The sequence below is a fragment of the Rhinolophus sinicus genome, linkage group LG01 (assembly GCF_036562045.2).
Source record: "Rhinolophus sinicus isolate RSC01 linkage group LG01, ASM3656204v1, whole genome shotgun sequence".
NCBI lineage: Eukaryota > Metazoa > Chordata > Mammalia > Chiroptera > Rhinolophidae > Rhinolophus > Rhinolophus sinicus.
In genome coordinates, this window is record NC_133751.1 from 13,187,848 (window position 1) to 13,332,026 (window position 144,179).

Genomic DNA, 144,179 nt, shown 5'->3' on the forward strand with positions numbered 1-144,179 from the left:
GGGAAAAATCAGTAAGCAACAATCTACATAGATCCCAGAAAAACTCAGAAGCAGACACTGCTTCAACCTCACAACAAAAATTTACTCCAGCCAAAGAACCATTTGTTTCAGTTAGGACTCCCCAAGAAGCAAACCCTGAGACAAAGATTTGGTACCCATAGTTATTTGGGAGTTAAGCCCCTAAAACAGAAGTAATGGGATAGAAAAATAAGACAGGAATGGAGGAAAGTCAATAAATGTTGTGTTAATGAACTAGATAACGCTGTAGGTAGCTGCAGAATGTCCTCAGAGTTGTCACACCAGATGATGGGAGGCTAAGATAGCCACCTTTTGAAGATGGCCTCTGAAGGTGCTGACTCCCCTGAAATTCTGGATCACACCTGGTCAAGTCTAAGCAGTCTTCTGCAGCTCTGGAGAAAGCAACTCAGAGATCACCTGACACCAGCTTAGTGAAGGAGTCTGGCAGTGGTGCACAGAGCAGCTATTCTGACATCAGGTGGGCTGAAGGCATACGGCCTGGAGCATGACAGTGTCTGCTCTGCCATCTCCATCCAGGCCTTCTAAAAGAAGGTTGGAATAGACAGTCTCCTGCCGTCTCAGGTCTTCAAGTGAAGCTGCAAAGTGTAGGACAGGAGGCGTCCTAAAGACATACCCAAGAAGCTGGAGACTTCCAGCTTTGTAGAAGTAGGAGGTGCCTGTTCAAAATAGAAATGGGTATCTATGTTGGTTTGCCAGGTCTGCCATAAAAAACGGCACCATTTTCTCCCAGGTCTTTCTCCCACAATCATGCTATCAGCAGGTGAAGATGGCTGTCTTCTCCACATGCCTTCCCAGGTTATTCCCTCTGTATGTCTCATTCTCTGTGCCCCACGCTCTTCTTTCTTATAAGGAGACCAGCCATACTGTGTTAGAGCCTCCCCTGATTACCTCATTTTACCCTAATTACCTCACGAAAGACTATCTCAAAGTACAATCACATTCTGAGGAACTAGGGGTTAGAACTTCAACATATAAATTTTGGAGAAACACAATTCAGCCTGTAACAGTTTCTGTCTCTGGAGGCTTGCTAAGCTACAGAAACGCTTAGCTCCCTGGAAAAGAATATGGTGGAATTGTTCTCTGGCGCGCCTGACATGGATGCATTAGAGCTTAGGGGCATATGCGAACGTGGAGACTGCCTCCCACTGGAGAATGTAGATGGAAAGGAGGAAAGAAAGAGCAGAGGCAATGTAAATTTTGAATGGCAAGGAGCCATGCATTTCCCATGGGTTCAGTGAACACGGGAAGGTGGCCATGCTTGAGCCGTCCCGATGGGATGTGAGAGGCTATGCAGTATAGTACAGGGGAGAACATGATGGAGGGAAGGCTGGAAAGGCCAGCTGTACAGTGAATCTCCTGCCACACCATTCAGAGTCCATGTGGAGCACACAGCACCCCACAGATGAGCCAGAACTTGGAGCCCTACCACACGAATCATTAACAGTCAGGAGAAACCTACAAATAACATGAACTGGGTAAAAATATCTTTCCCCGTTTCACTCTAACCCCTTCTTTCCCATGCCAGCAGCAGGTGGTAGGAGAAGAAGAAAAGAGATAGGAATACAGGGAAGACCACACCCCTTTCCTAGATGCTAACTCAGACCTGAGCTGGAGAGAAGAGAAGCCCGAAATTGGAGATGAGCCTGAAGTTGTCATTTAGACTGGACTGGGCTGTTTACTACCTGACAGTAAAATAGAACTTGTTTAAAGACAAGAAAGCTACGATATCTTCCTCAGAGGTAAAGAAAGGGAACTGGACAGAGTGCGTAGATGAAGAAAAAGAGAACTGTTTCTTATTTCTATTCCCGTTGAGCTCACCTCACTCAACAAACAATTAGTATTTTATGTTCTCAGGCATAGATTATCAAAAACATATTCTGAACTGGCCTCCTTTCCAGAAATTCTTCAAGTTATTTTGTACCCAAATTCATATTCTCTAGACACCACTTCTGTGTCCAGACACCATTCCTCTGTCCAAAATTTTCCATTCACTATATGGTCTAAAGGATAAAGCCCAAGGTTTTTAACTAGACCCAAAAAGCCTTCCCCACCTATTCCCATCTCCAGATGTCTGATGACTCATCTCTCCCAGGGAACACTGCATTCCAGTATGAGAGGTGGGAAGGGCTACTTCATTAGTTTCCCAGAGAATCCTCCCATCATGCCCTGGACACATTTGAAATGAAGATTGTAACTCCATGACATGGTCAGGGAGTCCAAAGCATCCATGCCCTCACTCAGCTACCCAGAGCTAGTGTTGGCCACCAAGTGTCAGGAGTCTATGGCTCTTTCTTGTCCCAATTTCCTTCAAGAGTCCATGTCAGCACTAAATAGAGTCTCCTTAGCTTCACATCTGACATTTCCCATTGTTCAAGATTGTACACACATCAGGGCCCAATCACAAGTTCTCTTTCATGTATTTGGACCTTGTGTAAGAACCTAAACCCTGCCTCTTTACAGTCCCCTTAGTCTTCTTTGGTACTAAGTGAGGTGAAAAAAGGAAGCTAACGTAGGCTTTTTAAATGACCCTGAATTTCTCAAACCTGTGGTCCCCACCACAGAGGGGAAAGGGAAACCTAAATGATTCAACTTGATCGTCTCATCACTGAAGAAGTGGAGCCATATAAAATATGAAACGCCAGGAGTTCAATATGCTTAGCTAGCTATTGGGCAGGGATTAAGCCTCAAGGAGGGCATTCTGCATAGCGTTTCCTTAGACTTTTACATTTTCTTGCAACAAATGACAGACACATTTAAAGGGCAATGGATCTCATTCATCAAAAAAGGAAACATATTTGTAGAATCTAGAATTCAATCTAGAATTAAGATTGACATATTTCTTCCTGGTCCTTTTATGTATTTCTTTAAAATTGTTTATCATTACCAGGCAAGCTTGTGCCTGAATTAAAGCCTTTAATAAAGCAATGACAGCTTATTTCTCCGATGCCTCATGACCGTATTAACCTCTCCTCAGAGGAGTTATTAATTGCACATTTTGCCTACACTCTTTCTGGTGTGGCTTCCAAGGAGACAGTGTCAGAAGGCTTCTCGAGAAGGGAAAGACTTGTTTATAACCCTCCCCATGGGAGCGTTTGCATAATTACTGGAATGATTAAGGAGGTGTTTTCTAAAATAGACAAGTGTACTATGTTTTAATGCGTTTCGTGACAATGCATAAGACGAGTGCATGTTTTACCTGCTACAAGACCCTGCAGGTCACCAAAATAAATAAATATGTGTAGAGGCACTGAAATGAATTCAGTCGTGGGGATAAACAGAAACTTCAAGGGGAAATAAGCTTTGATGCTCCACAAGAGGATTGTTTGTGATCTGAATGAGGACAGCTGTACAGAAGAGGTGACAGAGAGGTGAGGGGCATGAAGTCTTAGATGGTTTGCTCTAATCCCATGTTGTAAAGGCAGCTTAATGTAAGGGAGGGGGTGGCAGGGGGCGCTTAGATGAATTTTGAGATTGTAGTTAAACCAGCTCTAATTTGACTCACCGATATTTAATCTTGTGACCGTGAATCCTTAATCAAAACGCAGAGGGAATCTTTAATCTTGTGTGTATAAAATAGAAGATGATTAGAGGCTTTGACCTGCCTCTGCTTTCCAGCTGCTTCTTTCTTTTCTAGTTCCTGGGCGCCTCCGACTGCTCTTCATACCTTCTTGTAGTCCTAGTTATAGAAAAATGGTATTCTGAAATTTTAGGAGAGTGACTATGAGGAACATAATAGTTAACGTTCCGTGTTCCATCTGTCACCTAGTCACTCATTAATTCTTTCTTTCTTTCAGTGGTTAATGAGCATCTATTATGTGCCAGACATTGCTTTCCATCTTAATATATAGTATGAACCAGACCAGCATGTCTGTTTTTACAGACTGCATTCAACAAGGACTTTTTCATCCTTTCTTTGCTAAGCAAGCAAATGCAGGTGATTCAGAAAGATAAATATGCTTTTAAGAATTAAATAATATTATAGAAAAATTCTCTTTAAATGATTGCAAGGTGCAAATTGTTTACTGAAGAAATTCAGTCATGTGTCTGGTAAAATATTTGGATGTTGTGAGAAGATTGATAACCAGCTGATTAAGTCATCATTCAAGCATCACAGGATTTTAATAACCGGTCAGATGCTTTAAATGGTTTCTGATGCATTTTTTATGCACATGACACAGGACTCCAGAGACAAGTCCCCTCACCCACGCCCCACCCTGAACACAACTTTTATAGAAAAACGTCCCTGGGAACAAGGACAATACTGATAATTCATCTTTTCCTGAGACCCAAATCCTACCTTATCCAGGTCACACCTCCCTCCTCTTACCAGTTTAGAGAGCCATGTATTTTAATAATGTTATTAAATCCTTCCAATTATTCAGCTTCCAAATTCAATTTCAGTAGTGGAACTAAATTTAAATGACCCACAGTGGACAAAACCAAACAAAAATCCCCACAACAATGAAACATACTAAATTTTCGGGAAGACATTTCCCAGACCCTGTGACCACAATGACTATTATTTTAAAATACAGATTTCAGCGCGAGACAAAGCATATCTTCAGTTTTTGAAAGACTTTTCTAGGTTGGATCCTTCTAAATTCGTGTAAACAAAAGTGTGTCGGCTGCCTTACATTTTTTCACCTCAGTCCTTCTTCACAAATAATAAGGCTGATGATACTCAGGATGCTGCTAAGAGGACAGATTATTGAAATAACACAAAAAAAGTCATATTCTGCACTCACATCTACGCGTACTTATCCATTGTACTAAAACACTTGGGCAAAACGCACTGCGGTCAAGTATTAAGTGACAACATCCACAGCCAATATATTTTCTGTTGACGCTGGTATACAGAGGAGCATAAGGTCTAGCAAGATTGTTTATTAACTTGGATGAAAAACACCTCCCTCTTTTCAGCTGTTCTTTTTGGTTGAGACCAAATAGATTCCCAGAGATAGGCTATAAGCCACTCTGGGGGCACCAGACACCGAGCTCTTTGATTTTTATTTATTGCTTGTCCAAAAGATTCTTCGGTTGTGTGGAGGGGAAATCTTTAGCTGTATGTCAGTCACACTTTATTTGTGAGAGAATTTCTTCACTAAGAGCATGTTAATAAAAGGCACACTAGAAAACATTAAATCAAAATAGCTTGTCAAGCACAAAAGACTGGAAACCACAGTGATTTTGCAAAAAGAGTTACTCACTCTGAAAAGAAACTTGTCTTGCCCAAACAGTGCCCTATCCAAACCAGACGGAAGTGAATCCTAGGACAGAAACATGAAGATCCTGGATTTCAGAAAGAAGAAGGAAACAGATTCTTACGGCACTCATCTTTTCCCACCATCTGTCTGGAACAGGAGAGGGGGAGTGAGAAGAAATCAGAGGAATTAAGATTGTGGCCACTTCCTGCCTCTTCTGATGTGTAGGCCCAGCAACATTGGACACTCAGAGGACCTGCTTGCTTCTTACAGTTCTCAGTAGCTGCCAGACAATCTCATTCTTTTTAAATATATATATATACACACACACAATATTTAATACATAGAAAAAGAAATAAAGAATAATACAAGTACCTATGAACCCACCACTTAGTTTAAGAAATAAAATAGTATTAACTCAATTACATTTGATGCCCTATTTTTGCCCATTCCAAATTATATTTTCTTCTTTGCTCCCAAAGGTAACCATTTCCTGAATTCTTCAGTCATTTGTCTATACTTTTACTCTGCATACATGTAACCCTTAACAATTTTGTACTGTGTTAAGTTTTTAACTGTTACATAATCTTTTATTGTTTAACCTTTATACATCTTTTTATTTTTAACCTTAATGTATTCTTATTTTATTTTTTAACACTTGATATCATATTGTTTATAGATTTTTAACTTTTATATATTCTTCTGCAATTTGCTTTTCTCAAGCTACATTTTGTTTCATGAATACCGGGGGTGCCAAAAAAATGTATACATATGACTTATATTCATCCTTTATCCGTATATATTGAGTATTACAGTTTTAGTACAGTTTTTTTCCTTTCTTAAAATGTGTATACTTTTTTTGGGACCCTCCGTATATTTGGCTCTGGTTCATTAATTATCAAAGCCTCATAGTATTCCATTATAGGACTATACCCCCATGAGTTAACCTACTTTTATGTTGACAAGCACTGAGGTTGTTTCTAGGTGTTTGCTATTACAGACCCTGTTGCTGTGAACATGTCTCTGTCTCCTTGATTCCACAGGCAAGTTGCCCCAGAGTGTCATCTTGTGAATTGCTGAGTTACAGGGCAAGTGACTCTTCAGCTTTGTTAAATGTTATAAAAGTGATCTCCAAAGTGGCTACACCAATTGATATTCTCTTCGCTGTATAGGAATTGCTATTGCTTTATAGCCTTGTCACCATTTAGTGTTGACAGATTTTTTTAATTTTTGCCAATATAATGGGTGTAAAATGGTAATTACCTTTTCAAGTAATTATTAGTCATTTATGTTTCCTTGTCTATGAGGTTCCATGATTTTTGCCTACCTTTTGGTTGTGTTGTTTGTCCTTTTCTTATTGATGTGCATAATATCTTATATATACTGCTTATTAATCCTCCATTGATTATACATGCTGCAAATATCATTTTTTATGCTTATTATGATGTCTTTTGATGACCAAAATTGTAATGTACTATATGCCATCAACTTTTTTTATAATTTGTATTTTTTTCCTGTTTTATTTATCCCCTGCCCTAAAGTCTTGAAGATATTTTTCTTGCTTTTCTTATACATTTGTAAAGTTTTTATTTTCATGGCCAAGGTTTTAATGTACCTTGAATTTATTTCTTTGTAAATGTGAAATAGTATGGTCTAATGACTAAGAGCATGGAGTCTGGAGCCAGACTGCCATCTCAGCTCCAACAGTTTTTAGCCAGTCACCTAACCTCTCACAGTTTCTTAATCTGTAAAATGGGGATAAAATAATAGTGCCTACTGACAAGGGTGGAGTTGCAACCAGGACATGTAAAAACCTCTTAGAGCAGCACCTGCTAAATACAATGGGAGTGATTATTTTTACATAAAGTAAAATTCTAATTTTATCTTCACATATGGAGAGCCAATTTAACTAGTCTACTTCTTTCTTACTCTCTAATAAGGCCATTTCTGTCATACATCAGCTTTCGTGTAAGTGTGAACATTTTTCTAGGTTCCCTAGTCTTCCATGGTCCTTTGTCTAGCCTCTAGGGAAATGTGGAGCCTAGATTTTAAATTTCCTGAGTTCCAGAAGTCCCTGAAGTTATCACTCTTGCCTTTTCTTTTATCTGTATTCCCACCTCAACGATATCATTTTAGTGGTTTGGTAAATCTGGAGAAGAAGGTTCTGTTCCTTCTCTAGGGCTTCCAAAGCAAAGTACCACAACCTGGATCACTGAAAACAACAAACTCTTATTGTCTGTTAGTTCTGGAGGCCAAAAGCCCAAAATCAAGGTGTTGGCAGGTCCATGCCCTCTGAAATCTGGAGAGAAATCTTTCCTCACCTTCCTCTGGCTTCTGGTGGTTTGCTGGCAATCTTTGGTGTTCCTTGGCTTGTAGATGCATCACTCTAATTCTCCATCTTTACATGGCATTTTTTTCCTTGTGTTTCTGTCTTTATATGGAGTTCCTTTTATAAGGACATCAATCAGATTAGATTAGGGACTCACTAGATTGCAGTATGACTGCATCTTAACTATTTCCATCTGCAGTGACTCTATTTTCAAACCAGATCGTCACAATCTGAGGTACTAGGAATTGGGACTTTATTTTGGGTCAATACAATTCAACCCATAACAAGGGCATAGCCAAAGATATTAACCCTGGGCTTCAAACAAAGTCTTGAACCCTCACTTGGATATCTCAATACATCTGTGAGGATTCTTGCCGCACTGCTCTCCCTTACAATGGTTCAATCCTTCTAGATCCTATTTTAGTCACTCTCTGCCCTAAAGTCTCGAAGATATTGTCTTTGGCTTTCTTCTAAATTGATTTTATTACTTTATGAAATGTTAAGTGATATCATATAGTGACTCAGATTGTAACACAAATAACTGCACACACTTCAAATAACAAAACCACCTTGGGAGTTTGTAAAGAACGAAGATTTCGGAATCCTACCCCCAAAGATTCTGATTCAGTGTTTTCAAGTGGACCGATGCCAATGCAGGTGGTCAAGAGACCACACTTTGGGAAACACTGATCTAGACAGTAGTGTTACAAGACAGTCCCTAAGGAAGGGGCCTCATTACTCAAAGCTCAGACAGCCGTTCATCCACCTAAGGGTCTGGGAAGAGGCTGTCTGCAGAAAACTGGAGCTTTCTTGACAAAGACTTTGGAAAGTTAGATGAATACTACTTCTCAGTTTAAATTTCATTCTTAGAGGACCATAGAATTAAACTGGTTCCAATTTCTAATTAACAACTCAATTGCGTCTTCAATTTTCACAGGCTGCAGATTCCTTCAAAGACCAAAGTGGAACCCTGCAAAAATCTACTCTACAACTACTCTACATTAATGACACTGGACCAGGGGGTTGCTTTTTCACTTGGAAAAATAAAAAGACAACAACTGGTAGTTGCTGAAATCCTACCATTTACCAGCATTCTTCTGGGCACAAGTGATACAGCACTGAACAAAACAGACAAAATCCCTGTTATCACAGAGATTTTATTCTACTGGATGCGAGATGATTAAGAAACAAGATAAATTAGTAAAATATGTATAAACTATGTGACGATAGAGACGTTTGACTGTTTCATTTAATGCTGCATACTAAATGCTTAGAATGGTCATTGGGACATCGTTGAGGGTCAACAAATGTATACTGATTGCCGAATGGTGTGCTGGCAAAAAAATAAGGTAGAAAAATTGAATAGAAGTGGAAAGGGTGTAATTTTAAATGGGAGAATCAAGGAAAGCCTCATAAAGGAAGGATAGTTAGAGAGCAGATCGGAAGAAAGTGAGAATGCAACTCATGTGTTTATCTGAGAAAGAAGGGGACTGGAGAACAGGCTTGCAAAGGCCCCGAGATGGGAGTAAATTTGGTGTGATCAAAGAATAGTACAGAAAGAAGGAAAAGAGGAAAAAAGCAGTAGGAGGATGGAAAAGTAATGGAGTTGCGGGTGGCTGGATCAGGTGTGCCACCGTAGCGACCTTAGCATTTGCTCCAAGAAGGGAAGTTACCGAGAGTTTTAAATAGTGGAGTGAGAAACTGCTTATATTTTAACAGGTTTGTTTCAACTCTTGTGTTTTAAATACAATGAGGGGGAACAAGGGCATGAACAGGAAGCCAGTGCAAAAACCCAGTGAGAGATGAGAGTGCCTTGGATAAAAATAACAGCAGTAGTACGATGAGATGGAATAGGATCGTAGGTATATTTTGAGTTTTGCTTTTTGGACATGTGATAAAGAGAGCAGTTGAAGATATAGTCAGGCAAGGATGTGGAGGAACTGGAACTGGAACTCACTGCTGGTAAAGGGAGAGTAAAATGGCACAACTACCTTGGAAACTGCTTGACAGTTTCATGGAAAGTTACCCAATATACTTCCCACACTACCTGGTGATCTACACAAAGACCTCGACTGAGTGTTCATAGCAGCTTTACTCATAATAGTAAAAAACTGGAAGCAACCCAAATGTCCGTCACCTGAAAGGCATAAACAGTGTGGCATATCCATGTAATGAGATAATAATCACAACAAAACAAAGGGAACTGCCACCACACACAACATGAATGAATCTCAAAATATTTATTCTAAGTGAAAGATGCAGACACCATATATAATTCCATTTGTATAAAATTCTAGAAAATGTAAACTAATCCTATAATGACAGAAAGCTGATCAGGGGTCTCCCGGAGAGAGAAGTGAAGAAAGGCATGGGTGACAAAGGGAGATAGAAATGTTCTGTATATTGATGGTTGCAGTGGTTCCATGGGTATACATCAAAACTCTTTGAACCGTATACTTTAAATGAATAGAGTTTACTGGACATAAATTATTCCTCAAAAAGTTGATTAAAATTCTTTTTTTTAAAATGAGGTTGAAGCCAGGGTTTTTAGCCTGAGTGACTGGAAGAATGGAGTTGCAATTTGTACAAATGAGAAAAGCCAACTTTGTTGATGGGGAAATATCGGGAGTTCAGTTACAGACATGCTAAATTTGAGATGCCTATTAGACATCAAAGGAGAGATGTTAAATGGCCAGTCATATATAAAAATCTGGAGCTTAGGAAATGGGCCAGGCTGGAGATTTACATACAGAAGTCATTAACACATAGCTAAAACCATGAGGCTCTATAAGATCATTACAAGAGTAAATATAGATAGAAAATAGAATAATTCCAAGGACTAATTCCTGGGACTCTCCAACATTAAGGGGTTGCAGAGATGAGATGGAACAGAAAAGAATCTGAGAAGGAGCAGCAGGGATTAAGGAGGAAAAACAGTAGAGTCTGGTCCCCCAGAAGACAAGGCCAGGAAGGATTTCAGGGAGAAAGGAACGATCCTGTGGCAAACACTGCTGATAAGTTGGATTAGAAGAGGACTGAGAACTGTGCAGGAATAGAAACAAGCTGGAGGTCATTTCTGCCCTTGATGTAGTGATGGTGAAGAAAGAATGAGGAGAGAAATTGGACTTAGCCTACATAGTTAATTCACTCATGGAGTTTTGCTTAGAGAAATGAGGAGGAAGTGGTAAGTGGAGGAGAAAGTGGGGTCAAGGCAGAGCTTTCTTGTTTGTTTAAGATGGAAAGAATCACAGCATGTTTGCACGTTGATGGGAACAATCCAGGGGAGGAAGAAATGTTAGTGCTTTAAAGGAGATTGGGGAAGAGTTATTAGAGCAATGTTCTGAGGAAGTGGAAGGCCCGGAGAGCTCCTTGGCTATAAACAGAGACAATGAAGAGAACGCAGGCACAATAAAGGGAGCTGCAGCAGGGGGAGCTGGTGCTAGGTCTTTTCTGATTGCTTCTATTTCCTCAATGACAGAAGAAGCAATATTATGCCTGAGAGGGAGCATGAGTGAGAAGCTGTTGGAGACGTGAGAAGAGGGAAGAAGCTAAGTAATAGTCAGCTAGTGCAGAAGCTGACGATCTCCAGCCCATGGCTCACTGGCCCACCTCTTTTCGTGTGGCCTGTGAGCTAAGAATGTTTTTTACATGTTTTAAGTAAACTATAAAAGTGACTATTAGCTTTTCAATGGAAACAGGGGCTTTCGAGCTGAGATGTTTCCTCTTGGCTCGCAAAGCCTGTAATACTTACTACTGGTCTTTTAGGAAAAAGCTGGCTGACCTTCCAGGTAGGAGAAGCAGCCAATGAATGGGCTGAGGCTGTATCACATGTCAGCCAGGCAAGAGGAAAGCATTGGGTGGAGCTTGACTTAATTCTTACACAAGTACTGCAAGTTAAATATTACTAACCCAATTTTAGAGATGAGCTCATTGGGTTTCAGTGAAGTGCAGCAAATTTCTCAAGGTCACATAAGCAATAAGTGGTGGGATAAAGACCTACTTAAAATATATACGAAAACCTCAAATTCCTGTTTCCTTCCCACTCTGCTATGCTGCATTACAAAGGACTGTGGCCTCTTGGCCTTGACCTTGAATCCCTGCACTTGGGAGTGCAAGGTGATGCATAAGGAAGCAGCACTTTGCAGTCAATGAACCACCTTTAGAGTCAGAGGGAAGTAGGTGCAGACCTCAGCCTGCTCTGGCTGATTCTATAGCCCTGAATAAGGTATGCAACATTTCCAAATCTCTATTTTTCTCATCTACAAAATCAGATTAGTAACCACTTGAACCACTTGAAAATGCTGATGTGCAACCATTTTTGACCTATAAAAATGAAAATTTAATAGTGTTCAAACTAATACCTGCCATCCCAGGATATTGTGTGGGCTAAAGTCAATATACATAAAGCACAAGTTCTTTGTAGACACTTAAATGGTAGCTGTTTTATGGACCACAATCATAGGTGAATCGTCATGCCTTCAAGGAGTCTTTATTTTGAGAGAAAGGGCTATGAAATGATTTCAACTATGCACACTGAGCCCAGAGCCACATGGGAAAAATAAGTGAAGGAATCCTGGATTTGGCCAGTTAGCATCAAGTGACAATAACCCTAAATCTAAAGTCCTCTTGATAACACTTGGTCAGAATGGCCAACTTCCGATACCTGAACACTGTCCTGGGAGAACAAATTCATCTCACTTGGTTTGGCTACACAGGAAAAGTGGGTGGAAATTACATGGAGACAGAGTTATACACCGTTAAGCTAAAACTTTCTGAGAGTTACAATGAACTGCAGTGGGAGGTAGAGGGTGCAAAGGGAAACTGTGAAAGCATTCAACAACATAGTGATGGAGAAATCACACAATGGGTAAGTTCCTCACATGATGAACTAAGTGACCTTAGAGATTCTTTCCAGCTCTAAAACATTTTAAGGCAGTAGCCCCTGGTTCTGGCCTAGCAGTGCTCTAAAGTCGGACCAGGTTGTTACCTAGTATGGTGCCGAGCACAGAGCTCTCTGAGGAATTGTTGGCTCTCTCCTTCATGGTTCTTCTGCCCCTAAATGCAAGAAGTCCTATTATGTTGTCTTATCAGTCAGCAAGTATACTATACCTCCTCTTTCATTCTTTCATTTTGATTTATCATCTATTAATTAAGAAATAGGGGGGAAAAGTTGATTTTAAAAGAAAGCAGTCAAAGTTCAACTTTGAGTCCAAGTCTCTTATGAAACTGTTATCAGATCAAAGTCTGTATGTGTATGTTTAAGTTCGTTTTTCTAACAATAGATCACTGGCATTTCTACTGCTAATAGGGGAATAAGTTGCTTTCAGAGGAGACAAGATGACAAATCAGCAGTTGCTATTTGAGGGAGATTCAGATTAGTTCACTCACAGGTGAATGGAAGAGAAATGCTACCTACGTTAGTTAGACTGGTCAGAAAAGGCATCAACATGACAGACAATATTTGAGCTGATTCCCAACAGAGAAGAGGTCACGCATGGCAACCGTGGAGAGAAAAGAACAAAGGGAGCAGCATGAACATCCTAAGGCATGGAAATTTTGGTGTGTTTAATAAAGAGTGACTCCAGTATAGCGCAGGAGTTACACAGGCTGAGGTTGGAGCGATGAGCAGAGATAGATTATGTAGACCTGTACAGCCATCCAGCCCTTGTAAGGAGGTTGGATTTATTGCAAGTATAAGGAAAAGCCACTGCAGGTTTTTAAGGAAGGTTTATCTTCTAGAAGGCAAGCACTCTTGCTTTAATGTGGAAAATGGATTGTAGAGGAGCAAGCATATAATCAGAGAGACCATCAAGATGGTGTTGACAGAGGCCGTGGCCAAGGTGTTAGCTGTAGAGATGGAGAAAAGTTGATAGAGTCAAGATAGTTTGAGACACAGAATCAAATGGAATCACAGATGCCTTGGATATAGGGGTTAGGGGAAAGGGAAATTCAGGACTGACTCTTAAGTTACTGCACTGACCGACTGGAGGATAGTGGTGCCATTTATTGAGCTAGAGCAAATGGGGGAGGGGAAGTGAGAAGTTCTAGCTTAGACATGTATAATTTGTAAGACATACAGGTTGAGCTGTCAGGTAACCAGAGTTAGAAACGGTGCTCAGAAAAAGTGTCTAGATAAAAGACTGGAAATCGCTGGGCTCACCAGGGAGAAAGGGTGAAAGAAGAAGAGGATCCAGGATCTAAACCAGAGGAATGTTAACACTTAGGAGGAATAGGAGCCAGCTGGAAAAGAAAACTGATGGGAGAAGCCAGTGAGTGTGGGTACCTAGGAAACAATAGTGTAAGGATAGCCAAGAGAAGAGAGTGTTACAAGAAGTGAATGGCCCATGCCACCAAATACTCAGAGGATGGGTAAGGGGAGGACAGAGAAGTATAAATTGCATTTGGCTGTCTGGCGATTGCCTGTGATCCTGAGACAAGAAATTTCAGTATAGTGGTAGGGCAGGGGAGAAGCCATATTATTTTGGATTGGAGAAAAGAAGAGTTAAAGAAGCAGAAAGAATACAATTAAGAACTCTTCAGAAGTTTGGTTATGCAAGATAAAGGGAGAATGGGTGAAACCTTCAGGCAGATATGGAACCAAGGGAAGGATGATTTGTTGCTGGTGTTGTTTTTAAGATAGTGTTCGAATATTAGAATACGGTTAAGGACATGATTAAGCAAAGAATGGGGAAAAGGAGATAAAGAAGAAAGCATGACCAGAGTAAAGTGGTTTTAAAGGTCAAAGAACATTGGATCCAGAGGACAGGAGAGGGACCAGAATTGGCTAGGATGAAAAAAGTGCCCTCTTTCATGACAAAAGGGAAAAGGTGATGATAGCTACAGATGAGGATAGTCTTTGTTAAGTTTGCACTAGGAACTTTAGAGTTATAATTGGAAGGCTTTTATTTTGCTAAAGTAAGGTCAACAGCTGAGTGAGGGTAAAAGAGGAAGGAGATGTGGGTGGTTTAAAGAGAACATATGAAATCATTCTGGGAAATGTTAGTGGGTTTCTGGGTCATAGTGGGTGCAAGCTGAGGCTTTAGATCATCACATTAAGGAAACATCAGTTCAGTTAGACATTCTCTGGTAACATTCACCTGCTCAGATTCAGGTGAAGAAAGAGGGATGACATATATGATGAGAGTGAGGGGTAGAGGAGCTAAGAATACTTGTGAGGGAGTGACTATAATGATGGACCATAGAATATTTAATGAGGAACATAGGAGTAAGAACAAAAACATAGAAGGAAATTCAACGAAATGTTTAAAGGGGCTATTTCTGAGCTGGGAGAATATAAATGATTTTCATTTTCGTCTTTATATGAGTCTTTGTTCTCTAAATTTTCTACAATAAGCCCATTTTAGTTCTAAGTACAGTTATTAAAAAATAACCAAAATGATACAAAAGCAGTTATACTGAGGTAAAGAGTAATCTTCTTATAACCTGAATAGACATTTCTCCAAAGAAGACACACAGATGGCCAATAAACATATGAAAAGATGCTTATTGTCACTAATCCTCAGAAAAATGCAAATAAAAACCACAATGAGATACTACCTCACTCCTGTCAGAATGGCCATCATCAATAAATCAACAAACAACAAGTGTTGGCAAGGATGTGGAGAAAAGAAAAACCTCGTGCACTGATAGTGGGATTGTAAATTGGTGCAGCCACTATGGAAAACAGTACGGAGGTTCCTCAAAAAATTAAAAATAAACTATCTTAATACCCAGCAATCTCAATCCTGGGTATTTACCCAAAGAAATCCAAGACACTAGTTGAAAAAAATGTATGCACCACTATGTTTACTGTACCATTGTTCACATACCCAAGATATGGAAACAACTGAAATGCCCATCAATAGACAATTGGATAAAGAAATTGTGGTACATTTGTACAACGGAATATTATTTGGCCATAAAAAAGAATGAAATCTTACCATTTTCAACAACATGGATGGACCAAGAGGTTATTATGCTATGTGAAATAAGTCAGACTGAAAAGACAAATGATCTCACTTATACGTGGACTCTAGAGAACAGAATAAACGAGCAAACAAAATAGAAATAGACTCAGAGATACAGAGAAAAAACTGATGGTTTCTAGACGGGAGAGGGTGTTGGAGGATGGGTGAGAAAGGTAAAGGTATTAGGAAGTACAAATTAGTAGTCACAAAAATAGTCATGGGGATGTGAAATACAGCATGGGGAATATAGTCAATAGGGTTGTAAAGACTATGTAGGTTATCAGATGGGTACTGGACTCATTGTGGGGATCACTTCATAGATTATACAAATGCCTAACTACAGTGCTGTACACCTGAAACTAATATAAAATATATTGACTGTCAACTATAAATATATACGTAAATATATTGATTGTCAACTATATATGTGTGTGTATATATATATATATATATATATATATATATATATATATACACACACACACACACACACATACACACACGCACACACATATAGTCACAAGATGTAAATTACAGCATAGGGAATATAGTCAATGGTATTGTAATAGCTATGTATGGTGTCAGATGGGTAGTAGATTTGGTGGGGTCATCACTTTGTGAGGGGTGTAAATGTCTAATCATTATGTTGTTATGTATACCTGAAACTAAGAAAAAACAAGTCAACTCAAAAATAAAAGTAATACTCTTATTATTTAGAGGGAAACAAGTTGAGCATATATTTTGACCAACTGCAATGGACTGAAATATATAAAATATATTATACATTTTAAATGTAAAATAATATATGAACAAATATTTTTAAATGTAAAATAATATAAAAATTATATATACATACACACGCATAGATGATTCTTAAATTTGTAATGATATCTTGATAAATGAAAACCTACTCACATTTGAATATTGTTGGGCTCATGATTCTGAAATTAGATAAAGGTAAGAGTCAAGCATGCACCTTGCCTCTCCTTTATAAAACTGTGTTTCACTTTAACAAAATAGAAGTGAGGGAAAGTTCTTCCCCACAGAAGATCTCCAGCTCATTCAGACTGAATGACTGGATTAGAAAAAGGTCATCTTGCACCCCCAGTGAAGTACGATGGACCAAGGCAATAACCATCAATGGCTGCTGCCATTGAGTAAAAGGTTGACACCTAAGACCCGCTGATCGACCCTCACATCATTAAGTGTTAAACAGACATCACGTGCCTCTTGAAGTGATGTAATAGCAAGTATCCGACACTGCTTGTGAAATAGTCTTGCCACCCCCAAAATAATTAAGCTTACTTTGAATCATGTTTCTAGACTTAGCTACCAGTTCACAAGAAATAATGGGACACAAAGAAACAAGTGAAATAATGTCACAAAGATATAACCAAACAAGTAAAGCATGTGGTAGATTAAACAGGAAAAATGACTCATCAACAAATAAATGGCTTGAAGAAAACAATAAAAAAGAGGGAGAGGAAACTGTTAAACAATTAATATAAGCATAAGAGATATGTCAACCATATTCAATAAAGGACCATGTTTGGGCCTGATTTGAGCAAGTATACTATTTAAAAATATTTTTGAGACAATCAAGGAAATTTAAACATGGACTGGAATGACATTTCAAATAATTCCCTTAGGTGTGATAATACTGTTGTGGTTATATTGTTTTAAAGCTCTCATCTGTTAGAAAGTTGTACTGAAGTATTTCCAAATAAAATTAGTGTGGCCCAGGAGTGTAGACTGATTAAATGCAATTGGCAGAATATTGATAATTATTGGGGCTCCGTGATAGTACGATCAAGGTTCATTATACTGTTCTGTCCAACTCTGGGTATGTTTGAAATTTTCCATAAAAAATATTTAAAACAAAATTGAACTGAAAAAACAATGTGCCATTAAAATCTAAAAGAGTCTTAAGACCTGAGGCCTTTCAGAACATGACATCACCTGCTATTTCATATTACACAAGAATGATCCAAATATCAACGTGTATTGCTATTCTGTTAAACTGACATTTACCTGTTTGGAGTGTCTTAATAAGAATTTATAATGACCGGAGCTATCCAGCAACCTGTGAAGAGCTCCTTGTTTTTACCATTTGGCAGAGAGAAAAAAATTACTAGACTCAAGGAACACCCCACCCCACCCCGCCCCACCCCATTCTTAAAGCAGGTGAATGGCTGCAGTGGGATTAACAGTCACAGCCCATTACGTCTTGCCAGGAATTGAACCCTCTGACTCAGATTCCTTGAGACAGAACAAAAGAACAAGGAAGCAATAGTAACATCTGTGTGCACTCAAATGTACAAATATTTATCTAGCTGACTCCATCACTACACAGGGTTTTAATATGTAATCCGAAAGCATAAAATCCAGATACCAGTAGTGTACATGAGTCTGAGACGTGACAATTTAGCAGCCCCTCAGGGGTGCTTGAACCATCTGGGAGTTTCATTTCAGTAAAATCAAATGGGAGAAGCATCCAGCTGTGAGGAACATATCAGACTCTCTTTTCTCCCTTGCCCTCTCACTTACACCTTTGGGACCCAGGCTCATTCCATCACTTCTGCAGTTTCCTCGTGATGATTTACACCAGCAATCGTTGCTATGTCCAGGTCCTGCCCTGTTCACTCCCTACCCCTACTCCTACCACCACCACCAGCACCACCACTGTGGCCATCGTCGCCAACACACAGACACACACAGTGGAAATCATGTTTCTTGCAGATGGTCCAATAGCAGGGATCTCGACGTGTGGTCCTGAGGACAGCAACAGCAGCATCCCCTGGAAACTGGTCACGTATGGCAACTCTTGGGCCCCAGTCTACACTGACTGAGTCAGAATCTGTGGGGGTGGAGCCTAGAGCTCCGAGTTTTGAGGAGTTCTCCAGGTTATTCCTACGCACACTAAAGTCTGGGAAAAGTAGAAGGAAGTCATGCTTATGAAGGAAGGGTAGATTGGAAAAAACACTGCAGCTTTGACTAGTCCTTAAAAACCTAGGGCTGGGTGAGTATATAAAACCTTCTCATGTTACACAAGAGGGAAAGGGGATAGTTAACATAGCCAATGTGAATTAATTATAGTAAATGTGGGGAGGACTAGGTCAGAGAATACAAAATAAGTGTTAAATGACTTTGTTTCAAATTGAGTTTAATGTGAAATTGGTTTGCATTGAATCAATTCGCCAACAAGTGTTTATTGAACAACTTTGCTGTCAATTTCTTCAACATACACCAACCAACAGAGACATCCAGAAAGGGAGATTTGGGGACTTCTCCAACGGATTTATGACTTGAAAGTCATACTATGAGTAATGTGTGTATATCTAAGTAATACTATAGTAAACTCTAAAGTGATTCCTGGAAACTTGGAAAACACAACGGCATTTCAAGGGTGTTCTCTCATTTTCCTCCCTCTGTCTGGAGTAAAAACTTCGAAAAATCTACATTTTTAGGAGAATAAATAAGAGAAACAATGTCCAAAGACAATGAATTTCTACTTGGCATCTCAGTTCAAATGTTAAGTAAATCATTATTTTTGGGTTCAAAACCAGCTATGCCTCATATCCAGCTTTATATTTGCGGCTGGGTCCTGTGAAGAAGCGGGCTCGTGGGATCTACTTCTTTGGAAAGTCTTCAGGGAAAGAATTTCTAGAATGATTATGCAGTGCGAATATGAGGGTAATGTTTCTGTTTTCCCAGAATACATAAGATTTCTCATAATCAAAATGCCCTGGGTTTTCCTTTTACTTTGATTATTATTTGGTGATAAAAGTGGTGGGACAATTATTCATGCTAAGAGGAATTATTTTTACATTTTAGGCTATTACCATAGTTCAAATTCTTTTCATTTTACTCTCATTATGGTGAAACGATATTTGTAAATGTAGTATAAAGTCACCCAGAAGATATTTCAAATATTCCCTGCATTGTTTTTAATACATAAACCCAGAAGCCATCTTTTGCAGAAATAACTGCCTTAACTTTCAAAAAAGTTTTCAGCTTGAAGGTAATGAAGTTCAAGATTATAAAGTAGGCTCTTTTATTATAAATGTCTGTGGTGACAGGATAAATCAGAAAAGTGACCCAAGAGGAGATGCAAAACATCGTAAAGGGAGTACCCTCCCCCCTTAAACTTTGATAGAATGCAAATATCCCCTTTTCCCTCTCTACTATATTTTGTCATGTTACTGAAGGCCTTTAGTATTATTTTGATTATCTAAATAATAAGAATTGAATTTATTTCTGTGGAAACAAATGAACACCAGCCCAATGAGAACAAGCAAAGGCTATTTATTCAGAGCTTGCCGTAAGAAGTGAGTCAGTCTCTGGCATGGTGACAGAGACTCAAAGGCAGGCAGAGGCATGGGAAAGCTTTGTAGTAGAAAAAGGGAAGGCCTCAGGTGTGTGCTGATTCGAGGCTGTGGGCCTGAGAAAGCTGGAGGAGGGCTAACCAGCAGCAAGGTACCTCATTCGATTGGATAGGGTGCTCACTTGGCTTTCTCTGGTGGGTCCTAAGTTGAAAGTGGGGATAAAAATGAGGGAAGCTCTTAGTTACTCATCAAGTCCAGGCCATTTGGAACCAATTGTTACAGAAGTTACTGTTTAGCTTCCTGGATTTTTATTAGAGATAGCAGTCTGACTTCTTACAAGTCTGACTCAGAGTAGGCTGGCTTCTTGGGTTGTTTATTGTACATTAAGTGGGGCGGTTTCCTGGGCAGGTTGCTATAGGTTGTGTGTCAGAGTTCTATTTTTATATATGGCCTGGCCATTGTTGGTTACTTCATCTCCCCTTTCCAAATCAATTATAATTTAACATGCAGCTGAAATATTGGTGTAATTCAGATCCAGAATGGGTTGCCTAGCCAGCAGAAAAGACTTCATATGGAAATTTAAGCCCAGCAACCAGAGGAGACATCGTATAATTTCATGTGTATGAGGGACTACCCAAGTGGAGACAACCTGGGAAGACATGTTAAGAAACAAATTGGAGCGAATAGCCACTGGACAGAGACCACATCACAAAGAAAGGTTTGAGAACAGTCTGGCACATGCAGATGTTTTTCAGGAACCCCAGGTAACATAAATTAACAAAGCCAGTGAGACATGAGCAAACGAGGAGACTGGGAATGGGAGACTGCATGCCTGGCCTCAAGACACACAGACACAGGTGTCAAAATCACTCATCATACTAAACAAAACAAATCTGCTGGCAGCCTGGCCCAGCGGCCTGGCTCTTTCGGGCCCCTGCCCAACTTGATATTCAGCCACCTGCCCTCATCTGGCCATACTGACTGGTCAGTTCCTAATTTCATCCTAGTGCCCAAGATAAGTGGTTTTTGAATATCACCCCACTGCAAAGTGAGAGTCAGGATGAGTCCCAACTGGTGATTGCCGAGAATAAATGATTTGGGATGTAGTTTTGCAGGTACACTGGTGTTTCCTTCCATTCTCGGTGCTGGATAACTCTGTCAAGCTTTATGTGAGTTGGGAAGGCATGAGAACCTGAAAGAAGGAATCAAAGAAAAGAAGCCCTGATGAGAAAAGAGTACTCTTCCCTTGATACATGACAGCCACGAGGAAGCTATGAATCTCGAAATCACACCTCCATGTCACCTGGGCAAATTGGAGGGACACTCATTGGCACCTGCAGCCCTAGAAGGGATTATATCAGCACAGCAGTGAAGCCACTGCAGGAGCTTCAGGAGGACAGGGTGAGCAGAGGATGGAGATGATAAAGGACATTAATTCTGGCAGCTTCAGCCAGGAAACTTGCATCCCCATGGATACAGTGAGAGTTACTTCCGTGACCAGGCCAAGAAATGGTGATGGAGCTTCCAGGGGGATTTCTGGGTGAGAGGTCAGAGCAGACACTGTCCCCTGTACCCTGCCAGGATAACATCGACTTCAAAAAAAAGAGGGGGATCATTTAATGTACTTCTTTCACCATTTGAATTTTTCACAATAGCTAAGCCTTTTACTATGATGCTAAATTAATAGATGTTATTTGGAGAAAAAAATAAAACATCAAACATTTGCATTTGCCACACCACAAGTATGGCGAATTATTTACTAAAACGGCCAAATAATGTACAGGCAGTTTTAAAATAACTTTTTTTCTGGTCACTGTTTAAAATCCCATACATTCTGGAGTTTCTGAAAATAAAACTCCACTGAAAGTAAATATCACATGAATTTTTTTTTCTAGTTGCTTCTATTTAATGGAAATGCATTATAAACCAAGATAAAAAGGGGAATTTCTCTCCTCTTTTTGGGCAGTTTTAGTTCCCCCTTTTAACGCTGAGAAATTGCCTCTGGAGGACAGTGTTGCAGCTACAATATGGGCCCGCCCACCTGCAAGTCCAGGGGCCTTTGTCCAATCAGACCAGCTTCCCCTGCTACACCATCTCTTGGCAGTCAGTGCAAGCATGTTCATAGATGTTTCAAAACTTCAGTTCCAGAGCCTTCCAAGCTAAGTCTTCTAAGTGCACACAAAGTGGACAGTATGGCTTCCTTGTCTCGTGTACAGTGAGTGGGGATGGTAATGTTTCTGTTGTGTCAGAATCAGTGCCCAAGACCCAGAACAGAAGGCAAAGACACATCAGGAACCTCATGTTCTAAAGACTGCTGCCAACAATATTTTTACTGATATATCTCCTCGGGCAAGGGAAACTAAAGAAAAAAGAAACAAATAAGACTACACCAAACTAAAAAGTTTTTTCACAGCAAGGGAAACCATCAATAAAACAAAAAGACATCTTACTGAATGGGAGAAGATATTTGCCAATGATATATTCAATAAGGGGTTAATATCCAAAATTTATAAAACAAACAAACAAACAAAAACTCATACAACTCAATACCAAGAAAACAAAAAATCCAATTGAAAAATGGGCAAAGGACCTGAAGAGCTACTTCTCCAAAGAGGACATACAGATGGCCAATAGACATGAAAAGATGCTCAACATCACTAATCATCAGAGAAATGCAAATAAAAACCACAATGAGATATCACCTTATTCCTGTCAGAATGGCCATCATCAGTAAATCAACAAACAAGTGTTGGTGAGGATGTGGAGAAAAGGGAACCCTCGTGTACTGTCGGTGGGATTGTAGATTGGGGCAGCCACTATGGAAAACAGTATAGAGGTTTCTCAAAACATTAAAAATACCACTACCTTATGACCCAGCAATTCGACTTCTGCATATTTATCCAAAGAAATCCAAAACACTAATTCGAAAAGATATATGCATCCCTATGTTTACTGCAGCGCTATTTACAATAGCCAAGCTATGGAAACAACCAAAATGCCCATCAATAGATTATTAGATAAAGAAATCGTGGTATATTTATACAACGAAATATTACTCATAATATAAAAAGAATGAAATCTTACCATTTGCAACAACATGGATGGACCTAGAGGGTGTTACGCTGAGTAAGTCAGACTGAGAAAGACAAATACCACATGATTTCACTTCTACGTAGAAACTAAAGAACAGAATAAATGAGGAAACAAAACAGAAATAGACTCATAGCTACAGAGAGAAAAACTGATGGTTGCTAGATAGGAGGGAGGTTGAGGGATGGGGTAAGGTGAAGGGATAGGGAAGGACAAGACAGTAGTCACAAAATAGTCACGGGAATGTGAGATACAGCATGGGGACTGTAACCAACAATGTTGTAAAGACTATGTAAGGTACCAGACTTATGGGTACGGGACTTATTGGGAGGATCGCTTCATAGATATGAATGCCTGACTACTGTGCTGTACACCCAAAATATAAAATTAAACTGAATGTCAACTATAATTATATATAGTCACACATGTGAAGTACAGCATAGGGAATATAATCAATGGCATTTTAATAGCTACGTACGATGTAAGATGGGTAAGTAGACTAGGGGGTTATCACTTTGTGAGGGGTATAAATGTCTAATCATTATGTTGTTTTATACACCTGAAACTGATTTTAAAAATAAAAAATAAAATAAAGAGTGCTGCCAATAGCTGGAAACCATGAACCCCTCCAGGACGTTACAATCATCTGGACTTAAGCAGCTCTGCTGCTGCCAACCATCCTCAGAACCCCTCTCCTTCCTCCCTCCCCAAAGCGGCAGAAGATTAGGAAGAGAAGAGGGAGGAGAAATGGTTTTCGTGAGTCATCAGTGCAGAGTAGAGCTTCAGTGCTTTCCACAAAGGAAGTGAGGAAGAGAGCCCTCACAGACAGTGGGGGAGTCAGAAACAAGAGGAGTTAGGTATCTTGATCCCCAGGGGGACATCCGCTGATGCAGCAGACACTCTCTGAGCCTCTCAAAGCAGGGGAGAGAACAGACAGCGCAGAGAGAGAGGCCGGCAGTGGGGAGATTGCCCCCCTGCCATTTGGCATTTCAAGAAAGTCTGAGTCTTCTGTGGCTCAGGTGGATGCTGCAGGAGGCAGTTGGGCTCAAGCCACCCCAAAAAGGGGCTACTTACAGAGTGAGGTCCCCAGCAATAGGAAACACAGGGTCTATTACGCAGTGAAAGCTGCGGTGGGATTCAAAGAGGTGGACCTAGAGCTGAACGCCCATGTTAAGGAATTGGGTGGAAACATGGGGAGAAGCCCTTCCCTGATGCTGGATGGCCCCTGAAGAAGGCACATATGTACCCCAAGAAGGAAGCAGCCTGGGATGTCTGCCCTCAGTGGGCATCTGTGCTTGATCCATGTCAGCCTAAGAAACAACAGCCAAGAGAGGACCAGGGCACACCAGGAATGACAGAGTCATCCCTTTCCATCTCCCCTCCCTAGTCAAAGAGAAAGGTGCCCCAAGAGAGGACGATATGGAGTGAATAAGTGGGCCAAGCCTTTTCCCAACTCTAAGTCTCTATGGAGAAGCATGGCCAGTGCTGGGAGGAGGGGAGGAGATAGATGGGATTATATTGGATATGAAGTGGCTATTTTAAATTTGACAGGCCTTTTTAAAATATTCACAAGGAAAAATAAAAAATGTATGGAACTCTGTGAGTACAAAATAGAATTTTTTCCCCCACAAAATGAATAAATATTTGCAGGTGTTAAAATTGGAAGAAGAGCCCTCCTGCAGAAAGAGATGTGGCCCTGAGGTCAGGGAATGACAATGACAAACCAGCAGCATCTAGGAAGTGACTGCACAGGATTTAAATTCTAGGATGCTCTTCCCTTGGACTTCAGAAAAAGTAAAACTGAACAGGTAAGTTTAAATTATTTCTCTCGTTGTTTCCCCCAACTCTTTAATGAAACTCAATACAGGTTTATAGTAAGTTGGAAATAAATGAGGGACAGCACCATAAAAATAAAAATAGGGGAGAGCAGGTCCCCTCCTCCACCCTCATCATCACCTCTAGTACTTTTCAGCGGTGGCAACACTGCATCAGAGGGTGGCCTGAGCCCCATGCCCCCACTAGAAGGGCAGCAACTAGGTACCTGCTTTGACTCAGAGAAGGCTGAGGAGGAAACATCAGCCTGGAGAATAAGTACTCAAGAGGTCTCTGCAGGAGCAGATATGAGAAAACTTCCTACCCTGCTCCCTGAATACACGAGAGCAGTGACTTTCACTCCTTGTACCAAGACCCACTGTAAAGACTATATTTTACATCATGACCCAATATGCATGTACGCACATGACTGATTAAAGTTCTATAAAACAATATGTACTCACTGAGCACAATGGACACAGATATTTTATATTCTCCTTGTTTTGTTTTTATAATGCTGGTCACAACCCATATACATTGATTTCTGGACCCTAACGGTCTACGATCAGCAATATAAGCAAACTAATCAAAGAGAGATGATCCTTAAGAGGAAGGGGAAAGCTTGCACAGGCCTGGACATCATCGTTTCTTCTCTCTGAAACACACCTCCCATAACTACAGTCCTACTTTACCGATAAACTAGAATCATATGTTCTTTTTTTTTTTTTTTTAAGATTTTATTGGGGAAGGGGAACAGGACTTTATTGGGGAACAGTGTGTACTTCCAGGACTTTTTTCTAAGTGAAGTTTTTGTCCTTTCAGTCTTAGTTGTGGAGGGTGCTGTTCAGCTTCAAGTTGTTGTCCTTTCAGTCTTAGTTGTGGAGGGAGCAGCTCAGCTCCAGGTCCAGTTGCCGTTACTAGTTGCAGGGGGTGCAGCCCACCATCCCTTGCAGGACTTGAGGAATTGAACTGGCATCCTTGTGGTTGAGAGCCCACTGGCCCATGTGGGAATCAAACCGGCAGCCTTCGGAGTTAGGAGCATGGAGCTCTAACTGCCTGAGCCACCGGGCCGGCCCGAATCATATGTTCTTGATAACCTACTCTCCTCTGGAATTCTTAAGTCTCTACTGGTTCTCGTATCTAACTCCCTTGACCTCTCTAGTTCTACCCACTGTACATGGATTAGATTTCTCAACATTATCTCTGCTGATTAAATACAAGCCCTTCAGTAGTCAACATGTAAAATCATCCCCAGGGCCTTAACAAGCCTGTCTGAATAATAACAACAATAAGTAACATTTATATAAGGAGGTGCCAGTCAGTCCTCCCAGGCTTATCTCTATCTCTCTAACTGTAATCATTATAACCATCCCATAAATAAGGAAACAGAAAGCCTGAAAGGTTAAGTAAGGTTGCATAGCTATCAAGTAGTAGACCTATGCTTTGAATACATGTTTTCTTGGAAAATCATAAGTCATAGAGAATCATGAACATCACGGGTAAGTATGACCTGCCAATGGGGGAGGAGGGTCATGAGATATGGTGGGTCTTATGCAGAGCATCTTCAGGGTTTTATGGCCCTGGTACAATAATAATGGCTCTTCTAGACCAAAGGGTTCAAGCCAAGAGACTTCTGGCTCTCTCAAAAAGACATACATTTTCTCATTGAGGTGTCCCCATTGAGCCCCAGGCTAGACCCTAAAAAACGAGACCTTTGGGAAACTCTAGTTTCTTGATATGCGAGCAGATGAGAGATTGGAAAATATCTGGCACTCCTGACTGTCCCATTCTCTGGACAAGAGGTTTCAGTCACAATTCCTATTTTGTAAGTCAAATCCCCACAAAACAAAGAGGAAAAATATACCTTGTAATAGCCTTTGGATTTCTTAATCACCTTCTCTACCATTTTCAGTTGTTTCAAGTATTTCAGGTATTGGGTCACTTGGAGTAATGCCTACAAAAACCTTTCTCAAGGGCAGGCCTCTCAGAGATAATGTTACCATAGGTCCCAGGGACTGGTCCTCAGTTTAACCATTTTAATGTAAGAGGATTAATCTCTACCAGCACACAAATCCGGTATAAATAACAATGCTGGATCATTCACGTATAAGGGATGATATTGTTTCCCGCTCCTCCAGGGGGCACCATTTACATAGAATTCATAGTAAATGGCCTCCACAGGGATTACACAAAGTGGTTGTCCTGAAAAACAATGTCATGCCTGAGACCATGTTTCAGAACTCAGACACCTGGGAAAACAAAATAAATTAACCTAATCAAACAAATTAAATTGATTAATGATGTTCAGGGAATCAGAAGGAAAGGTAGAAACTGATCCTTTCATCTCGTCTTCCTTCCAGGTGGATATTGTTGGAAACATTTGTCTCCCCATGATTTAGTGTTTCTATTCTGACCATCCACTGATGGTAGACAGATTCTCTTTATATGTGTTAGTTTTATTTGTCAGAACTTATTCTCAACCATTCTCTCTCAGATCACTTTGCAGATATCTGATTTCATCCCCATTAATGTTGATTTTCATTTCACACTTAGCTGTCTGAGTTCACCTGAACGTAGTGGTGATCTCCATGTCACAGTGTTATCTCCATGTCCCGAGCATCTTGGGCCCAACGCAGACCTGAATCAGAGTCTTGGTGTGGTGCCAGACATCTATGTGTTTAAAGCCTTACAGTGATTCTAATGAATGCTAAACCTTGAGACCCACTGCCTGAACGTAGTTTCCAACCCAACTGACACTAGAAACAACCATGGAATTTTTTTTGAAAAAGTTATAGGGGCCCTGGATTCTCCCAAAACCACTGGGGGAGTAGAAAGAATTTTGAAATTAAATGTCTACTAAAGTTCTTTGGTAGAAAGAACTTTGAAATTAAATGTATCTGGATTCAAATTCTAGTTTTGCCCCTCACCAGCTGTGTGCCTGACTGAGACTTCATTATCTCATCTCTAAAGCGAAGGTAGTAGGACCTGCCTTATGGGAAGATGTTGGAGGTAAGATACCACAAATGCCTCATACAGAGACTGACAATACTGCCTTCTTCATTGGCCTCCATCACTACTGGAATCTCATTTGCCCAACATGGGAGAGTGCACTTCTCATCTTACCTCAGAATCACAAAACAAGGAAGAGTTGCTAGAAGCTGCTTCCCAAAGTTTCCCAAACAGCCGAATATATTCACAGCAGTTACTGGGGTTTTGCCACAAATCAGTGGGAACAACACAGCCCTGAGATCTCACAGAGCTCCTTCAATCTCTAGCTTGATGAGAAGAGGAGTTCCTTCCTATGAGGCAATATTTACCAACTGAGAACATTATAATTGTTAAAGTAGCTCTTGTGAGCTGGATCACATTCCTGCTATCAACAGGGAGGCAAAGGACTAAAATGGTTGCCTAGAAAATGTAGTGGAAGCTTCCCAAGTTACCTGCCACATAGAGCTTTGTTTTTCCTTAATTACCTGGGTAATTGCTTTGGTTCCTCTCCTTGCCTTTTCAAAGAGACACCTGGGCAGAAGAGTAAGCAATCTAAGTATTTACTGCCTGCTGAGTAAAGCTTAGGGCTGCCCCATCCCATTGCAGTTGCTCCTCTATTGTCAGTGTGAGGTTCCAATCAACACCCCCTCCATTGCAACTCCTTAGGCCTTTCTAATTAACCTCGGTCCCTGCCCTTATGGAAGTGCATGGATTGTTTTTATTTGCAATTACCAGCCTAAAATCAAATAATTGCATTTAAAAACATAATACTCAGATTGACTTTCTAATACACAAATTTGGAGACTCGTTAAGAAAGAAACTCTCAGGTTTTATCAAGGGTTCTATTGCTTTTTTCAAATATAGGTTTCGACAATTCTATACAAATCAAACCAAAGTTCATCAAATAGTCTCTGTAAATTAGTTTGAGTACAGTGCTCACTAGATAGCTATCACTACAGTGTCCCTGAACATTGCAGAACAGGAAAAAATTAGAGGGAAAAATTAAGATTAGGGCTCATGAGAAAGTTAACAAATACACCATTTATATGGAGGAAAAGGCATTTCAGAGAAGTATAAATAAACTCTTAGGTCTGAACATAAAAGTCCAATTACAAGTCAAAGACTAACCCTAAAGGCTTATAGACCTTCAGCCTGCAGATACCAAATAATACAGATCAACTCCCCATACTGGATGCCAACTGGAGGTTTAGTCTTCTGTATTCTACTTCCTTTGTGTTTGTGAAAAATCCCATTGTATGAAGCATGATAGGCCAGGTTATGCTGCAGTAACAGATAGCTCCAAAGTCTCAGTGGCTTATAGCTACAAATGTGCTTACCTCTTGCCCACTGTATTAGTCAGGGATCTACAGAGAAACAGAACAACCAATTCTCAGAAGTGTAACAACCAGAGACTTTGTTAAGACTGAGAATATTGTACTTCTCTCTCATCCTCTCTCCCATCTACTTCCATCTAGACTTTGACTTTGTGTTATCCAGCTATAGACAGATGTCTGCACATGGAGCTCCTTCCCACCAGCTCCCTGCCCAAAGAGGAAAAGGGCTGTGCTATAGAGGAGGACTGGTCGCAGTTCTTCACCCCTCCATGTACCCGCTGGCTAGCCACGGCCTCTTCACGAGTGGTATACTTCTGCAGTGTTTTTGGATGTGTCCATATGACTTGCTTTAGCCACTGTCATATGGGGAGAAGTGACAATGGGCAACTTCTGAGCTTAGGTCTATAAAACTTTGCATGTTTTGACTTGCTCTCTCATGGAACATTCTTCCACTAGTCTGCTGGGAAGTAAGAAACACATGAAACATCATGAAACATTTGTGCAAACCTGCAATATGGAATAGAGACACTGCAGCTGCCACAGCCTCAATCAGTCAGCCAAGTTCCAGCCTGAAGACATATGACCAAGCCTGGCTGAGAACAGCAGACAGAGCCTGCCCAGCAGACCAGCAGATGTGTGAGCTAAATAAATGCTCACTGTTTTAAGCTCCTTTGGTTTTACAGTGCTTTGTTATGCAGCAACAGCTAACAAAGACAGGTGGCTTCTCTCTCCCAGCTCTAGTTTGAAAAGTGCCAGGGAAGAACGCTCTGGCCCAGCTTGTTTCAAAGGCCCAGTCAGTCACCAGACACTCAGATATCTTAAGAACAGGGTAATGGTGCCAGTTGTCAGACAAAAATGATCACTTTCTACTTGATAATATACCCAAATTTAAAATAGTCCCGTCATCCATGTTTTAAAACTAACATAAAGGTGAGTTTAGTTAATACAGTAAATAATGAAACTGTGTAATTTAAATCTCCATTATGGCCATATAGTAGGAGAAAGAAGAAGGAAAAGAAGAAAGAAAAAGCAATATTCACCAAAACTACAAGAAGCAGTAATATTTCCTTACATAAAAAATATTACAAGTGCATTTGGGATTTCCGGTCAGGATGGCAGAGTAGGTAAATGCTGTGCTTGCCTCCTCTCACGACCACATCAAAATTACAACTAAACCACAGAATAACCATCATTGAGAATCACCTAGCTGAACAGAAGTCCTAACACTAAGGACATACAGAAGAAACAACGTGGAGACTGGTAGAAGTGGAAGAGACACAAAATGGGCTGGTCCCACACCCACGTGTGGCATTTAAAAATCAGGAGGGACATCTCAACGCTGGAGGTCCCCCCTGAGGAGTGCAGGGTCCCATCACACACCAGGCTCTCCAGCCCAGGGTTCCATGTTGGGACGAGAAGTCCCCATAACTTCTGGTTATAAAAAACGGTGGCAATTGTGCCTGAGTGAGCCAGAGGGCAGCTGTACTCCCAGGCGCTCCTCTTAAAGGGCCCGCGCATGGACTTACTCGCTGACGAATTCACTTGCTCTGAGCTCCAGGGCTGGGGCAGCAGCTTGAAAGGCACCAGGGACATACAGGGAGGAACTGCATTGTCTGTTGGCAGGACGAGACCTGGATGGTCAGCTTTCTCCCGGACAGAGATGTTGGTGGAAACCACTGTTTCTTTGTTGAGTCCTCCCCCTTCCGGTATGCAGACGCAAGTGGACGCGATATCTGAGTTTCCATCAATCTAGCTAACACCATTCACCTCGCCCAGGTGATTCTGAGGCCCTGCCTCTCTCAATATTCAGGCCCACCCAAGACACTTCCAGTGGCTTTTCCATACAAAAGACCTGTCTTGGCTCATGCTGCAGACTTTCCTAAAATCTTGCAAAGGTTCACAAACACCAACCAACCAGTATCTGGCTTCAGTTTTTCCTAAATCTCTAGCTGAGCAGCCCTAAGCCCAGAACTAGTGACATCAAGCCTCTCAAGGCACCTCAGCCCAGCACAGGTGGCAGCTATCTGCAGATTGCTTTGTGCCTCATGGTTGGTGTACCTCATTGACCTGTGCTGGGTCCTCTCCTAGAAAGCCCTCGGGCTAGCACACCTGGTGGCCAGCTTCCAACTGAGCCAGAGCATCACCTGGCTGCCTCCAAGGAGGACACACCCAAAGGGCAGCCTGGGCAGGCACCAGAGCCTCACTAAAGTGAATCCTGCTCTGTAGGGTCAGCCCCTGCATAACAGCTCCTGCACTGAAGCCACGGCCACTCACAACCAATCAGCTCCATGGTCAATCCCTCCTACTGATCTGCAAACAGCAACCAAGCCTCAACTAGAAATGGAGGGCACATACAACTTATACAAGGCAAACATCTGGAGAATCTGGCTCAGGTGACCAGGGAGATTGCGCCACTAAACCCCACAGGACACCTACTACATAAGGGCACTCTACTAAGACCAGGAGACATAGCAGCTCTACATTATACACAGAAAAAAACACAGTGAGGCAGTCAAAATGGGGAGACAAAGAAACATGTGCCAGATAAAATAAGAGAATGATGCTCCAGAAAAAGAACTAAAGAAAATGATAATAAGCAACCTACAAGATGCAGAGTTCAAAAAACTGTTTATAAAGATGCTCAGTGATCTCAGGGAGAGCTTCAACAAAGAGATACGAAATACAAAAAATGGAGATAGAAAATATAGAAAAGAACCAGTCAGGGGTGTCCAGTTAGCTCAGTTGGTTAGAGCGCAGTGCTCTTAACAAAAAGGTTGCCAGTTCGATCTCCACATGGGCCACTGTGAGCTGCGCCCTCCACAATTAAATTGAAACAACTACTTGACTTGGAGCTGACGGGTCCTGGAAAAACACAAATAAATAAAAGTTTTAAAAAATAAAAAATAAACAAAAAGAAACAGTCAGAAATGAAGACTAAAGTAATTGAAATGAAGAACACATTAGATGGAATCAACAGTAGATTAGATGAGACAGAGGATCAAATCAGTGATTTAGAAGATAAGGTAGTAGAAAATACCCAATCAGAACAGCAAAAAGAAAAGAGAATTCCCCAAAATAAGGATAGTTGAAGGGGTCTCTGGGACAACTTCAAGCGTACCAACATTCACATTATAGGGGTACCAGAAAGAGAAGAGAGTGTGCAAGGAATTGAAAGCCTATTTGAAGAAATAATGACAGAAAACTTCCCTAAGCTGGTGAAGGAAATAGACTTACCAGCCCAGGAAGCGCAAAGAGTCCCAAACAAGATGAACCCAAATAGGTCCACACCGTGCTTGCTTCAGCAGCATATATACTAAAACTGGAACAATAGAGAGAAGATTAGCATAGCCCCTGAGAAAGGATGACACGCAAATTCATGAAGCATTCCATATTTTTTATATGTGGAATCTAAAGAACAGAATAAACGAGCAAACAAAACAGAAATTGACTCAGATACAGAGAAAAAACTGATGGTTGCTAGATGGGAGGTGTGTGGGGATGGGGGTGAGTGAAAAAGGGGAAGGGATTAAGAAGTACAAATTGGTTATTACACAGTAGTCATGGGGATGCAGGGTATAGCATAAGAAATATAGTCAATAATATTGTAATAACTACAGATGAGCATGGTGTCAGATGCATACTAGATTTATCAGGGTGATAGATGGGAGGGGGGTTACAGGTCAGCATGAAAAATGTAAAGGGAATAAGAAGTACAAACTGGTAGTTACAAAATAGTCATGGGGATGGAAAGTAAAGCATAGGGAATATAGCCAATGATATGGTAATAGCTATGTATAGTGCCAGGTGGGTACTAGCCTAGTCAGGAGATCCGCTTCTTAAATTATATAAATGTCTAACCACTATGCTGTACACCTGAAATTAATATAAGATGATTAAATGTCAACTGTAATTAAACATTTAAAAAAAGGGGGGGGGACGAGGAAGGCAATGAGCAGTCCATATTTCAAGGTATAAAACAAGTAAGTCATGGGGATGTCATGTACAGCATGAGGAATATAGTCAATAACATTGTGACAGCATAGTACGGTGTCAGATGGTTGCTGGACTTATCATGGTCACTTCTTTAGGTACATAAATACTGAATAACTGTGGTGTACACCTGAAACTAATGTAATATTGTGTATTAGCTATATTTTAATAAAAATCTTTTAAAAAGTGCATTTGCTAATCAACATATTTTAAAATATATGTAAAAAAGAAATAGATTAAAAAATATATATATCATTTTTACCCCAACTGAGAAGAGCAAGAACTATTTTCCCAGGGAAGTCAAGAATATTGTCTCTCAATTCACAGATATAAAGGCCACATTTAATATCTTCTTGCTGCCTTCTGGCTACCAGCATGAAGGCAAAGGATTAGAATAAACTCTATTTGGTGCAAAACGAAAAGGGCTAAGGTGAATTGAGCTAGTGGGAGAAGATACAGGGGGGGAAAGAAAAAAACTAGCTCGAAAAGTGAGGCAAGGAAAAAGACACAGTAAGCTCAGAGCAGGAATGTAAACACAGCCAGAGAGAGTACAAAGAGTCGAGCTTCACCCAAATTCTGGTTCCTAGGAATAACCACAGGGAAAGCAAAGCAGAACAGAGCACAGTGGAGAACCCTGGCCCCTCAGACGGCTGCTTCTGAAGGAACCCACCCCAAATCGAAGCAGGAAGAGCAAGAACAGGAGGATGCAGGGGCAGGAAGTTTGCAGGAGGAAAGAAGATGGCTGCTCCTTCTAGGGAAAGGACACAGTAGTAGGTGTTTGAAACCCAAGCACCAAAGGAACCAGACAGAAAGAGGCTGGGTAGGCAGCCGGGCCTCACTGGGAGGCATTTTGAGGATCAATAGCTTTAAGTTATGAAGCAGCCAAAAACGATTTCCAAATTTCATTATTTGGCAAGGACATTTCTATGGATGTAGCGCCCCACAGGATTCTCCTTGGGCCCACGATGAGTTGAAAACAGCTTGCAGGTAATTGAGTACTTAGTATAAACAGCTGGGATGGGGTTAGAGCAAAGCAAAGACTGAAATCTGAGGCATCTTTTGGATTCCGCAAACTAAAGATCTTAAAAATTATGTTACATCGTTATAACTATTGGGTATACTGTGATCCGTACGTTGATATGTTGCAATAGGAAATTGGGTTAAGTGCTAGAGGTGTCTTCCCCCTTGCATTACATCTTTTTTAATCATTTATGACATCTATAAAGTAGTGTTCCCCTTGCCATAAATTAATAAGAACAATGGGTGTTATTAGGGTTCTCCAGAGAAACAGACCAATAGTGCGTGTGTGTATGTGTGTCTACACATATACATATATGTACACACATTGGGGCCCAGTTTTAGAGTTGGGTAGGATGCATGTCACCCATAACAACATGGTTTGTGAATGTAGGAGGGTGGGCTCTGCATTGGCTGGAGAAAGGTACATTATAGGTTGGGCAGGTGACCAGAAGACATCCACTACAGCCAGATGACAAGAAAGTGGCAGGGCCCTACCCCCTTTCATTCACTCCCTTCTATGAAGTGGGGAGCCCAGAAAATTACAGGGAGAAGAAATCAAAGTAATTTGGGGAACACTTCATCCTGTCTTTGAATGCTTACTGTGTGCAAGTAAGCTATACTCATTCTCCTCTATGCCATTATTTATGGCTTTCAAAGCGCTTTCTCAGTCAGCACTCGCCCGGCGTAACAGCAACCGCAAGGGGACAGCCTAGTGGGCAATATTACTCGGTTAGAGACCTGAAGCAAGCCAGGCTGCTGGTGGCTCAGTGAGCCCATGCCGAGCTTCCTGCCGGGGGATCTCCCTCCCTGCACAGGCACCATGGGAGGGAGATACCAGGAGATGCCATGAGAGGGTGCTGGGAAGCTGAGTGACCGAGAGCAGGGGATAAAGTGCAGAAAGAGGAAAAAGGACTCGAAGCAAGAAAAGGAAGGTACAGAGTTATGGACCAAACTGACAACCATCAACAAAAGAAACTGCATTCGTTTCCTTGGGCTGCCAAACAAAGAACCACAAACTGGGTGACTTAAACAACAGAAATGGATTGTCTCACAGTTCTGGAGGCTGGAAGTCAGAGGCCAAGGTGTCACCAGGCCTCTTCCCGAGCTTCTGGTGGCTGCTGGCCCTCTTTGGTGTTCTTTGTCTTGTAGACACATCACCCCACCCCTGGCTTCATTGTCACATGCCGTCCTCCCTGTGTGAATCTGTCTCCAAATTCCCCCCGTTTATAAGGACATCAGCCATATTGGACTAGAGTGCTTCCTGATGACCTCATTTTCACTTGACAATTTCTGTAGAGACCCTACCTCCAAAGAAGGTCACATTCTGAGGTACTGGGGGTTAGGTCTTCAACACAGGAATTTGAGGGAAATATTTCAACCTGTAACAGGTGCTACATCCTTAGAACTGAGCTGGATAGTCCAGTGACCGCTGACCACACACGAATATTGAGCACTTGAAATGGGGTTAGTCTGAACTGAGATGAGCAATGAGTGCAAAATATACACCAGATTTCTAATGCTTCACGTGGGGGGGAAAAAGAGGTAGGGCACCTCAATAATTTTTATATTGATTATCTGCTAAAAATAATCTTGGATCTATCAGGTTGAATGAAATAGAACACAGAATTAAGATTAATTTCACCTCTTCTGACTTTTTTCCAAAGTGGCTTCTAGACAATTTTAAATGCGATTTCACATGCACCTTGCATATGCGCTTTGCTTTACATTTCTATTGTGCAGCACTGATCTCGAACCGGAAGTTCACCAGGCCCCTGAGACCTGGTCACTTTGTGAGAAGAGTTTCTGCACCTTTGTGACAATGATGGCAAAATTAAGCATCCAAGTCCCATAAATGTGACCCATAGTAGACGGTAAACATTAAACTTTATACCTGTGCAACTCACTCTAAATGTTAAATAAGTTCTCATCTAACCTAAGTGGCAAATTTGATCGATAAGGACCATATTCCATCTTTATTAGTAAGAACTCAATTCCAGTTCTTACTAAAAATTAGTAAGAACAGGCCACCCAATACCATCATGTACGAGGCGCTTCTGTTGAAGGTAATCACTTTTTCATTTGCCTCATGTGAGAAAAATGAGGCAACGTTGCAAGGGTGGCTTTTTTGAGTGATTAGATCAGAATGGTGCCAGTGCTAATTCAAGATGGTTTCCAACTGAGATTTGGCATCTGCTTCATGCAGGTAAATCGTGAATTCCACAGCGAAGGTACACCTGTGTTGATGGAGTGTGCTTCATGAAATGCACTGGGTTATAAATACTCTGACCTTGTTTATAAAGGAAGCTGGTTAGTTCACATAACGAAGACATTAATTTGCCATTCAGCTTGGACTGATTACTCATTAGCTGCTGTCTCCTGATCGACAGCTCTGACTTACAAACTCTGATTGTGTTTCTGATTGTAGGTAGTGGTGTGCTGCCATCTACAGATGGAAAGAAAAACAAGAGCATATACAGCAAGTTCTGACAAAGCCATCACTATTGAAAACGGTGACAGGGACAGGGAAAAAAAAAAGAGAAGCTAGGACAAAATACATTCCAAAGCATACTACTATGGGCCTTTTCCCATGTTAAAATCATTGTAAGATATTGACTAATTTGCAGGCAAAATAAAACCTACATAAAGCAAGTCCTATAATATCACAGCTGCAAAGCCTTAACCCAATTACTTTTGGTGGGGCACACGCCCTCAGATCAGCAACACTGATAAGTCAAATAGAATAAGATCTACTACAATCACTTTCTAAGTAAGGCACTATTTGCATTTCCCAGAACTCACCTTGGAAACATCTTTTTTCCCTCTTCAGTCCTTTACTCCGGGATGCCACCATCAGCAACATTCAACAAACATTTCTGGAGACCCTCCTATGTTCCAGGCATCGTCCTGGGTACTTGTGATGCAACGTGGACCAAACATATCTCCTGTCCCTGAGATGCTTACATTCTAGTGGAGTGAAACAGATAATAAACACTAGACCAAAGAAATAAGCCAATTCTATAGTATGCTGGAAGGCAACAGGTGTTAATGGAAAGAAAAACAAAGAGAAGGACATGGGGTTGGAACTAGGATGGTAGGATGGAGGTATGATGCATTCTTAAGTAGGGGAGCCTCATTGAGAAGGTGACATTGAGTAAATGTCACCTGGAAGAGGGTTAGAGGTCTCTGCAAGAAGAGAATTCTGGGAAGAGGTAACACTTGTGCCAAGGCCCCATGGAGTGACAGCGCCAGGTGTGTTGAGAAAGAGGAGGCCTGTGGAGCTGGGGACCCAAGAGAAGCCGAGGGCTGAGGATGAGGCACAAGAGAAGGGGAGAGAGCCCATCGTGGAAGGCCTGAGGGGCCAGAGTTGAGATTTCGGCTTTCAGCTAAGTGAAATATAACTTCTTGCTTTTAGATTTCTGGCTGACATGCCCTGAAAATGTACTCTTTCAGGTTTCTCTTTGTTACAATCGTTTTCTATAGTTTTATTGTGGTGGTACTTATAGTTTCAAGACTCATTTGTACTGATGAAAGCAAATTTGAACAAATAAGAACCGTTCATCTTTGATAGACTTCTTTTATATATATATATATATTTTGTTCAGAGAGATTTTAATATGGATGGTTATAATCCTTTTGGATATATAAGTGTCTTGTTTTTACATTTAGCGCTTATCACCAGCATTTTTCATGTTATTCCATGTTTATCATAAAAAGTTTATTAGTTGAATAACACTCCTAAAGGAGGATAATAATTGTATCTACCTTTGGAGGTAATTGTGAGGATCAAGTGAAAAAATTCATGGAAAGAGTTGGGCATGGTGTCTGGCGCGTGATAAGCTCTTAATACATCTTAGCTTTGAGTTCCTATCTAGGAATTTACTTTTTTCCATTTCTAAAGGCTTAATCCCAACTATTTACTACACTACATAATGCTATGATGAACATCTTGGTACATAATGGAATTTTCGGGACTGTTCTTTGAGATGGATTCCTAGGATTCCTATTACTGAGTCAAAGTTAATGGGTGGTTTACAGTTTTAAATAACAAACGCTCTCCAAAGCATGGAACCTCTTTCAAATCATACCATCCTCCAGTGAGAGAACCAAGTTTACTACCCCACAGTGTTTCGATATTTCCTAATTTAACAGAAAATTTCTAACCATTGCTTTTCGACTTAGCATTTTTTACATTTTGGAGGAAATAATAATATTATTCATCTATCACATAAATAGTGTATGTGCCAGGGATAGCCTAAGAGCTTTACATTTATAAACTCATTGGTACCAAACAACCATGTGAGGTAGGTGCTATCTTAATCGTCGTCATCTTCATCATCATTATTCCCATTTACAATGAGGAAATTGAGATGTAGAGAGATTCACTAACTTGTGCAGAGATACACAGGTAACAATGGGGGATGAGACTTGTAACCCATTCAGTCTGGCTCTGAAGTCCTTGGCTGTGCATTGCTGAGTTCCTGTTGGCCCTTTTGCACACTGCCTGATCATGTGTGTTGCTCCTTTAGCCTTTGAAGTTTGGTGTTCTTTTTACTGAGTTTTGTCAAATGTTTACATAGTAAAGGTATTAGCCCTTTAACTGTTGGTTGGGTGATTGCTTTAAATCTTGGTGCCAAATTAGGTTTTGCTTTTCCCCTTAATTGCCATCATCCTGAAGCACCCCTCCTGCCTAAATCTATGAAGGAAAGGGCAGAAGAAGTGGGGAGGGTCAACCCATCTCCCTGGACCAGTCACTCCAGAAGAAGAGCCTAAGAAAAGAGCAGAAGTGAGGGGACAGGGGGCCTATGGAGGCTGTGGGAGTGAGAGCAGGGGGAGAAAAAGGATTACACTAATTCCGACAGATCTGAGGAGGGAACAGAGTTGGTCTCTGGAAACACTCCAGGTTCGCCCTAGCCTGACATTCTGCAATCGAGGTAAGACACGTTGATCCTCAAAACAGTTTTACAGAAGAAAATAATACATAAGACTAGACTGTTTAAAGAGGAAATTGCTCACATGTCACAAAAGTCACCCTCATTCCTTTGTGTAGAATGGAATGTAAATGGGACAGGAGAGCAATCAGGAGACCTGCTAAAAGCCATCTCAGTGGCTCAGAGAGACTCAAGGAGAATGACTCAGAGTGTTGGTTTTGGGTAAGGAGACCACTTGATTGGATTACAGATTTGCTTTGTGATAGAACCAACAGGCATCGCTGATAGAGTGAACGTGGGAAATGAAGTAAAGGGAGAAATGAGGAATGATAAGAAGGATTTTGCCTTGAGCAATGGTGTGATTTACTGAGATGGAAACGACTGGAAGGGGAGCAGGATTCGGGTCAGGGAAGAGTCTCCAAAGTTTATTTTGGTTATATTGACTTTGAGATGATTATTAAACATCTAAATGATGAGATCAAGAAGGCAGTGGGAGTGTAATGTTCCAGTTATCTACTGCTATGTAACAAAGCTCCCCAAACTTAATGGCATAACCACATTATTTTTTCTTTTTTTAACGCTCATGCATGCTGTGAGTGAGGGACTAGGATTACTTGTCCCTGTTTCATGATCTCTGAGGTCTCAGCTGAGGAGACTTACACAGCTGGGCATGGTTTGAATGACTGGGGCAGAACCATCTGGACACGTCTGTACCCACATATCTGGCACCGAGCCTGGAATGACGTGAGGGCTGGTCTCAGCGGGTACTATCAGTGGGAGTGTTTACATGCGACTTGGGCTTTCTCACAGCCTGATGCCCTCAGAGGAGTTGGGCTTGTTCATGGTGATCCAGGGGCCCAAGAACAAGTATTCTGGGGCGGGGGTGGCAGGGGAGAGGGGGGAGAAATGTGGAAGCTGCATGGGCTTTTGTGACCTAGGCTCAGAAGTCACATAGAATCACTTCCATAGTGTTGTATTCTATTGGTCAAAGCAGGCACAAGCCCACCCAGATTCAAGGAGAGGGGACATACAGTGTTTTCCCGAAAATAAGACCTAGCAGGACAATCAGCTCTAATGCGTCTTTTGGAGCAAAAATTAATATGACTCAGTCTTATTTTACTATAAGACCGTGTTTATATAATATAATATAATATAATACCAGATCACATATTAATTTTTGCTCCAAAAGACGCATTAGAGCTGATTGTCTGGCTAGGTCTTATTTTCGGGGAAACAGGGTAGATCCCACTTCTCAATAGGAGTGTCAACGAATACAAGGCCATACATAGGATATCCCAAGATGCCCTGCTCGATAGTGGAGACCCGGAAGAAGAGACTGGAAGGTCAGATCTTTACAAAGTAAACATTTTAGAAAACCGTTTCATGAGAAAGAGATGGAGAGAAAAGTCAGACTACAAGACCATAAGTAAGAAATAGACAAGGAAAAAAAATACACATTTTAGTAGCAAATGCCTCGGTGCAACAGTATTTATTTCAACTAGAGGTTGAAATAAAAAACTAAACCTTTTAGCTGTATACGTACCTAGTGTAGTAAATGGGCCAACCTCAGAAGATACGATCCAGTCATGGTTTGATTTTTCATCCATCACTTCTTATCACTGCTCCGTTGACGACTCTTCCCTACCCCCTGCTGGTCGCTTGGACAAACATCACAATTTTACCATTGTTATTGATTAAAAGAATAGTTTTATTTTCAGGTATTCAAAAACTCAGAACAGAATCTGTTTGAAATATATGCTATTTTTACCAATCCAATAGTTTCACACAAAAATCCATCAGTCTCGCTTCTTTTGAAAACTCCAACATCTGGTAAAACGGCCCTGTATCGAATGGCAGGTGCCGAGTAGGGCCTGTCCCTTTGGGGGGCCAGCACCCTCGGGCCCACAGTCCTGCTCGTTCTGTTTTGTGAATTGCATTAACTTCACCTGCTTGATCCAGCCTCAGGGAAGGAGCAAGTGGCCTCTTCTTTCACTCCCAGTCTCTGCATTCCTCTTTCTCATGGTCCCTGTTTATAGTTTCCTCTTTGCTGCTCTTGACAAGACAGTCAATGAAATGTCAGCTCTCCTACAGGAGGCATACTTGTGGGCTCCTCAGAGATCCTCCTCAGGGACGCAGGTGGAGCCCCTTACGACTGACAACTACCACTCCACCGGACACAGGCCTTCATTGTACATGGACTGTGTCACTTTTCATGAAGATAGGTCCTTCTGTGGCTTTAGCTTACCTACCCCCAATGGCGTACACTTGGCGACAATGTGGACCCCTCTGTGGTGGCCACAAGTGACAGGACAAGCTGTTCCCCTGCTGCTCTCTCTCCTCAGTCTGTTCTCACAGCCAGTCTCCCCACCATTAGACTTCTCCGTTGAGGAGCAGGTACCACTCCCTTCCACAGACCCTTCCTGGATTCTTAAACACATGCATATGGTTGCACCAAGAACCCTTTCCTACTTGCCTGAGAGCAGCAGATGGGGAACATACAAGTCTCTGGAGCTCAGACGCCTCCAGCTGGGAGTGAGGTGTCCACCTCCCCTTCTGCCAGACAACCCTGTCTCTCTGGGGGCTTCTCCTGGCAGCCCCTTCGCTTGACAGGCAGGAACAAAAGCTCCCCCTTCACTCTCCACAGCACTCTCCTCTTGTGAATGCACTTGAAAGAATTTAGTCTCTGAATGAATCATGAGCTTTCTCTGATCTAGGCTGGAGACCGGAGACAGTCTGCTCCAGAGACTAATTTGCTCACCTTTTGCAAGTCCCACATGGATGTGTCTGTGCTGCCATCGCTCTTTAATATGTGGCAGCACTTGTTTCCCATCGTCCTCAGCTTTGAGGCTTGAACTGAAATTCCAAGGCAACCAAGCCCCTTATACTCCTATTATATATAAAACTACATTTTCCTTGATTTATCGGCATTAGACATTCTCTTTAGCACTATCCAATAGAACTTTCTACAATGAACATGTTCTGTGTCTGCACCATACAAAATGGCTGCCATTAGCCACATGTGATTGAGAATTTGAAACGTGACTAGTGGGGCTGAGAAATTGAATTTTTCATATTATTTCATTTTAATTCATCTAAGTTAAAATAGCCTCTTGTGGCTAGTAGGTACTGTATTGGATGGCACCAGTCTATATAAGAAGACTAAAACTTAGTACATGCTGGACAGGTACTAACTGACCTGATAGCAACTTTTCCGTATTGATCCTCACTACAACCATACAAGCCTGGCCTTTTCTCCATTTTCACTTATAACTTAAGCCAACAATAATGTGCAATGTATAACCAACTAAACTCATTTCACCTCAAGTTTTTATTCAAATGTCATCTTCTCAGATGACTTTTCATTGCCACCCTATTTAAAACAGCCACCCATCCTTCCTCTGTGTTGATTTTTCTCATGTCCCTCTTCACCATCTAATATACCCTATGCTTTATAATTCTGTCTATTGTCCATTTATCCTGGCTAAAACATAAACTCAGTGAGGGCAGAGCTGTTTGTCTCTTTCTTTCTCCAATGGATCCCTGGAATCCAGAAGCGTTTTCAGTGGTTACGCCTGGGGCTTCCTATGTATTTGTTGAATAAATGAATGAATGAATGAACAAATGAATGAATGAGTTGCCTTCTAGACAAAGCAGATCCTGCTCCACAAAACGCCCTCTGTTCTGCTGAGCCCTTGTGTGGGTTTATAAGTCAAGATGGTCTAAAGCCATCCTCAAAGGCTGAGACAAGGGAAGGCTGAGGTGTTCTGTGTGTTCTAGACAGAAGAATGTGTGGTCCCTAAAGCAATCAACGGGGTGAAGAACAGAGAGAGGAGCCAGAAGGATAGCATGAGGCTGAGACACAACGTGACATTGGGCAGCCTGAGAAAATTCCCCAATGGCAGGGAAGAGCCTAAGACAGAGCTATCTATCAGTGTCTGTATTGCTGAGCAGCTGTCTGCATTGCTGTGACAGAAATACAACATTTCCCACATTGTCAATAACGCCTACTCTACTCATAAAAGTCTAGTACCCGGGCAATTTATTTCTTTACTCACTTACCTACTTATTTATTTATTTTTATATAACTAAAGGTAGTGGCTGGGTTTAATGGCTTCATCAATAATGTCTAAAACACAGCACAAGACAATAACCTGAACTAATTTGATGGAAGCAGGTGCCTAAGACTCCAAGCCAAGACTCCAAGACCATGAGACTCCAAGCCAGTCCTACCACAAACACCCACACTCAGTCTCCAGAAATCCACCCCTCTCCCCAATGTAAGGAGAGCATTCAAGAAATATGTGTCGAATAGTGGATCTGGATTTTCACAGGGTGTGAATGGAAGTTTGAGTCAATCCCACTTTGATCTCCGGGGCCAGAAGACCCAAATATGGAAGATGGGCAGATAAGGAAACTATGTCTGGGAGACATGAAGTCATTTCCTATGGCTATGCAGTGATTAAGCATCAAAACCAGGCTTCAAAACGAAGTCTGTCTGCACTCCAGGTCCATGCTCTTCCTATTCGTCCCCACAGTCCCCTTCCTGAAAGGGCCTGAGTCACTGCCTAAATTAGTGCAATTCCTTTAGTCCTTAAGTGCAAACTTCGCTTTACTCTATTTAAAGTATGCTTGCAGCTGTCTGCTCTCTCTCCCAGACCCTGATGAACACAAGGCCAGTCGACTGAAGTGCTTGCACTAGCCAATTTCCTCTACCTTATCTTAGCAGCGGGGTCTCCTTAATTCCTATGAGGCTCCACTCCTCATTCTTGGAAGGTTCAAACCCCATCTTGATTCCACCTTAGGCCCCCCTCCCGGATGCTACTCATTCATCTGTGTAGCCAAAACAGAGCTGTCTGAGCCAACACCAAAGTCCTAGGAATAGCTGGATGATTTTTGGCAAATTAGATTTTCCATGGTTTCCAGGCACAGACCCCTCAAATATCAGGTGCTGAGTGTACAATTGAGATCTTCTAAAAACCAGATAAGAAGCTCAGACAAGGTCAAAACATGGCACATAAAATTTTTTTTTCTTCAGAAAAATTTGATTTTTGTTCTTGTTCATGTAAGGTTATCATTTAAAATCAAAGCAAACAAAACAGAAGTATAGTTATTGCACAAAGGAAAATTCTTTGAGATTAACAGTCTGAAGCAAAAGGACTCTAAATTTCTGAGGTGGACTGAAGAGGTATTACTTCAGAAAGATTATAGTGGATATTTCCATATTTAATAGTGCTCTGGGTATTATTAATAGGCTCTCCTTGCAAGAGATTAATATCACATCACAAACCTGCATATCAAGATGGTATCTAGAAAATGATTTAGGTTCAGTCTCCTGAAAGAAGGAAATTAACTGTTTAGGAAACAGTTGGCGTTCTGGACTGTGAGGAAATGTAAACTGAGGGGAGACAGAAAACGGTGTCTGCTGAAAAGTCGGCTACATTTCAATGAAAAAGGAATGTGTTGTACTCAATTTTTGAAATCGTTTCCATTATCTTTTCATTTATACTTCAAAAAACTGTAGATAATAATGGTGAGGGAGAAGAAAAATAAAATGTTTGGGGTTAAGCACAAGGTAACATTTGTTTTTAAACCTGAACCTATGTTTCCATGAGGGGCAGAGTCGAGGATGGGAGGGTGAGTGAGTTCACGACTTTCACTGGGGGCTGCTTCTCTGGATATGTAGCTCTTTCTAAAATACTTTCCAAAACCTCCAGACTCACTGCCTCTACTTGATTCCTCTCCTTAGCCTTCTACGCACCGAGCTCTGGGAGATCTTCCCTTAACCTCTTTACTCACTCTGTCCCTGAGAGGTGGAGTGACCAAGCTGATTGATAAATTTAAAAAGAACTGGTTGTTCTCTACTCAGGGTGGTCATTCTTCCTCTTGAGATACACCTGTCTCCACGTAGCACCGGTTGCACTCTGCCCCTTCGTACCCCGTGTTGATGAGAGTAGAGGCAGGATGGGTGATGCGCTGCTGCTTTGAGGAAAATCTCTCCATGGAAACCAGGATTGGAGACAAGTTAGTTCTCTCTCACAATAGGATCACTGGTAAGGTAAGCTTGCCTCATTTTGGAGTTCACACTAGGCTCTTGATCTAAGCTATTCGTCTTCAACTAATCTTTATGAGTCACTGAGGTTTTATTTCGCTTTTCTATCCACCATTCTTATATTTGATTTTTTAAATTGTTTCTAACTTGGTAAGGGAATATGAAATGCTTCTCTGGAAACCCAACATTTGGCGGGGGTAGTGTTTAGAGACGTTGAGAAGTTGAAATCAGAAGAATAGAATTTGAGGAGCAAAATACACATGGGATCTGGAATGCAGTGGAGCCCTGGAGTGTAGCAAAGCCAGGGAGTTTAACTTTGGTGGTGTGTGCAGGCTTGTATTGGGTCCAGTGGGTTTTCACAGCAGTGCAGTTGGCCTGGGTGAGAGGTTTTAGACCAGCCTGTGAGCACTGAATCTGGAGGGTCTTTGTAGCTTATGGTATTTTACTCACAGAATGTGACTTTCTGTGAAGTCTCAAATGCCCTCCTTTGAAAAGGCTGAGTGGGCATCTTTAAGCAAAAGTCATCAGGACCTCAGCAGAGGTTTGGATCACCTCATAGGAGTGGGAACATTTCTTCAGGGACTCAGAAGTTGTATTAGCTCAATGCTAAGAGTCTAAAGTGACTCAGAGTTAATAATGAAAACTTCAAGAGTATCACAGCATTTGTGCCACCTATTTTGAAAACCAGCCAATCTCCAGCCATTAGAGCACTTATCCCAGGAAAAGTTGCATTCTCCCAACACAGTACGTAGTGTGCCCTGAGAGAAAAGTAGATGGAGAGAGTCCTTATATCAGTTTCCCCTTGATGCCTGTCAATCAATGCCCACTTTCTCGAATCTACTGTGAACTTAATTTCAATTGGCAGGAATATCCCCTAAATGCCCCCCTTGGTGGATTACAAGAGGCCTTAGGAGGTGGGAGCAAGGTGGCACGAGTTAACTTGCGGGCAGCAAGCCTGTGGGCGTCCTCTTCAAACCCCACAGCACAGCAGCCTTATAAGCCAAGGCCCAGGAGCTGCCAGCCCTCAGACCAGGAAGGCAGCCTCAGGGCTGCACTGCTGCAGCTTCCAGGGAGAAAAGGAGACTTCACAGGGCTTTTAGGCAGTACTGGGAAGAATACCTGCTGCTTCCCTGCTGTTTGCAGAGGAGCTGGGCTCCAAAGCACTTTAGAGTGCTACTGTGTTCCCCCGAAAATAAGACCTACCCCCGAAAACAAGTTCCATTTAAGATCGTCAGCCAGACAGACCCGTTTGGTATGTTATGACAAGGTTCCAGAAGATGACATGACTGTATTTGAATAAATGTAGATTGTTGTACATGAAAAAATAAGACCTCTCCTGGAATATACCCTCTAAGTCGTCTTTTGGAGCAAAAATTAATATAAGACCCAGTCCTATTTTGGGGGAAATATGGTATAAGACCTGGTCTTATTCTCAGGGAAACACTGTAGCTTTGAAGTGGCAGTGCCAGGCCAGTTTCGCCAGCACTACAACCCACTGCTCCAAATTCCATTCTGAGTTTAGGCCCGAGGAGGGAACGGGGAGGGACTAGCCTTGGATCTATGTCACTTGTCTATAGTTGTGTCTGGATTGCTTAAGTCCACGTAAAGGCAAATCCATGCCCCCTAGGAGGCAGCTCTCTTAGGCATAAACATTGCCTTTGCAAAGGGCAGCCTAAACACTACTGAAAATGCTGGTACACAGGCGTGGCCTGGAAGCCCCTAGAGGGAGCCCTCACTCAATAGGTCCTGGGTGCCAGAAGCACCCTGTGGGAAGGGGAAAATGTAAATGAAAGCGTTATGCAATGGTCAAGTCTCTGTGATCCCCAAAATGACCAATGCGTTAAGGTCAGAATGAAGCCCTTTCTGCGGTTCTCCCAACTGATATTAAGATCAGTTTGTGAGTTCCAGAGTACTGGCATCTTGGGGAAGCTGAAAGCAAGATAATTCTCCATCTCTTTTTCAGATACCACTGAGTTTCTACTCGTCTTTGGCAGCACAGGTACTGAGAGCTGGGAACGTAGTTTTGCCTGCGATATCTAACTGCTTTAGAGCCTGGGGACGGCTTGTTTCAAAACAAGTTTAGGTATGGGGCCAAAGGCTGTGATCATCTTGTGGTAAATCTTCAGATTCTAAAAAGTGGTCACACCACAGACTCGGCCTTGAATCTAGTTCCATCTGGGGCCCAGCAGGAACTAGTACCTCATGACAGAAAATCCCAGTTGCAACTTCCGTAAGAACCTCAACTCCACCCAGTAATCAAGAACTCTGGCTAAGGTTGACCCAAATGAGAAATGTGGGACAGTATTTTTTGGATTTATTTTCCCTAAAATTTGAGTACCTCAAACGCATGAAGGCAAAATAATGTTATTTAATTCCTTAAGACTTTGTCTTTGGATTTTAATTTCCAAAGGGATTTAATCTGTGAACTGTTTTTCCCCTTCAAGTTTACTACTGGAAGGGGATTTATAGTCACATTTGGGCTATCATTATGTTGCTAGCATTTTATTATCAGACTACCTTTCATGCATTTGCTTATGGGAATTTTTTATGTTGGAATTTAATCTCACTGCAGAACCTCTGATATGCTAATGAGGCAGGAGGGACTTAAGGATGGAAAATAGTCTTTGGTACCAAGTAGCCAGTGAGTTGCTTTACTAGTATATTACTGGATCCATTTCAGAGCTTCTGGGAGACCAAAGATCTACCATCTAGTGACAAGCCCAGGAAGTTACCCAAAAAGCAGAGGTTGGTATTAGGGAAGTGGCCTCATAAAGGTGAGAACAGGTCGGCTCTCCAGTTGACTAGCCACAGCCTTGGTTGAGCAGTGGTGCAAGGGTAAAGCCCAATGTTTCAAGAGAACTTAAAGCTGAGGAATGTAACAGGAGAACCACCCTTCCCTAATCCTGGTTTCCAGAGGAAGGATTTTCCCTGCACACCCCCTGACCTCCGTACCCCTTTACTCCCACTGGCCCTGCGGAGTTGCGTCTTTGATACTTACCAATACATTGTAAGCCTAACTAAGCCCCTTCGCTTTGCCACCCCCTAGTTTTGGGATTTGCCTGCCAGGAGTGAACACTTTCCTGTTCCTCTGAGGGCTCTGCCCTTTTGGTTGTGAGCTGGGGCGGTTGCACGGGACGGGGTAAGTCTGCCTAACTCCAGAGTTCACTTTTAGCAAATTCACTGGACTAAATAGCTATAAATAGCTACCCGCCCTCCAACCTGGCCCCCAACAGCCATGTGGCCTTCACTCACCACCTTTTTCTCAAATGATCCAAAATACTGGCCAGAAAGAGGGCATTAACTTTTACTATTTATTTACACTTCTGTTCTTCAAGTCTGACCTCAGGCCTTCAATGTTTGGGTATGTGCAGGGCACTATGTATGTAAGATGCTGGGGACACTGGTAACAGGACACTCAATGTCCTGTCCTCATGGAGCTTATAGTCTAGGTTGGGGCCCCTCCCCCACTGGGCCACACCCCGCTTTATTCCACTAACACACCAGGCTTCCTGGTGCCGCGCGGCCTCATCTTCCCACACTAACCTGTACAGAACTCCCAATGCCTGGTGAAACCACATCTCATACTCCCTTCTCCGTTGAGCTCTTGTAGGTATCGCACTGTCACACACAACTGAGTACTTTCTTACATGTCATCATGACTCCATTGTTGGTCTAGTGAAGGTTTCTCCACCTCGGCAAGCTGACACCCTGAATGGATAATTCCTTGTTGTGAGGGTTGCCCTGTGCATTGTCGGATGTCTGGCAACATCCCTGGCTCTAAGCACTAGACACCGTATCCTATATCCTGCCCCCACTATTTGTTTGGGTCTCAGGGAATTGCCAAACACCTAGGATGCAAAATCGTCCCCAGTTGGGAATCACTCTTACTAGACCAGAAGACCACATAGTGGATTGCCAATAGCTCTGAGCTCAAAGCTTGATTACAAGGGCCTGGTTAGAAGTTGAATATAACATGGTAGAGTTGACTCAGCAGGTAAGTTTTTAAAAATTAGAGACTGATAGACACAGTACCCCCTTAAAAAGCCCTACATCTCCATCCTTAGACTGAAACTTAGTAAATCAGAAAGCTAAAATCTGTGCTTCCTTAAACACCCGAGTGCTGATACTATATATATTTTTCAGGCATATAGGATAATCACATAATGAAAGAGTCCCTCGGAAAAAAATGCCATAGTCATAATGATTACTGATCAAAAGACTAAGATTAGTAAATTCACAGGAGAGGTGAGAAAATGGAAATGGAATGTACAACTCTATTCAATTAGAAGCAATTTTAGGGAATTTTATTTAACTGTTAATTTGTCATCAACATCTAACATTTATAGTTTTGCTACATTTGGATAAGCACATTAAGAAGAAAATGAAAATTAAATACGATGAAAGTTTACTTTTAATGAAACATGATCTTAATAGGATATGGATATATAAATTTAGTGGTTTTATTGCATTGTTAGAAAATTACATTACGAAAGATACAAAAAAAAAAAAAATCAATAGATGTTTATTTACAATTAGTATGCCGCTATGGCTTTAAATTTTCATTTACCCAACAGGTTTCAAAGAATAGTTTATTACATGCCTTAATAAAACACTTAAAATATTTACATATTCAAAATAGATGTTTTATAACTGAAAATATTTCACCTGAGAAATCATTATAACATTGCCATTGGTTTGATTTTTTTTTCCAAGTTGTTAACGTGGCTGAGTGTCCACATGCAACCTGTATCATCTACTGCATCAGATGTATTTAATTCCTTATTTAAAACTGGTTAAGCATTAAGCTACAGTAAATTATGCTATAAAATTTACAAATGGAACCAAGATTTATATCCATATTTGCTCTGAATATAACAATTTAACAACAAATTATTTGCTATAGGTGTAGAGCTCAAATAATGAAAAAAAAATTTAAGTAATGTTATTTTACTGAGTTAGACATAACAGCTTTTTAAAAGTCATTAGGCATTGAGAAGGCCAATTCATAAAATAAGGAACAATAATCATGTAAATATGTAATATACAAACTGAAAACAACCTTGTCAAAATTCTGCATGAAGGAAAAGATATACACTGTATACACATAATCCTGTCATTTGTCTCTGGCACCCTCAAAAAAAAATCAACTTAAAACAAATTTTCTTAGAAAAAACTTCTTTAGAACTTTAAAATAAGCATAAATGTGTAATGCTATGCAACATACAGAAAATTTTCCCACCTTATCGCCAAAAGATAAAACCTGTTTTATCTTTCTGTCCCTCTTTATTACAACTTGAAAATCATGGAAGTATGAGGTAGTGTAGTTACTTGTATTATACGCTGGCTATTATTATACAAAATATTACACTTGGCCAATAATCAGAGAATACCATTAAAATAAACCCTTAATGCTAAACGATTCTTATGTAGAGAGAAATGTCTTAAAAATCATATTTAAACTCTGGAGACAACTAGGTTTTATCACAAAATAGGAAGTAAGCTTTCAAAGTAGTTATTTACAGTAGCAATTAAAGCAAAAAATCGTGTGACATTTGCACATACACAAACTGGTATGACAAACAGTTGAGTGTACACTGAGGTAGGAAATCAGGATTCCATTGGCCTGTATAAGATTTTACATTTTGTAAACCAGGAAAGTTTTTATATTATTTTGTGTTTTGAAGTTAAAATTTAAAATCACAAGTATCAAAGAAATAGCTACATGGGGATTATATGTGTGTATACAGACACACACACACACACACAATTTTTTTATAGTATGGGATGCATTATCATAGAATATCATTCTCCCTGATAAATTACTGAGTGTATTTATAAAAGCCTTTAGAAAATAAACAAGCCCAACTAGTTTTCTCTTACAACAACTAAGTCAGTAACAGAGATAAATACAAACCAATCAAAATATACTAGGACTATCTCCCCCCAACCCGCCCCCTATCAAAAAGGGTAACTAACAATTGACGACTTACTCTGAAAAATTAAGTGTGGTCCCCTATACTCTCACAGCAAAGGCCTACTTGCTTCAGACACATTCCTACACAATGGACAGTCGTCTCCCATATTAGCTACACAGGCCCATCGCTAGATTCAGGATGTGATCTACACAAGTTTCTCAGGAGTCTGATCTTGATGAAATGAAGTACTTTCTAATCCAAACACCACAAATTACTCCTGTGTAACTATTAAAACTGGGTTCTGCAAATGTTCCTGTGAATGCGAATGTATGCAATTTTTTGTAATTGTTGAGAAGCTCAACAACTCTCCAACAAGTCTGTAACATGAAACGGGTTAAGAACCACTATAAAATGTTATGGGGTAAGTGCTCAGATTATAAAAACTATACTTTAAAACAGAATTGAATAAACGCAAAGACATTTTTTAAATGCCCAGGTCAAAATGATTTGTGTGTCCTCATATATCAGATTTGGGGCAGAGAACAAGATTAAATGTGGTTTCCAAATTCAAACCTGCATGTTTGTTGTAGATACATTTTTATCTATCATAATGCTTTTTACAAGTAAACCATAGGATTTCAAAAACAGGATGAGAAATAACTGCCACTCCGACTACACGCAGGCAGTTTTCTCTCCCGGTGACATCTGGTTTTCTTGCACCGGCGAGCGGTGATAGGGGGGCAAACTGCCTTGTGTTTTGGTAAGCTCCAGGATTCTAGGGAGGCTAGGACGACCCTGCCAACGCGCTCACTCATGCCACTGTATCCCAAGTCCCAGTTCTTCTTCCAAAGGGACAAGACTGTCAGGAAACAGAAACATCAGGATGGACTCAGATGTGGTAGAGACTGAAGAGAAAAAAAAAGAGGGAAAATGATACTTATCTGTTGTTTATTCAGCCAGAATTTCTAAAGTCAACAATGAGAAGGAGCAGAAACCTCTACCTTAGGCCAACCGCCTGTCCGTTTCCTAAATATTCCCAACGTGGCTTAGGAGTCAGTGTAGGCCAACCAGTCCCCGGTTTCAGTGAGAGCTGGAGAGTGGAACTCCAGGATGCAGGCAAGATGATTCCTTCCTTTTTCCACCACAGTCCTACATAAATATTCCCAGTGGTCGATATCCTACTTCTGAGCAGATCTGAACTCTATCAGCTTCCTTGGGGAGAAGTTTTCTTTCAACCCAGTATACTGCAAAAGGTCAGACTGTTCAACTTTTGCCAGCTACTTCTTTAGTACGAACTATATCTGCAGATGTTTTAAGCTGTTCAACTGTTGTTTGACAGGCTGAAGTTTTCATTCTCATACTTACTTTGAATAAGGGGAAGAGTTATTACTAATAGTTATTACTCTTTAAAACATGAGTTTTTAAAGCTTTACTACATTTTCACGTGGGCTTTTTCCGGTATCCAGGAGCCAAATCATTTCTGCATCTCTTGTGGAGTCAGGAAGAAAAGTCAGGGTTGACTTCACAGGAATTCCCTTAACGGCAAACTACTCAGGGGAAAAAACCAATATTGTTAAGAGACAGATGGCTACGTTAGGCTTTCAAGACAGGTGTCAAAACTTCAGTAGAAAATCAGATGGTTTCCAGGAAGTGAATACGTTTACTCGTCAGTAGTACATTTATCTGTCATCTGCTGACAGAAATCTGAGATGCCTGTGCTCTGCCGACACTGTTCCACAAGCCCTGCTGGTTCAGAGGCTGCAGTGGAAGTTGGCCTTGACCCCTGACCCCGCAAACAGCCAGACTCATTGCTCTTCACACTGGGATAACACGGGCTTTGCTCACCGGCAGGCCTCACAGCCGGAAGCCCCTCAGGTAAACTCAGAATCGATGGCAACACAGGCGCACCATCGGAAGTACTTTTTTCTTTTTCAGAAATTAAAAATGAAAGTGGGCAATCTGATGCTGAGTACTTGGCGAGTATCTGTATTTGCTCTTGACTTAGAGCTGCTTCTTTACAGACTTGCTGACAAAGTCCAGTGAGGTTCTGCTTTGTCTCACCCAGCGTTGACAAAATGTGATCTCTTTCCTTCAGCAAGCTCTCCTTTTCATTTTGCTGTGAAGGCGAGGAAGAGAATACAACAACTTGTGTTTATTAGCTCAGTCAACATTCCTAAGGCGATTACACATTTGTATCTACAGTGTCTTCTCATTCAATAAGACCACATGGAATCCCTTCATTTCAGTTCAATTCAAAACTATGTTAAACACCTCAGGTTCGTAATTCCTCATCCAAAACTCTTAGGCTAGATGTATCCTGGGATTCAGAATTTTTCAGATTTTAGAAATATGGATGCACACATAATTCTTCTAACACAGTCTGGGCAACACCCCACTATCACACACCTCTACATTTCTAAGTAAAACACACCGAAATATCAAGTAATGCATCAAGAAATATCAAAGTAGGGAAAATAAAGACTCAACATAGCCTGATGTCAGTTTGCATCAATTTTTTTTGGCCAAAACAGTAAGTGACAAACTTATGTGGTTTTCAGAGCTTTTTTGGATTTGTGGATTGCAGATAAACAAGTATGGACATGACATTTTGGATAGAATACAACCAAAAAAAGTACAACTGATCCTAACTACTGAGACTCAACTCACTGCAAGATTCTAATAATAACAAACGGCTGTTGGGCATGTGCTTTGTGCCAGATATTGTGCTAACTATTTTCGAATACACAATCTCAGCTATGTAATTCACACAATGACTCTTGACTTAAGCAATATTAAACCCATTTCATAGATGGGACTCAGAGTTTAACATGCCCAGAGTCAGAAAGCTGGTGCATGCGATACTAAAATGTGAAGAATTTGGTAGGGTGGGGTATTTGGGGTTTAATTATTTTTACTGCTATATTATTATTTAACATTTTTATCTCTACAGGAAAGTCTACCCCATAATTTTTTCAAAAGTGTTCCTGGAGCCTGCATTTCTGTCCACCATCACTTGTTACTACTGACATTATCCCACCTCATCCTTCCTTTTGCACCACTGTACTAGTGAGCTAGGAAATCGAATAATCAAGCTACTTATAAGATTAAGAGCAAATAAATGTTGACAGAAGGTCAAAAGTTTCTCATGTGAAACTTCTGACAGTTTTCTTGGTTTGCGCTCATTGGCAGGTTCTGAACAGCTGAAGTAGCCAGTTAACACTTAGGTGGGTTATTTCACAGTGATCACCTACAATGGCCATCTTTTAAACAGATTCTTTTCAGGAACAAAAATAGCTAAAAGGGTAAAAAGACATTTGCTTTATACAAAAGTACTATTACTGTTTTATATAAGTTTTTCTAAAAAACTGTGGGTAAATCCTAGTATACTAGTTTTTAAGTATTTCAAGGCCATCTAATATTTAAGTACTAAATTTTTTATATTGCAAAGTATTCTCCAACTTGTTCAGATTTTTACACAACTGTTCTGTTTTGAAAAAATAGGTGTAGGTCAATATACTGGGGGGGGGGAGCAAAAAAATGTACACAAGTGGATACTTTAGTCAATGTTGCTCAAGCAGGAGTTCACTGTAATCAGAAGTGTCTGGACGCTGATGGTAGCCACTTTGAGCACCTCTTGTAATTGCAGAAGTCAAACATGACTTGTGTTCATCTTTTGTTATCAGTATATGTTGAGTATTAAAATTTTAATACAGTTATCCTTTCTTAGAATGTGTAGACATTCTCGGACACCCTCTGTATATAGTATATGTACATACAAATAAAACCAAGACCAATGCTCAATAAATACATCTTTTCTTTCAGAAGGTGTGTCAGTTGCAGTCTTCTGATAAAATGAGTTTGCAGGTGCCTGAGGGTGAGACCAGTGCCTACTACTACCTGTCCTACAGATACTATGAAGATTACAAATCTTTTTTACATTCCATAGCTTTAGATAAACATCAATATGATCTTAAATATTCTTACTACTGCTACCCCGCTAAACAAAGGATGACATTACTATCCTCTTTAAGTCTGTCCTATACAAGATGACTTGCTTCTTTACAACTAAAACCAATACAACCCTGAAACTCTACCATGATTACTTCTATAAATCAAAAGCTACCATCTTTTCCTCTGCACTTTAAGCTAACTCCTACACAAATAAGTTTCCAGGAAGTTAGCTGATTTTTCCATTTCACTCTAATTTTAAAACACAGAATTACTTCAATAGCACTCAGTTTAGTAACTGATGGTTAAATAATTCAATTTCATCATTTCATGATATCATCATTAAAGACACCTCCCAAATATTAACCAGTGTCCTGTTATTTCTATATTTTAATTTTCTTATAATGCAACTGTATAAATCAGAAGTTTGAAGTGCTGTGGCTTTAAAAATTAATAAAGTTGGTGTTCTGTTACCATACTGCATTTTATGACAACAAAACAAATTTACATCCACATTACAACAAATCTACATTTTCATTCAAATATAATAATTTTTTAAAAAATCATTTTAAATGTGACTCACCCAATAAAGATATGGAGTGGAAGAATTTGGTACCAAAAGAGCCAGAAGACAGTGACGATTTATTCTAGGTTAAAGAGTACTCACTACTAGAAAAAAGGTGACTAATAGTTCCCTACAATGTAAAACCTCCGAACAGACAGCTCAGAGAAATATACAAATGGCCCTTAAACTATGAATAAAATGCTCAATTTCACTCATAAAAGATAAAAATAAAAAATACCACAAGAGATCAATTCTCACTATCATAATGGAAAAAACCCAAAAGCTGACAACACTCTTTGCTGAGGTTGTGTGCAGAGAGACACACAAATACTGCGGAGGAAAGGTAAAATGCTAAAACCCCTACCAAGCGGAATTTATTAAGATCTAACAAAATTACATGTGTATTTACCCTTAATGCAACAATCCTACTCCTAGGAATCTATCCTAAAGACGCAGCTCCGTAAACATCAAAAACCAATGTACACAGTTATTCAGTGCTGTATCCTAAATGTCCACCAATAAGAAACTGGTCTGGATAAGCTGTGCTACAGCCACAATTAGTATTATGGAGCCTCTTTGAATGGTAACCTCTCTGAATACAGAAAAAAATTTCCTGGCAATCACTTCTTAAGTGAAAATGGTAAAATACAGAACAGTATACATATAGAATAATTCTATGTAGCAGGAATGGTCATAAGAATACACATAAAATATTAACCTGTTTTTAGAAAAGAAACACAAGGGAAAAAATCCAGACTGATAAAACTGATTATCTATTGGAAATAGCTATGAACAAAATATAGGGAGAGGATGGGATCAAGACTTTGCAGTACAGCTTTTTTAAAACACAGTTTTAACTTTTGAACCATATATTCGAAAGTTAAACAAACAAAATATTCAAAAATTAAACAAATAAAAATGTGAACAGTAAATCCTAGTAATAAATATATAAATTAATTTAATTTATATCAAATTGTTAACATAGACAAAGAATTACTTCAAATAACTTTTAAACTTTAAACTTCAGTTCATGGTATATATTTAAGGACAAAAAAATGGCAAAGAAATCTTAAATTTTACTTAATCTGTTTATTGTTAGTAATAACATTTACATTGTAATTTTGTGACTATTATATATATATATATATATATTAGTATAAAGCAAAGAGTAAATATATTAATGTAATTGGAAGCCAAGATTATCCCTGTAATGGAAAGATAAAATACAAACATAAAAAAGCAGCAAAGACAAAAAGCTCACATTGCTCCATTTTGATTGGAAATATCTACATGAATTCATGATTTCTAATATACTTTTCGCTTTTATTTATTGAAGCATGAGATACATACTGAATGCACTTATGACTTTACACACACACACACACACACCCTCTGGTCCCAGCTCTGTCTACTGAAAGGGCCCAGAAGGAGCGAAACTCCAGCAGCAAGCACGCTTTCTAAAGTCTAATATCTGCTAAAAGAAACCAGGGAATTTTGGAGAAAGGGGTGATTCCAAATCTTGGGACAAGAGAGATACACGTGAGCCTGGGACTTACTGGTCTAGATGGCACAAAAGCACTACTGGGGCCACGTCAGAGGACACAAGAGCTTGAGGGGGCTCTCCCCATCCAAGTTTGAAAAAATGTCAACATAAAAAAGATTAATGACTATTATGGACTCTAAGAAACTTATTTAGAAAAAATTAATCCAGTCCACAGTGACACTAAGGGGAGAGTAAGAGAAGAAAGGAAAGTTCTTTTTAAAGAGGAATACCAATTAAATATAAGTGGAATGACAGAATTTAAAAAAAATCACTATTTTGCAATCCCCATTGTACAGGCTATCAACGTATGCTGAAAACCAAAGGATATAGGAGTATTGGGGAACAGGATATTTGCAAAGTATCTAAGTCACACTCCACAGATTACTGAACAATTACAAAGGCAAAAATATAATTTTGAAAATAATCTGGCAATTTCCAGGTGGATGCCCTGACATGGTGTGCCCCCCACCAAGTGACGCAATATGAAGGGCACACTTTTCAAAAAGTTACTGTCATTAAAAAAAAAAAGAGAGACAGAGGACTAGAGGACTTGTTCCAGATTGAGCAACTAAAAAACATCACCAAATGAGTTATGTGATGATTGGACCCTAGTTTGCACACATATGCAAAAAAAGCATACATGTGAAATATATTTGGGGAACAATGAATGTAATCTGAGTAGGGACTATACATAATATTGAGGGTTTGTTAATTTTTTCAGGTATGGTAAGATATGGGGAAAGATATGTGATAAAGACTGCAAGAAGGTCTTTTTTTAGGAGATGCATGTTTAAGCGTTTAAGGGTGAAATGTCATAATGGGGTGGCTTTCAAAGGATTCAGAAAAGAAAAGGAGAGCCATAGAGACAAAAAGGAAAGAAAGTGAGACTGAGCTCAACCAATTGTGGTTAGAAAGAGATCAAGACTGACTGACAGGGACAGAGACAAAGACCGACCAACCGACCGACCAACCAGAGCAGGGAGACACAACAGGCAGAACGAGAGACAAAGACCCACAGAAAGAAAGAAAACACTTATGTGGCAAAATGTTACTAACTGTTGGAATATACATGAGGTGGTTTATTGTATTATTCATTTAACTTTTCTGAAAGCTTGAAGATTTCTAGAATGTGGGGAAAAAAGATGAATCTCAAGAAAAATGAGAACACAGAAACCTGGCTCCCTATGAAACTATACGCATTTTACTGGCAAGGACTATGTCTCAGTTATCTTTGACTTCCTGATAGTACAACATTTAATATGTAGTGACCAGCAGATGTTTATAGAAAAAAGAGAGAACCACTTTTATTGAAAATACAACTACTAATATATATATTGAGCCCTGAATGCACTCTGAGCAGTACAAAAAGCTTTCCATCCTTGATGGCATCTGATCCTTACACCCATCCTGAGGGAGACACTGTTCTATCCCCTATTATCGATAAGGGATTGTGGGTATTGGAGGTATTTCCCCAGGCCACAAATCTCCCAAGTGGCCAAGCAGAATTTCCAGGTGTTTGATTCCCAAGCCTCTATCTGACCTCTATGTTCTAGTGCAGAAGGTTCCCAAACTTTAATATGCATAATAAAAATGTACCCTGGAAACTTTTATAAAATGCATGTTCCTGGGTCCCTCCCACAGGTCTGGGATGGGACTAAGGAATGTGTATTTTAATGGAGCATCTCCAGATAACTTTGATGCCAACAGTACACATACCACATTTCAAGATGTGCTGCTCAAGGGCGCCACAGAGTGGCAGAGGTCGGGTTCCAGAAGGGCCCGTGGGCGTGTTTAGAGATGGCAGTGTGCATGTGGGTAGAGCAGCCAGTAGGATGCGACTAAAACAGGTTTGTTTTTAATAAAATAATACCATCTTCACCACAAAATGCAAAACACTGAAGACAAATGAGGTCGTTTTATTCTTATATCATCACTATGGACAAAAGCAATGAAACAAAATGGTGTCTGAACACTGAGTTCAAGTGCTTTGTGAATATTCTGATTTCTGATCCCTTATATGTTGATTTCAATCAATATTTGACACCTTCTAAGAGAAATGTATTTTGTAATTTAATTTTTTCTCTTTAAAAAGCAAGGTTCCCTTCATTTCAGGTTTCCTTTGTTTGAGGATTAAATGGTATTAGAGACATGTATTTTCGAACTTTGAGTTATCCTTTCAGAAAAGAATAAACACGGAGCTTGTAAAGAATCCTACAAAGACAAGAGCTTTGTAAGCCAAACATGAAACAGAAGTTGAATGATTCGTGAACTTTGTTCAAGGCCTTATATTTTCAATCTTTAGTGAAAACAATGCTGAATTAATGCCTAACCTCTAACATACTAGCAAATTCGAAATAAATGTTAAAAGTCATTACCATTAATTTATCCATCAAATAAATAGACACCTTTCCCTTTCTTCAAAGGTCCTATTTAGACTCTGACAGAACTTTTGTTGAAAAATACAACTCATTAATTTATTGAATTTGAACTAAGGTCTCCCTTTGCTTTCCCAGCACATTAAGACTATAAAAGTGTCTTTTATATATGATAATTATCCTCTTGACCCACTTTGAAGACATTTTGGAATCATTATACTCACTGTAATCAAAACATGTTTTTTCATGTGCTAATCCACCTATAGCCTATTACAGCTATTTACTCTTAGGATCAACTGCAAAAAGTTTACAGCCAACAGCCAGACCAGTTTACTAATATATGGGGCCCTTTGCCTGAATATTACCAGACTATGACAATATATACTGTGAATTTATTTATATGTTAACCTAATCAATCATTGGCTATATATAATAAAAATGTTTATGAAACAAGTCATTTCCCTTAAATAGGTTTGCTAAAATCCCACCCAGACTATAAAGACCAGGAAATACTGCTTGTCTCCATAAAGTGACATCTCAATTACAAGAAAACAGAAAACAAATAGAATATCCATCACACTCCTCCACACTCTCAATTCTCCACACTCCTAAATACAAACCTGTGGTAGAAGCATGGCTGTAACTGCTGTTGGTCCTTCTCTTTACAAAAGACAAGATCCATAGCGTCACTCAATCACCAGGGTCTACGTTCTAAGTAAACTTTCTAATGTAATAAATATCTTAAGCATCAAATTCTGTTACTTCTAGGAAAAGAGGAAAAGGTCCAGCTTTCTTATCTTCGTAAGCCAGTAAGGCTATCCTTACATCCTTATAAGCTTAGTTTCATCTGAGAGAGACATCTGTAGGAGGACTGCAATTTATAATATGCCCCTTCTACTCTGCAACCGTAGTGGCCTGTGTACACCACTAGGGCAGACAGCAGTGGGAAGGGCTGCGCAGAGAGTTCAAAGAAGCTGAAACACAAGTCACTCTGACAAAAGAATTCTAATATGTCTTCTTCGAGGATATTTGGAAGAGGAGAGACTGCGCTGAGCTCAGACTGGGGCACATCTGGGTGAACAGATCCTGCTGTGCTATCTGCACTGCCTGCCCAGAAGGGGGGCTCTTGCAAGCCACGTTTCTGCTGTCTGTCCCTGCTCTCTAGTCACAGAAGAGGACACCCGAGCCAAAACAAGCCAGCCAGATGCTCTCCTCCTTGGGAATTTAGAACTGAATTTATAAGTGTTAGTCAATACCTACGTGGACTAACTAATTTATTGAACTGACTAAAACTGTAGTTTCCCTCTGGACTCGTCCCCGGAGGAGAGTGAAGCTACTAAGGATCTGCGCTGCCATCACTCTGGCCACACACACACGTAGACACACAAAGCCATCCTGTGGTGTGGACGATGAGCAGGTGCAGAGATGAGCTGACAGAGGATTCTCTGAGTTCCTGGCAGGTTCCCACTTCTGTGGTCGATGCTATTTATGAGGCCTGGCTCCATTCTTTGGCTTCTAAATTAGACACACCTAGATCCTTACAACAAATTCATTCATTCATTCATTCATTCATTCATTCATTCATTCATTCATTCACATGGCTTCTGTTGCTTGTAGCCGAAGAGTCCAAATTAATACAATAGGTAAACAGGATACTAACCACTCTCATTTTTTTATTTCATAAAAACTGCTGGGAAACCAAATATTCCTTTGTATTGGAAACTGACCAACAGTTATTCCATTGACCGTATGAAAGGAACCTTATTATAATGAGAGAGGCAATTTAAGGGTGAGGTCCAAACTCAAATTTTACAGTTTAGACAAGAGATACGTATTAAGAAAGACGCAATTAAGGAGATGAAACTGAAAACTGATAAATAATAGTATGGCAATAATAATAAGAAAACTCTTACCCACTCTATAGAGTAAGAACTAGTATGATCCCATTTTATAGATGAGAAACTTGAGGGACTAAGAAATTAAATAGCCTGCCCAAAGTTACAAAGTGCCACAGATGTGTCTGAGTCAGAATTCCATACTTTTCACCACTGTATCTCCCACCCCTCTTTCTGTTGAAGCAAAGGCAGAGAGAGCAGAAAGTCCAAAGAAAGCAGCAAGACCTCTTCATCCTAGATATCTGAAAGTCAGTAAAAACATCAACTGTCTAGCAATCCAATACCTGACTTCAATCAAAAAAATATGCATAAGACCTATGAGCCAGGAAACAGAATAGTTCTAAAGGGTAATAGCTACTCCCAACATATTTGCTTCGTATCCATGTATAAAATAAAGTTACTGATGAAACAAACGTCATCAACCTGAAGGTTTAGTTTTGTTTTCATTTCTGTTTTTAGGAGAGGAAGAAAACTGGATAAATTCTACCTACAGCTATAAATTATCACCAACTGAGGGAGAAAGAAGTATAAGGAGCATATCCAAGAACTGTAATAGCATAATTTCATGTAGATTTCAAATAGCTCTACATGACCCAAAAGTCTAAAAAGCATCTCTGTAGTAAAGTATGGAATAACTAAAGGTAAAATGATATACTCTAATAGCAAGGGTTTAATTCAAAGTTGGATAATAAGAGAGAATACAAGTGCTTACAGGTATGGACAGGTATACACACCCTCAAAATACTGGGTAAATATTACTGAATTTGTAACTTTTCTTCTTTGATTCTAGCCACTTTAATCATGCGGCAATATCACATAGGTTTTTTTATATGTCTCATTCCTCCATTTGTAAAACATCTGGTTTCTCTTTCATCTTTGTATACAGCTATGCTTCATCTTTTTATATAGTTATATGTCTTCATCTTTTTGCATAATTAACGTATATACAAAGTACATAAATATTTTTTTATTTTTCCACTGTTTTGAAAGTACATAAAGGCCTGGTTTTCTTTTTCTAAATTGTTTCTGTTTAACTGCTATTCATAGCTAGATTGTTCATGCTTGAAGACTGGCTACAACCACAATTTTAAACTTTCACCAATAATTAACAAAGACCCAAAACTGAACATTCAAGGAATGTCTTTACTACTTCCAGGTACAGTTTCCCTACTGTCTCTAACCATGTTTTTAGCATTAGCGGGTCTGCACTCACAGTTGTCTTTTTTCATACAATGTTTCCTTCCACCAAACACCACTAGGGGAACATAGAAACATGGGTGCAAATTAATCCATTTTTCAGTTAATTTGTGTTTTGTAAGAGTCAATTAAGTAATAAGCATTCTTCACACTTAGAGTTTCATTAGATCTTAAAATTTTCCATTCATATCGGCATGTGAACTTTTTCCTTTAATGAAAGATCCAAATTGGTCTGTTTGCTTTGGTACCAACCAAAACAAGTTATTCAAGTCTACAGTTTACTTAAACTAACAACTGGACCATTAACTTTTATAGACACCAAACACAACACAAAGAGATTCAAGTGCTTTATAATTTCTTTAATCTTTACTCAACCACTAAGAATTAGGTAGATAGTAAAATTATCCTTAATTTGTAAATCATTAAAAAAAAAACCACCCAGAAATAATTCTTTTCACATACTATATAGCCTATGATGCTAAATATATAGCATACTCACGTAAGTAAAATAGTCTATGAACACCCCCATTTTTTTTATGTCCTAAGTTTTCTGGAAATGTCATACAATTTAATTTCTTAAAATGGTAACTGGTACATTTTTAAATTAATGTATAATCGAGCATTATAATCTGATTTAGAAATTGAAATAGCTATTTCCTCTACAAAAAAAAAAAGAATGAATGAGTGTGGTGGAATTTAATTAAAAAAGAAACTCATATATACTTACCAGCTTCTCAATTTCTGATTCAAGATTCTGTATGCAGTCAAGCTTTCTCTTGCGACAGCGCTGTGCAGCAATTCTGTTTTTACTTCTTCTACGAATATCATGGATACAATCCAGTTGTTCTGGAGTCAGCTTGTGCATTTTCAACAAGGATTGAAAATCATTTCGAGAGAGTGAAATAATTCGTTGTGCATTAAATGGCAGTTTTACCTAGAATATGAAATAAACATTAGTAATTATCACTGTATTTTGTAGTGATATCTAAATAAGAAGAGGAAGATATACATCTTTGTTTTCCACAGAACTTCATTTAGACTTTAAAAAAAAAAAAAGACTTCTATTCCCAATTTCTATACAAGCCCTAATCCAGGTTTCTAGTCTGTTTTAGGGAGGGTTCAGAAAACAAATAAATTGAAGAGCAGGTATTTTATCAGCAAATCAAACACATTAACACAAATACAAGTATATTTAAAATGAAAAAAACAGAATTTATTTTACTAGGGCATGTTAATACCCTAGGGCATCTTTACGCCTCTTTCTAAAGTGATTTTACCCAAACCAAAAAAAAAAATCTATTTTATTCTTTGATTTATATTACTGTGTAACTCTGACTTAATACTGGTATAATTATGCTACTACTTCTAAAGCATTTCAAAAAATTTATTTTTCTGTCAGGAAATGGTAGTTTCACATAACATTTTAAAAGCTACGCCAATATAGAATTCACTTGCCAATGTAGAAATGATTAGAAAAACCTTATGAATTATTTAAATTCACTTGCGACATACATAAATTTGGAAAAAAGATACATTTTTAATGACAAAACTGTGGGACAGTTTCATTATAATGATCAAAAATGCAAATAAAACACTGGTCAGTTTCTCTGGCCGCCTACTTAGTTTGTTATAAAAATTAAACAGAATGTTTTAAAATTCCTTAAATGTTTTATTTTTAACATTCTTTTCATAGTTGCAAACACTAGATTTATAAATGTCATATACAAATCTATAGAGCTAACTCATGCATATATTACTTCTTAAATTAAATCACCAATCCCCTTCCTCCAAAGCCCAGGAGAAAAATCCCTCTTTAAACCTATGTCTTCCAACAGGTATAAAACTAAAGAAAATGATAAAGAACTCACAAGCCCTTATTATTACTGAAATTATGGTTAACAATTTACAAAAAAAAAGGCTATCAAACACAAACATGTGTGCCCGAAGTACACAGATCAAAATGGTAATGATTAATACCATACAACTACATGCACCACATGCTAAATTAAGATATTCATTAATAGCTTAAACAATTAAGGGAAAAAAGAAAAAAATCATAGCTATGAAGACCTAATGTAAAGAAATTCTGCATTAGAAGCCACATTCCTACAACTAGTCCCTGCTAGGTCACTGCCAAGTGACTAGTCCTAGGCCTAGAGATCGATGTGGCAATGAAAGAGATGGAATATATGCTACATTTTTCCGGGAGTTACCATGTCATGATCACAGAATCATTCCTCTTTTCCCCCTTGGGGCACAGCATTTGACATAAACAGCCAGTTAAACAGCCAGTGTGTGACTCCTTGCCATGGGCACACGTGCTTGAAATATATGAGCACAGAAGTCGGTAACTGCATCCCACTCTTTCAGCACTGATCACATGGTTCGATAACTAACCGGAATGGGCTTCCTCTTCCCTGCCTGAGCCTGTCCACTTCCCGAGTGGTGCAAAGGCGCTGACACACAGTGAATGCGAACCAATGGTGGTAAAGCAATGACTTAACAATGCACTCATGTTCCCCTCACCTCACATTCTTGTTCTCTGGCTGAACATGGTTCACTGTCGCCTTCAGTATCTGTCTCCGAGTCGTCACCCAAGCTAATCACACAAGCATATGGACAAGGTTCCTGCTGTGGTTCTGAAACATAATCATCACTTCCAGTCTCCAAGTTGCTTGAACAGCCTTCAGTACTCAGAGTACTTATAAAAGGGCAGTTGACAGAGCTTAACGTTGCGAAAGTCCTCTGGCCCGGTTCTGGGCTCTCGCTAATCCTGATACCTAACCAGGGACACTCAGACCGTTTCTGGGAGTAGATTGGTTCTGAACCATCTTTGGCCACGGCAGGTGATAACTGCATTTGGCAAGGAGAGTCGGTGCTGCAAATGTCACTCCAGAAGCCTTTTGCGAGGTGTTCTGCCACTTCCCGTTCCACACTACTCCGATCGCTAGAGGCAAGACTACTGTCTTCCCTGGGGCCAGAGTCGGATTTCAAATGTAAATCTTGACTTTCACCAAACGTTTTCTCTTCTCCAACATCTGGACCTGACAAAGGCTTTTCTGTTAACACTGCTGTGTTTTGCATACCAGTAAAATTCAAGTCACCATATTGGTCGTACGTGTGTAGAAGAGACAGAGAGTAGAGTCCATGAGGGTCTGTAGAAGAATTGGGGGTGAAAGGAGTCCCTTCTGTTTTTTCGGATGGGCACTGAGAAGCAGGATCTTGCTTGGCTTCTTCATGTTCCAATGTTAACTTACTTGCTTCACATTTTAGAATCACCTGCAGATCTGCACAGTCCTGGATTCCTCCCAGACACTCATGTTCAGATGTCTCACTCGGATGAACAGACGAAGTGTGAACATCTTTGACACCAGTTTCCACAGTACGGACTCTGTCAGTTCCAAACGCCTTCTGGAATTTTCTGTATTTGGGGCATAAAGATGGCAGAGCCAGAGCAGCATCCTTTTCTAAGCACATGGACTCACATGTTTGGCTGGCACTGTCCTGTAAAGGAGGTGATGGTTTTGCATTTCCTTGATACCTGCGGAGTTTACACTGAGGAGTCTGCACATTTTTATTTTCCAAAAATTCCTCCACTTCATCAATTTCTAAATCCCTCCGGTCCAAAAGGGAAAATTTAAGGTCTGTTTTCTGACAGTGTGATGGGAAGCACTTTTTTCTTGGGCATTCTTGCTGGTCTGCAGTGGAGTCCAAAAACTTAAATTTGAGAAACTGAAAGCAGGATTCCTCAATATCGTGTACACCTAAGAACTCCACACACTTGCACACTTCATCCACGTTGTCCTTACTTAAAAAGAGTTTAGCAGTGTAGGCGAACTGAATTAAAGGCTCGAATCCTTTAACTGTCACCTGTTAATATATAAAAAAATAAATAAAATAAAATGCATCACTTGAAAGCTGTCTTAATAGATAAATATAAAAGAAGTAGAAGGGGAATGGGATGAATAACTTATTTGTATAATTACAGAGTAGGTATTTTAATTTGGTAAGTAAAGCTAAGGGAGGCTGGAAAAGCATGTTTATCACACCCTATTCACGGGAACTGTACCTTCTTCTTACTGACACATGAATTATGGCTTACTCACGAGATAAATTTGGACATAAACATTATCATAGTTTCCCCACATCAGCTGAAATAATCTATGAAACAAAGCAGGATGGACACAACTTGTAACACATACAAAGTCAAGTGCAGGTGCCTGTTGCCAGCCCAGCTCCACGAGACCACTATGTTCCAAACTCCAACTGCTATAAACTACAAAAGGGAAATTTTTAAGGATAAAAAGCAATGTCTCTAAAGCACTTAAAGTAGTCCCGGTCCATGGAAAATGCACAGTAAATGGTAAAATGCCAAAAATTTCTAATAAAAATTTTAAAGACTCAGAAGATCTAAAATGTGACCACAGTGAAATTTTAAACATCATGCCTAGCACTGTTTCAGCAAAGATTCATGGACTCCAGGTAACAAACCCTGTAAGTGGAAACTTGTACTTTTACATGGAACTTGCCTCTGCAAAGTGAGGGGCAATGGAACATACAAAGGGCAGAGAAAGCCTCGTCCTGGGTTAAAAATACAAAATCAATTTTAAAACAGAGTACCTATAAGAGTGATCAAGATATTATAATTTTTGTGATCTTCTTAAAAATATTCTAAACTGTGCATACTTAATTTTTAAATGGATTAAAATAAAAAACAGTGACAACACCAAATACTGGTGAGAATGCGGAGAAACTCGATCACTCATATACTGCTGATGGGAATGTAAAATGTGCAGCCACTTTGAGAAAGAGTCTGGTAGTTTCTTATAAAACTAAACATGCAATTACCATATGTCCCAACAATTACACTCCTGCTCTTTAATCCCAGAGAAATGAAAACTAATGTTCATACAAAAACCTATGCACACATAAAATGTTCATAGCAACTTTGTAACAGTGCAAAATTGGAATTAGCCTGATTTCCTTCAATAGGTGAATACTTAAATAAAAATTGGTACATCCATTCCATGAAATACTACTTGACAATAAAAAGGCTCGAACTATTGATACACACAACTTGGATGAATCTCAAAAGAAATAAGGGTAAGTGTAAATGGAAAAAAGCCAATCTCAGAAGGTCACATACTGTATGCCTGCAATTACATAACATTTTGAAATGACAACTTTAGAAAAGGAGGACAGATCAGTGGTTGCCAGGGTGAGGGCTGGAAGGTGGGAAGGAAGTGGGTGTGATTACAAAAGGGCAACACAAGGGATCTTTGGGTGTTGGAACTGTTCAGTATCTTGAAGAGGTGGTGGATTCATGGACCTGCACAGGGGACAAAACTGTACAGAACTTCACACACACACACACACACACACACACACACACACTTAATACAAGTAAAACCAGGGAAAACTGAATAAGATGGGCAGACTATATTAATGTCAATATCCTGGTGGTGATATTCTACTATCTTTTTGCAAAATGTTACCACTGGAAGAAACTAGACAAAGTGTACAAGGGAGCTCTCTGCATTTTCTGAATTTCAATTAATTTTTTAAAAATAAGTTAAAATAACCAAAAAAAGGCTTTTAAGATAGTGAGTTAGTTACAAAAAGATATTTTCAATCTGCCACTATAATGAGACACTTTAAATATTTGAGAACTTACAGGATTTGCACTCAAATTATAATGAATGCATATATACACCTTTTCTCCCATACTCATGAATGAAACTTTGATCTACTTAGAAAGTCTTATTAAGTAATTTGAAAACATAGACCACACGAAGTATATGTCCATTACCATGCGCAAAGCTACATTTTAGGAACAATGGCTAACCTATCATTGCCTTCCTTGTCACTTTCTTGTTATTGTATTACTCGCTCCGACCTCTACCACAGAACTGACAATCTGTTGATTCCCCAACCTGCAAATACGATTTCATGGAAGTATGCATGGCCAACGTGGCCTTCGTATCCATCACAGGGCAGCCCACACAGGCCTGCTGTACACAAAGAAGTCCTATATACTTTCTCCAAATTCCTCTTAACAAATTCTAATTTGTGTCCCAATGCCATAAGGCTCAACGCTGTTCCAGTGTCAGTTACTAACTAACCAACCAAAATAAGCTGTTCTAATACAGGTCAGTGTAACCAGCATTCCCCAGCCCAAAGAGAGGTCTCTTGGAGGCAGGACGTTAATAAGGACCCAAATGTTTAGGTGCTTGAGCTCCACACCAGGCTGGTGGAAAAAGATGTGTAAAAACAGCACTCTATAAATATAGCATAGAACCATCTTTTTTCTACCAATGCACAGACACATCTTCAAGAAAGAACAAAGAGGAGAGAAAGAGCACAGTTATGGAGCACCTACTTTCCACGAGGCCATGTCTTGGGGTGTAACTTATATAACCCTAAACCCCCAGTTTTCCATCACAGGAAAAGGTCCAAAGGGAGAGAATGGCACACAGGCTGCCTCTCCAAGCATGACCTCTCCACATGTCCTAACAGTGGGTCAAGTAATTTAACTGCTCGATAAACACTTTGAACTAACATTCAAAATTAATAATTTTACATGTAAGAGGTCATACTTTTATTTTTAAAAAGCTAAAGAAATGTGTCATTCCAGAACCTGCAAACTGCTCCTGAGCCGCATGACAAGGAGACTGTTTTATTTTTAACTTAATAAACCGTAAGAGATTTAACTAAGTTACATTAAATTAAAATCAGGGTGATTCTGGAAGGCACAGGCCTCTCACCTCTTCTGGTAGAGTAACGTGCAGCTCTGTGTCGGCCTGGCCTACGATTCTCGAGTGGAAGTAGCTGCTGCATGCTGCCAGCACAGACCGGTGCGCTCGGAACGGCTGGCCCTGCACGAGCACGGTGATGTCACACAGCACGTCCTTCTTCCGCTGGTCGTTGAGGCTGAGCAGCACGTTGGCGCTGTGCAGCGAAGACTCATAGGCAAACACCGGGTTCTCACTCAGAGACATTCTGCGTGACAAGTGGTGCTGGGCAGCTCAGTGAAAGCATGCTTCTAATTGTTTTCACCTGCAAAGACACACAGGCAAGATTTCGTTTCAGTAAAATCTTGTTAAAACTGTTTTCAAAAATGACAGTATCAAATATAAATTAAAATACTCATCACCAAAACAAAAATGAAAACAAAAGCCTCTAGAGAATCAAGGAGCATTTATTCAATTTACCTCATTTTAAAGGGGGTCTTGATAGTTTTTCTAACTAATTTTAGGGAAAAAGTGCTCAGGGTGGGGGAGGAAAGAAGCTTTTGAACCAAGGATTAGTGGCTCTCTGAAAGACACTTCATACTGAGAAAACACCTACAATGAGCAAGTAAATGGGGCCAGGAAATTTCTGGGTGGCGCCCCATTCCTGTTGCTTTAAGATGGTAATGGGGTGTGTGTGGGTCCTGGATGGTTGCGGTTTAGAATGGCACTGAAGAGTGCAGCAGCCATGTGGTGTCCCACCATTCTCCATGCCCCAGGACCCAATGCGCGACAGCTAGTAGGGGGCCTTGGTGCTTCCTGACATGGGATACATTCTACAAAAGGTCAGTTTCCTCCAACACAAAGAAGCAAAGGACTTCCTTGAGAAAAAGGCTGAAATTTGCCACACCAGATCTTATTAATGAGTCTTTGAATGTAACAAGTCTCACCTTATACTACAAAATGTGGGCAATGAGTACAAGTACCTCACCATTCGGAACGTGGATTACTACCATGTTTCCCCCCAAATACGACCTAACCAGCAAAGAAGCCCTCGCATGATTTTTCAGGATGACATCCCATGAACATAAGCCCCAGTGCGTCTTTTGTAGCAAAAATTAATATAAGACTCGGTCTTATTTTGGGGGAAACACAGTATGCATAGAAACTCTTGGTTTTCTCAAAATGTGAAATCGTAAGAGAAAGTTATCAAAAATGCGTATTTTTAAAAATATAAACATATAGCAGCCTCCCAACACTTTTTGATTACATACACACTACCTGCAAAAAAAGGAGCTTGTATGTACAAGTAATACATATATGTAAGTTTGTCTATACATTTCAGAAATGCACTATTCTTACATATTACATATGTTTTAAAGCACGCCGAGGCTGAAAGTAAGAGATGAGAAGCTCTAATATTTTCCTCTAGGCCCCAATGGCTAGTGGGCACCCCAAGTTGTGTCGTGCACCCCACTATGGCGTGCTGATCACGCTGAGGGAAGCTGACGGGCTCCTCCCAGGTATCATTTCTGTGCTGTTCACTTTTGTTCTGACGCCTTACTACCTGAAACACGAAGGTCCTCAAATGTTCAGTGACTGAAAAAAACTGTTACTATTTTCCGATTCACTACACTCCAAGTATAAATGAAAGGAGAAATAAGGACTACCAAAGTTCAGACAGACCAGGCCCAGATCATGGCTGAATTCCACCTCAAAGACAGGCTGTTGTAGTCACAAACACATGAACTGCATCTAAAAACTCTATTCTACTTGTGTGTTTATTTTTAAAGTGTTTGACATAGCTGAAATGTTAAGTTCCTCAGAAGTAGTCAACGAAAATAAAATCTCTCATTAAGTGCTTAAACTGTACCCGACTTAGATCACAACCTATTATTTACTGATTCAGCATACCACGTGAAATCAGGGCAACTTCAAAATTATGTACTAGAACTAACTCAATGTTTGGGGTGTGACCATATGAAAGAGCCGTAACTGGTCTTAATATTTCAGTTATCAACACAAGGAATTAGTGTTAGCAACAGTATGGAAGAACCATCATTCAAAGAAATGATGTACCTTGTGCGCGTGGTAACACACAGACCACTGCCCTCCTCTTTCTCTAAGACTGTCACCATCCCCAGCCAAGCAGGACTCAACAGCTGACCACATGCCTTACTACTGTGTTTCCCCGAAAATAAGACCGGGTTTTATATTAATTTTTGCTCCAAAAGATGCAGTACAATTATGTGAGGGCTTATTTCCCAGTTGGGCCTTATTTTCGGGGAAACATGGTACGTCCCTGCACCCAAGTACCCAGCCTCCTTATTCTTTCTTACATCTGTCATGCAAACTCTTAAAACTATACTAGTCCTACTTTTACATCTTGTTATTCTGCTGAACATAGCGCAGCCAGGAAAAACTGTCAAGACATGCAGACTGGTGTCACCATACATTAACAGTGTGAAATCTCAGGGTCTCAGCACTGTTCACCAATTATTTTGTGTGTCCCTGTCTGCCATTCACAACGGCCTTCCGAGTCACCACCTTTCTCCTCAGGAAGCATCTCTCCCAGTAGACGACCACACCTGGGATCCAATCTCAGAAAATATGCCCCTTCTACCACCTCCGCAGGTTTCCTCCTGTTGAAAACAATCCACTAATTGTCTGGAGCTAATGTCTGCTCTTGATCTCATACCATCCTTGCTTCTCTGGAATCTAATACCTTTTCTGAACACCCTCTCTATGCCCAGTGTCTCTCTGTCTCCCAACCTCTCTCTCTCTCTCTCTCTCTCCTGGCTCCTTCCTATAAGCTTTGGTCATAAACATGTTTAAGCGTCTCCAGAACCATCCTAAAAATACCAACTACTATCAGCAATTAGCAAGCCCTAATCCTGCACTAGGCACTGAACTGAGTGCCGGATACTACGGCTTGTCTCACTCACTTCTCAGACAACCTACGACACCCCGCTCTCTTATCACCCCAACTATGCAGAGGAGGAAGCTGAGGCTCAGTGAGAAGTGTCTTGACCAAGGTCAAAAAACCATTCAGATGGAGAAGGGGGATTTGTACCAGGCACTTAACTACTCCATGTTTTGTTTCTAGTTAGCACTTGCTGAATGCACAGTATGGAGACCCCTGGCAGTAATGTGAGGAGCCAGCCGGGTTTTACTAAAACATCAGGCATGAAAATAAGAAAATGGGCCTCACAGAAAGCCAGGAACGAATGAACTGGACCTGAACTTCAGAGAGGACTCTTGACTCTTCACCACTAGAACCTACAAGTTCTTTGGGTCCCACAGAGACTACAGCACAAACAACCCCCATACCTTCACTCTAGGGCTACTGCTAGCCCACAGGTGTGCCTGTGTGGCCTGCTCACTACTCACCTCCGATTCCAGAGAGAGAATTTACTCTTGGCTCAACCCCCGTTTAGGTAGTTTTGGGTGACAGATCACCGCATACGTTCGCAGCCAGCTTCCTGATCTGCTGTAAAACACAGATTTGGATGATATGCCAACCCCAAGTCCTACCCGCTGCAGTTGAGAGAAGCTAGAGAATCAGGTAGTAAAAGAAACAGCTATCGGGAGGTCCCCTCTAAGAAGGGTCAAACGCCTTTAAAGAGGACTGAGCACACACAAAGCAGGACTGATCTTGCTCCCACCAGAAAGCGGGCACTCAGCCCTGACACCTCCCTACACTCAGCCCCTGTATCCAATCTTATGGATACCTGGTGTGTCTGCCTCTCCACACTGAGATCCACTTCTCTCCATCTGTACTGTCACAGTCCAAGCCATCAGTGGCTCTTTTTGCAATGGCCTACAAGCTTACCCACGTACAAATATAGTTATATAAAATAAAAGTGAAGCAAAGTTCCACATATTAATATTTTATTCTTACTACGGCCAAGTACTCTAATTTCCACTCTGTTCTATTAAAAAAAAAAAATTCCAGTTGCGATCCACTCAATTTCAAGAACCACTAATAGACCATCACCTCAAGCACTGAAAGCGCAAGCCAAGTAGCTAACAGCACCGTGTCTAGAATCATACACTGTCTGGGTTCAAATCCCAGCTCTGCCGCTTACTAACTACGTGAATGACCTTGGCCAAGCTGCTATTCTCACTCGTTTCCTCACCTGTAAAACAGGGATAACAACAGCAGCCAACTTGGCTGTTGTGAGGTTTACATGAGATAATAAGGGTGAAGGTTTAGCATACTGTCAAGCTCATAGCAAACAAATAATATTAGCTGCAATTATTGAAAATAATAACAAAAGCTTCATTCCCTACAAGCCCTTTTTTTTTTTTTGGTTTAGGGAAGTCGGCTGATGCTTCATTGCTTGGGTCGGGTGGGCGGGGTGTGGGGGGTCCGTTCCTCTTCACTGCCACGGGCTTCCGGCTGCACGGGGGGCACTGGCTGTGCGGATGGCGGCGGGCGCAGGTCCAGGCGCAGCGGATCAGGCGCGGGATGCTGCTGAGGGGGCCCGGGCGTTCTTGTGGATGGTGGGCCGCACGTAAGAGGTGGCGGCTTTCACTGGCCGGATTGCCGCTTCCTGACAAGCACCACCAACCAGCACACCTTTGCCATCGGCCGCTGGCTCCATGTCCAGTATCTTGTGAGGAGGCAGCCCCGTTGCAGGGGAAGGCGTCGAGGGCCTTCATGTTACCGGGTTTGGTGCAGCAGGTCTGCCTGCTCCTTGTGATCAGGAGCTGGAGTGGTGAAGTGCAACCATCCACGGGATGCACGGACTCAGCGACAGCTCCTCTCACTGCAGCAGCCAAAGACGGAAGGAGTCCTTCAAGGCCCCTGGATCCCCTCTAATTTATTCTCCCACATCACAGTGATTCCTCCCTGGCTAAAAATCCTGTGGTGCCTTCCAAATTTCTTACGGTCAATTCTAAATCCTCAGCATGTCCTCCAGACCTGTGTGGTCAGGTTTTCTATTAACCCAGCCTATCTCAAGCCTTTGTCTCCCTTTGTCTCCCTTCTCCAGCCTCACCATCCTTTACATATGCTGTGACTGCTCTCTGGACTTCTGCTCTTCAGCTGGCTAACTCCTCGCCTTTTAGGTCTCAGCTTAAATGTCACAACTTTGACTTGTTTTCTGCGCCCAAGCATATAACAGAGCAACTGGTCCAATGCAGGTATTTGCTTCTGAATGAATCACCTGGCCATTTTCAGTATAAACTGAAAACCTAGATCATGGACATTTTCTTCCAAACACAGCACAGGCAGCTATTCTAATATATATGGGAACAATGGCACTGAGACAAGCACTCAGGGAGAAGTCCTTGGAGAGCTTTCACAGAGCCATGAGGAGTGAAAGGGAGGCCTAGCACATCCTTCTGGGAACTAGAAATACACCGGCAAGACAAGTGACCAAAGGAGAGCAAGGCTTGACAACTGTAAGCACAGCCGTTACAACTGACTTCCATGAGGCCTCCTCACCCTTGGCGTCACTGGCACCTTAACCTGAAAATCAATTTCCCTAATTCTGAAAACCATCTAAGTGGTCAGTAATCCATTTTCACCAACTAATGTAACTAAGTAATGACTAAATCAGGTAAGAATGGTGCACATCCTTCTAATATGTCAGTCACCTCCTAACATTTCTCAAACCTAAAAAGTAAGATATAATACCCAAAAGGAACCTTCCAGACCTAAAATTCTGTTAATTATTAATACCAAATTCTGTTAATGATTTAATACCAAATTTAGATTCCTATGTTACACCTAAATTCTTCAAAATACATATTATTGTTAAAATTCAAAATAAAGGTTTGCTGACCTTAGCAAATTGCTGATTCATTTAGTAATACTGATAAAGGATGAACAAGCATTTTAAAGCTTCCTGCACCTCAATTAGGAAATAACTACTGCTCTCTGGTCAATATACACAATTTAAGTTTTAACACAGTTAACACTTTATGTTTTTGCTTTCAAAGTCATAAAGAAAATAAAACAGGAGGCTGTGGCTTTATCACATTTTAATGACTTTAAGGATAATTTACTTAATTTTTCCCCCTTTCTGCCACCCCCCCTTTTTTAAATTTAAGGTGGAGCTGCCCACAGGAAAGAATTTCTTTAAAGACATGGCTTTTCTGTCTACCATTCCCAATTTTTAAAATCTTAACATCAAAAAGTCTGTGGGACGAGAATCCTGAGAAAGAAGAACAGAGCTGGAGGTATCACACTACCTGGTATCAAATTATACTACAAGGCCACAGTAATCAAATCAGCATGGTACTGGCATAAAAACAGACATATAGATCAATGGAACAGAAAAGAGAGCCCAGAAATAAATCCATGCCTGCATGGTATTTAATTTATGACAAAGGAAGAAAGAATATACACTGGGGTAAAGACAGTCTATTAAAAAAATGGTGCTGGTATCTTCCTAGAAGTATGTATATGTGTGTGTATTTTTTAAGGACAAAATATGATGTCCCTTTAATAATAAAAATAAAATTTTTAAATGTTTTACTATAGATTTACTTACCAATTTTAAAATTTCTATTGTAAGTGTATACTTTATAATATGCATAGTATTTTATAACTGCAGTATATATGTATATTATATTAATAAATAGAAATAAACATAAAAAAATGGTGCTGGAAAAACTGGACAGATATATGCAAGAAAATGAAATGACCACCTTCTTACATCAGACACAAGAATAAAGTCAAAATGCATTGAAGACTTAAATGTAAGACCAAAACCATAAAACTGCTAGACGAAAATACAGGAAGTAAACTCTCAGGTATTACTGTTAGTAATATTTTTACTGATATACCTCCTTGGGCAAGGGAAACAAAAGAAAAAAATAAACAAATGGGACTACATCAAAAAAGTTTTTGCACAGCAAAGGAAACAAACCATCAGCAAAACAAAAAGAGATCCTACTGAATGGGAGAAGATATTTGCCAATGATACATCTGATAAGGAGCTAATATCCAAAATTTATTTAAAAACTCAAACACCACCAAAAAACAAAGAATCTAATTACAAAAGAATGGGCAGAGGACCTGAATAGATATTTCTCCAAAGAGGACAAACAGATGGCCAACAGATCTATGAAAAGAGGCTCAACATAATTAAACATCAGAGAAATACAAGTAAAAACCACAATGAGACAGCACCTCACTCCTGTCAGAATGCCCATCATCAATAAATCAACAAACAACAAGTGTTGGGGAGGATGTGGAGAAAAGGGGATCCTTGTGTACTGTTGGTAGGATCGCAAACTGGTGCAGCCACTATGGAAAACAGTATGGAGCGTCCTCAAAAAATTAAAAATAGAACTACCTTATGACCCAGCAATTCCACTTCTGGGTATCTATCTAAAGAAATTCAAAACAATAATTTGAAAAGATATATGCACCCCTATATTTACTGCAGCACTATGCATAACAGCCAAGACGTGAAAACAACCGAAATGTCCATTGATAGGCGAGTCGATAAAGAAACTGTGGTACATATATATATAATGGATTATTACTCTGCCATACAAAAAGAATAAAATCTTCCCATTTGCAATAATGTGGATGGGCCTAGAGGGAATTATGCTAAGTGAAATAAGTCAGAGAAAAACAAATACCATATGATTTCACTTGTATGTGGAACCTAAAGAACAGAATAAACATACAAACAAAACAGAAAAAAAAGAAATTAGATTTCATGTTCTGCCATTAATTCTTATTAGACATTGTCCTTAGGCAGAAGAGAGCAGGTCTAAAAAAGTAACATCACCGGGTGCATGAAATTGATGCAGTGGAGTGAGATTGTACAATCATGAGACAATATTTCTTTGAACATACCAGAACCCCACTACCTGCTTTCCTCTTCCCTAAAAAAAAAAAAAAAAGAGAAAAAGAAAACTACTGGGTTGAAATTAAGGAAAAAATGTGCTTTTTAATCCAACATTTCCTTCATATACATTTCCTTACATTCATGTAAGAAAAATGATAATAACACCTAAAAAAGTCTGTGGGACTTTCAATCAGAGACAATAATTTAAGTTGGCATTCTTACCAACATTGTAAGACTTGTTTCACCAGCTAGGAAGAGCCAGGAAGTAGTTCAGTGACCAAGAATTGCTATTTTCTTTAACCTTTTGCAGATCTTAAATATCACACTTGTTTAAACATCATATCCAATAATCATATTTTCTAAATCCATTTCTCTCAGCCTTATAAAAAAAATCGTAAGTATGCTGGGTATGTGAATGAATGTATCAAAAAAGGCTAAATGAAAATGGAAAACATAATTTAAGTAGCAGAAAAGCTTACAGCAACACCAAAAATGATGACATTGTTTTTAAAGTACTTTTACAATGATATATAGGAAAGTGACCCATCAATGTATGTTAAAACTATATAACTAAAGATGCCATAACATTGTTTAAATGGGGGGAGATTTACTATAATTTTTACAGCTCATGATTACGTCCACATTATATGAGGTTGCATACAAGGAAAGTTGGATTTTTTTTCATTTACTTTTCCTAATGTTAAAAATTACATATTTAATCGTAGATCTGTTATATTTACTTGGTATGATTCCATATCTGAAATTATAAGGCTAAAGTTATACGTAGAGAGCAGTTTGAATGGCTAGAGAAGTCTGAAGAAGTTTACAGATTCACCTACTAAGAGGTCAGAAACAAAAGATAGATTTTTTTACTTCCCAAGTCAACAAATCCAACTTTGATAATTCTCAGTAATAGGTTTAAAATGGCTTGGAAAAGAAGAAAAGAAGGAACATAGGAAATCCAAGCTAGAAAACCAAAACAAGAAAAACTGATTCTGGGGATAAATTTTGGATTGGAGTCCACCATCCTCCCAGAATGCCGGCATTTTGAATAAACCTGCTTTTCTTTCCACCAAAAAAAAAAAAAGAATAACCGATTCCACTGTTACACTTTCTTACTACAAAGAACTTAAGAAACAATGAAGTCTTTTATTTGCTTAACATATTTGGCAGCTACTTGATCCTTAAAAGGACTGTTATAACCCAAGGGAATAATATGACCTAGCAACTAGAATTGGTCCACACCAATAAAGCTAATTTACTGAATATATATTTTTGCCATGTATTTGTTGGTCACTATTTATCAACTTTAAGGTATGATTTACACAGAACAAACTGCCTATTTAAAGACTCAATTCAATGCATCTTTTAATTGTACACTTCTTGTAATTGAACACTTGGATATGTGCATAAAACCACCACTATGATCAAGGCATAGACATTTCCATCACGCCTCAGAATTTCACATACCCCTTGAGGGCTCTCCTTCCCTGTCCCCCATGACTTTTATATACATGAAATCACACATTATGCACTGTGGTATTGGGTTTCTTTCACTGGGCTTAATGACAATCATATTGTGTACATCAGCAATTTCTTTTATTGCTGAATAAAATTCCATTATTTGTTTATCCATTTAACTGAAATGTCTGTTCAATTCTTCTACCTGGTTTTGACTGGGCTGTTTTCTTTTTATTACTGAGTTTTGTAAGAGCCAATAGAATTTTGATTAGAATTGCAATGAATCTATATATATCAATAAATCTATGTATCAACCAACATCTAACAAATTGAGTCTTTGGATGTGTGAACACAGCCTAGCTCCCCATTTTCTTAGGTCTTCTTTAATTTCTCTCAGCATTATTCTGATGTTTTTAGTAAAGAGGTATCGTGTAATTGCATGTCTTTTGTTAAAGTTATTCCTAAGTATTTTATGGTTTTTTTTTTGTTTTTTGTTTTTTTGTAGTTATTATAAACGGACTTGTTTGTTAAACTTCATTTTCTGGTTTTCTGGTTGCTACTATGTAAACATTAAATTGATTTTTAGAAAAATATTAACTTTGAATTCTGCAGCCTTAATTCACTTATTAGTTCTGCTAGTTGTTTTGTAGACGTCTCAGGCTTTTCTTTGTACACAATCATGTCATCTGCAAAGAGAGTTTTATGCCTTTGCCTTCCCGTCTTTTACACTTATTTCTTTTTTTCCCTTATTGCAATGACTGAATAGCGAGAAGGTGAGAAAGGGCATCCTTGCTTTACTCTCTTATAAGAAGTGTTCAAACTAGAGGTTTTCTATGATGAGCAACTGATAGGCAGAAAGGGAAGTGCAGTAGTTACTATCTCAGTTAGCTTAGGGCTCCTACAAGTGAAATAGAGTGAAAATTTCCAAAGACTCCCCTCAAGAGTGAAATTCCCAATTGCACTCAGCCACCTCCAAGCATACCCTCATTCCTAGACCACCTCCTAAGTATTCACCACAGACAATCCTAAGATCCCACAATCAGGGATCGGAGATGAAGAGAGTGGGGTTCAGGGAGCACACCTAAGGGCTGAAAGACTCGATCACAGCTTCACACAGTGCTCTTAGAGACCACTGTGTGGATAGTACAGAATAGTCTTTTTCAGCTTGGTAACTCCCCTGCCAGTTGAGCACATTACTTTATGTAAATCTTCCATCTCTCTGAAAAAAAAAAAATTTTTTTTGGTACAGTAGGAACAAGAATAGTAGTTTTTGTTGGGAGGACCAAATAAAATAACATACACAGTGTTCTTAGAACAGTGCCTGGCATGTAATTGATGAGTGCTCGGTAACTGTTAGTATTATTTGAATTTGATGCTAGAAAGGTTTTTTGAGTCGCACAGGGCAATACTCAAACAGTAGGAAAAGAACAGTAATAGCACATGACTTAGCTTCCCAGTGCCCAGGGCAGCACAGATACAATAACATGAACACTGTTCACTGGTTTTCAGAATAGCCAAATAACGTAAGACTTAATTAGGGTTATAGGATGGAACGTAAATACTATTCACCTTGACAAGATAAAAGTAAAACTGACAGGCTGGGAGATGGAATCAGACAGAACTGAAAAGAAAGGTAGTGTTTCTATTTGATTTAGAATGTACAGAGTCAAAAGATACTTCCTTAGGTTACTGAGGCCAAACTGGGGGGCGGGGGGAATAATGTTGGGAGGTGTAGAGGTAACCAAGAACAGAAATGAAATAAAATGATTCTAAGTTGGGAGATGGTAGAAACAAACAAAATCAACATCCACCATAATAGGAAATCAACAGATAGATAATATCTTAGGTTCATAAATACTCGTAAACATCTTAGAGACAGAGGTAACTACCACAAAAATTAAACAGCAGAAATGGATAAAGATGAATATTAACCATGAAGAATGAGAGGTGGGATGGGATGCAACAGATATAGCTACTTTATGATAAATCTCTCCGTATTTTTTTAAACCAAGAACATGTATGACTTTGACTAAAAACAAAAATTTTAAATATGTTTAAATAGATAGTAAATAAAAAAAGTAAATTTTAAGTCTAAATTGTTGACAGCTTGATTGTGAGTCTTTATGCAACTTTACGATTCTACAAATAGAAAAGGAATTTGATAAGAGAAAAATCAACTTTCAACTAAAATCGTACACCTTGAGAAAACCAAGATATGGAGAGGGCAGGAAAAATATAGTAAGATCTCTTCTTGTTTGGGAACAATAAAATACATGCTGTTTAATAATTCATTTTGACTGCAATACCAATTCAAATAGAGTCTTTAAAAATTTAAGAGTCTTTTCTGAAGAAATGAGCTGTTGAACTGCCAAACCACTAGAGGACTGGTTCTCTGCCTTATAAGAAATCTGTTGCTTCCACCAAGAAAACACCTCATAATCAAATTTTGCATTGTTTTTGGTAGAACTGATGAATTAAACCACAAGCTGATTCTTTCAGAAGACCAATAAAATGGACAAACTTCTGCAAAGTCTCACCAAGAAAAAATGGGGGAAATGAATACGGCATTCTTACTGCCACACAAAACACACCGTAATAGTTCTCCTCTTAAAACAAAACTTCTTGACTCTCCCCATACCCTCCTATCTACAGTAAAACTCTGTTCCCCTTTACTGAACTCACACAAAAAAGCCATCCCCACTTCCCTCTCTTCCCAATTTCCTTTGAGCCCATAACATCAGGGGAACCTCACACACACACCCTGGACACCGTGTTGGGAGGATCAATGACCTTCACATGCCAAGTGGTAAACTTTCAGTCTTCTCACATAGCCTCTCAGCAACATTCAACAAGTTAATCATTCCTTCCTGAAACCCTTTCTCCATTTGGCTTCCAGGATAGTCAGTTCTCTGATTTCCCATTTTTCTGGCAGCCACATATCAATTTTCTTTGGTGGATCCTCCTCCTCTTCCAAACCTCTAAATGCTCGAGAGCCCAGGGCTCCTTTGATTTATTCCTCCTCTTCTCTGCATACACTTCCCAGGTGAACTCATCTAGACCCATAGCGAAGACTGATCACTCATGGACTCTCATACTTGGTCCAACACTCTCATATTTGGTCTAACCATAACTACGCTCTTGAACTTCATACTCATGTATCCAACTGCATAGTCAAATTACTACTTGTAGCTCACATTTAACATGTCCAGAAACCTTGGTTCCTCCACCTCTAATTAAGATATATATCAAAGTATTAGCAATGATTAAATTTAGGTAATTTTTGTTTATCAAATTCTTAACTATAAACACATACTACTTTATAAGCAGAAAAATGTTAAGATAGGCAATAACTATAAACTAATGTGCCTTCATTAACAATGCAGTTCATATTCATTTTGATTGTCTTGATTCCTCCCCCAAAAAGGTCAGTTACTTTTCACCCTTTTATAATGGATATTCCCTCCAGGCATCAGTGGATATTGGTCTGTTACTATGTAGAAAATTCATGGGCAACTCTAAAACACAGTAGCCTCCACTGATATCTTCCCTGTCATCACAAAAGAAAAAAAATTAAAAGTTATAGAAATCTAAAATAAAACTATTTGATGTGAAAAGAGAACCCTGTTAAAGGAAAAAAGGGGGGGAAAGAAAGTCAGGCCTAACCCTCTGAACAAGGGCAGTGTGCATCCATGAGACTTAAGTACGTAGGTCCCATCCTCCTTGTCTCACAAAGCCCTTTGTAAAGGATAAAGTGCTAATCAAATCACAGAATTATGAAATGCAAAAGAAAATCAATTTTAGGTTGTTTTAATACTACCAACAGGATAATACTAGAATGAACAGGAATACGCAGATATAACAAAATCTTTGCTGATATTACCAACTGCGTGATCTTCTGTAAGATACCTGATGTAATGCTTCAGGTTCCCCACAAGAAAAACATCAAACTTACTCCAAGGATTGAATGGTCTAGCACATTTAATAGTACAGGGCTTGCTTGGCACAAAATCACTAATATTTTGTCATTATTTTTGCCATTATTATGCAAGTGACCAAAAGAAAACTGCATTTCAAAGGTCCTACAAACCCAAGAATTAAGTTACAAAATGCAGAGATTCCTGAACATTTAAAAACAAAAATTCAGTAAGTCTAATAAAGATCTCAACAAGTCCTCAACAAAATATTAGCAAACTGAAGTCAGCAATACATTAAAAAGATCATACACCACGGTCAAGTGGGATTCATTCCTGATATGCAAGGTTGGTTCAACATTTGCAAATCAATTAATGTTGAGACACCACATTAACATAATGAAAAATTAAAATTATATGGTCATATTAATTGATGAAGAAAAAGCATCTGACAAAATCCAGCATCCATTTATGATAAAAACTCTTAGCAAAGTGGGACTAGAGGGATCGTATTTCAACATAATAAAGGCCATATATGATAAACCCACAGCTAACATCATACTCAATGGGGAAAAGCTAAAAACATTCCCCTTAAAATCAAAAACAAGAACAAGGATGTCCACTTTCACCGCTTTTATTTAACATGGTTCTGGCAGATCTAACCACAGCAATCAGACAAGAAAAAGAAATAAAAAGCATCCATATTGGAAAAGAGGAAGTAAAATTGTCATTATTTGCAGATGACATGATACTATATAAAGAGAACCCCCAAGATTCCACCAAAAACCTATTAGAATTGATAAACAAATTTAGTAAAGTAGCAGTATACAAAATTAATATTGAGAAATCAGTTGCATTTGTACACCAATAACAAATTATCAGAAGGAGAAATTAAGAAAACAATCCCATTCACAATTGATTCAAAAACAGTAAAATGCTTAGGAATAAATTCAACCAAAGTAAAAGACCTGTACTCAGAAAATTATAAGACATTGAAGACACAAAATAAAGAAGATACACATAAATGGAAACATAAACCATGCTCATGGATACGAAGAATTAATATGGTTAAAATTGTCCTTACTATCTAAGGCAATATATAGATTCAACACAATCCCTATCAAATTACCAATGACATTTTTCACAGAACTAGGATAATCCTAAAATTTATATGGAACCATAAAAGACCCCAAATAGCCACAGCAATCTTAAGAAATAAGAACAAAGACGGAGGTATCACACTACCAGACATCAAATCATACAAGGCTGTAGTAATCAAAACGGCATGGTACTGGCATAAAAATAGACACACAGATCAGTGGAACAGAATTGAGAGCCCCAAAATTAATCTATACTTATATGGTCAATTAATCTACAACAATGGAAGCAACATGTACATTGGTGCAATGGCAGTCTATTTAATAAACGGTGCTGAGAAAACTGGACAGATAAATACAAAGAAGTGAAACTGGACCACCTTCTTACACCACATATAAGAATAAATTCAAAATGGATTAAAGACTTAAATGTAAGACCTGAAACCATAAAACTCCTAGAAGAAAATATAGGGAGTAAAGTCACAGACATTACCCTTAGTAATATTTTTAGTGATATATCCTCTCGGGCAAGGGAAGCAAAAGACAAAAGTAAACACATGGGATTACATCAAACTAAAATGTTTTTTCACAGCAAAGGAAACCATTAATAAAACAAAAAAGACATCCTACTGAATGGGAGAAGATATTTGCCAATGATACATCTGATAAGGGGGTTAATATCCAAAATTCATAAAAAATTCATACAATTCAACACCAAAAAAAAAAAAAAACCCAATTAAAAAATGGGCAGAAGATATGAAGAGACACTTCTCTAAAGAAGACATACAGATGGCCAAAAGACATATGAAAAGATGTTCAACATCACTGATCATTAGAGAAATGCAAATAAAATCCACAATGAGATGTCACCTCACTCCTATCAGGATAGCCATCATCAATAAATCAACAAACAAGTGTTGGCCAGGATGTGGAGAAACCGGAACCTTGTTCACTGTTGGTGGGATTGCAGATTGGTGCAGACACTATGGAAAACAGTATGGAGGTTCCTCAGAAAACTGAAAATGGAACTACCTTATGACGCAGCAATCCCACTCCTAGGTATCTAGCCAAAGAAATCCAAAACACTAATTCGAAAAAATACATGCACCCCTATGTTTACTGCAGCACTATTCACAATAGCCAAGACATGGAAACAACTCAAATGACCATCGATAGATGACTAGATTAAGAAACTCTGGTACATTTATACAGTGATGTATTACTCAACCACAAAAAAAAAAAAAATGAAATCTTACCATTCGCAACAACATAGATGGACCTAGAAGCTATATGCTAAGTGAAATACGTCAGACTGAGAAAGACAAATACCATAACATCTCACTTATGTGTGGAAATAACAGCATAAACGAGCAAACAAAACAGAAATAGACTCAGAGATAAAGGGAAAAAAACTGATGGTTGCTAGATGGGAGGGTTGGGGATGGGGAAGAAGGTGAAGGGGTTAGAAAGAACAAAGGAGTAGTCACAACATAGTCACAGGGATATAAAATACAGTATGGGGAATGTAATCAATAATGTAAAGATTATGTAGGGTGCCAGATGGGCACTGGACTTATCAGGGTAATCACTTCAAGGACAGTGTAGGTGCCTGACCACGGCACTATACACCTGAAGCTGAGGTAGAATAATATTGAATGTCAGCTATAATTCAATATCTATGTATACACGTATATAGTCACGGGATGTGGAGTACAGTACAGGGAATATAGTCAATGGTATTATAACAGCTATATACGATGTCATAGGGGTAGCATATTTGGGGGTGGCGGTTATCACTTTTTGAGGGGTATAGATGTTTAACTAGTATATTGCTTTGTACACGTGAAACTAATAAAAAATAAAAAAGATCTCAACAAGGTAAAAAAAGTATTAGAACTGCACAAATCTGCTCAAGATACTTGCTAAATTCACAGGGCTAAGTATTTTCTAATTAAAAGAGCATAAGCGTCCAGTATGACCCACTTTCCCCACTTCTGTTACAGATGAAGAAACTGAAGCCCTTGAGAGGGTAACTTAAAGGGTCAAAAGGTTCTTCCTCCCTCAGGTCCAAATACTACATTTCAATTCATATTACATGACGTAAGTGATGTGGGGGGGCGGGGTTGGGGGGAGGAGAAGTAAAAGTGAAGAGAAATGGAAAAACAAGGAATAGAAGAAAATGCCTCAAGCATCCTCTGTGTGTGATGAGAACAATGATAAACAGATTAAGAGTATTTAAGGAATAGAAAATTTTCCCTTATTATTCAATATTTGGTTAATTAATTTCTTGTTAACACTTCTTAGATTACATTAAAAAAATCTCATATATCACCAAAAGGAATCTAACACTAAACTACGCTGAACTTAAATCGAAGTCGACAGTTATACCCAACTACATATGTAAAATTCAAGAAGGACAGAATGCTAGGAGATAGCTCACTAATTATTTTCAATACAGAATATTAAGTGTCCATGTCCTACATTCAAATTGAAATATTAAAGATTCTTCATGTCATTTTGTTTCCAAACTGTAAAAATTATAACCATAATCAAAATTATTTATTTCTGATTACCTAGAAGAAATGAAAGCCCTAAAATAAGATCAAGGTCAGAACGACCTTCTGTACGGGTAAGAGTTGACACATACTGTATGCAAAGTAACTGAAAAAAAGAAAGACAAAATAACAACCAAAACAGTGCCCTTCAAATTCCCAGGAATGCCTTAAACACCATCTCGCTCCAACTCATAATAAAGTTGAGTCACCAAAAAAAAAAAGGAAGAGTGAAAAAATGTTAAGCAACAGTTTTAATTAAATAAGGCAGCAGTTACAGTGGAGCAATTACAACATTGCATGAATCACAGATTTGAAACTTTTTAATTTAAGGAGAGATATTAAATTAAAATGATTTAAAAATAACCTAATCCACTAATCCCTGACAGCCACCATAGTGCTACAGTCCCTCAATATACACAGCTAAAACTAAAGTTTTAAATCTATTTCTTGTTATTTATGTTAATTTGGGAGTCAAATATCCACCTCTAAAATGGGGATTCCCAAGCTGTAACTCGCCACCTAAGCCCTCAGTAGCTACTCCAAAATATAATAACCAGAAGATTTAGTCAAATAATAATTTGAGGCCTGTAATAAGAAAAAGGTGAAATATTTCTCAGTTCAAATACTGAAGAACAACTGAGTAGGTAAATACTATTTTTTTTTTTATTTTAGACAAAAATTATTTTGGCAATATTATGTCTTTCTAAATTCTATCCAAGAAAGTAATATCATTTCAGAAGCCCACTCTAATCATGTCAGTTTTTATGGTTATTATCAAATAGAAAAAACGAACTCTTAGCAATTAATGCCTATTTTGTAAATTTACAACACTAAGTCTGATGTATTTGCGTTACCTGTTTGCCTTTCACATAGCATACAAAGCACCAAAGCCTGGGGTTGAGAAGGCCCAGAATGACACAGGAAAGTCCTCTGGACATATCAAAGTGCTCTGAAAAGTTTAGGAGGGCTAGAAGAGCACTGTATAACCTTAAAGTGGCATTATTCCTGCAGTGTGAAAAGAATGGCAAGTAAGCTAACCACAGACAGCCTTCTCTCCTAGGAGGGGAACGTGTCTGTAGAGACAGAGCAATTGATGTTCCTGTTTGGATCCCCGACTTAAGAGTTTGGGTTCCAAAGAATCCTGGCCCATCCAGTCAATGAATCAACCCCTGTCTTCAAGCCAGGCTAGCGAGCCTCATGACTCAGTGAGCCACAGGAATCACAGGTGGGGATGTCCTGCAGATTAAACGAAGCAGTGGTTCTCTTGGTACACATATAATCTAGTTATGGATTCTCCTCTCCCTGAACGCATTATGAGAACGACAAAGAACTTTAGAACTGTTTAGAATAGTGAAAGAATTATACTCCTCTATATGTATTTTTGGGGAGGAGGACGGGCATTTTCAATTTTCAAATAATTTTTAAATAAAACATTAATTTAATCAATCTGATTATAAAATACTTGGTCATAGTATGAAATATAATGAGATAAAAGGAAAAAAAGTCACCTAAAATTCCAAATCCAAAGACAACCACACTTTCTTTTCCTCCTCAGAAGTCTGTGTCTGTGTGCAGCGCTGGTGATTGGGGGCAGACAGGATGATACTGGTGACCCCCCAGCACCATTCATCCCCTCATTCTCTGACCAAACCTGATTGTACTCGCAAATCTCTACCTCAGGCCACGTGTTTCTGGGGAAGCGGACTCCACTCCCAATCAAGATGAAGCACGATCCATTGAAGCCACTTACAGTGGTCCCATTTCCCTGATATTGGTTGATTCAGGCATAGGCTTATGTGCAATGTTGGCCCATGAACAGAGGAGATGGCTGGGATGGCATCTACCTATGAGGCTTTGGGGAAAGGTTTTTCTCACTGATAAAGAGTCATCCCAGGAAAAAAAGTCTTCTTCCAAGAAACTTAGTCATATTTACTTATGACCCTTGAACTGTGGCAGCCCATCTTGCAACCATAAGACAAAAGAAAGACATATCTTGCATCTTCAACCTTTTCCCCACTGACCTTATTTTTAAACATATACATGCATAGACAAACAACCTTCCTGACGCAACCTCCCCTTACTAAAATCGCTCTCTCTTCTCTACTCCATTACTTAGCTTCTCAAAAGAGTTGTCAAAACAAGCTGTTTCCTCCACTAAATCATTTATCACCGACATTCCTAGTGCTTTCCCACTTCCCCACAAGTGAGGCTTCTCATATTCTATGGTTCCAGGGCACACTTTACATGTTGCTATTACAGCAATTAACAGGAGCTCTAGTAAGGGTTTGCTTGCCTACTCAACTGGAACGCCTGAAAAGTTCTGTAACTCCTAAAAACTTCGGTATTGCCAACATCTACAAAAGTGCCTGGCATATAAAGGCATAAATATTTGTTCATAAATCAAACGTAAACCTAATATCAAACATGTAAGCATACCACGAATGTTGAAATGAAGTTAGCAAACTTACTATCTACGCACGCAAAAGCTGGCTGTGTGTGTTAAGTGTGGGGCGAGGGGCAGCAGGCACAGGAAGGGAAGAGAAGAAAGTGCCTTGAAACTTAAAATCACAATTATTCCTAACTTTCTCGGCATTGGAGAGCTGCCTCAAGTCAACGCAACAGAAAGGCGGGAGGACGTTTCCACACTGGTATCTGAGAAGCAAGGGCAGAGAAGCTTGCAAGTGTCTGAGCTCCTCTGCCTCGGTGAGCAAGGCTGCCAACCTGCTCATCAAAAGGAAAAGGTGTCCCAGGCCTCCTGGGGTCTGGGACAAACAACAAACTAGGCCAACCACAACAGGCATGCCCTCAGAGGCAAAAGGCTTTTTAAAATGCAAAGAAATACATCTAAGAGCTTTAAAAGTACTTGTGACAGTCCTTTACCACAAAGAGCCCATTAAGTAGGCCAGTCATAGCAGCTACAGACTCATCCCTAACTGGCATTTCCTTTTATTTCTCTGGGTGACAGATAGGAATGATGGCAAGTAACCCTATTCAGCGGGGCAATTTTCTATTTCAAAAGTCTTTTATTAATGAGTGGAAAAAATGATTAAGAGGGTCAAGGGCTTTTTTTGTTTTTTTTTTTTTTTCTTATTTCTCCTTCTAATTTAAGTGATAAATTCTACCTACAGGAGATCCTTAAGCAGTGTTGGGAATACTCAGAAAAACAGAGTAAATAAAGAGACATCAGATACCTTGAAACTGAAAAGCGTCTTGGGCCAAGATTTAATAACCACTTTACATTTTAAAAAATAATATTTAAGTGCAAAATGAACACTAATGAAATCACTGATCTTACCAAAACCACTTATTATAAAATGACAACCTAATAATTACAACCTAATAAATTTATTAAAAGACTAATAAATCTTTTATAGCCACACATTTTATAATAAATTCTCTGATGGATGAGTAACTCTCTTCACTGATTTTTCTGACTTCTAAAAGGTGGTGGTACACTTTAGAGAATACGGCATTAAGAATATGAAGATACTAGAAAACGGAGTTGAGTGGATGGGTCTCTCCATTTCTTCAACAGGAACATAAGCTAAAAACATCTCTGCTGGGAATCCTAGAGACAGACAAGTCAGTAAAAAGAAGAATCAGTGGAAAAAAGGCGGTGTGGGGGAGAAAGACATTTCCCTTATTCTATTTAGTCTACAACCTTGGAGGTGGTATACCACCAATGTCCAAGCTAAAAGGGAATTTTAAAAAATGACCCGACTACATAAAACACTTTTGAGTGAAATTCCACTTTAATGGGGACGGGGAAATGGAGTGCAACTGTCCACTACAACTCTGATCCAATGTAAGAAATGACCAATTAAAAAAGTAAAAATAACTTTACCAGATAGAAGCTGGGAATAAATATTCTATTACAAAAATATTTTTTTGAATAATGAGTTTCCTAAGGTATTAAGAAAACAATTTAAATTTATTTTTAAAAGAACATTATTTGCACACAGCTTCAGCTGCATCAAGGTAACATTTTCTAAACGGTGCCAGTTCTGAGAAAGAAACCAGGAGCCTGCCAACTTCACTACACACCCAATAGTCACTATACAACAAAGATACTGGCAACCACTATTTCTTTGTTCCTCATGTTTGCTTAGAGGCAATTTTTATTATCCTATTAATATTCTCTAAACTGTCCCTGATCTGATACAAAACAAAGGATCCGTTCTAAAGTGATGCTATTAAAGGAAAAGTACTAGATGCATAAGAGGTTTAACACATAGACAACCCAAATTATTTTTTGCTCAATTCAATTCTAAGTCAGTTACAAGGAAAAAAAAAGCCACAAGTTAAATTATCTTTCTATTTCAGGAGATGAACTAAAAGAATGATTTAAATCCAGCTGTTTCCTCAAGACTGACACCAATGATGAAAACAGAAAACAGAATTGTAAATGATGAAGAGTTTCAACTCAGTCATTTAATGCAGCTTAATAGATACAACACATATTGTTCTTTCCTTCATTTTTAAAAATTCCCGTTTCAAAACCACCGAACTAAAATGATTCCATATTATACCACCAGTGCAGCAACGGTTTACTGAACAAACACAGCCAAGGCACATTAAATGTTCCATGGGAGATAAACAGAAGACTTTTCATCATCTTTATCATCAAGAAACTTATACTAGTAGAGGGCCGGCCCAGTGGCTCAGGCGGTTAGAGCTCCATGCTCCTAACTCCTAAGGCTGCCGGTTCGATTCCCACATGGGCCAGTGGGCTCTCAACCACAAGGTTGACAGTTTAATTCCTCAAGTCCCACAAGGGATGGTGGGCAGCGCCCCGTGCAACTAGCAACAGCAACTGGACCTGGAGCTGAGCTGCGCCCTCCACAACTACGACTGAAAAGACAACCTGACTTGGAAAAAAAGTCCTGGAAGTACACACTGTTCCCCAATAAAGTCCTGTTCCCCTTCCCCAATAAAAAAATCTTAAAAAAAAGAAACTTATACTAATCGAAAGAATAGTCAAAACGTTTGATGCAACCTTTCTGAATTACTGACAGGTGCAAGAAGCCGTATGATAAATATATCCTCTGTTTATTATGGATAATTTTTCTATATTAGCGTTGGCATATCATTAAAAAGAAATACAATACTCAGAAGTAAGTGGAAAGTAAATTTACATTCCAAATGTTCCCAACAAGCTACCCAGGAATGAGAATCAAGAAATGAGTTATGTCCCGATGTTACAGGTTACTAAAACCACCGGACTACAACGTCCTCAATTATAACATGGAGCGTAGACTGGATGCAGATAGCAAGTGTTTTTATTTCTTCAAAAGCCAATTCCAATTAACTAGTAATGTCTGCTTCTAGAGCATTTTGCACGGCTGTTAATTCCTCCTGGCCCTCAGAAATTGGGTGTCGGAGATGCCGCTACTAACTTACTTTCAGAATGTTCACCTGTACTGTCTTTCCAATAGCAGCGACCTGCTCACACCCACATGCTCCTTCCATCCTCCTTCGGATCAATGGCTGCAATTCAGCTCAAGGAGGCTGCAAAATGCAGCTGTGCAACCAAGCACTTCCCCAATTTTGAACAACAGACAACACCTAGCATGTATCGATGTTCTAATCACTTAACACTTATTAACACATTTAATTTGCAAACAGTCTCTATGATGCAGAGTCTAGTACCACCCCCATTTTACAGATGAGAAATGGAGGCACAACCAAATGAAGTATGTCCAAGGCTTCAAAGCGGGTAAGTAACAGAGCTAGAACTTGACCTTGGGGAGTCTGGCTCCTCATCTCCCATTTTTAACCACTTCGCTTACCGCATCTCTGTCAGCTGTGTATTCAAACCCACGACTTCAGTTCTGTTCGTGCTATGCACTGAGCAAGCCCAGGTTTCATGGTGGTGCAAGTCTACAAGTATATTTTATCTGCAGTCCTAAAATAATTACTCTCTCCAAGGGTCCTGGATTTTGGCAAACAGTGCTCAAATTACCCCTGTCTTGGGCTCCTTATTTGGCATATGTTTGTAAGAAAAAATAGTTTCATAAATCATCCATCCCACCACATAAAATACACCCTCCATTTAGTAGAACCCTCAGGAAATAAAGGCAAGTTTTAGGGTTACAGCAATTCTCCCATTAACAACAGAACATTAGTCAGAAAACTAGAAGGAGGAGGTAGTTCCTAAAACACACCTCTTGGCAAGATCAGCACGAGCATTGCGAAGAGAATCTCTCAAGGGTCATTTTCAAAGGCTTCACATTCTTTATTTTGAGCATCATTTCTCACATGGCCTAGGAGACTAAACTCAATAATCTCCCAGCATATCTACGAAGTTGATTTTCTGAATAAAGCACATTCTCCTGGGGGCGGGGGCAAGGAGAATGCCACTTCTCAAGAGATCTGCTGAATATGTAGTCTATTTTTTTTATTATTAGTTTCAGGTGTATAAAACAAGATAATGAGTAGACATTTACACATCTCACAAAGTGATAACCCCAACAAGTCTACCACACATCTGACACCATACGTAGGTATTACAGTACCACTGACGACACTCCCTATGCTGTACTTTACATCCCATGGCCATACATATATATGTAAATCTATATCTCATATCTATATAGATATTTGTTATAGTTGACATTCAATATTATTTAATATTAGTTTCAGGTGTACAGCACAGTGGTTAGGCATTTATATAATTTATGAAATGACCTCTCTATCAGTCTGGTACTCAGCTGATGGCATACATAGTTTTTACAACATTATTAATTATATTCCCCATACTGTATTTTATATCCCGTGACTATTTTGTGACTACCTATTTATATTGCCTAATCCTTTCACCGTTCTCACCCAACCCCCAACCCACAACCTCCCCGCGCGCCCTCCCACACACACACACACAACCCGCAGCCACTATGGAAAACAGTATGCAGGTTCCTCAAAAAATTAAAAATAGAACTACCTTATGACCCAGCAATTCCACTCCTGGGTATTTATCTAAAGAAATCCAAAACACTAATTCGAAAAAATATATGCACCCTTATGTTTACTGCAGCACTATTCACAATAGCCAAGACATGGAAACAACTGAAACACACATCAACAGATGACTGGATAAAGAAATTGTGGCACATATACACAATGGGTTAGTACTCTGTTATAAAACAGAATGAAATCTTACCATTTGCAACAACATGGATGTACCAAGAAGATACAATGCTAAGTGAAATAAGTCAGACGGAAAGACTACGTAGTTTTATTAATCCTTGTTAAAGAGGCTATATACCTGGTCCCCCAAAAAACGAAGACTTCAAGGAGTAACACAGTACAGAATAATTTTAAAAGAATCCATTACACAAAAATCATGCCCCAGTGTATAGATTATCATCAGGTGTTCCCACTGGACCCTTTCACATATTACTACATTTCAGATCATTTATTTAAATAAACCAACCACCGACCTGGCTTGTCTCCAAATTCAAAATTCATGGAATCAAATGTAATGGGCAACTCTATATTCTTTGTTATTTCCTTTCCCAACAGCAACAGTATAAGAAATTTATACTCGAGCTTCTAAACTTTAAAGTACAGTATAAAAAGAATAGAACTAAATATGAAATAAAAATGACTATTAAGAACATTTTGAAAGAATGATAGGTCTTAAGAGGAAATCAGGAGGGTTTCTTTTTTTTTTTAAAGTATTCCAGTTGTTGAAAGAATGTTTTGGCCAGTGGTTAATAAACTTTTTATGTACCCCAACAGAAAATGGGGGGAATGTATCCATATTATATAACATGAATACATGACTGTTAATTTGTATCTTGAAGTTAATGTCTTATTTTACAGAAAAGTAAAATTTTAAAAATCAGTTTTCCCATTTTCTTCCAAATGAATCATTTTGCATCCCGCCTTTTTGAGACCCTAACACCTAAAAAAAAATCAAAAAAAAAAATCATGATTTCTAATATCCTCTGATCCAAAACTTAGAGCACCAAAAATCATGATTTCTAATATCCTCTAGTCCAAAACCATTTTTTCAAATATAAATGTTTTAAATAAATTACCATCAATAAGAATTAGTCATTCTTTTGACCAAAGGTACTGGCCAGATCCCCACTCCACTTCCCATTCCTAAACTTTGCTAGCAGGGGGGCTGGTAAGTGTGGGTCATTTTTAAAGCAAGAAGTAATCCAAGCTGTAAAGGCACTAGCACCATAACTAAGAGAATGAGACAGACAAAAGTTGGCTTTTCATTACACAGCTCTTTCTATACCTGACCCAACTAGACCTGTTAATTCCACCCATACTATCCAAACCATTGTCTCTGCCACCGGAAACTACTAGCGTGTGCATGAAAAGCCAAGGGCCATGAAAACCAAGAGGAAGTCTCCTTCTGTGTTCTCATAGAGAAATCCTTATGAAGAACAAATTAAGTTCACTTTGTGAAATGTATAAACCACACAACAACAAAACCACAAAAGGGAAACAAAAAACTAACTATATAAGAGGCGAAAATATTTTTGTTAAAATAGTGTTACTAGGTTACTATTAGCTGTGAATTTCTTTCTCAGTTTCAGCTCCCTCCAGCACAAATTTATTCTCAGGCAGTCCGTCAGGAGGCTGTTCTGTGTTTAAACAACACCTGAGCACTACTTGGCCACTTCCTAAGAGTGAATGATCTTACACTTCACCCACTGGTTACCTGTATCGAAACAGACAATCTTAGCTGGGTCCCCTTCAGCCCTCTGCAGCAAGCCCTCTTCAATGCTCCTTGGCTTCTTATAGTGGAGGCATGTGATGAGAGTATCCATACCAGCTGTTCCTAATTACCTCTCAGGCTGGGACAAATGACTCAGCAACCCAACTTTTTTAAGGAGTCATCCCACCTTCTTATCCAACCAACACATTGAACAATGGTAAACCACTTGACACAGCCATAGGCTAAACAACAAACAACTCAATGCAATCACTAAACCAAGACCATCCTACTCCAAGCTGACTCACCACGAGTGTGTGTGTGTGTGTGTGCGCGCGCACCCCCACCCCCTTTAATCTAAAGGCAGAAGTGGCAAGTGCCTTCAAGCCCAACCCAGCCCTTGCACCACTCACTACCCAAGACCAGGAAGAAGCCGACCTCTTCCCATTTCTCTCCTTGACCAAGTGAAGCGCTCAAGTGCTCCCTCACTAACTCATCCGCTGTTTCCACCCTTTATCTTTCTGAACTGTCGTAAATGCAAACCCTCTGGGATGCAATCAGGAGTGTTAAAATATATGAACAAGCACCTAGTGATGGCATCCTCCATGGGTAGCAGTCCCAACACTGACACAATTCTCCAAAAAGATAAGCATCCCCACAAAACAGCCTTTGTTACTTCAAGCATGGCATTGTAGCTTGTTTTGCCCACACACGTTCTTTCACAATTACTATTACACTATACCTTGAATCAGCCCAAGTTTAACCCAGAAGGCTCAGGGCACAAAAGGATTCTCCGCAATTCTACTCAATGACATGAAACTGCTGTACAAGAATGAGAAAGCAATGGCACTCGTGTTACTGCACAAAGCTGGTGTCTTTCACCATATTGTGGGAGTCTTAATTACAACGTGTGGGCAAAACTCCAACAAAGGGAGCCCTGGGATCTCCGGTCCTCCAAACCATTCTTGGCTAAACCCAGCCCCCACAAGGTGGTATTTCTGCTCCAGCCACGAACTCGGTCGTTCTTACGTGATTACACGCGCGACTCACATCCAGGCTAACAGCTCGCAGGACGCCGCGGCTGCGGAGGGTGGTGGGAGGGCGCAGGAGGACAATACGGAGCCTGGGCCCGGACGCGCGGGCGGTGCTGATGTGTCACAGCCCGGCGGGCCGTGGGCTGGGGAGCCGGGGCTCGGACCCGGGTGACCCAGCGGTGGAGGCCAGAGGAGCCGGCGGCCGGGACCGCGCGCCCCCTGGCACATCCCCGCCCCCCGCCCCGCCCGGAGGTAAAGTACAGCGCGGGCCGGTAAACAACGGCGCTGGCCGGGCGCAACGAGCCACCGGGCGCCGACGGGTCGCCCCTTCCGGCGGACGCGGCCACTTCCAGGAACGGCGGCCGCAGCCGCCCCCCGCGGGCCCGCTAAGCCGCCCCGCCTAGAAGGCTGCCACCCGGCTCCCCCTCACCGCCTACCCCAGACCTGCCCACGGGCCGCCCCTCACAGGCCCGCAGCCCCGACCGCGCGCCGCTGCCCGGACCCTCCCGAGGAAGGACGGCCGAGCCACTCACCAGAGCCGAGGCGCGGCGCGACCCGACTGACGGCAGCCAGCGAACCCGGCGGGCGGCGCGAGCGACGATCAGGTGACTCACTGCTTCCCAGCGGCCGGCTGCCCTCTCCCCTCCCCTCAGGCTCCGCCGCCGCCTCCGGGCGCCGAAACCCCACCCGCCTCCCGAAGCCCCGCCCCCATTTAAAGGCCCCGCCCCGTAAACCCGCCTCTGGAGGCCCCGCCCTCCCCGGAGAGCCTAACCCCGCCCTCACTAGAGGCCCCGCCCCGGAGCCCGCGAAGACCCAGTCCGCGCACGGGTTTCCGCAAGAGTCCTGCGGGCTGTAGATGCGCGATCTGAAGCCCACGCGGTGGGTGAACCGGAGGCAGCTCGCGGGCAAGGGAGGCCTCCGGGAGGCCGCGACCGGGTCCGCGCACGGCGCCCCTTTGGGAGCGCAGCCCGCTGCCTGAACGTTCAAGCCACCCGAGGACCACCTCCTTCCCTACTGAGGGCCTAAAGGAAAAGGTTGGCTGACTGCTTCCTCCCCGCAAGCGGTGCCAGGACACGCGGAATCGAGCAAAGTCACCGAGAACCCAGAGTGCCAGCGGACAAGCAGAGGGAGGACGAGGGCCGGTCCCACGTCTCTCCCCAGACCCTCTTCGGGGTTGCTTCTGGAAGCCCCCTGAGCAGAGCTCCTCCTCTGCCTATCCTTGGGGGTGGCCGGGAGCCCAGGTTCGCAAGGTATTTGAGCTTGCTGATAGGAATGTATCAAGTGCGTCCAGGATTTTGTAGAAAGCATCTGGCAGCGCTACTTCCGCCTGACAAAAGGAAACAACGCATCGGCTAACAGGTGTTCCCTTTATACTGTGGCTGCCAGGAATCTTGGAGCCAGGTTCAGCGTAGGGTTGTCAGCCGGCTCGGGTCAACTCAAGCCTAGTCGGGCTTTCGTCCTCTGGTGCTTATTCTGGTATTTATCCAGTTGTCAGTTTTAAAATTATGTTCCCAAAGCCATTTAGCAGCTCAGGCGTTCAAAGCACTGCCTCTGCGAAGAGAGATGAGCACGTGGCAAAGCCTGTGCTTATTCATCTGAAGGGAGATGCGGACACACTGGGACCACCATGCCAGACAATCTGACTGGAGTCAGGATGGTTTATGTAAAGGAATTTTTGCCTTTGGCTTTTGAGTTCTGGGGGAGAGAGACCTGAAACCTGGAGAAATTGGTGGCTGAACAGCAGTAGCACCAGGGTGTGTAGACCCATTCTTGAACACAGGAAGATAACCCCGGAGCTCCCAAGGCAAAAAAGGAAGGAAGGAAGGAAGGAAGGAGGGAAGGAAGGAAGGAAGGAAGGAAGGAAGGAAGGAAGGGCTACCAAGATGATATAGTCAGTCAGGTATTATCACAAACGTGATTGCATTTGTACTCACAGGGTATGGGACTTAGGGCCATTTGAGTAAAAATACGGGAGAAAATGGCCTAAGTGACATTGTATGGGAGTGCAAGGGGTGGTGACTCACTATGACCTAGAATCAGGGTAGGGGGTAATCTTTGCATTAGGTCTTAAGTTGGAAGACTGGGGTCCAGCAGTCCAGGGAAGGAAGAACATATACAAAAGTCCAGAGGTAAAAGACAGATGGCATTCCTGGTTGCCTGAGTTCACCAGGGGATACAGACATTTAGTGAGAAAGGAGGAAAGGACAGTTTGGCATAGACCATGAAAGAACTGGGGTTCTTGTACACATGAGAGTTTTTGAGGCTTCCCTATCCTTCCACCTTGGGCCAATGGAATTATATTCTCCCTCCTACACCTTTGCTGTTTCTTCTAGAAGAACAGACCCTTCTGTTTGGAAGGAATTCATCCTTCTTTACTCTAGATGATGGTGGTAATATTTTCTAGCCTGAAAATTGTGGCATATACTCTGGTATGTTTCATTATTTGAAAAGGCTTAGAAAGGTATACCAAGGGGTTGAGCACATGAAGGCAGTTAGGAGTGACTCAAACTATTCTGCATAAGACTCTCTGGGGTGCTTGTTAAAATGCAGATTCCTGGGCCCTACCCCTAAAGATTCTGATTTCATAGATCTGAGTGGGACCCAAGGATCTGCATTTTTAATTGTGATACAGACTGTCTTCAAAACACACTTAAGTACTGGGTTATAACTTACGGTATGTGGTAGGGCCAGGGTGAAAAAATGAAACTAGGGAATGAAATCAGACCAAATCAGAAAGGGAAGGGCCTCTTGTGCTTTGCCTAGTTTGGACTGTACCCCATTGGAGGTCTTTTTAAGACATGTGATTGTTTTTAGAAGCTAATTCTAAAGAACTTCACTCCAATTCCATTGCCTTAGATCCTTCTGTCTTTAAATATTCATTCCCTAAACCAATAAAAAAAAAATTGGGTGGGGAGGGTAAACAAAAAAAAAAAAAAAAGGACTTGAAGCCCTGGGGTGTTACCAAGATAAAATAAGCATAGGTCTCACCAACTTAAAATAGTTCCAATTGACACTTCTTCCCTTAAAAAGTGATTATGGTTTGAAACCATATCAACCCTATCCCAGATTGGAAGTTTTTTATGGAAAATGAACATATTAGAACACAAAGAGGACTTCCTGTAGCAGATGGGCAAACATGCCCTCATGTTTACCTGATAACAGAAATGTAAGGTGAAGAGAATGATGTCCACAAAGTCTAAGATGAAAAAAAGAAAGGAAGGAAGGAAGGAAGGAAGGAAGGAAGGAAGGAAGGAAGGAAAAGAGACAAAGGAAAAAGAAGAATTCAATATTGAAGCCGAAGATTTCAACGGGACAGGGGCCAAATGTGAAAGAGGTGCTGCTCAGATACCAGATTTAATGACAACAAACATGGCTCAATTTAGGGCCCAAGTAGGGAAATATTCATGTGCCTCCAAAAACCACTTGATAGCTTTAGTGGATTAAAGATGGCCTCAAAATTTTGTCACTCTCCCCATCAAGAAGGGGAGTTTATTTTCCATCCCCTTGAATCGGGGCTGGCCCAGTAACTGCATAGCTAAGAGAACACGGAAGAAGTGACTCTGTGCTGCCCTGCGTCTAATTTTTAAGAAGGTTGGCATCTTTCACTCCCTCTTTCTTGTAACAATCTCTCCTGGGATACTCCCTCTCAGAAAAGGCCACCATGCTGTGAAAAGCCCAGCTCCGGAACCTGTGTACTTATCTGGTCCACAGCCCTGGCAGAACAACCAGCCAATAGTCAGCATCAAATGTGTCATGGGAGTGAGCCATCTTAGATGTTCCGGTCTAGTCAAGTTTATACATGACTCCAGCCCCAGCCAAAAGAGCCTCCTAGGTAAAGAAAATATCTGATAATGGAACAAAGGATGAAAATGTACCTTAATTTGTAAGAAGAACCACAACTCCAATGATTAGGGCTTAGAGGGAAATTCAGAAAATATGTAGAAGAGACTAATTTTAAACTTGTGTCAAGCTCCTTGATCTGAGATAACACTTAAGACTTTCTTCAATTACGGAATAGTTGTACCCCAAATTTCCCCCACTCTGCTGTATATATTTGTATAATGAAGTAGAGAAATTGTTCTCTCAGAAGCTAATGCTGGAAATTATACTTTATATAGACGATAGATATACATATCTATCGTCTATATATACAGATGGTATCAAAAAATGTATACACATTTTAAGAAAAAAAATGTATTAAAATTGTAATACTGAATATATACCGATAACAAAAGATGAATACATGTCATGTGTATACATTTTTTGGCACCCCCAGTATATAGATATAGATATAGATAGATAGATAGATAGCTATATCTATAGATATATCTATAAAAAGATATATCTGTATATAAATATGTATCTCAAAATGAGGTTCTGGGGGTCGCCTGACTACTCGGCACCCAATTGAGGAGGTGAGAGAGAAGGGAATACAGTTGGAGCCAGAAATATGACGGAAGGCTGCTCAACGCTTGATGTAAGCAATCCTTCAAGCCCACAGTAAAGTTACAGAATGTTTTGTGCAAGTGCCTTCCTGTCGAGCCAGTGATGGTTGTGCTTGGTGCTGAGTAGAAACAGCACATACAGAGCCTTCAGCCACAGTCACATGTCTGCAAATTACAGAAAACTCCAGCCCCTGATAGCTCTGTTACATGTATCTGTTGATGTTTACGTCAAGGATTATAGCCGGCAGCTCTTGCTCTATTGTCTTTAAATTTCATGCAAGTATTAAATTCTGCTCTATAACATACTTGTTTTAATAAAAGTTCTCTCTCTCTCTCTCTCTCTCTCTCTCTCTCTCTCTCTCTCTCTCCCTCTCTCCGCTTCCCCCCACACACACACACACTTCATCTGGATTGATAGTTCTCAACGGAGGTTGATTTTGCCCGCCCAGGAGATATTATGGGGGATATGGGGGATGGGGTTTATGGGTATCTAGTAGATAGAGGCCAGAGATGGTGCTAAACAACCTACAATGCACAAAATGCCCTCATAGATAAAATACTTTGTGAATAAAGACACCTTCTTCTCCATTCACAACAAAAAATTCTCTGGCCCAAAGAGTCAATGCCTAGGTTGAGAAACTCAGACCTAGAGGTACTCATGTTCCAATATGAGAAATGTGTATATAAAGTAAAAGAAGGAATAAAGGAAAAACCAGAAATAAATGGAAATAAAATGCAATGAAACCAGGGAGGAAGCTAAAACCACATCTCATAAAACATACATCCTTCACTAAGAGGAGCTACAGAACTATCTGTAGCTTCCTAGCAGCCAGGTAGAAAGGGAAACCTGACAAGTCAATAATGAGCTAACTGGTGGGGTAGTACTGGAGTGACCATGATGAGAGAAAGAAGGACTGAAATCCTAGAGAAGAAGAGAAAAAGGATACAGGCTGTGACCCCCGGCACAACACCCCACTCCTCAGACTAGGCTGCCATATGTAGGAAGTACTTTGGAAATGGACTAGAATGACTGGCCTCTGAGATGTAAAAACTATAAAATAAGACCTACTGGATCAGAGGAGAGATCCGGGTACTACCATGAAGAGACAGAACCATCCTTTGGGGTGCTGGATTTTCAACACTGGCCCCTCCGGATTCCCTCGCCAGCCTCCTCTAACCTGCTCTGTGCCTCAGGAGGCAGGCCTCTCGGCAAGGCCTCTAGGGGTTCCCCTGATCCCTCTCTTCTGGTTGTATTTGAATAATGGGAGGAGTCAGAAGGAGCACAGCTGCCTCTGACAGGTCATTGGTTGGCCATGGCTGTATTCCTCTACCAAAGACCCAGCTTCTGTCTGGCAACCTTCACCAGAACTAGAGCCAAAGCAACATCACACTAGGGATGGTGACATTCCCCCACCTCGGTCAGCCCCAGGTTGTGCCACTGTCCCTTGGCAGGGTAGCTGCCCTCACCCTTGTAAGTGGTCCCATATGTTTCCTGTCAGTTCCCTGACTAATTTAACCAGGTCAAGACTTGGGGGTAACCAGAATAAATATATTAACACATATAAGGAAAGAATGGGACTGTCAAAAAGAGGAATTCATCAAAATCTGAAGCCTAGAAAAATAGACCCAGAGGTGCAAACACAGGCAACACATCCCTTGCACTGCCTAGGGGTGAGGATGCATTGGGCAAGGACATGGCATTTTATTCCTGGGACTGTTACCTGCGGAATGTGTGAAGGACGGGAGCCGCAGGCTACCGTGGCTTGGTCCCACTACATTAGCCATCAGAGTCACCCCATTCTTATCCCTTTGTGAATTTTGGCTTTGCGTGTGCCTTTGCCTACAGGGAGAGATTGTTTGGTTAATGAACACAAACTTTTGGCACACTTGCCAGCAATTTTCTCATTGTAAGCCGATGAATTATCTTGCCATGTTTTCCTGCCTCTGCAGCTTTGGGTGAGTGTGCATCCGAAAGATGGGTCATCCCTGAGGAGTGGGCAGTTCTTGCATCTGCAAGTTCAGAATCACAGTGAGTTTGACAAGGTAAAGCCTAAGGTGACTTGTTCCGGGTGGTACCTACCTCACAGAAACACTCTTTGTATTCATCATTAGCGGCTTCAGGACTGACCTTCAGATCAGGAGCACTTTATTTCCCATTCATTTGCCTTTCCCTAAATCCCTTTCTGGCAGACGCTGCTAGTTGCCTACCCAACATCTATTCCCCTTTCTTCCTTTTTCACACAAGCCTGATTGAATGTGCTTTAAAAACACCTCCACAGACTCCCTTAGCCATGTGACCTAGTTCTGGTGAACCAGCTGTAAGCAAATATGCACTGGATGGAACTTCCAGGAAAGCTCTTACTTTCCTGATAACAAAAGACCAAATCAGCTGCTAAGCACTTTTGCCCTCTGCCCTCCTTGCATGACTGGAGGCGGAGCTCTTTTCTTTCAACCATGAGGATGCAAAGTGCAGGCTAAGGATCGCAGCCCAGGAAGCTAGAAAGAAACTCAGGTCCTTGATGGCTTCCTCGAGCAGCTGACCAGCCCTGATTGTGGGGTTCACTCTTCTTTTATAGTAGAGAAAGGAAAGCCTATTCCGTTAAGCTGCTAGAGTTGAGTTTCTGTTACATGAAGACAGATGCAGTCTTAAACCTCTTCATCTCAGGCTTTGACAGGCCCCCTATTTCATTTTGTTTAAACACATGCACAAAGAACCCTGAAATCACGCACCCTAGGTTATGTGGGAATAAAAGGGTTGTTATGAAAAAATGCAACCTGTACATATGTCCCAGAAGCTGACAAACGAATACTAGTGAATAGCAGTATAATATTGTTGAGAGTAGTCCCAGCACAAAAATCGGATCTTATTATGAAATTATGAAGAGTATTATAATTGACTTCAGAACTGCCAATTCCTCTCAGATATAACTAGAACACAAATAAGAAAACAGAGATGTAGATAAGCCAGTAAAAGTACTCTGATAAAATTCCAGGAAATGGTTCTTTTGAAACATGGAACACTTGCCAAAGAGGGGGAAAAAGGAAGTTTAAATTTTTAAAAACAATTTCATGGGTTTAAGTTCTGCAAAAACATTCAGAGAGTATGAGAAATTGTATGTAATTACTCCAATAATATAAACTCTTCCTATTTTATTATGCATTTTATAATGAATAGTAAAAAATCTCCATCATAAATAATAGGTTACATGAATTGAAAGAGGCAGATCCACTTAAAGCTGCCAAAATAAAGGCAGATCCACTTAAAGGCATCCACACCTATGCCATGCAGCTATAGGAATGAGGATGTGTTGAATCCCATTTAGTAAAAGGAAATATCTTTTTATACTAATAATTTGTGAATTTTATCTAATTGTAAGGCTTTAGAATTAATAATTAAGATTAAAGTTCTAAAACCATCCATTTAAATTGATTAGAACACTAGAAAACTGTCTCCTCGCTAAAAGGATTCCCAGAAAAAAATACTATTGGAAATATTTTTACATCCTTTAGGATAAACAAGGGAAGGACACTGAAGGCATATCTCTAATTACTGACACGTGCCCCTTGGGTTTCCAAAAACAAGCTCTAACATAATTTGATTCTTTATCCTTAGTAATGAGAAGTCAAGCATAAAACCACTTGCAAGCACCACATGATGTAGCGTAAAAAGGAACAATAAGTAATCATAGACACTTCTATCATTTTAATTGACAAAAATCCATTAAAAAAAAGTTTGCTACCTGTTGTCTTACAGCTGCCAAACCGTTTGTTCCCGGAGCTCTTCCCAGGATTTCACAAAGGAGTGCCTCAGCAAACTGAGGATCGAAGGAGAGATATCGGAAAAGCTCCTTTGAGGGGAAGTCTCAGCAAACTGAGACCTGATGGAATCATATTGGTCCCTCCCCTTCAATGGATTCCTTGGAGGTGTGCGTGAAAGGACAAGCTGGAACACAATGGGAACTTTCGGAAAGACAGCCAGCAGGCTACATAACACACAGATCTAGAGATTAACAATCTTTTACCTGCTTAGAAGTTAACCAATAAAAGCTACAGGTTGACTCGTTGACTCGATTGGGGCTCAGTCCTTGAGGCTTGAGACCCTTGGCCCTGCTGCACTCTATTCTTGGCTACTGTCTTTTCTTAGCCCTGCGCAGCCCTTCTCACTTCCCACAGCTCCTATTGTGCTGGATGCGACAGCTACCATATCTAGATAGATCAGGTTTTGCCTTTTCTACTTATCTATTTGGTGCCTGAAATCACTTAGAGATTAATTTTGGGGAATGAAGGTTTTGCCTATTCTGAAGTTTTGTTAAAATAAAAATAGTTTCCAAGGCCAAACACATCACACTGCATTCAAGGACAATCACAATCACTCTAGTGAGAATAAGCTTATAAAAATACGCATGGCTAAGGGGGTTCAAATGCATTTTAACAGGAAAGTGGAAAGAAGTGTAGAAACCAGAGAGCCATGCCTGGTAGTTGTGCACACTATGACGGCATTAGAGAAGTCTGATGGGGCTGGGAGGGCAATAAAAGGGCATTGAATTATAAATAATAGGATGCTAACAGAGTCTAATGCAGAATTATTGCCGAGAGCTGGCACAACTTTTGAAAACAAGTGCTACCTATTCAGTAAAATTTTTATTAAAAATTCATCTTTAAGTACGATACTGAAAATATCTTAAGAATTTATAAATTCATCATGATTCGTACAAAATTAAAGGGCAGCAAACGTCATAAAACTATAAAAAGCAGGAAAGATTCAGAAACATCTATCCTTCAGTATACTCAGTGTGTACATTTAACACTTTAATAATTTACAAACTAATTTCATAGATTTGGTTTTATTTGATATACCACCCCTCTAAGTTAGATGAAATAGAAATAATCCCATTTTTTAAATGAGGAAGCTGACTTTTCAGGCCAAAAGCTGGCAAAGGTTGCCATGCAGCTCTTTGGAGCCCGTGACCAAGAACCCTTTCCTCTACCTGCAGGTTTCCCTGAAGATTCCATAAGTAAATACAGGGAAATGAACTTCAATCCATGGATTTCAACATTGTCTTCTTACACTGATTTATATGTATGTTTTAAAAGCTTCATATTGTACAATGTACAGTTATATCCTTTTGAAAGTATGACATGATGATTTCTATAAAAAGTATCTATCAACTCAATTATAGTAGGATTTGTAGGAGATATTCTTATACTCAAATTACCTCTGATGGTCAAAATGGCAAAATTCTGGCCTCTGTTCAGTCCTGTTGGGAGGGAGTATGGAGCCAGCCAGGGGTGATCTCAAATAGAAGCTGGAGGAAGAAGGTGGAGGATAGAAGCCTCCTGTTATCTGAAGCACCGAGTTCAGGGACTAAGTATTTATTAGTCTTAAGTACTTAGTCCAATTCAGGTTGACAGGGAGTCATTGGTGAGAAAATGGATGGACCCTAGAACCAAACTGTTTGAATCCCAGCTCTACTAACTGAACCACTTGTTTCTTCAACCATAATGGGGTTACACTAGTATTCCCTTGCTAGCATAGTTGTTATAAATATTAAATGAGTTACTGTATAGAGAGCATTAAGAACAGCGGTAATACAAATTATATAAGTATTTGCTTAATTATTATGGAAGTGAAGACTATTTTAGACATCTACATATTAAAAGTTATGGAAAAGCCGATATCGGGCCTGCCCAACCCCAACTTGCTGATGCTGAGAAGAGAATAGAGAGCATGACGAAGTAAGGAGATGACGATACCGAGGATTTTGTAGTTTTGCAGTTATCTAATGGGAATACTAATCATATTAGTGTGAAACTATCTAAGAGCTCTTTACTCTAATTTAAATCTCAGTTATTAACTACCTTAGAATAAAGAGCATATATGTGTTTTGAGACGAGCATCTTCTAAGGTGAAAACAGAACCACAGGAGCCACGTCAGAGGAAGTAGGCTGGGAGGTGTGGTGGACACTGCCGGCAGCCTGCCCAGGCCCTTTGTACCGTTTTGACCACTATCGTGTACCTCTCTAGCTTCCATGTGCTTTTGCTCCTAAAGGTCAGCATCTGGAGCCTCCCCTCAGTCTACTGAAGCGGCTCCCCCACCTCCTCACACATGTAGATCTAGAAATGCATGGGAATTGAGCTCCCCTGGGCAGGCTCGGGTCAGGACAACGGTACCGTCTAACTTATTTTCCAAGTTCCCCTGTGGGATCGGGCTGAGTCGACCTTCTGCAGGGCTTCTTCCTGAGATCGCACCCTTGTTTGGCTTCCTCCCCGTCTCTATCTCATCCTTCTTTATCTTTCTTCCTTCGATTCCTTCCTGATTTCCCCTGGGAGAAAATAATAAATACATTACTTACACATGAATCCTTGTCTCAGGGTCTGCTTCTGGAAAACCTGACCCAAGGCAGAAGTGAAGATAATTTTCTGCTTTATTCTATAATAAATGTTTGGTAAATAGGGCAACCTCTGAGTTCAGATCTTGCCATGTAGCTGTGCCAACTTCTGTATGCCTGTTTCCCATCCGTGACTGTTTTCAGTTTAAGTAGTATTTCATTTCTTCTAAACACAACCAGAACCATCTTAGATTTTGAGTTGCCTAGGGAGAGAAACAAACCAATATTTGCTGAATGCTGGGCAGAGGGCTGCAGTTCATCGATATGTTACTGCATTGAATCTTGACAGCAACCAAAATGGATACAGGTTTCCCCCTGTATCCAAAAATAGAGCTTTCCTATGAAAGCTTCTGTAAGCCAAAATAGTGTAAAGTGAAGAAGCAATTACTTTAGGACACCTCTTGCTAACGGATGCACAAAATAAATCAAGATAAAGCACAGATGCTCACAGCTACAGTTCAAGAGACTGTGGCTTGATGGTGAGTGTGGTTTCCCGGGAAGGGGCTTGGCGGGGCCAGTCTCACTGCCTCTGTCGCAGCTGCTGCAAAACACATGCTGAACACTTTTCAGTGTTTTTCATAAAAGCAAAAATCCTCTTTGGATTCCTTTTGGTTAGGGAAAACAAGTACTAGTGTGTAGGTCTTTTGTGAAAGAGAAGTGGCATAACACAAACATTCAAAAAGCGGAGAATACCTGTACGTATATTCATCCCTGTTTCATGATGAGGAATTTGAGGGTCAAAGAAGGAATGTATTTGTCCGGTACTACACTGAATGAGTATCTAAATTCAAGGAAGCTGATATAGCATGTGGAATGATAGGAGTACATCACACAAAGAGGTAAAATTCCATCATGGGTAACAGTTGTATAAAGGATATCTGCGTGCAAATTCCCAGAAGTAGACTGCAATTAAGGTTGAGAAAGTGCAAACGTGTGTGACGCAGACCCCAGTGAACATCCTTCCGCAGGATGGCAATTCAAGGTTTCTAGAAGGAGAGAGACAAAAGGGGCCGGATGAAGAACGGTCTACTGATATAGCTAGCGGGAGGGAAAATCAGGAAAATGGCAGCAAGGGGGCTCTCAATGTTAAAACATGGTGGGCAATTAAACGAATGAAGTCAGACAGAACCATTGGAGGAATGGAGAGAGCCTTCCAAGAAGAACAGTGATGATCACCATTTCCCTGAGATTAGGGTCAGGAAAAACTCTTTGCAACTTGTGATTAGCATAATTACCAGAATAAGCCAAACAAGAACTAAAGTGTGTTAATCCAGGTCCTCCAAAAAGCTGACACCAAGACAGGATTAAACATGCTCAAGTATTGGATTAAGAAGAACGCCTATATGAAAGGAAGTAGAGAGGGAGCCAGAAAAGATTGGCAGTCATGGGCCCCAGTGCAAGTCTGAACTCAAGCACAGGCGAGAGGGAGAGAAGGCTGCATGAAAGTGTCCTAGAAGTTAGTACAGTCTGATGAAGGTGCACCAGAGCCGTTAGGAAGTCCTTGAGCCTATGCCGACACTGTTAAGAGTCCCATGGCTCCATGAACAGGTCTGCCTAGGATCCCCCACTGTACTCCATCACTGGCAGGGAGCAGCCCATGGGAGGACTGACCTTGAACAAAGATTTCATTGCATTTCAAAGCTTAGTAGCTGGAGCCCTTGGTCAGTTACAATTACCCCCTGTAACAGAAGGCCTGGGAGGTATATTTCCGTAGCCACTTTATCAAGTTCCCAAAATGTCTCTGAATGTTTTAACCTCCCTTTTATTCTCAGTGTTTCACATAAAAATAACACAACTAGTCACCTTTTAGCAAGTGCTTTTGTGCACCAATCACTATGCTAAACACCTCATATATTTTTCTCTTATAGTCCTCACAGCAGCTCTATAAGGGCGATATTATTCTTCTCACGTCACCGACGAAGAATTGCAAGGCTTGGGAAGGTGAAAGAACTTCCCGAGTATTACAAGGTTTGTGAGGGATTCAACTCAGGCATTCCGACTTCTGAGGCCGAGCATCATACTGTAACTTAAAATAATAATACCAACTGTGTTATTAGGTACGGTTGTCATGAGAATTAAGTGAAATAGTGCATGTAGAAAGCACTAACACAGTGCCTGGGCAGATAGTAAAAGCTCAAGGAATGTTATTATTATTTGGTAATTGAGCCAGGACTCAGATCCAGCTCTGATTGGCCACTGATGCTTAACAGCCATCAGAGTAAATTCAGTATTTTGATCAGATAATATTGGGAACAGTTGAAAAGGCATTAAAAAAGAAAAGGGGCTAGAACTAACCTTGTTTCAAGAAAAAGTATCAGTCATACAGATAGAATTCAATGATACGAGATACTAGAAATGTAAGGTATGCTTCCTTTGGTTCCCCAGGGAAGAAAGTCACACAGGTGTGTCCTGTTTACTGCTTTTTCATAAATAGAAATGTGTAAGATTTATGAGACTGCCAGTGGGAAAAGGATGAGAAAAATTACTCTCTACACACTTTAAATGAAAGCAGAAAGGGAGAAAGAAATAGTATTTGCAGAAGACATCTGGATTTCTATTTATGACCAAGGTATAGTAAGAGGGACCATATGTACCCTCCCACCAGAAAACCAAAATATTAGAAAACAGGGAACAATTGTTTGTACACATTGGATTATGACAACAAAGGATAGTGTTCCCTGAGAGAGGGGACACACACAGGATGAGTCCTATGAGGGTCCCAGACTACTGCCTAGAGAGAAGGAATCTAGATGGAGGACAGGGGTCAACCTGAGTTGAGAAGATGAAGCTGGAGCTGGTATGTTGGGGAAACCAAGGCAGCTGGAATTCATAGAGCAGAATGCTGAAGAAAAGGAGCTCCACACAGAGAGAACGCCAGCACTCTGCAGCGAGTTCCCCTCAAGTCCTCAGCTTAGTAATGGTCAGTGGTCAGTGTGTGCCTGTGAGGAAAATACTGGATGATGGGGGGGGGGGGGGAGCACCACCTAAAAGGAGCAAGGAGAGAAAATACTAGAGCTCATGAAAGGCTTGGATTATTTCAGGTTTCTACAAAGCAGGGTGGAAAATCTCTTAATTTATGGGATGTTGAATAGAGTACTCTGAAGGCTACTGTCTCAGTAGTGGGGCAAAAATAGTTCTAAACTAAAGGCTGCTCTGGTCTCACTAAACAAAGCTTAAAAAGCAAGCTTTGAAAGAACCAGACTGTTTTCATAACTTCATCCCAATAAAACTCAAGAATGTTTCTGAGAATAAAACATCTTCAGCACCCCAACAAAATAAAATTTGCAATGAACAGCATTTGATCAAATCTTACCAGGTGTACAAAGAAGCAGGAACTTATGAAAATCCATAATAAAGAGGAAACAATCAATGGAAACAGTTCAATAAATGATAGGTATACAAATGACAGAATTAGTAGACAAGGATATTAAAACTGTTATTGTAACTATATTCCATATATCTAAGAGGGTAGAGAGAAGATTAAACATTTTAAGTAGAGATAAACATTAAAGATTAAACGTTTTAAGCATATTCATGGTCCATTAACTCATCAGTACTTCCATCACATCTTCCTAGGCACATCACCCCATCTCATTCCTCGACTCAGACTCTTTTGATGTTTACACTTCAATCTCCACTAATGGTATCAACTACCTTCTACCAGGATACCTTGTTCTCGTCTATGATTCCTCTGGTTTCCTCAGAACCAATCACCAAATCCTGTGGGTTTTCCCTCCGAAATATCCTTAATATCAATTTCTTTTCTCCCTTTCTCTTTATTCCCACTGCCTCAGGTCTTTTTCATTTATTTTAATTTAATGTAAACCTTTTATTGAAATAGAACATACATACAGAAGAATGCACAAATCATAAGTGTATAACTTTAAAATTTTAACAAAGTGACTATACCTATTCAACCACAATCTAGATCAATATATAGAAGTTTTTCATTATCCCAGCTGACTCCTGGTGCCCCTCCCAATAATTACCCATGTCCCCAAAAGATAACTACTATTCTGAAACCTAACACCACAAATTAGTTTTGCCTGTTGTTTGAAATTCATATAGTGGAATTATATACTATACTGTCTTCTGTCTGGTTTCTTTAGCTCTACATTATTTTTGCAAAATTCATCCCTGCTATTATCACTAGTAGGAATGTAAATTACATGACCTTTTTGGAAAATTGGAGTAGCAGTAATATGTACATCTCATTAGTGTATGTATGTACCACAATGTACACATCCATTTTACTGCTGGTAGATGTGGCTTGTTCTCAGTTTGGGGCTATATGAATAAAGTTGTATGAACATACTTGTAAATGTTTTCTAGTGAATGAATGTACACATTTGTACTGGGTATAAAATTAGGAGTGGCTTTGCTAGGTCAAAGGGTGTGCAGATGTTCAGCATTAGTAGATACTGCCCAACAACTTTCTAAAATGGCCACTTAATTTACAATCCTACTAGCGACTTATGAGAGTTCCAATTATTTCACATCAACCAAAACACTTTGCATTGTCAGTTTTTAAAGTTTTACCCATTCTTGTCATTGTGTAGTGATATTTCATTGTGGTTTTAATTTGCATTTCCATGATGTTAATCCCATTTCATAAATATATTGACCATTCAAAATCCTGTTATGTCAAGCCTTGTTTGAGTCTTTTACCATTTTCTATTGGATTATCTGTATTTTTCTTACTGAGTTCTAGGAAGATTTTTTTAAATGATATATTCTGGATATTTGTCCTTTCATTCTGTGGCTTGCTTTTTTAATCTCTTAATTGAGTTTGGCTTTCTTCAATCAACTTTATGGAGGTAATATTATACACAATTAGCTGCACAGATGTTAAGTGTGCAATTCTGTGATTTTTGACAAATGTATGTACATGTATAACCCCAATCATGATCTAGAACATTTCCAGCATTCCAGAAAGTTCCTTCATACCCCTTTGCAGTCACTTACATTCCCAACCACTCACTGATCTAATTTCTACTACCACCACTTAACTCAGCCCGTTTTTAAGCCTTACATAAATAAATAAGGAAGTAGATTTGACCATGTGTTTGCATGTATCAGTAGTTCATTCACTTAATTGTTGAGAATTATACATTTATATGACAATACAAAAATGTGTTTATCCATTTGTCTATTGAAGGACATTTGTGTTTTTTCAGTTTTGGATTATTATGGATAAAGCTGCTATAAATATTCCTCTACAACTTTTTTTTTATGGATACATATTTTTATCCCTTTTATTTCCCTAAATGTGGAATTGTTGGGCTTAGGATAAGTGTATGTATAACTTTCTAAGTTGCCAAACTGTTTTCCAAAGTTTTGTAACATTGTACACTTCCATCAGCAATGTGTGAGCATTCCATTTGTTTCACATCCCCTCCAATACTGGATATTGTTGCTCTTTTAAACATTGGTTATTCTAACGGGTTTGAAATTATATCTCATTGAAATATATTTCCATTTCACTAACAACTAATAATGTTGAGCATCTTTTCACCCCTTCATATGTCTATTGGCCAGTCCCATATTTTCTTTTGTGAAGTATCTATTCAAGTCTTCGCTCATTCTTTATTGATTATTTATACTTTTATTATTGATTTGTCAAAGTTCTTTATGTATTCTGGATCAAGAGGCACACGAGCACAGTGAGAGAGAGAAAGAGAGAGAGAGAGAGAGAGCACTTGATCCTGCTCTAGTCTGTGGATTGCCTTTTAATTTTTTTATTGGTATATTGTTCTGAAGTCCCATTTATCCTTTTTTCTTTTTATGGTTAGTGTTTTTTGAGTCCCATCCTAGAAATATGTGCAAATAGCAAAATCATGAGGATACTCTCCTATGCTTCGTCTGCAAGTTTTATCATTTAAACTTTTACACTGAGATCTATTTTCCATCTTAAATAGACTTTTGTGGATGGCATGAGGTGGAGGTCAAGATTAATTTCTTTCCCCATGTAGATATCCAGATATTCCACATCACTTGTTAAAATGATTTAACAAGTGAATTTTGTTAGTTACGTCAACAATCTCAGTCTTTAGAAATTATGTAACTGCTAGCAAATTATAACATTCAATATAGAGATATATCTTTAAAAAATAATAGAAGCATTCAATTGAGAAAAAAGCATTTAATTGAGAAAAATATAAATAAATAGGAGGGATAAAATAGTACTTTAAATTTTAGCAGATACATTCATCTTTTATGACTCTTTTATTTCATAATAAAGTTGTTTACTCACTAGCCTAGCAATAATTACCAAAGTCCAGATATACTTCCTACTATGCTAAAAAAAAAAAAAAAAGAAAGAAAAGAAAAGCTTAAGCTTTTACTTTATATTAAAAAACCATTAACATTATAAAGGTAATTTTTAAAATTTAAGCTATGTTTGGGATATTTGAACAATGTTTATATCATATAAACAGTGAAACATAACAGAGTAAGAGTATTTTGAAACAATTGATTATTAAAGTATGAACATCAAGGTGCTTAATATAGAAAATAATGTGGAAGCATGGCTTTAAAAGAACGATAACCAATTAACTTTGTATTAGGTATATATTGCTGTATAGCAAATTACTGTAAATTGTAGCAGCTCAAAAACAAAATAAACATTTATTGTAGGTCACAGTTGTTGTAGGTCAGGCATTTGGGAGCAGCCAGTTGGGTGGTTTTGACTGGGGGTCTCCTGAGGTTGAAGTCCAGGTGTCATCTAGGCCACATTCACCTAAAGGCCAGGATGGGGCTTCGCATCTTTTCCAAGATGACTCACTCACCTACTGCTATTAGTTGGCAAAAAGCTTCACATGTTCTTCTTCTTGAATATCCTGGTGACATAGTGACCTTCCACCAAAACGGAATCATCCAAGAGAGAGCAAGGCAGAAGCCATGTCGTTTTTTATGATCTAACGTCAAAAGTCACACATGGTTATTTTGCAGTGTCCCTTTGGTTCCACAACTCCATCCTAATGAAAGCGGGAGGGTCTACAATGAGCATGAACATGAAGAGTTGAGCATCATTAGGGACCATCTTGGAGGCTGGTGACCATGAACTTTAATTGAAATCTAATGCTGATGAAGTACTACGTTAGGAAATTGTTAGTTTAAAAAATTATATTAAATTCAACAAGCATTTTTAAAAATTTTTATCTCTGTGTATTTCTAAAACACTCTTTTATTCATTTGTTTTTACCCTCATTCTTAAAAAGGTAGCATGCTAAAGATAATCTGTTGGCACTTAGTATCTTCAACTTCATATTATATTTATAAGATTTAGCCAGTTGTTGGTGTTGCAGTACTTGATTAGTTAAGAATGCTGCATAATATTCTATTGTGTGATTATACAACAGTTCTTTAATCCACTGTCCCATTGATGGGCATCTAGGTTCTTTCCAGGCTTTTGCTGTTGTAAATAGTACTGCTAGGAACATTTTTACATAGGCATTCTGGCATTGCCCATCATACATGGGCAAGACTTTCTCTTGGATATATTCCTAAGAGTAGAATTGCCAAGTTACCTGGTATGTGAATATTCAGCTTTAAGCGATAATGCCAATCTATTTTCCAAAGTGTAACATCTATTAATATTCCCTCTAGTAATACATAAAACATTCAACAGATATTCCAGACTTTATTTTAATTAAAAACTACTATGACATTAGTACTATCCTAATAACCCTGTCCTGCTGAGCTCTGACCTTCCAAAGGAGGCCAAGCAGAGTTTAGTACGAAGGTGCCTAGAAAATTATCCTTCTGTTCATCTTCCCCTTTCCAGGTTTTATATTTCGTATTTTAATAATTCGATTAGCAAGCTGGAATTCATATTTTATATATACAAGTACTGACAATTAAGTTTGTGAACTTGTTGCGACAATGTTGCTAAACCTTTTCTGATACCAGAAGAATTATTCATTATGAAATTATACCAACTGGACAAACAGTTAACCAAGTTTACTATTCGGAAGTGCTGAAAAGGCTGCATGAAAAAGTTAGACGACCTGAACTTTTCACCAACAATTCATGGCTCCTGCATCACGACAATGCACCAGCTCACACGGCACTGTCTGTGAGGGAGTTTTTTTGCCAGTAAACAAATAACTGTATTGGAACACCCTCCCTACTCAATGACTTCTTTCTTTACCCAAAGATAAAGGAAATATTGAAAGGAAGACATTTTGATGACATTCAGGACATAAAGGGTAATATAATGACAGCTCTGATTGCCATTCCAGAAAAAGAGCTCCAAAATTGCTTTGAAGGGTGGACTAGGCGCTGGCATCTAGTCCCAAGGGGAATACTTTGAAGGTGACCATAGTGATATTCAACAGTGAGGTATGTAGCACTTTTTCTAGGATGAGTTTGCAAACTTAATTGTCTGACCTCATCTATGGGACAGTGTATGCAGGTTATAAGCAAGTGAGAGGCCATATAATATAAGGGAATTGAGCATGTGCAGAGTTTGGTATATTTACAGAGGTCCTGAAAACCCCCGTGGATACCAGCAGACATTTGTATTTCAAATTCATTCTAAATCTCTTTATGTAAAATTTGAGTTTCCTAGAGCTTATCTGCCTTTGCAGAGTCTTTGTGTCCAAAGACCTTACAGGTACTTTCAACCAACATTTGATCTCTTTAAAAAGTGTGACTTATAGCTAAACCCTGCAATTTATGATGAAAAGTATTCTGTCCGAGTCTCTTTCTCTCTCTCTCTCTCTAATTCATCTCTCATTTTTGGACCCAGTAAAACGAAAGATGTTAACCACACCATCACCGCTGATGTGAGTGAAACATGATCTTTCTCCAGTTTATGAGCTCCCTGACAGCTTTCTTCTAAGTCTTCATCAGTGTTTTCTATTTGAAAAATTCTGTGTTTTCCACTAGCCAATTTCTGATCAGTATCTCAAATATAGCTTTTTAGAGAAAGACCTCTAATGCACGTTCCTTTCTGTTGTCAAGACTGTGTTACTGAAAATTTAGTCTGCAATAGATCTTATTTCCTTAACACATATTTAATCAGAACATATTAAAACATAAGCAAAGATTTATCTTCTCTATAATTACAATATTAAATTATATTATAGGATACCTATGTCATATATTATAGCCAAAATCATTTGCAGCATTGCTATAGAAATATGGAATTTTACAAATCAATCTTGTGAATTTTCCTGAGTAGACAATTCCTAATAGACCATGCCAAATGCTGTGCCTTCTGCTTTGGCTACTAAATTGCCAAATGAAGGATTAGGCAATAATAGTAATAGTAATAATAGCTAACATGAAATGAAACTGTCTCGTATGCAGTTACCATTCTGTTTCCATCTGTTAACATTTAAGCATTATAATAATCTGACCAGATATTTCTCTTACTATCTCCATTTTACTGGTTAAGAAGCTGAGGTGAAATAACTTACTAGAGGTCCCACATTTAGTTAGGGATGGAATCAGGACCCAGACACGAGCCATCTGACTCCAGCATCCTTGCCCCCTGGACCACACTGCCTTATGGCAGTGAATGCCTTCATTCATTCATCACTCATCTAACAAGTATTTATTAAATGCCTACCTCACAAGGCAGGGCCCTGCCCTGATGAGGCCGTCAAATAATGTGAAAAGAGCATGGTGTCGATATAGGCACAGCTAACAGGAGTGATGAAAGAGCACGTAATCCCTTCTGGAGGACATTAAGGAAGGCCCCCAGCGAAAATGGATGTCTAAGTCAGGTCCTACACAACGTGTGGGGATGAAGCAGGCAAAAAGAGGCTATGAGCTGAGGATGAGCTTGACAAGGTAGAGAGAGTAACAGGTGCAGAGGGCAGGAGGAGAGAGAGAGGATAAAAGACCTTTAGATAACTGTTAAGTCGGCAGTGTGACCGGGACAGAGAACACATAGAATGTAGGAGAGGGTCTGAAAGGACAGGCAGGGCCCAGATCATACTACCCAACTCTGAGAATGTCCTTGAAAGATATTAAACAGATGTGATCAGATTTTCTCTTTGGGAAAAGGTTGCTCTGGCTTCAGTGTGTTAGGAGACTGGAAAGTGAGGGGCTGGAAGAGTAAGCCAGGAGACTGATCTGGTTATTTGAACAAGAAATATTAATGATCTGACCTGAGCTGACAGTGGCAGAGGTAGCAAGAAGTAGCACATTATCATTTTATGATATAAAGCTAGGATGCACAGAAATAATGAAGCACAAACATTATATTTATGATCAAATACATACAACACACACGCGCGCGCACTACAGATAGTTTTTAAAAATAATTATTCAAAAGTATCCAAGAGAAAAACTGCCCAAAACAAAAAAAACTGTTTTTAAGAATGAAAAAAAAAAAATTAGAGGATAAATCAGGATGAAATCCTCACAAATTCATTAAATTGTAGTTACTGAAAATAATCATGTCCCAGAGGAAATCTCAAAGGATAACTTTTTTCCTGCCAGTGATAAAGCAAAGGAAATCCTAATGAAAACAAACAAGAAAGGATTGGACAATTTGCTGCAATTTAAAAAAGAGAGATGATTGATTCGAGGTATGCAGCAGGCAAAATCACGTAGGCATAGCCTGCAGAAATTGGAAGTACAGAATAAACGGCGTGCCAGGAGGCTGCACCCAAATTCCAACTCCTCCTAATACGTGAATTTTCTTCGAACTTCCCTTGGCTCATTCCAGCAGAAAACAGGAGTCCTGCAATCAATCACGAGTCCTAGTTTGGCCCCAACCTCTATCATTCATGTCTCTTCATGTCCCTTCTCTCCTAAACTTTTGGAATTGTATTTTCAATACCTACCAAATCATATTGATTTGGGGTGTCTCACATTTGTGAATACTACTGCACAGGATCACTTTAAGTATAAACGGTCAAATTACCTCAAGACAGGACTAGCTGTTAGCATACTAGTCCTATGTGGTGCATACTCTGCCCTGCTTGAATGTCTCAGTGGTAGTGACATAATCGTGGCTGCAAAAGGAGGGAGGTACAAGGACTAACACTTACTGAATATTTCCTATGCCCTAAGCTCTGAGACAGAAGGTCTTCACATGTTATCTTATTGTTTTGATTACCAGGTCCCATGAAGGAGATGGCATTATCTCCGTTGGACAGTTAAGGACACTGTGTAATTAAGAACTTGCCCCAAAGTACTTGGATCTTTCATATCAAAGTCAGGTTTAGAGGCTTAGTCTGATTCCAAAGTCTACACTTTTCCTACGACATCACATTCTGAAGTCCTTTAGTCTAAAGTCCTTGGGAAAAAAGGAATGGTGTTTTCTTCCTTCCTGTTTTATAGACATCATGAGTGTTAAACAGAAATTTAAAAGAAATTAACCCTAAGAGAAATGGCACAATAGGAAGTATTTTATGAGGCTCACTTCCTTTGGAAAATCCCAGGAACTCTGATTTTTGCCCATGTTGTGATTTAAGTAACAAGGTATTTTAAAAAGTAACTTTCATTAAGAATCCATTGAGGTTTTAAAAAACTGTAACCCATATGCTAGAACTTTGATATTCTTGAACAGAGGCAGTGGTATAGAATAGACAGTGGGGTCCATAGTCAGACAGAAATCCTGCAATCCTGACTTTGCACCTTACAAACTACATAGATTGGGGCAAGTTATTCAGCCTCCCAGACCATCAGTATTCTGCTCTGAAAAAATGTAGGTAATAGAACTTCTTTATATGTTTGTTGTGAAGATCAAATAACAGAGGTAAAAAAGCTGGCATAGTGCCAGCATACTATCGGCGTTCATAGATGACAGTAGTCCCCCTTTTTTCGTGGGAGATATGGTCTAGGATACCCAGTGGATGCCTGAAACCGTGGGTAGTATTGAACCCTATATATACTATATTTTCTCCTATACATACATCCCTATGATAGAGTTTAATTTATAAATTGGACAATTTTACAGATAGAAGATTTGTTTTTACCAAAGATCTTAACAACCTCAGCATTTGATTTTTTTTCCTTATAAGTGGAGAACTTTCATTTAAACTAAAGACTAGAAACCACCCAAATGCCCATGAAGAAGTGAATGGCTAAGAAAATTATGGTAAATCCACACAGTAGGATACTACGTAACAATAAAAAGGAACAAACTGGTGCTATATGCAGCGTTGTGAATGAATCTGAAGAACATTATGATGAGCAAAAGAAGCTGGACATAAAAATATACACACCTTGTGATTGTATTTATGTGAAATTCTAGGACCGAAAAACAAATCTGTAGTGATAAGAGAACATCAGTGGTCCTGAGGCCACGCAGGATGGGAATGGGCTGCAGAGAGGCTGGAAGACACGTTCTGGTGTGATGGAAATGCTTTCTGTCTTGACTGTGGTGGTGGCCGTTGTCTGGTTTACCAGGCCCCGTCTACCGGGTATGTATCTTGGCTCTGCCTTTTAGGCAGGTTGTTAATCTCTCTGTTCCTCCAGTCCTTCGTCTGTAAAATGGGCATAAAAGTCACACCTATTTCATAAGGTGGTTCTAATTGTTTAAAAATGAGTTAATAAATATGAAGATATTAGAGTGCCTGAGGGAGATAAATTTCTCTCTGTGTTAGCCATTATACCTATTAACAAAGGACAAAGTCCTATGTAATGATGTTTGTTAAAGAGGTATTTCTCAAAGCAAAAACTGGCTTACATAGAAGTGCAAGCTACAATGCTTTCACAAGTTGGAATATTATGTAATCATTAACTGCACCGCTGGATGTTAGAGAATCTATTAGTGTAACTTATAGTATCAATAGTTTGCATGAGAAAAATCAGGTAAACATCCCAATCCATGCAGAAAAGAAATGACATAAAACCCAACACCCATTCCTGATACAAAGCAAAATAGATCAATTCTTATATTTGATCACATCAAAAGCCAGCATCAAATTAAATGCTCACACTTTCAACTTTCCATTCAAATTTCACAAACAAACCAAAGGTGCTACCACTACTACTATAATTCATTGATCTGGAAGTACAATTCAATGCAATCAAATAAGAAAAATAAATAACAAGTCTATATATTTGAAAGGACCAAGATGCATGCATAATTCTCATTATTTGGAGATTATATGATTGCATGAAAAGATTAAAGTGACTGGTTAAAAAAGTGCCATTTATAAAAAATGAATAATTTCCCTATATACAAATCATAATAAGAGAAAAAAATCAATAAAATCTTACAATAGCATAAAAAACAATAATTAGGAATAATTAGGAATTAACAGTGAATGTGCAGAACAGATATGAAGAAAATATCACAACTTTACTAAGGAGACATAAAAGGAGAGTTCAATAAATGTTTCTACATAGAAAAACTCAAAGCTGTAAAATTATCAATTCAACCTTCAAAAAAATATCCACTAAATAAAGAACAAGACTTTGGGAGGTATTTGACACAACTATATTAAGTTTATATGGAAGATTAAATATACCAGAATAGCCAGGAAAAAATATCTGGAGAAAATAAAATGAGAAAGGACTTCCTTTATCAAATATTAAAACGTACAAAACTACAGGAACAAAAACATTTTGTGGCAGCACTAGTGCATTAGTTATCTAGTGTTGCATAACAAATGTCCCCACAACACGTCACCCTAAACAACCCCAGCTTTTTATCTCACAGCTTTTGCAACTCAGGAACCTGAACATAGTTTAGCTGGGTTCTCTGCCTTTGGGGGTCTCACCGGGCTACAATCAAAGTAGCACATCTGCTAGGGCTAAAGCCATTTCAAGTCTCAGCAAGGGAAGTACCTGCTTCCAACTTCACTCATTTGGTTATTGGAAGCATTTTAGTTCCTCACAGGCTGTTGGCTAGAGGTCTCCCTCATTTCCTTGTCACATGCTCTCTCCATGGGCAGCTCACAAGATAGCAGGTGGCTTCACCAAAGCAAGCAGATGAGAGGGAGATAGAGAGAGGGAGAGAGGGAGAGAGGGAGAGAGACAGAAAGAGACACAGAGAGAATGAGTACTAGTAAAATGGGAAGTTATAGTTTTTATAATCTAACTGCTCTATCACTTTTGCAGTCTCCTATTCATTAGAAGCAAGTCACTAAGCCCCGCCCACCCTTAAGGGGAGGAGATAACACAGGGTCGACAATACCAGAATCAATGGGGCCCATCTTAACACATCTTCCTACCACAACTAGAGAGAGAAACCAATGGAAGAACATGAAGAATACATAAAGAGACCCAAACCCTTTGAGAATTTTGTATATAATAAAGATGACATTCCATATTAATAACGAAAAACTCTATTGATTATAATGTCATTACCAAATCATATCCTAATCACACCTCCAAACAACTAGCTAGCTTTCTGGGGAAAAAAAATATTCCATATAAAAATTAATGCCTGTGGATCAAAATTGTAAATATGAAAAAATAATAAATACCAGAGGTAGACATAGGATTTTTAACAAGTATTATCTTGGAATAAGAAAAGCATTTCTTAACTTGACATAAAACCCAGAAGCTATGAAAATATTTGATATAATTTGCCTATGGCAAATTTTTAAACATCCATATGGAATGAAAAATTGGAAAAGAATGTTTGCTACACATAAGATAAAAAGCTTACTTCTTTAATATAAAAATAGTACTTTTAAATAAGTAAGGAAAAAATAAATTCAATAGAAAAATCAACTAAGCATATGTAAATATCCAAGAGATATATGAAAAAATGTCCAGGTGAACCCATAATAAATGAAATGTAGTGTCAAAGAGAAAAATGAGATATAACTTTTCTCTATAAAAATGGCAAAAATTTTAAAGTTTTACAACCTATGGTGACAAAAGTATGAAGCAAACGTAAACTTAGGGTATTTTTTAGATAGCCATTTGGCAAATTCTTTCAAAGTTTAAAAGTATATGTAACCTTTGACCCAACAACTCCACTGCTAATCACTTACCCTATGGCATTCATGAAAGCACAGAAAGAGCACACACACACACACACACACACACACACAATCATTTTCATTGTAACCAAGGCTGCCAAGTATTGTGTAGGCTGCGGCCTACACTGGGCATCCTGACAAGGTTGCAGGGAATTGGGGTGGCGTGGGGGTGATAATCGCTTGCTCCCATCAACAAACCAAACATCCTGGTGTGTGGTTATATCTGCCAGGAGAAAAGTTTCTCAATCAGAGTCCTAGCAGGAAAGTTTGGTGCACTCAAATTGGGTAATTTGAGCAGAGGCTAATAAATGAGCTCCTTGCAAAGCATGGTGTAGAGAAACTAGAGAGGGTAACGCAATGTCCCAGGACTAGAAGAGCAAGAAAGGGAGGAGATATTATTAGAGGAGGAAAGTAGGAGCTTGAAGGAGAGAGAAAGTTTGAGGGAGAAAGCCAGCCTATAGCAAGCAGGCAGGAAGAGAGCCTGGGGACTAAAGCATACCTCTCCTTACTTCCTCCTTCCACTTTCCTGCTGCTGCTCCCATTGGCTGAACCAACCGAAAGCTAGACCAGTAAGGGAGTACACAGACATGATACACAAGCATTTCAGCCTCCCAGGAAACAGAGCGAGGCAGAGATTGGCAGAGAGTGGAACTGGAGGCGCCCATGGAAGAATATCACCACAGAAGAGTGTCTTTTTCTAGTCTGCACAAAGACACCATGGAGTTGGCAGCTCCCTTATGTCTATATTTTACAATTGCAAGAAAATAGAAATGATGTAAATGTTTCATCCCTGAATTAGTTAACACATAATACAATAGAATGCTGTTGAGCTTTTTTAAAAACAAATGTGGAAAATGTATATGGACTGATCTGAAAAAGAAACCTCTTAGACACTTTATTAAGTTAAATAAAATATGAATGATTCTCTCAATGTGTGATAACATACTTAGAGAACACGTAATGTAGTAAATGTCACCTTATGTAAAAATATACTTTCATATGTCTGGAAATTTCTGGAAGGTTATCTGAGACCTTAAAAGTGGTTCTTTCTAGAGAATGACAGGAGACAGGGAGGTGTTGTTGGGAGGAGCAGAGAGTGGGAGATATCACATGTCCATTTTATATTACTCTCCTAATAACACAATTTAAAAGGTTACTTTGGTGAAAACTATGTTTAGTATTTTTTACCAGGGATATAATAATATTATGGAAAATATATATGATATAATATTAAGGCACGGCAAAATTGCGTGTATTATATGATTACAAAAATATTTTTAAAAATATACAGGAGAGAAAACTTAAAAAAAAGGAAACACCAGACATGATCACTGGTTGTGTAGAGGTGGGATTATTGGCACATTTTAACTCTTATGCATTTCTTAAATAGCTTTAATGAAAATATGGTACTTTTAGAATGGGAAAAGGCAGTATTCCAAAGTGATGGTTTTAAACTTTTAAGAAGTGGAAATCATTTTCAAATGAATTTTTATGAAGAACCCCAATCATAAAGACAACCTTTAAATATTTTCTGGATGAATTTTGATTACAGTAAAAAATAGTTGGGAACACCAAATATGATATTAAAACATCTATCACTCCCATTACATAAGAATTGCAGAAAAGCGGATATACTGTTATCACTGAACACCTTTTAAAATGTACATACGCGTCATTAGTACTTTTTCAAAGCCACGCTCTAATTTCTTAGTTTTGTTCTTCATTGGACAAAGAATCCAGTTATAGAAAAAATTTGAAAGCTTAGAAATGTTGATCTTAAACATGAAAATGAACAGCAAATTCTAGTCCTAGCACAAGGTGAAAAGGGAGTTTAGTTCTAAAAATCTGTACAGACTTTTTATCAGAGGAGAAACAGATCGAAATTATATAATTTCAAGAGTGTGGATGGAACCCCAGATTTCTTGAATCTGGAACAAGACAATGGGATGTTTGTCTTTTCTTAGTAATCCTGACTCCCACCCACACAGCTCTTCACACAGAAGGAAAGCCATGTTGTCAGCTTTCTGCTTCTCATTTGTGACTAAGCAAAACATCGAAACACTTGCTGTAGGAGAAAACTCTGAAGGCACGGTTAGCCAATTTTCTTCTTGGAAGAAGAAATGAAATCATCCAAAAAAAGCACTTTGGGAACTATGATGAAAATGGGGAAATAAGCTCTTCCTCTTGTGAATAAAGATTCAGTGTTACTGTATCGAATAGTGAATAAACTGAAAACAGAAAATGTTAATAGGGATATTAATGTCTGTTAATATAAGAAAGATAAGTTACTCATACATAAAATTTGCTGACTACCCTGATTAGAAATTCATGTGGCCAAAAGACAAAAATTCTATTGGAAAAAAATAATCATTCCATAATATGTCTTCTCCTTTTTGCTGACTGTTTCCTTCATGTGAACAAGAATCATTATATAGTAAAGGGAAAATGGCTAATTGGTTGCTGCATGAAATAACATTGGACAAATTTTATTTTTAATGAACTCAAGAAGTGTAGAGTTATAACCTATTGAGATGGAGGGCATAAACCAAAGTTTTTCTGTTGGAAAAGGATAAATACCATTCTTACCAGAGGTCAAAACAAAGTTCACTGCCTACATTTTTCTCACCTTCTTTATGATAAGGATTTTGAAGTATAAGAAATCTTCATGTGGACATTCTTAAGACAGATGAAAAAACATTTCCCACTTTCACCTTGAACAATCAATTTAAAATGTCATTTTAAATTGACTATGACTATAGTGTCCACTTTTATTTCATTTTGGAAAAATTATTTTAACACTCACTATTTTTAGAACAATTTCAGGTTCACAGCAAAACTGAGAGGAAGTGCAGGTATTTTCCATACCTCCTGCCCCCACTCATGCATAGCTTCTCCTATTGTCAACATCACCTCCACAAATGTATGTTTGTGGCAGTTGATGAACCTACACTGACACGTAATCACCAATCACCCAAAGTCCATAGTTTACATTAGGGTTCACTCTTGGTGTTGTATATTCTATGGGTTTGGACAAATACATAATGACATATATTCACCATTGTAGTATTGTACAGAGTAGTTTCACTGTCCTAAAAATTATCTCCACTCTCCCTCTTCCTCCCTCTCTCCCCCCAATCTCTGGCAACCCCTGATCTTTTTACTGTCTCCACAGCTTTGCCTTTTCCAGAATGTTATACAGTTGCAATCATACAGTACATAGCCTTTTCAGAGTGGCTTCTTTTAATTAACAATATGCATATAAGTTCCCTCCATGTGTTTCCGTGGCTGGTAGCTTTTTTATCGCTGAATAATACTCTATTGCCTGTCTGTGCCATAGTACCTTTATCTATTCACTTGCTGAAGAACATCTTGTTTGCTTCCGCGTTTTGGCAGTTTTGAATAAAAATGTTATAAACATCCGTATGCATAACAATAGTTGTGTGAACATAACTTTTCAACTCTTTTGGGTAAATACCAAGAAGTACCAGTGCTAGATCTTAGAATAAGAATATGTTTAGTTTTGTAAGAAACTGCCAAAGTGGCTGTGCTGTTTTGTATTCTCACCGGCCAGGAATCAGAGTTCCTTTTGATCCACATCCTCACCAGTGTTTGTTCTTGTCAGTGGTCTGTCTGGTCATTCTAACAATGCATAGTGGTATCTCACTGTTGTTTTCATTTGCATCTCCCCGATGACATATGATCTTAAACATCTTTTCACGTGCTTATTTGCCATCTGTGTATCTTCTTTGGTGAGATGTTCAGTGTCATTTCTTGATGGGAAAAATATTCCGCAGAAGCATATTCCAGTCTCTTTGCTGCAGAAGCATAGCCTTGAGAATGGCCAACCTCCAATGAACATTCCTGCATAAATTTTGCAAAGCTGTCAGGTGGAGGAAACTTTTCCTTTAGAAAACAAAGTTGAGTTTGCTGAAACCAGCAAATGGCTTGAACTCTGAGAACCTGGCTTTCAGACTCTGCTCACTCTTAGAAGCTTTGAGCAAGACAAAATGTCACTTGGCCTCAGTTGCTTCGTTTGTAAAAACATCAGGTCCCACATGGCTATCACATCCCATAATTTCCAGTGGGCATTATTTCATAACTATTTACGCTAACAAACCCAGGTTCCAGTGGAATAAACACTAGGGATATAATTTACAATATGATGACTATAGCTAACATGACTATTATATATAGGAAAGTTGTGAAGAGGATAAATCCTAAGAGTTCTTATCACAAGAATTATTTTTCTTTCCTTTTATTATATCTTTATGAGGGGATGGATGCTAAGCCTATTGTGTTAAGAACTTCATAATATATGTCAATCAAACCATCATGTTGTACCCCTTAAACTTGTACAGTGATGTGTGTCAATTATTTCTTAATAAAACTGGGGGGGTGAGAGATACTGCCCCTGATAAGCCTATAAAATAATTTCTCTTAAAACCAAGCATTCTAATGACCAGATACCTTTTAGCTAATAAAGTAGCCTGCGTACGGTTAGTTCTTTAAAAATATTTGTTGAAATGCACTAAAGAGTATAGTCTCTGCATTCTTCTCATCAGTTTGTTTCTTCATAATTATTAAAAAGCATCAAATAACCCCAAATAAGCATGGCAATCCTGAGAAATAAGAACAAAGTGGGAGGTATCATGCTACCTGATATCAAATCATACTATAAGGCTATAGTTATCAAAACAGCATGATATTGGCATAAAAACAGACACATAGATCAATGGAACATGATAGAGAGCTCCAAATAAATCCATACTTATATGGTCATTTAACCTATGACAAAGGAAGTAAGAACTTACATCGGGGTAAAGGCAGTCTATTTAATAAATGGTACTAGGAAAACTGGATGGATACATGAAAAAAAAAATGAAACTGGACCACCTTCTTATACCATATACAAAAAATAAATTCAAAATGGATTAAAGACTGAAATGTAAGACCTGAAACCATAAAACTCCTAGAAGAAAATATAGGAAGTAAATTCGCAGACATTACCCTTAGTAATAATTTTACTAATAAATCCCCTTGGGCAAGGGAAGCAAAAGAAAAAGTAAACAAATGGGACTACATCAAACGAAAAAGGTTTTGCACAGCAAAGGAAACCATCAGCAAAACAAAACTACATCCTACTGAATGGGAGAAGATATTTGCCAATGATACACCTGATAAAGGGTTAATATGCAAAATTTATTTTTAAAACTCATACAAGTCAATACCGAAAAACAAACAACCCAATTTAAAATATGGGCAGAGAACATAAAGAGACATTTCTCTGAAGAGGACATACAAATGGCCAACAGATATATGAAAAGATACTCAGGGTCTTATTGAGTTAGAGAAATGCAAACAAAACCACAATGAGATACCACCTCATTCCTTTCAGAAGGGCCATCATCACAATCAACAAAAAATAAGTGTTGGTGAGGATGTGGAGAAAAGGGAACCCTCGTGCACTTTTGGTGGGATTGCAAATTGGTGCAACCCCTATGGAAAACAGTATGGAGGATCCTCAAAAAAGTAAAAACCCAGCAATTCCACTCCTGGATATTTATCCAGTGAAATCCAAAACACTAATTCGAAAAAATATATGCACCCCTATGTTTACTGCAGTGCGATTCACAATTGCCAGACATGGAAACAACCAAAATGCCCATCGATAGATGATTAGATAAAGAAACTGTGGTACATATATACAATGGAATATTACTTGGCCATAAAAAAGAATTAAATCTTACCACTTGCAACAACATGGGTAGACCTAGAGGATATTGTGCTAAGTGAAATAAGTCAGACAAAGACAAATGCTATATGATCTCACTTACTCATATATATGGAATCTAAGGAAGAGAATAAATGAACAAACAAAACAGAAATGCACTCAGTGATACAGAGAAAAATTGATGGTTGTTAGATGGGAGGGGGGCTGGGGATGGAGGAGAAAGTGAAAGGATTAGAAAGTACAAGTCGGTAGTCACAATATAGTCATAGGGATATGAAATACAGTATGGGAAATATAATCAATAATGTTGTAAAAATTATGTAGGATGCCAGGTTGGTACTGGACTTATTGGGGGGATCACTTCACAAATTGTATAGATGCCTGACCCCTGCGCTGTACACCTGAGGCTGATGTAGAATAATACTGAATGTCAACTATAATTTTATATATATATATAAATTAGCCATATATATAATCATATGTATTATGCATATGGTTACAGGATATAAAGTACAGCATGGGAAATATAGTCAATGGTATTGTAACAACTATATACTGTATCAGATGGGTAGTAGACTGGGGCAGGTATCACTTTGTGAGGAATGTAAATGTCTAAGCATTATCTTGTTTTGTATACATGAAACTGATATAAAAAATAAAATTAAAGAAATAAATAAAAAGCATCAAATAAAAATATGTGGTACATTTTCTCTTTCTTAAACCATTTCTCATGAACACAAAATTTCAATTAGTTAGAAATAAATTTTAGGCATATTCATGGAACATTTCTCAAACTCATTTGCAAGTCACAACATCATTATATCTTTATAGCATACAATCACTCAGATGTAGTAACATAATATAACCTTTAATAGTAGTATTCTTATCATAAAACTTAAATAAGTTGATTATCTACCAAAAAAGCTCAAAATTCTAGGTTGAAAATAAAGTATTGGTCAAAATATTGTTTTGTGCTTGTTGTTAACATTTGCCCTGCATAGAATGAAAGAATAAAGAAATTAGGGGCCATCTCTGTCCCTGTAAGCTGTAACTTTGAGCAATTGCATTTAACCTTGGCTTTCTTGACTATAAAATGGCCATCATTTTGTTAATGGTCCTCACAGTTTGACATTTGAACAGTGGACAAAATACATACAACCTCACTTAACAACTCAAATATTGGCGTTGATGGCCCAAGGAGCTTGGTTTATTTGTTCCAGTTAGCTAGATGGCTCTGAGAAACAGCTTAGGAATGACATCGAACCACTGAAATTCATTTTGTTGTAATGGTGGTGGAGGTGGTTGTGGTTTCGGTGGCTGAGTTTGCAGAGAGTGGGCAGAGAGCTGGAAGTTCGCTGACATTTATCTGACCAAGATCTGCTAGGAGGTGAAAGTGTGTAAAGCTTCTCTAGCATTGCACAAGTGAGACAGTTTGCATCTATAACATAGTTGGGTCAGGTCTGTGCTTAGAGCAGTGGATCTTTCAGTTGTTTACAGAAAGACATGCCTAAAATGAGTTCACCCTCTTGAGCTGCCAGAATTCATGCCCGTGTAAAGCAGGTCTGAGCTGTTTTTAGGGGCATGGCTCGGGCAAGCTGTTGAGAAATGAGGCCTAATGCACACAGGATTCCTGACAGAGGTAATTAGGGCTGATAGTCCAGTTTCCAGGACTCTCCAAAATTACAGAGAATCTCGTGTGGGGCCCGGGCTTGCCTGACTGTCATCATTGTTTCCTGTCTCTCTGGAAAAAAGCCTGCAGAGATGCTTGCCAAGATGAGCACATAGAGAAACAGACTTACCCTAGTAGCTGGCAGATCAGACACAGAAACTCAGTTGCCTGTGTTTTAATCCAGCGTATTTCCCAACGACACTTGGAGAGAATAATTAAACCATTACTATTTAAATCATTTGACTATGAAAATAATATTTTCAGCTTTCCTGCTGGATAGAGTATGTATAAAAACAGCACCCTTTGCCATATGCTCTGGTTTGCCTACAGACTGGCCACAGACTTTTTGGGGAGCCCCCTACTTTAGCTTCCTTCACTTTTTAAGACACCCATGTAAAAGTTCCTGAGGAACAATATGTTAAAACATTTGGAATATCCTAGGCCTCACCTTCCTGATGTTTAACGCACCACCTTTAACAAAATTGATTTATATTTTTCAACCATGACAATATAAGAACTCAATGTAGTTGTGAGTTCTGGAAACCGTCCTTCTTGAAAGTACTTACAGCTTTTTTTGAGTACTTAAAATAGTCACTAATAATTATAAGCCACAAAATCCTAAATAACAAGTAATGGAATACTGCCTTTGTTCTCCCCCACAATTTGTACATTTCTCCCTCTTTCATACAACTGCCAGTTAACAGAGGAGTCACCTGACTTTCTAGCTCTCTATTGATAAAGCAAGAAAGAATTGTTGTTGACATGAATGATGAACCTAACCCCCTGAACAGATGGTAAATATGGGCAGAAACATTGAAAAAGTGGGAAGAAATGGGACCCCCTCCACCTTCCCAAGTTCAAAAGGACAGTTGGAATGCAACCACATAATAATTGAGCAAGAAGGGATTTAGAAAATATCTACCCTCCAACTCCTCATTTTATAGAGGACACTGGAGAAGCAGATCGCCTAATGTCATAAAGCTCTTTGCTGACTGGTATAGAACCAGAAGACACCTAGATTTCTGATCTCTTTGCAGTAAAACAGACCTCCATCGTCGAAATGGAGGTAAATGGTGTACTAGAGAAAATCGGCATTCCATTTCATCTTTTTGTTAATATCGGCCAATCTTGGCCTCTGTTCCACAACGTAGAAAGAATAAAGGGGAGATAAAACATGGGAAATAGTTGAACTATCGGAAAGTGTCTGCTTCCTTTATTGCAGTGGGCATCCCACGAAGTCAGGAAACAGGATAACTCCTTTTGGACAATGTGTCAGTTATACTGCCAAACAAAACAGTCTCTATTTCTTCAACTTTCAGACCCTTTAAAAAGTACAATAATTATACTGTTTTCCTTCCACTTCCAGAATTTTGGAGCAATCAGTAGTGTTTTATTAGAGGTGGTAATTGTTGTTATTATTGTTTTTTCCAGATTAGCAATCAGGCCTTTTCCTTGAAATCCAGAGCAAATCCACCTCACCTGAAAGTGTGTTTAGCCTGTTACTTGAAAATCTAACATATTTCTTGAATTATTTGAAAATTTAATTAACATACTGTTTTAGTTAAAGTGTATCCTGGGTTTCCTGACTTTGCAAATATATTCTAGAATGGGGACTGAAAAACAAAGAACAAGAAATTATTTGTCAGAAATGCAGTAGATTAATAACGTAAACGGGCTTAGACAAGTGCCTAAGACTTTTTAAAAGATGTTTAATACAGAAATCTACACTCTGACACTTCTGAACTACTTAAGCCTTAAAAATTAACCAAGCTTGTTTCTCAGGATGTTGTTTTGATACGTAACACTAGCGTGTAAGCTCCCCAAGATTGGGGGTGGGGGGCACATGTTAGTTTTATTCATTGGGAGTCCCCGACGCATGGAAATGCATCTGGCACATAGAAAGCATTCAATAAATATTTTTTAAATGAATGCTGGCATACTTGGGAAGAGGGTGAACTTGCTTTGGCTGGCTACACAATCAGCAACTCACCTAAACACTGAGTGGCTGAGAAAAATCTTCAGTGCCTGTTGCTTAAGGATGGATTGCATCACGAGAATCTCTCTGACCATGTGAGTTATCTGTGAATAATATCAAATATGTCAGCTTAGCAAGTTATCTTGGGAATAACTTGCTATTATAACTTGTTATTCCCACCTCAGCCAGTTATCTTGGGAATTCATCATCTTCAGCGTGTCTAAGGAAATACAGCCCATTTGACAGTCACAATTGATGGTTTGATGATATGATTGACGTAATTGCAGCACTCAAAATAAGTTTCCTTGCTTTTAGATAGATATTGCCATCCTCTAATCACAGTGTATTTTTTTAGAAGAAGACATAAATACTGAAGAACAAATACACCATAATTATATAAAGTGTGTCGGCGTAATTCTTTTTAGAGAAAAACATCCTCATTATAAGTATGCTATTGTCAATATATTTATGTTGTACAACCCTGAGACTAAGAGACTACTCCTTTTGTTGGTACATTGGAAGAAAGGCACTGAGGGACTTAATGATTCATAGACAAACTGAAAAAGTGCAAAATATTGGGAATTAAGATTAGGTTCCTATGTCAATAACCGCTGCTCTGCATTTAAAGGTGGAAATTCCACCTGCCTGACACACTTTCTGGGGGAAAAAAATCTTTGTTGATGAGGGGTGCGAATTATGTGGGTGGGGGCGCCCGACAAAAATTATAAAGAAGAATAGCTATGTTCAATTTGAAAAAAGGCAGTTGTAGATGATAAAAGAGCAACTGCTGGAGACATGGGCAGAAAACCCAGGCAACTTGACTGTAAAAGTGTCAACGCAAGTGGCTGCAACGTAGCTCACTGAATCTTAAGAAAGGGAATTTTGCACCTGAAAGAAAGAGAGAGAGAGAGAGAGAGAAAGAGAGAGAGAGAGAAAGAGAGAAAGAAAGAAAAGAGACTTACAGGAAAAAAAGGGAATTTTGGGCTAAATCAATCTCTTTGGTGCATACACTAGAATCATTTTACTTAGCAATATCTTCTTTCAAAGCATGAGCTGTGGAATCAAATAACCATTGTTCCCATCTGAGGGGCATTGGGCAAGTAATAACTAACTCTCTCTAGGCGTCAGTGCCACATCTCCAAAATGAAGAGAACAGTCCCGCTTCTCATGTCTGTAGAGGCCTTCGCACAGGATTTGTCATACAGGGAAACGTCAAAAAATGGTAGCTATTACTTTTCATCTTTTGTGTTGAGAGTGGTGAAAATTATTTTTCATTTCTTTTTTATATTTTTCCCTTGCTATTTCAATCAAATTCTTGTTGAAAATATGGGGTTCTAGTATTCAAAATGTTAACATGGAGTAAGAAAATGTGATGTCATTGCCTGGACTTGGAAGAGAGCAGCTAACGCAGGAGGTCCTAGCACTCCTGTACCTCAGTCCCATGAGGTAGCTGGGCAGAAGGGCAGACACCAAGAAAGAAGCTGGGGAACTAGGGCATTCATCCCCCTTTCTATTTACTGGTCCACATTAGATGTTCTTTTCTTTTCTGGAACTAGACTAGTGTTTTGTTAACTCATTTGTTTAGATACTCATTCCATTCAACACAAATGCCAGGCATTGCACTAAGTGTGGAGAAAAGAGACAGAAAATGGCTGGGAGCCCAAGCTCTTTCAAATGCCAAAGCCCAGGAGAGGGTAAGACCAGGAAAACTGACAAATGTAATGCTGGATGATGAAGACAATGGGCTTATGGAAATGTTCCCATTCAATTCCATTTCTGATAAAAGACCACAGATTTTGGGGCCAGTACACATGTAGATATGGTAAAATATTTTACTGATATTCTGTATTACAATACTTACTTATTGTTTTTCAAACAAGCCAATAAAAAGAAATCATTAAAGGAGGGTTTATTTTGCTTTATTAGCAAAGAATGTTTTGCAGATATGGAAATCATTTTGATTTCTGGAGAGGGAAATTTTCTGATTAGTTTACACTGAAATCAGATTTTTCTCCTATTTCAAGTTTCATTCTAAGAGTTCATTGTTGCCACAAGTCAGAAGCACTCATCCTCCTTTAGACTTCCAAGAAAGTCTAAAAGTCAAGAAAAATAGTTTCACCATCTAAGCTATATGTCCCATGAAAAAGATACCCTGACAAAACATCAAGATAATCCAAGAAATTCACCTGTGGAAAGTGAGCAAAAATGTTAATTTCTGTAATCCATCTAAAATCAGGGAAATTGATTCATGTTAAGTGTTCTTAACATGAGTGAATTTACCAATCAAACATTTCATTAAAATCAGAGAAATAGATGCATTTATTCTTACATCTCACTCTACTTCTTGAACCTGTGTTGGAGCCAAAATGCTCAGGTCTCTGCAAATGCTGACTCCTGCATCTTCTGGCCTGGTTCCAAACCACAGTGATCTTGCAGATGCAAGAGCACCGTTTTAGAGTCAGCCAAAAGAAGAGCAAAGGACTTTCATAAACACCAAAGCCACCAAATGAAATCAAAAGATAAAGTCAAACAAATGGAAGCAATTCACAGGAAAGGAGATATGGCCTAAGCAGGAATCAGTGAACCTCAAGGGCATTAGAACCAAGCCAGACTTCATCTCATAAGTGGAATACTGGTATAGGCCTCCCCAAATGTGAGAACCAGAGAGATCTTTGTCTCCTTCAAAGGACAGCACTCAAGGATAGGAAAGATAAATTTATGGATCAGTCTTCTGACCAGAACCTGACCTTTCTCATGAAGTTACACGTCTAGTATGTCAGCCCCATGTGATGGATTTTGGTATTGTTCTCCATGTTGGCTCTCTTCCCTGTAAGGTGATTGCACATCCCAGCCCATTTCCACGTGACTTGTTGTGCCTTTCTATAGGTGGAATATTCTTCTCTGTTATCAGGTTTGGACATATGGCTTGTCTGAACCAGTGAAAATGTAAGCCGAGGTGACACTGGGCCAGTTTCAAGCAAAAGCTTTGAAGAATCATGTTTTATTCAGCCAATTCCCTGTTTTTCTCTCTGCCACAAAAATGGTAATGTCCCAACTAAGTACTGCTCTTTTGCTGAGTCTTGGAAAGAAAAGACACTTGGAACAGAATTGTGGCAACTGCTGCACAACCACCACCATGTAATACAAGTGGAAAATGAAAATGAGTTAGTGTGAGCCACTGAGATTTGCAGGCTGTTTGTTACTGCAGCTAAGCTGACTAATACATCTAATACCACAAAAGTAGTAACACAACTGCATTGGGATAACCATCCCATCTCTAAGGGCATCCTATTTTATTTTAAAGATGAGCCAAAGGAGATTACATAGGATTGGTTCAAGCCCTATGTCATCTGCTGTCAGAAGGTACCAGAGATGAAAGAACAACTACGGTACCATCCTAGAAGAGCTGAGTTGCTGTAAGGTAAGACATAGTTATCCTGGCAAGTCGTAATTAACTACTCCACAATTCTGGAAGTGGCCATGAAGTAGATCAGCCTTGAAGGAGTCAGATACAGCATAGGTTTAAATTTGCCGCACTATAGCCCATTTGTTGGAATCCATAGCAAGTCAATTTGTCCTCCATTCCCAGAGTCAAGGGGATAAACACACACAATCTGGCATATTAAAAAGTCACTAAACAGAAACTGCTTCTTTTGGCTCCCAGTTCTGTAACTGCCTTTCTGGCCCCACCTCTTCCTTTCACTTTGTTTATTTATGAGCAGTTTGACAACTCTACTGCTAAGCCAGTGGCCTTGGGGTATAATTACAAATACCTTAAAACTCAAAGTTAGCATGTTTTTCAAATCAATCAAAAGCATTTAGAACTATCTAGAGAAGCAGCCAAGAGCACCAACATCCTAACCACCTGGAGAAGCCCACAGAGACTTACAGGGCCTGACAAATTCATTCTTGCCAAGACCAGCAGGGAGGGGAGAAGCGTGAGATTCAGAAAATGAGTTGGACATCAGAAAAGCATGGCTGAGCAGAGGGGATTTGTTCCTAGAATGCTGCTGGCTAATCCAGGAAGGACAGACAGACTGGGAAGCAGACCTCAAACATAGCTGTGGGAGCTACGCCCCAATTCTTGGCAAGCTTAGTGTGGTGGTAGGGCCCAGGCCTCATAAGAATAACTGAAATGAGCTCACTTGCACAATCAGAGATGATGTCTAACGTCTTTGGAGTGAGTTATTCTTCAGAAGATTCATAATAAAGCGGATTCACACTTTGGCTAAACCAACTTGAGAGAATGATTCATCTTCCGGGATGTGCAAATCTGGGAAAGGATGAACAGAAGCAATTCGTGGAAGGCAAAGCCCAATGGAAGCAAAACAAGGGTGGTCCAAGGATGACCTAGCATGGAGCAGCCACAGCTGGAAAGGCCATTAGAGCCAGTTTTTGCTAACAGGCCCTTCCCTTTCTTTAACAGATGATGAAATTGAGCCCAAGAAGTGAAATGACCCACCCAAGGCCATACAGCCCGTGAGAGCATGGAAGAGGCAGAGCTGAGGGCTGAATTTCTCATCTTCTGGTGAGAGCCCTTCCTTAGGCTCCACATTGGCCTACAATAAATAGAAGGGCTTCGCAAGAACCCCAAAAGTCCAGTCCAGGTCAGCAGATGGAAGGTGTAAAAACAACAGGAAGAGCTTGTGAATCTTGTTGCAATTGGCAAGTAATCAGCCCCAGGCGTTGATCTTTCAGCTGTACAAAGGTACCAAGAGTAGAGGTGACAGATACCACTGTATAGATATGATCTGCATGTGGATGGAGGGAGGGGGAAACAAACAAAAAACACGTGATCTCCAAACCATTGAAACTTCCTTGAGAATTCTGCAAGTCAACCCTATTGTTAGTGATAAGGATCTTTCCTAAAGAGAATTCCATAAAGCATAAGTAAAATACAACACTCCATTTGGGGCAGGGGGAGGGGGCGATAGGGAAGGCAGGCGGGTGGAGTGGAAGGGGCCCAAAGAGGAAGGAAGATGAGGGAAGTGCTCAACAAAAACACTTACTGACAAATAATGAAAACAAAGAACTTGGCTGCGGGTGGGTGCAGCTAAATAGGTTTTCATATGAGAAACAGACCAAAGGACTCACTTGAAATGCTTGTAGGAAAACTGGACATTGTTTTAAAACACTAGATTGACATGCAGATCTTAGAAATATAGAGAAAATGCACATTTCTGTAGATTTCCCTCACCCTTGCCCGTTGTCATACTTTCATTTCCTCCCAAATCAGATTCTAAATATACCCATTCAGCGAAACATAATACACGAGATCCTAAGCGGACATCTTCAACTATCAGAAAAGCTACTTCATTCTACAACTCCTGCCAGGCTGGAGTGGAGGATGTTCTTCCCTTTAACACTTATTTGCATTTGAGTTTCACCGAATAATGCACATCTCAGGAAAACACTTCTCTGGCACTTGCCGGATTCGTTTAGTCATACAGCCTCTCACGGTGCCTGTTTTTGCTACTGGGGCAGGCTGTGACCAGAGTTTCTCTTTGCACAAACCACACGATAACCTCAGATAGCTTTTGGGGCTTACTGAGCTGTGACAAAGTTCAAACAACAGTGTGAGTTAAAGGGTTTCAATGGTTCATTGAGATATCTGACCCTTTCTGAAAATGATTTTATCATCTGATTGTCTAATAGAAACTAAGACATGTTTGAAATTAAGAGAATGAGAAATTAGACAGGCGGTGTGATTCTGTGTAACGTGGGCTCTCCCTCTGCAAAGAAAGTCAAAGCAGACGCAAGAGGGCACTTGAGCCCACACTCATTTTAAAGCAAATTCCACCCTCCCACTCCCCCCCACCTCCGGTCCCCACCCAAGACCATGAACCTGATCCTAAAGGAACTAAAACCCACCTACCAAAAGGAAACTACTGAGTGGACTGATTTTAACCTTCACACAGACATGCATTGTGTATAGAGCAATATTGGTGTTAGGATTAATGTTAGAATGGAAATTTGGTCTTTGTCCAGAGTAGTAACTTTATAGCCAACTCTTGATCACAAAGCATGATAGGAATGAGAGAGAGAGAGAGAGAGAGAGAGAGAGAGAGAGAGAGAGAGAGAGAGAGAGAGAGAGAGAGACTCACACATAATCGAAAAGCCTTTTTTTAGTCTGGAGTTTCAGAATCACCCTCCCCAAGACGGGTGAGCTAAGCTGTTGTCAGAGAAACCAGGTTGGCCAGTTTGTTTTACTTCCCCTCCACTCAAGAAGTAATGATGTAATACCACAAAAGCAGCTGATTTAAAAACCACCTAGATTCCCCAGGTTACTTTAGATTGCCTCTCGGGAAATAGTGCAATATATGTGTGCTTGTTCACCAAAGAAACTTTGACAGGTATTATTAAAGTACAGACTTTTATAGGCCACATTATCTGATCATAATTAATAATATTATAAGTAAATAATAAAAGAGGTGATCACAAATATCTTAGTTACCTGGACATTAAGAAATAACCTCCATGTATACCTGAAATTTATGTAACCTTACTAACAATTGTCACCCCAATAAACTTTAATTAAAAAAAAAAAAGAACCTCCAAACTAATCTTACGTTAGTTTTTTCCCACCAGTTAAAACGTCAGGTAGGTAGGTATATGCTGAGGGCTGAATTGTGTCCCCCTCCTCAAAATCCTTATGTTGAAGCCCTAACCCGCAGTACCTCAGAATGTGACTGTTTTGGGAGGTAAGGCCTTTAAAGAGCGGGTTAAAGTAAAATGAGATCGTTAGGATAGGTTCTAATCCAATATGACCGGTGTCCTTATAAAGAGATTAGGACACAAACACATACAGAGAGAAGACTATGTGAAAACACAGGAAGATGGCCGTCTACAACCTTAGCAGAAGGGCCTTAGGGGAAACTAATGTTGCTGACACCTAATCTCAGACCTGTAGCCTCCAGAACTGTGAAGAAATAAACTTGTGTTGTTTAAACCACCCAGTCTGTGGTACTCTGTTATGGCAGCCCTAGCAAACCAATACAGTATATTAACTTTTCCACAGATTAAGTGCATCCCCTAATGCATACATTAGTAAATTTAAAATTCACCACTAAGGATCACTTAGAAAACTAAATATAATCTGTCTCTCACATTTAATGTTTTGTTAACGTCCACAGTTCATCAGGGTCACGTCTGAATAACTGAAATAATGACAAGCTCAGCCTAGAAGTTTGGGCAACAAATCCATACCACTGCCGCCAACTACGAGCATATCTACACTCACAGTTTGTTACTGTCTTCTCCACTTTACAGATGCAAAAAGCGAAGCCTTGAAAAGGCTACACAACTTGTTCAAGTTGTGCCACTGGAAAACTGACACTAGACAGCCTGAGTCAGAAGTGGTCCTCTTAACAATCACAGGACTCGACCTCCCCAACCAGGGAGAGACTGTGATATATTTGGAAGTTTCATGGCTAGGAAAAAGGTTGTATCACTGACAGAAACAGAGAAGATGCCAAGTGTTGTTTTGAGGGAAAAGCTAATGAGTTGGATATTAGATCTATTAACTCCAGTGGGCAGCCCTACGGAAGAGCAGGGAGAGGTAGGGCCTGGCTAGCGGTGAGGGTAAGAGCACTGCTCCATGTAAGGCATGGAAGTATTTGAGACCTCAAAGCAGAAAATGATAGAGACAAGAAATTGACAAGGCCTCCCTCTGAATAGATAATTAAGGTGAGAATGAGGGAGAGGCAGCTGTGAAGAAGGAAGTGAGGCAGAGCAGAACCAGAAAACACAGCGTCCCAGGGATGAAGGGCAGTTAGCCTGTCTCTCTCCATGTTAAGGATGTGATGGTGAATACACTGAGTAGCAATGTGCGGCTTTGTGTTGTTAGCAAATTGAAATCAGTGTTACATTGAACTATTATGAGCGCAGGCGATGGGTTTGACTCAACTTTTCATGATTGAGGTATGTGAGTCACTACGTAGTATAACAAAACCTAGCATTTTTCAAAAATTTTAATTTTCAGTGTTCACTGAAGTATGGAAAAAATGTAAAATACATAGAAACAGAAACATATTATTGGCTTTGCAAATAATCACAATGATCTGAATATGAAAGAATACTTCTTAAATTCACTTCTTAAATTCAGGGGAAAAATACTTAAGGGCTTAAATAACTAACAGAGAGATAGCTAGATTTTGACAAAATAATGGATATTAGTAATACAAATATCTACTGATCCCTAACATGAGACAAATTGAAAAAATAAAACTGCAGTCTAATAAGAAAGAAGTAGAAGCCCTTTGCTTGGTAAAATCAGTGACAATAAAAGGGCTTTTAATGAAGTATTGTCGTTAATGGAAGAATGCCTATATCGCACACATTTAGTATTTTTCAAAAAAAGTAGAGTAAATCTTACTACTTAATACACAATCTTTGAGTTGGAAAGGCCGTTCAAGCTAAATCCCACACCATATATTGCAGCAGAAATCCCCTCTACAACATTCCTAACAGATGGTCATTCAATAGTGCACATAATGGTCTTTATTAATTATAGAAAGTTCTTAATATTGAGTTTAAAGCCTCTCCCCTGTAAGATGGATCAAATTCTTCCTTCGAGACAAATAGAACAAGTTTGGACCAAAATAGTTAGCCTGTCTCTCATTAATCTTCTCTGTGGCATATTCCTCATTCTTCCATTAGACCCCCTAGTATGTATTTTCAGAGCCTCCCTGTTCCCTCCCTTCATTATTTGTGTGCACTACAGCTTAGCAACCGACCCTTGAAATGTGACAGTCAAATTTTAACACAATACTCTACCTATGTGCTCACCATTATAGTTGTTAGAATATAATTACAAACCATGATTGAGAGTGTCTTGCAAGACACTGAGGATTTAGAGAGGCATAAAACATGGTGCTTAGAGCTCAGATCTGCTGGACAACATCTGCAGTGTAAGACTATGTTAAGTTTTTGGCAGCCATGTGGCATTTTGGTTCTATAGCAAATTCACAGTTAATTGTATTATCAGTAATTGATAAAAATTACTGATAATACAAGTGCTGGCTAGGGGGCAGAACACCTGGAACTTTCATATATTGCTGGTAGAAATGGTGCAGACATTGTGGAAAACACTTGGGCATTTCATTATAAAGTTAAACATAGACTTACCATATGACACAGTAATCCCTCCCCTCATCTTTACCTCAGAGAAATAAAAATGTATGTTCACACAAAAATCCTTTACATGGATGTTTATAGATGCTGTCATCACACTTAGGCAAAATTGGAAAGAATCCAAATGTTCTTCAATGGGTGCATGAAACTGTGGTTCATTCATAAAAAGAAATACTACACAGCAATGAAAAGGGACAAACTAATGATACACACAACTTGATGAATCTCGAAGAAAGTATACTAGGTGAAAGAAGCCAGTGTCAAAGGATTAGATACTGTGAGACTCCATTTATTAAAAAGATAACATCATCACAGAGGACAGCTCAGAGGCTGTCAGAGATTAGCTGTAAGGGGAGGATGTGATTACAAACAGATGACACGAATAAATGTTGGGGGTAAGAGAACTATTCTGTATCCTTATTGAGGTAGTGGTTACCTGTGTCAGAACGCACAGAACTTCATACCAAAAGATAAAAGTCAATTTTACCACATGCTAATTTGAATTTTTGCTAAAGTAAAAAGACGTATTCAAGGACACTTCATTCATGTTTCCTTATCTATAAAATTGGAGTTTTAATCTTCTTTTATAGGATACAATGAAATAACAGGCAAAACTGTTTATCAAGATGGTTTCTGCATTGAGTAGTCAAGATTCGTCAGGCATAAAGTAGGTAACAAAGGTAAATGCATGCATTTTCATTTTACAAGTTTAATTAATGATGCAGTCCCCCCTGAGAACTGGCTTTAGTTGAGTATCATTCTTTGAAAGGAGTTCCTTTCCTGGACTGACTACCAGAATCTTACTCCAAAATGTCTGTTAGGTCAACTCCAGGTGATTTTCTCCTGTTTTTGTTTGATTTCTATGTTACCCTTTGATTCACTTCAGTATGTCCCATGCTAACAGCTCAACCATGCACTGATTTACAAATTTTAAATCAATGGTCAACCATGTACTCATTTACACATTTTAAAGCTTTTCACATTTCTATGTGAAAATAGCCCAAAGTTCGGTTCTTAAAATAGAGTATGCAAAATCATCTGTCTATAACTCCAGCAACTGTTTGAACCAATGCTTGAACTTTAGAAATTCCAACTCACCTCTAATGAAGGCTGTGAAAATTGACTTCTTTCCTTTTCCCACTGCCTTTGGGCAGTATCGTCTTGGAGACACTTTAAGTCTCCCTGACTTTTGGAGAGAAGAGAATAAATTCTGAATTGGAAACTATCTCAAAAGTCTTCTTCCAGAGATAACACACACATACACACAAGCATTACCTCCGAAAAAGGAGTTACTGTTTAAGATGGAGGAATGAAGCTGCTTTGTAATATCTTTCACCTAATATCTAAAAAGAAATATTAAGTATTTCTGAAATTGTAAAAGAAAAAGCTTACTGCCAGATTCCAGGCAAAGTAAGGGACACAGCCTGGTATCATTAACTTTAATAAATAGAAAGAAAACAAGCAGAAGATTGCCTGCCACCATAGGAGAGCATGGCCCAGCTTCTAATTTCACCCTTACCCTTTAAGAAGCTATACTGGCCCACAAACAAAATCCTGAGAATTCTCACTAACATACCTTCACACACACACACACACCTGAAAAGAAGTTAATATAGTATATGTTCTTATCTTCTCCCTCTTTTGACTCTGAAGGGTGAAAAATGGGCCCTGAAGAAAAGCAAGAGATGTAAACAATGTGACTGATTCTCTGTGAAGGAAATGAAGTCCCGGAGATGCTTGTGACTTGAGGACCAATGTGAATCCAAGGTCTAGGCATGGAGTACATCCCAACCAAGCGGAGAGGATCCAGGTGCCTGATATTAAGGAGAGCCTCAAAAGTGGGAGCAGAGGTCAGACACACACACACACACACACACACACACACACACACACACACCACCCTCTCAGGCTGCAGGACAGTGAACAAAATGAACTGTTGTGGGAGTGGTGGGTAGAGCAATAAACTGAAGCTAGGCTAGTCTGGGTTTGCGTACTTGTGAGAATGACTATTCAGACTCTGCTTACATTACTTTCCCTTGTTTCACTGTCAAATCAGCAAACAGTGCAAATGTTCAAGGTTTCAAGGGGGTGGGGGTAGAATGGCAGTGCTTTCTTTAACTCCTTAAAGAGAGTCACCTAAAGTCCAGTGGTACCAGTATCTTAAAGAAAGCAAAGAATCTGCTGGATAGAGGAGTAAAGAACCATTGCCAACAATAAGTGGGAATGAGATTTTTTTAAAAAAAATAATAAATGGTATGACAACCAGGCCAAGGGAGAAGAAAGAAAATAAAATATGCAAATAATAAAGAACCTAACTTAGAAAAAACAAAGCAAACAAGAAACAAAAGGAAAAATTTCAGAAGAGCTTTGAATAACAGGACACTTTAACACCAACCACTTGAATTTGACAAAATAAAGGCACAAAGATTAGACTGTAAAGAACACTATAATATGAAAAGAGAAAAATACAATTCTCAGAAAATAAAATGAGGACCAGAACAATGTCATTAAAAATAAGCAAGTTAAGAACAACAAAAACAAATAAATAAATGACACTGACAGAGCAAGAAACAAAATCAACTGATTTACATTTAGAAAAAGATAATTCTTTCACAGCAATGAAAGGAAGATGGGGTGCTTAAAGGATCATAGAGAAACTACCAATGTAGAAGACCAAAATAAGGCCCCAACAAATGCGTAATTGGTGCCCTAGAAGAAAAAATAACAAATGGAGGAATAAAAATGTTACAAAGATAGAGTACAAGACAATATCCCTGAAATGAAAAACTAGACATGGACAGTGACTGAACATGAAAATTAGGTATAGAACTCTTTACATTGATATATGTCTCTGTTAAACTGAATTTCAAGAATGAAAAAATAATTATTCAGGCTTCAGGAAAAAATAATTTCACCTCCATGGGGCAGGGGAGGAGAATAAGACAGACCACAAACTTCTGCATAACAACATTTCATGCTCAACCATAAATGACCATCATCTGCAGTGTGTTATCCAATATTATAGCCACGAGCTGCATATGGTCTTTGAGCATTTGAAATTTAGCAAGTTCAAACTGAGATGTGCTGTAAGAGTAAATAACATGCTGGAATTTGAAGACTTACTATGGAAAAGAAAAAAGAATTTTAAAATTTCATTAATAGTGTTTTATGTTGACTATATGCTAAAATGATATTTCAACATATTGGGTTAAATCAAATATATTAGAATAAATTTTACCTGTTCTACACATTATTTTTAATGTGGGTACTAAATATTGATCTACATAGTTCTTTAGGAAATAATATAATAGCCACTTAAGATGTTTTAAAGTAATTTGTAACAACATACATTTTTTAATATAAAAAAGGAAATTAAGCTCTTATAAACGTTTATTGAAGAAATTATTTGATGAAATCCAAAAAAGGATCAAAATAAAGGACTCAAAAGTGTAAAAGTCATGGTAAAGAGGGCTCTGCATCCATTTAAATACAATATGAAAAATGTGGGAATTGTGGTTACAAAGCAGATTATAAATATGATAAATCTTGATAATATAAAACGTAATGATATAATAGAGGTCAACAAACTCTGCCTGAAAGGGGCCAAATAGTAAGTATTTTAGGCTTTGTGGGCTGTATGGTCTCTGTCAAGACTATTTAATGTCACTGCTGTAGCTCAAAAGCAGAAATAGGCCATACATCAACAAAAAGGTGTGGCTGTGTTATACTAAAACTTTATTTACAAAAACAGGGCCATATTGTCCCCATCAAGACTACTCAGTTTCACTGCTGTAGCTCAAAAGCAAGAATAGACAACACATAAACAAATGTGCATGAGCAATTGGGCAAGTCACAATAAACCTTTATTTATAAAAACAGGCAGCTGGCCAGATATGGTTGTAGTTTCCTAACCCTATAACAGAGGGAAGGGAAAAGAAATGTGATATGATAAAATCCCCATCTTCATAGTGGGTATTTAAAAACTATAATCTAAAATTGAAATATATTGTTTTTAAAACACATAAAATCCATTTTAAAATTTGTCCAATATATTTTTCTTAAAAAAGCATGTTTTACAGAAAATATGATCTTTGGGAATTAAGCCACAAGTCTAAAATTCAGTTACTTCCTCAGTTTCACCTAAGTTTAT

The 144,179-nt window shown here is 39.4% G+C and overlaps 1 protein-coding gene, 1 long non-coding RNA gene and 1 other non-coding gene across 6 annotated transcripts; 2 read left to right on the forward strand and 1 right to left on the reverse strand.

Moving 5' to 3' along the window:
* Positions 1 to 32,374: 32,374 nt before the first annotated feature.
* LOC141568177 (U6 spliceosomal RNA) lies at positions 32,375 to 32,481 on the forward strand. The gene has a single exon (XR_012491223.1). It is a non-coding gene; the product is annotated as a U6 spliceosomal RNA (small nuclear RNA).
* Positions 32,482 to 49,349: 16,868 nt separating this feature from the next.
* BACH1 (BTB domain and CNC homolog 1) lies at positions 49,350 to 96,469 on the reverse strand. 4 transcript variants are annotated; one of them, XR_002137214.2, is made up of 6 exons: positions 96,318 to 96,469; positions 69,275 to 69,566; positions 65,037 to 66,380; positions 63,238 to 63,444; positions 51,989 to 53,103; positions 49,350 to 51,892 (listed from the first exon to the last, which is right to left on the reverse strand). XR_002137214.2 is itself a non-coding variant. In XM_074326237.1 (5 exons), exons 2-5 carry the CDS (start codon positions 69,506 to 69,508, stop codon positions 52,648 to 52,650), a joined length of 2,241 nt encoding a protein of 746 aa, XP_074182338.1. In that variant the 5' UTR covers positions 69,509 to 69,566; positions 96,318 to 96,469; the 3' UTR covers positions 49,350 to 52,647. The 4 variants fall into 4 exon arrangements, 3 of the variants coding, with proteins under 3 accessions (XP_074182338.1, XP_074182345.1, XP_019585464.2); XM_074326237.1 differs by having other exon boundaries at positions 49,350 to 53,103; XM_074326244.1 differs by lacking the exon at positions 96,318 to 96,469 and adding an exon at positions 95,780 to 96,276 and having other exon boundaries at positions 49,350 to 53,103.
* A 1,175-nt stretch (positions 96,470 to 97,644) lies between these two features.
* On the forward strand, positions 97,645 to 106,590 carry LOC109446481 (uncharacterized). The gene is made up of 3 exons (XR_002137215.2): positions 97,645 to 99,616; positions 102,180 to 102,272; positions 103,984 to 106,590. It is a non-coding gene; the product is annotated as an uncharacterized LOC109446481 (long non-coding RNA).
* The last annotated feature ends 37,589 nt before the right edge of the window (positions 106,591 to 144,179 follow it).

Coding starts and splice junctions, on each gene's coding strand:
- BACH1 (XM_074326237.1), bottom strand. CDS start 69,508: ATGTCTCTGAGTGAGAACCCGGTGTTTGCCTATGAGTCTTCGCTGCAC. Junction 63,445..65,036: donor CCAGAGAACAAGAATGTGAG/GTGAGGGGAACA, acceptor TTCATATTCTAG/GTAAAACTGCCATTTAATGC. Junction 53,104..63,237: donor AATCAGAAATTGAGAAGCTG/GTAAGTATATAT, acceptor TCGCCTTCACAG/CAAAATGAAAAGGAGAGCTT.